Here is a 144,179-nt window from a genome sequence, read left to right as displayed (position 1 = left end):
TTATTTCCTTCAGTATTTTTTTGTGTCTCCTTCATGAAATGGTGATTCAATTTTCATAATTTTCCTGCATTACTCTCGTTTTTCTTTACAATTTTTCTTCTACCTCCCTTACTTGATTTCCAAAATCCTCTTTTTCAGGTCTTCCATAGCCTGAGTTCAATTCATATTTTTCTAGGTAACTTGGATGCAGAAGCTTTGACTCTGTTATCTTCTGAGTATGTAGTTTGATCTTCCATATGACCATAGTAACTGTTGGATTTGAACCCAGGTCCTCTTGACTCCAGGGCTGGTGCTCTTTTTCATCTGTGCCACCTAGCTGCCCCTGTCCCAAGCTTTTGAGGGTTTTTGCAGCTGTTGTCAGAGATACTTCTAGGGGCCAGCAAATTTTCACTTTTTCCAAAGTCTTATGAGAGGTTATGACTACTCTCCTTGTTTACACTCTGGTATATAGGTGACCACAAGCACTTTCCTCTACCCTGGAACTGTGAGGAGGGTCCCTGCTCTGATGCTGCATCAATCTCCTCTTCCTCTTCCTGGGACTGGGGCTCCAGACTGCAACCCAGATCTGAATATGGGCAAATCAACAGAATCCTGCCTCAGGGAGAGCAAAGATACCTCTGTAATTCTCTCCTGATCTGCTGGGGTCTGTGATGCTGAAGTCTGTGCTGGAATGTGTTCCAATCTCACCCTGATGCAGCAGAGTTTTTCTTTTGACCTTCCATGTTGTCCTTAGCAATCCTTACTGAGAGGTCTGGAAACCACCACCTCTGCCATTGACCCAATCACCTGGATTCCTGTTCCTGGATTTCTCTCGCTGTTCTAAGTTGCGTTGGACTGGAAAATTATTTCACTTAGTCTTTTTGTGGGTTCTGCTCCTCTAGAATTTGGTTAGAGGCATTATTTAAAGGTATTTAGAGTGGTTTTCAGGAGGGCTCAGGTGAGTCCCTGCCTTTATTCTACCATCTTGACTCTGCCTCCCCAAGGAGTTCTTTTAAAAAAGGAAAAGGACCTACATGTGCAAAAATATTTATAGCAGCCTTTTCCATGGTGGCAAAATATTAGAAATTGAGGACATTCCATCAATTGGGGAACTATTGAATGAGCTTTGGTATATGAATATAATGGCATGATAATGTGCAATAAGAAATGATGATCAGACCAGTATCAAATACTGATCTATACAAACTGATGCAAAGTGAAATGGGAAGTATTAGGAAAAATTTGTGTATAGAATCAGCAATGTAGTGTAATGATCAATTATGTTGACCCAGTTCTTTTCAGTAACTCAATAATTCAAGACAAGTACAAAGGACTCACAAAAAAAGTACATTACCTCCTTCCAGATAAAGAACTGATATACTGAATGTGAATTGAAGCAAATTGTTTTTTTCCACATACTTTATTCTTTTCCATGGTTTTCCCTTTGATCTGTTTTTTCTTTCACAAATGTGATTAAAATGTAGTTGTTTTACAGATAGCACATCTTTAACCTATATCAAATTGCCTATCATTTTAAGTATAGGGGAGGGAGAAAAATTTGGCACTCAAAATCTTATAAAAATGAATGTCTTTATAGGTAATTGAAAAAAATAAAACATTAATTAAAAAATTCCTTGTGGACAAGGTCTTTGTACTGCTCATTTGTGTATTCCCCTCTTCCATCCTACTTCATTATTGTACATATAAGATGTGACCAATTAATATTATCTGGTATCATCAAAAGTGCTTTTCTAATTGTTTGGAAAGCAGTTCAAGCAGGAGTTCAGTTCCAAAGAAGCTCATGAAGAGAAATTATAGTAAATTCTATCTTAGAATCTTGGAAGAGAGACAGGAATGACCAAGAAACAAGAGGAATCTGCAGTGTAGGAGACTTCTGCAGCTTCTCTAACAGAATTTTTTCCTGCCCACATCCCCTCCCCAAAGTATCTTTCTGATATTCTGATATTCCATGTCTTCTGTATTTACCTTGAAGGCTTTTAGTCATTCCTAGAAATAGGTGATCAGTGTCTACTTTCTCAGTTTTCTATATTTAAATGTATGATTAATGATCAATAATGTAGTCAAATGTTGGCTGCTCTAATGCTAGAAATATCTGAATACCCTCAGGGAACAAGCCTGGATCAATTGCTCAGAAAGAAAATGGGAGTCAAGGTGCTAATTATGACTCTGTCATTGATAGTGCCCCTGGGACACTTGAAGCCCTCACTGTTTCATCTTTAAATCTAGGGAGAGAAAGGGAACATTTGTTCAAAATATTAAGATGCTGCTGCATAGAATATGTAAATACATAAGCACTAATACCCAGAAGTTGTCTTTTCAGGTTTCTATTCTCAGTTCTTTGCTTCCTGTTACTATTTTCTCTCTTCCCCCCCCCCCTCCACTCCCCCTTCCTACATATTTGGTTCCACACATTTTTTACAGGTGTCTTTTCTTCAAAAAGGAAATCAGGTGCTGCATTTCATATTATCTTGTCACCTCCAAAGGAAAAGGAACAAAATTACTTTCTCTTGCTCAAATGAGTTTATCCAACCCTTTACTAATTCAACATTTTATGCAGAAAAACTCTGAACATCTCCCTTCACCACTCATCTGAAGAATGAGGCTCATTAGCCATGCATCGCCTAACTTACAGGGTAGCTATGAAAAAAAGTCTTTTATAAACTCTGGAGTGCTCTACAAATGTAAGATTCTCATGGAATTAGAGTTCTTGCTACAATATTGATGATTACAAACTTTGGAACCAATCCTAGGTAGACAGACCATCCTTATTCTCTTGCCTTCTAGCCAAGTTTTTGAAGGCCTAGGGCCATAACATTACCATTCTTTGTTTATATTTGCCACATACAGTCCTGGAAACTCTACTACTTCCTTTTCATAGACTTTTGAACATTTTCCCCTCCTCATAAGACAGTGATTTTGCCCCTTCAGTTGAGGGTTAAACTTAAATCTTGAAGGAGAAAATGAACCCTCTGATCACCTGCCTTCAACAATGGACCAGCTACTGAGATTCCCAATAGTACACACTCACCCTTTCTTATTTTCCTCATCTCATTGATACTAAAACTCAAACCACAGTAGGAGGACACCCCCTCATTTTCCAACCCTATCTTTTGACTCTCTCATTCCTACTCTTCCCATGATCCATTCCAAATTTTTGGGCAGCTAGGTAGTGTAGTGGATAAGAGCCTTGGAGTCAGGAGAATGGGAGTTTGAATCTGGTTTTAAACACTAGACACTTACTAGTTATGTGACCTTGGGCACACTTGGGCAGGTCACTTAACTCTGATTTTCAGAACCATCTTCCGTTGTTCTAATTCATATCTGACCACTAGAGTCAGATTACTCTGGAGGAGGAAGTGAGGCTGGTGACTTAGCACAGCCCCCTTCACTTAAATCCAATTCAGGAATTTGTCCTGGCATCATCTCCCTGATGTCATGGTTTTCTTTGAGAACAAAGGACAAACATCACCATCACCATTATCATCATCATCAATCATCATTATTATCATCTCTTTCACTGACCTCTGGAACTCCTGCTCCAAATTTGACAAAATTCCTTTCACTTTAGATGTCAAACTCTCCTTTCCTTTTTATATTCTGAAATCAAGATTCTGCAACCTCCACAGAGTGAATAAAAGATGTAACCAGAACTCAAAATCAGGTTTTTCTTGACTCCAAGTCCACTATTCTATGTTTTCTACTCAAAAGAACAACCCCCCTCTCCCCTTATTCTCCCCTTATTTAATGCTTCCTCTCTCTACTTTGGTTACTCTGGAATCTAAGAACTGAAGAAGGTGAAGTCCTTACTCCTAATACCTGTACCATTCTGGCTCATACCACTTAGAATGTACTGCCATAAATCACGTAGATGAGCAAAATGAATGGACATAAGTTCACATATATCCTCAGACACTTATTTGCTTTATGGACCCTGAGCAAGCCACTTAACTTTTTCTGTACTTGTTAGCTTGTTGTAAAATGGGGATAAAAAGTCTCTGTTCATATTCTGTCTCTGCAACTACCCTGTAAGTCCTTTTGGAACAAATACCATAACTTATACCCTTGATGTCTCCTATACTTAGTATAGTACAGTGCAGGTTCTCTACTGTGTTCACTAACAAAAGTATTCCATAACAAAAAGGGCATTGATCTGTATGCTTTGCCAATTAATGCACATCAAATTCCACTCTGTCTGCCAAGGGAAGTAATCTTAATCAGGAAACATTTTGCATTCATAAGGCATAAAGTTAAGTTCCAATATAAGCATTTTCCTCATAAAAGTTGCATAGCTACTTCACTTGCCACTCTTTCAGCTGTTGGAGGGAAACCTTCCCTGGGAACAATAGAACAGGCTCTTTTCCAGAGTTTAATGGAAGTCCTCTGGTGAAGAGTAGCTATTTACATATGTGTTTGTGTGTGTGTGTGTGTGTGTGTGTGTGTGTGTGTGTGTGTGTATCTGTAAATTGGATTATCATGTGAATGACAAACTTCTTAGAGTGTTGATAACTTTCTCAAATCTGATATCAGACTTTTAAAGGGAGAAAATAAACTCAAGTTAATTAGGCTTAATAACAACGTAATATCACCCATAACATTTATATTTTATTCTCTTTTCTGGTTTCTACATGTGTACTCAGCAGATCCTTCTGATGAGCAGCACATGATGTTAGAATTTATTTTTGTGTTACTATTAATTTCTTAGAACCAAGATCTACTATTTTCCTGGAATACTGATAAAGCCAAGGTCAAGTTTGAAGGCAATTTTCAAGGGAAAGTTGAGCAAAGGATCTAAATGGACATAGTAATCATTATCATTTGACTGAAGAAAAATAAAACCCAATATTTTGGCATAACCACCTTTTCAAATACTAACGTATCTTTATGCAACTAAATAAAGCTTACACAGTATTTTAGGGAGATTTTTAGGTTTTTTTTCGCTTATGGAAGTCACCTATGGCAAGGAATATGGTAAGTAATTTGGTATCTTGGAAATTTGTCCAACCTTTGTGAAAGTCATACTTTAATTCTCTATTAGCTTAGTTAAGACAGTTTTCATAATTCTCACATTTTATTGAGTACCTGTAAGGGTAAGTAAATAAGTCAGTTAATTATCTTTTTTTTTTAGTTTAGTCAGAAGATTTGGGTGTTAATTTTGTTTCCATGTGACTTTAAGCATATCATTTAATTTTCCTGGGTTATGGTTTCTTCATTTGACTCTCTGAACTTTGCCATCATGTTTCAGCTGCCTTTTTCCTTCTCCTCCTTTGGTCTTTTGGAAACTTTTTGTAAATTCCTACCAAAACCTCCAATTTGAGGAAGATCTCAAACCAGTCGTGCTTCCCTCTTCAGACTAAAAAGAAGTCATTCTCCTTTGTAAATATCTCACCTCCTGTGACAATTCATTTTCATGTGCTATCTTCCTCCATTAGAAGGTAAGCTCCTCTAGGGCAGGAACTGTCTTTTGGTTGATACTTGTATCTCTAGAATAAAAGCTGGAACATAGTACATGTTTGATAAATGCATGTTACCTTGAATTAATATTCCTATTTTACCTTTCATTTCAAATATTTTCTCCTGACACAAAACTCCGCAGTCTACTTTGAAGACATTTTTTTTCTTTAGTTTGTTGCCTCCAAAATGGTGAAATCTCAGATATTATTTAACCAAATTCCAAGGGAGACCATCAGCTTTTCTTCATAATATTCATCTTACAAGTTCTCAAAATATTGGGATTTTTTAGCATAGTAAAGAACATTTTTTTTAAAAAATGACTCTAAATCAGAGCCCAGAGATAGTTTTTTAAAATGCAATCTTTGCCACTCTTAGTAAGAGAATAGTAGTAGTGTTTTGAGGATGATTTTTTTACACTATGATCCCAGTCTTCAGGGAGAGGTTCTGAATCCCCTCTGGACCATGAGGAAGAAACTTCTGTTTTCTGTTCCAAGTCAAGTTATTATTGTCCCTTCCATTTGCCTCCTTTGCTTTGCATTTGGTGGTGGACTTCCCATTCCCCAAGGCACTTTTCACACTATCTTTCAGAATGTCATGATTATTAGTTTTGTATTTATTTTGCTATTTACTTTTTATCCTCCAAGGCAGCTGGGCTACATATGCAAATTAATCTAGTCTGTTTCTCAAAAGAGTTTCCTCCTGTGAAGAATTAAAAAAAAAACAAATCTAGTTGGCAATCTTGTTATGAAGGTAAAGATTTATGTCCTTGCTACCAGAAAAAAAGAAAAGTGTCGGTCTCTAATATTTAAATATTATGATCCTATCCTAAGACCACTACCATAAAGGACAACAGGCATCTATTTTGTGGCATATTGAATAATCTCTACATTTCATACCTTTCAAATGAGAAAAGGAGTAGCAGTGACACAGGCTCTAGTAATTTGGTATCTTGGGAATTTGCTCATCCTTTGTGAAAGTCATCTTTCAGTTCTCTATTAGCTTAGTTAAAAGTTTCCATACTTCTCACATTTTATTGGATACCTACAAAGGAAAGCAAATAAGGTAATTACCTTTCTGAATTTTCATTTGGAAAAAAAAACCTTTTTTTAATGTGGAAATGATCATTTGTTTCATGTAAGAAAAATACAACATAAATTGTATTTTGTTCTATAAAGATGAATTACTATTTGAAAGGTTATATAAAAATATGCTGATATTATTCTTCAGTGGAAATGATATTGAATCAGTAAGTTCAGGTTTGAATTCCATCTGTGTCATTGCTACATGATCTTAAGCAGAATAATTATTCTCTAATGGTTTCAATTTCTTCATCCATAAAATAAACTTGTATTAAATTTTGTTGAAGTGCCCTACATATTTTATTATTCAATATTTTTGTGATTGTGATGCTTATCAAACTTTAACCTATACTTCTGTGCATATTTGAAAAACCTCCCCGAAAGGTTCCAAATGGAGTCTTCCATGACTCTACCATATTGCTTTGTCTTTAGTAATGGGGCACAAACAATGGTCTTGCTTTTCCATTTACTTGGTGATAGAATTTCTGGTGGAAAAGACTGGTCTTTGCAAAGACTTGATTTGGGAACCATTGACTGAGAGTCTCTCGTAACTTTAGTATCTGTTCTCCACTCAACTGTCAAAGTGATTTTCTAAAAGTACAGGTTTGCCCATATTGCTCAATAAAATCCAAAGCTTTCCTATTACCTCCAGGATAAAATAGAAAAGTATTTGTTTGGTTTTCAAAGCTTTAATCACTTGGTCCCTTCCTACCTTTCCAATTTTCTTCCTCTTTTATTCCCCTCCACATATGGTCCAGGAAAATTAACTTTCTTGCTATTTCTCCCACAGGATATTTTGTGTCTTTTAACTAGCTGTGCCTCACTTCCCCTGGAATATTCTCTTTTTCTTCCCTATCTTCCTTTATAAGTCAAATATTACCTTATGCAGAAAGCTTTTCTTGTTTCCTGTCCTTCCTCATTATCACCCATTCCTAGCAGTTGTTTCATGTTGTCCTCCCATTAGAACATTAGCTTCTTAAGGACAGGGATTGTGTTTTTACCCTTCCTTGTTTCTCTAGTGGTTATAATCCTTTTTTTGTGGGGGGGGGGGTGCAAGGCAATGAGATTAAGTGACTTGTCCCAGGTCACACAGCTAGGAAATTATTAAGTGTCTGAGGCTGGATTTGAACTCAAGTCCTCCTGACTCCAGGGCTGGTGTTCTATCCACTGTGCCTCCTAGCTGCCCCTCTGATTGTTTAAACAAGGAACTAATTCAAATGATCTAAGATGGCTAAAAGTAGAGGGAAGGTTATTGACATCCAGTGGTTGTCTTTTATGCTTTCATTCCTGGGTTCCATTTCTGTCAGACAAAGAAGGAGTAATTCCTTGTTATGTAGCCATTTGCTTTTGATTATCCGATTATCCCCCAGTGATGAATCATAATTGAGATCAAGAAATGCAGGTGTGAAAAGAAAATAGAGATTTATTAAAAGAAGTTAAAATACAAAAGAAAGTGATAGGAAAGTTAAGAAAAGTTTAATGAAAAAGACCAAGAGAATTGCTAATTGAACTAGGTAGACAGGATTCAACAGGAGTCTGGAGAGATCTAGAGAGCTGGAGCCCCTTCCTCAGATCTCCTTAGATTCTCCCTCGGGGTCCATAGGAGGAATGGTGACCTGGGAGTGACCCAAGTCCTGCATTGGAGGTTTTTGTCTTTTGGGGAGGGGTCTCTTATGGGTGGTGTTGGACAAGTTTCCAGCCTGTGCTCCCTGGCTGCCCCACCAAAAGAGAATGCAAGTCAGATAAGATTGAAGGTCCGCCCTTAGGCCTTGGCCTAAATTAGATGATAAAGAAAAAAGGATGATTCCCTTAACAATGCAAACAAAAGATTTACAAAATGTGCCTCCAAGTGATCTCAAGACTCCCTATGCCCATGGTTCTCTATATCAATTGCACTGGTATATTCTTCTCTTTGCCTTTCTTCTCCCCTTCTCTGTTTGTGCATAGGGTCCCAGAGGAGTATTTATGATTAATCTTGCTTCAATTTTCACAAATGTTGGTACATCTGTGTCTTTGTACTTACTGTTAAGAGTTATATACATGATTCACTGAAGCCTAAGATTAATTAATTTATATCTTCTAACTTGATAGATTTGCATGTTGGATTAAACTACATATTTTCTCTGAAAGTCCACGTTTGAAAAAGCTTTCTTTTATCTTTTCTCTCTTTTTATGAGTAGGGCAGCTAAGTGCTGCAGTGGATGGAGCACCAGTCCTGGAGTCAGGAAGACCTGAGTTCAAAACCAGCCTCAGGCACTTGATACTTTCTAGCTATGTGACCTAGAGCAAGTCACTTAACCCTGATTGTCACACATCCATCCAGGGTCATCTCCAGGACTCCAGATTCATATCTAGCCACTGGACCCAGTTGGTTCTGGAGGAAAAAGTGAGGCTGGTAATTTAATACAGCAGCCCCTCACTCAAGTCCAATTCACATGTATGTCATGACATCACCTCCCTAATGTTATGGTCTTCTTCAAGAATGAAGAACAAACATTAACAACATCAATCATCTTTTTTTGCACAAACCTATCTCTTCAGTGGGGAAGTCTAATATCCTATCATCTATTTACATAAGTGTTTATGACTGACAAAGGGAAGCCAATACCTTAATCCTTTCTTTAAGCAAAAGTTTAGAATCTGATGAGTTACATGAGCTCGAAATATTAAAAAAATTAGAAATGTTTGAAAAATCCAGTTCAACTTCTCATTCAAAGTAGGAACTCCTTTTAATATTCCTAACATAACCACATAGTCTCTATTAGGTTCAATTGTTCAATAAGCTAAAAAATCAATCTAAATATTTAAATTAGATTGATCCATTAATTCAACAAATATATATTAAGTGTTAATGCATGCAGATAACTTATATGGGGGGGGTAGAAATAGGTTAAATCAGACACAATCCTTACATTCATGAAGCACAATTGAGTAAGAAGATAATTTGATTTTGCCAAAGGTTTTTTTGAAATAAAGATACACTGGAGGTAGTATACTGCAATGGAAAGAAAAAATGTAAGTTTAAGGAATTGGATTTCTATCCCAGTTTTGATACTCTGATACTGAAAAGTTGCTTAGTTTTCCTCTGGACCTGTCTTATTTATAACATGAGTAGGTTGAACAAAAGAATATCTAAAAGTCACTTTCAGTGCCAATGTTCTCATTCTGTTACTCTCTTTCTACAGAATTTCCTCTCTATTAATTGGTAATCTTATCAAAAAAAGAAAAAGAGGAACTTTTATTATAACGATCTTAATGAACCTATGTTGGCTTCTCATGATCACGGCTTTCTTTTTTTAAGTGCTCGTAGATCAACTTTCATAAAATTAATATAATTCATTATATAATTCAATAGATTCAGGTCAAGATGATCAGATTCTAACTTTTCTTTTATTTTGAAAATTTTAACAACATTTTTCCTTTTACATTCTTGTGGCCTATTTCATAATTTACATTTTACAGACATCCAAAAATCTTTTTATGATCATATATACAAGGTTTTGTTTGCTTTGTTATGTGGTGCAGTGAATATAACTATGGTCTTGAAGGAGGATGAGTGTTTGAATACAGCCTCAGACTCTTGACACTTAACTAGCTGAATGACTTTGGGCAAGTCATTTAACCTTGATTGCCTAACATCCACAGCCATCTCCAATAGTTCTGATTCATATCTGGTCATTGGACTCAGATGGTTCTAGAGTAGAAAGTGAAGTTGGGGACTTAGTACAGCTCCTGCTTACTCAAATCCAATTCATGTGCTTGTCATGACAAATCCTACTAGACTTCAGGGTTTTTTTGAGAACAAAGCACAAACATCATCATCCCATAATTCATCTGTGAGGCATTTTTTTTGCAAGGCAATGGGATTAAGTGACTTGTCCAAGATCATATGGCTAGATAATTATTAATTGTCTGATGTCACATTTGAACTCAGGTCCTCCTGACTTCAGGACTGTTGTTCCCTCCACTGCACCACCTAGCTGATCCTGTCAGGTATTTTTTAACTCACTAAGCTGCTTAAGGACAAAGACTTATTTTGCTTTTCTTTGTATTTAAGTGTTTAGTACAATACCTGGCCTGGAATATAGTGGGAACTTCCTAAATGCTTGTTTACTTGTTTTGACTTAGAACAGGAAAGCTCTTCTTTATTATCTTGAACTTTAATTCTGTATCTATTCTGTTTTTCTTCTTCTACATACTGTGGTTTAAAGATCATACTACTTGGAGAAGATGCTTTTATAAAAATCACTTTCCACAGTGCTCTCTTTTCATGAGCATCAAGTTTAAAATATTCATTAATTGTTTTTACTAATTTTTTTTTAAAAAAAACAGTACTCGGTGCTTCCTGGTATTGCTTTTGAGAATGGATTTAAGATTTTGCAATGCTCAAAGGAAAGCTATCCCTGGAAAACCTGAATACTCCAAAAAAAACAGATGGCTGATTTTAGAAGAAAAAGAATAAGATTTTAAAATGATTTAAAGTGGCTCAAATTTTTCAGGAAATCAACTGAATGCTTTTTTATGATAAAAGAAAAAAGAGGCTGAGTAATGAATATCCATTTATCTGACATTCATCCTTTTCTCTTTTTTAACCTTTTTTCATTAATCCCTCAAATTTAACACCTCAAAGTGATTATAGAAGTTACTCCAGGGAACCTATAACATCAGAATACTAGCTTAATAGTGGAGCTTGACACACTATCACTAGTTGGGAGTGCTTCATAGTAAATCTAAACCACATCTTCTTCTTGGAACCTTAAAAGGATTATTTTATCATAACTGGTGATGGTATGATAATGCTTCAATGGTTTTCTGCTCATTATGGAACAGATATTACAAGGGCTAAAAGGGGTCATACATTATCTGGATGAGATCCAATTATAGGAAAAACCACGGTGGTCTACTTGGACAACCTGAAAGCTCTGCTAAAGTAATCACATGCCTGCATATTAAAAATGCAAAATGCTAGTTAGCCCTCCACCCTCACAAGATTGTTTAATTTATGCATGCCACTAAAATTATGATTAAGGAATTCATGCAGTTAGATTATTTTTAAAAATAGTGAATTTACCAGATACCAGCCATACTAATATCTTGCCATGCCAAGTTAGCATCATTTTATTTCTGCCAAAGAAAATTCTCTTCATAGTCTTTTACTTGCTAATATGATCCCTAATGAAATTGTTATGGAAATATAAATTTTGAGAATTGACAAGTGAGTCATTAATTCAAAAACCTAATCCAAGATTAATGCTATTTGAATGCCCAACTTCTAATTCTCTTGTTGAATTGGAAGACCATAGTCTTACCCAAATTATCTGATTAACATATTCTAACAAAATATAGATATTATGTTCTTAAAATGTATTATGAGAGTGTCTGAATGATAACATATGCACAGTTCATTCAAAGATAGAGCAAATCAGACAGAGATCAGCTATAATTGACTATCAATTCTACTTTATGATCTCAGTATCTGAGTTTCCTCACTCCTAAAAATGAGGGACCTAACCGCAGCTTCAAGGCCTTGAATATTATGCTTCTCCTTAAGAAAAAAAAGTATTAGTATTCAATGACACCTTTTAATTCTAATATTCTAAATTCTTAAGAAATGATCATGGAAACAACACTAGGATAAAATAAAGACAATGTTAAAAAATATATCTATCTTTAGTTACTTCTCATTCCCTAGTTGATCAAATGATTTGAAATTTGTGCAAAATGCTATACAAATATTAAAGTACTAGATAAATGCTAGCTATTGTTATTGTAATTTTACTAATATTATAAAAATATCAAAGTCTTAACTATGAATTCAGGATTGCCAATAGCAAATGCAATTTAGCAAAGTTTAGGGAGGGGGATTGCTGAGTAGACAGTCTACAACATAAAACATTCAGTTGACTTCTGTTTAATTACATATCAAAAAGGAATCTCTCAAGAAAGTAGATAAATTCATTCATTTTCTGGGAGAAGGAGGGAGATAGAAGGTTGTGTCAAAACAACTAATTTTTGCATAATTTATTAGCCTTGCTGTGCAGAGGAGAATAATAATAATAGCTTATTACATTCCTATAGAACTTTTTAAGTTTACAATGTACTTTTTAAAATAAAATTTCAGTTAAGAAGTTCAAGTATTACTTCACATTAGGGATAGGGACTCTATCTACCAATACAGGCCAGACCTTTTTCCTCTTAGGATGCTACTTGAGTAAAGAGAGGCTGTTACTTGCCCAGGGTCACACAGGAAGCATGTATCCAATGAGTAAATTGAGACTCAGAAGAAAATGAGCCACTGATCAAATTCACATTTCTGGCAAGTGGCAAATTTAGATGTGAATTTAGGTTTTCTGTTTTCAAATCTAGCAGTTCTTCCATGTGCCAATATATCTTAGAGAGTTACTTGGGACAAAAAAGGTTATTTTCCATAAATAGTATGCATCAAAGGCAGAATATGAACTCAAGTCTTGCTGGTCTCCAGCCCACTATATCAGGACTAAAGCTTTTTGGTCTCTTTTGCAGGTTCATTATTCAAATCTCACCCCCTATGCATGAATGTACCTCAGTGTCCTATTCTGAGCTCTCTTGGCAAATCACTCTAAACTCTATCTTAATAAAGTCACCAATTCTTATGGATTTAATTTTCATCTCTAAGTATATGAGTTCCATATGTTCATATCCAGATTCATCTTTCTCCTGTGTTCCAGTCTCAAGTATCCAGCAATCTGTTTGGCATTTTCACTGAGATGTTTTGGGACAACAATATTCATTTAAGTTGATAATCTATTTCATCTTCATTGCTTCACTTTTCCTTGTCTTTTCCTCCTATTTCAAACCATTCTTGTAAATTCTATATCCTTAACATCTCTTGCATTTATCTTTTTTTTCTTTTGTTTGTTTTTTCTGAAAGTAATGGGGTTAAGAACTCAAACAAAGAACATTTTAGACCAATCTCCCTAATGAACACTGATGCATAAATCTTAAATAAAATTTTAGCAATGAGACTACTAGAATAATATACCATGATTTATGCCAGGTAGACAGGGATGGTTCAACATTAGGAAAATACTCAACATAATTAAACATCAATAGCAAAACCAACAGAATTCATATGATTATCTCAATAGATGCTGAAAAAGTCTTTTATAAAATAAAACATACATTCTTTTTAAAAACACTAGAAAGTTTAGGAATGAAAGTTTTCCTTAAAAATAATAAATCAAGAAATATTCTATGTCATGGGAATAAACTCAAAGCATTTCCAATAAAATCAGGGGTGAAGCAAGGATGCGCATTATCACCATTACTATTCAATATAGTATTAGAAATGCTAGTTGTAGCAATAAGAGAAGCAAAAGAAATTGAAGGAATAGAATTGGCAATGAGAAAGCAAAGCTTTCATTCTTTGCAGATGATATAATGATATATATTTTAGATAATCTGAGGAAATCATCTAAAAAAACTGCTTGAAAGAATTAACAAATTCAGAAAAATAGCAGGATATAAAATCATCCCAAATAAATCACCAGCATTCCTATACATGGAGCAAGAGCAAGAGAAATTCCATTCCAATTTTGTAACTTAAAAATATACATGTGCATATGGATGAAATTGTAGACAACATTAAATACTTGGCAATCTACTTCCCAAGACAAACCCCAAAACTGTATGAATACAATTATAAAGCACTTCTCACCCAATTAAAGTCACAATTGGAAAATTTTTAATTGCTCATGGTTAGGTCAAGCTAATATAAGAAAAATGACAATTCTACCCATATTAAATTACTTATTCAGTGCCATTCCAATCAAACTACCAAACAACTACTTTACTGAGCTAGAAAAAAAATAGTAACAAAATTCATCTGGAGCAACAAAAGGGCAAGAATAGGAACTGATGACAAAAATGTAAAGGAAGGTGGCCCAGCTCTTCCAGATCTAAAACTATATTATAAAGTGATAGTCATCAAAACTTCCTGTACTGGTTAAGAAATAAGAGTAACAGATCAGTAGATTGGGTTAGGTTCAAAAGAAACCACAGTAAATGACTTCTGTAATCTACTATTTGACAAACACAAAGATATCAGCTTCTGGGAGAAGAAGTCACTATTTGACAAAAATTGTTGGGAAAACTGGAAAATAGTATGGCAAAAACTAGGCATAAATCTGCATCTCACACCTTATACCAAAACAAAGTCAAAAAATGAATACAGGATTGAGACATAAAGACTGACACCACAGATAAATTTACCAAGAAATACTTTTATCAGATCTATAGAAAGGGAATAAATTTATGACCAAACAAGAATTAGAGCACATCATAAACTGCAAAATGAACAATTCTGATTATATTAAATTAAAAAGTTTTGCACTAATAAAATCAATGCTGTCAAAATAAGAAGGAAAGCAGAAAGCTGGAAAACAATCTTCACAACTAGGAGTTCTGATAAAGGTCTCATTTCTAAAATATATAGAGAATTGCATCAAATTTATAAGATTACAAGTCATTCCCCAATTGATAAATGGTTAAAAGATATGAATACAGTTTTCAAATAAAGAAAATAAAGCTATATATACTCATATGAAAAAATACTTCAAATCATTATTGATTAGGGAAATACGAACTAAGACAATCATGAGGTATCACCTCATACCTATCAGATTGGACAGGATGAGAAAAAGGGAAAACTATTAATGTTGGAGAGCTTGTGGGAGGACTAGGACATTGATGCATTGCTGGTGGAGTTGTGAATGGATCCAACCTTTCTGGAGAGCAATATAGAACTATGTCCAAAGAGCAATAAAACTGTTCATATACTTTGACCCAGCAATTCCAATTCTAGGTCTATATCCAGAAGAAATTATATATGTATATATATATATATATATATATATATATATATATATATATAAGGGAAAAGCCTTACATGCTCCAAAATATTCATAGCAGCTCTTTTGTAGTGGCAAAAAATTGGAAATAGAGGGGATAACCATCAGTTGGGGAATGGCTAAACAAGTTATGATACATGAATACTATGGAATACTATTGTTCTATAATAATCTACAAATGGTTGGACTCTAGAGAAGCATGGAATGACTTATGGAATTTGATACTGAGTGAAGGGAGCAGAACCAAGAGAACAAGGTACACATCAACAACAACTCTGTGAGATGAACAACCTTGATGGAAGCAGCTTCTTTCGGCAGTTCAGAGAACTAGAACAACTGTGTTAGACTGGCTACAGACAACGTTATCCCCATCCAGAGGAAGAAAAACAAAACAAAACAAAGAGTGCACATGCACGCACACACACACACACACACACACACACACACACACACACACACACAAACACAAATACCAGCCCTTCAGAATCTGATGAATGCTTTATAAAAATTATTTCTTGTGTAACTCTTTCCCTTATTTCTAATTCCTCATACCAAAAACAGCAAATCTGTAAACATGTTTATCAAAAATATGTATGTACAATGCTAACCTACCTGTTTGCTGCTGAGGGGAGAGGGGTGGGAAGGGAAGGTGGAAGGAAATTTTGTAACTTAAAAATATACATGTGCATATGGATGAAAAAATAAATGAATAAATAAATTAACAAAAAATAAATTAGTTTTAAAAAAATAATACAGTTATTTGCCCAAGGTCACACAGCTAGGTAATTATTAAATCTGAGGTCAAATTTGAAATCAGGTCCTCCTGACTCCAGGACTCAGTGTACTACCTAGCTACCCCGCATTTATCCTTTTTTCTCTTTCAATAATATATTAAAGGCTAGGCTTTTATTTATGTTGTTGTATAACATTAATCACCATATATCCAGTCTTTCCCTTTTCTAATCTATCCTAAACACAGATTGATATTCTTTAAATATCAATGATTCCTATTACCTTCAGGTTAAAATATAAAAATCCTTTATCTTGAAGATAAACACTTTCAAAATTTAGATTCATTCTGTCTTCTATACAGATTACACTTTCTTTTTGGCAGGTACTAGATATTTCATTCAAACTGGCCATATTGTTCTTCTCATTTTCACACCTTTGTATAATCATTATTCCATTATTGGAATGATTTTTTTCTTTTCACCTTCATTTCTTGAAAACTGTGGCTTCCTTAAGGTCCCAGATAAAATATAACCTCTTTGAAGAAACCTTTCCTGATTCCTCCAGTTGTTAATACTTTCTTACTATACATTATAAAAAAAAAATAAATATTTAAGAACCTGTAGGAAAATGTAACTTTGTTGAGGACAATCATTATCCTACTTTTTATATTTATTTTCCTTCAAACTAGCATATACATGGTCCATTTCTTTAGATCATTCTTGTTTCATTATATCGAGTATCCTGATCAGTAAATTCCTTGTGCTTAATGCAGGTTCACATCTGCTTTTCAGTTTAGAATCTCAGAGACAATCCAGGAGACAATGAGAGTTTGAATGATTAAAGGAAGCAGGTTTGTGTCAAAAGCTATTTAAAAACCAGGTTTCTTGACCCTATATCCCTATATACAGTATTTATCTTGCTTTGTGTGTGTATATGTGTGTGTGTGTGTGTGTGTGTGTGCGTGTGTGTGTGTGTATGTTTACATGTTGTCTCCCTCATTAGATAGTAAGCTCTGAAAGCAGGCACTGTCTTTTGCCTTTTTTTTTTTTGTATTTTGAGTGCTTGATTACATAGTGGTTGCTTAAAGAATGGTCATTGATTGATTTATTGTAGCACATTATCCATTTGCTGGCCTCTCCTGTTGCCTAATAAGTTGCTAATATTTGATACTTATTTTGCTGTTAATATCATTTCACTTGTATTTCACAGTATTAGAATGCTTTATAGCATTATAGTGTAATAATTACATAATTATTGTAATAAAGCATAGGTGATCTTTTTTTAATTTACATTTTTATTTATTTACACATTACTAAAATAGCTTTGTTGTAAGAGTAAACATAATCCTCCCTCCCCCCACAAAAATTAAAAAACCTCATGAGAAATAGAGTGAAAGAAAGAAAAAAATGTGCTTCAGTCTGTGTTCAGATACTATCAGCTCTGTCTCTGGAGTGGATTGTATTCTTTATCTTAAATTCATCACAGAAGTTACTTCCATATTTTGTTCCCATAGTAAACAAAAAGATGATCTTAACAAAGTCAAGTAAAACTGAATGTGCCAGATGTTTTGTGATGGCCTAGTGAAGCTTTTCTAGAATTGCATAACTAAATAGGATCCTCATTTAAATAAAAGGCAAAAGATACCTTTGTTATTACTCTAACAGATAATTTGACATTGAGTTTAAGAAATGCCTTTTAAAATAATAGCTTATTCTTTATTTTATACCTTCAGTATTTAGTGCAGTTTGCATTAAAAGTTAAGTCATCATTTACTAGATGAGTATTATCAGTAACATTATTTTATAAATAGATGCATTTTTACATGCTGTTTTATAAGAAATTCAATGATAATCAATTTTGTGCTTTGTAGGCCTAAAAGCTCTATTTCAATGTTGCATATCATCATTATAGCTATTGTAACTATTCTTCAATTATCCTATGAATTTTTGATTTTTATCAGTTATAGATATTCCTTTTAATGATGGAGATCCCAACAATCCATGGCTGTTTATGATTAATTATAATTTTAGTAACAAATCAAATTATCTAATGCAGTTGTTCATACTCTAATTGAAATCATAAATCCTAAATTAAAACTTATTTATTGAGTACTTATCATCTGTTCAACATTTTTAAAGATAAACCATAACTCATAGAGATTTAGAGCTTCATGGAGTCCTTAGGTTTCATAAGAGGTAGAAGCTAAATGGAACTTGTAGTAAGGGAAGCCTGAATTTGAATTCTGTCTCAGGTTCTTACCAGTTATGTGGCCTTGGGCAAGTCGCTTAAGCAACTCCATGCCTCAGTTTCCACATCTCTAAAATGGGAGTAATAATAACCTTATATTATTATTTGAAATAATAATATTTCCTGCCTTACATGATTACATGATTCAGAAAAATCAAATGAGTGAACATACATAAAGTACTTTGCAAATATAAAATTCTACAGAAATGCTAGTTTTTTATCATCATCATTATTAATGTCTATATATTATATATTTATTATAATTTATTATTGATATTGTATTAAATATATTTATTAATATATCAAATGATTTATTAAATAAATTTATTGTTACTATGTTGTCAAATATATATTTATTATTAAAGAATATATGCATATATATTAGTCATTACCAATAAGGTCTTTATACATAGTCTAGTTCGAGGACCAATGCTAACATTCACGAAACAAAAATAAATCTAAGACAGAGCCAATTCAATGCTAAATTGGGTGGTTATAGAAAACTGGTAGATGATATTTTGTAGATCACTAATTGCTGGGGAGTGAGTCCTCTAGAAGGAGGAATGGATAAGATGGGTCTTGTGATGTTCACTGAAGAATGTAGAATTTAAGTAGGAAATGAGAAAAAGACATTCCATAAGTGCCTAACAAAAAAAAAAAAACAGGCAAAGACAAGAGTGTGATGTGTTTGTGGGTTAAGACATAGAGAAGGGAGATGATGGGGAATAAGTTTGTATGGGGAGATTATAAATGGCATCTAAAAGTAAGCAGAGTGACTGACTTGATGTAGTAGGACATTGCGAGAAAATTACAGGACAATGACATGATGAAGGAGAATAATCATTTATGTAGTGAATGAGTTCTATCACTTGAAAAATGCTAATTAAATGAAATTGGGATGGAGGGGAGATTTTTCCAAAAATAGACAAACGGGGGGGGGGGCATGTAGAAGTAAATAACATAACAAGAAAAAGGCTTTACAGAATATTGATTTAATGCATCACTTAAGCAGCAGAATGTTTCCAACCTGCATTATCCATGCTCTGCTTCCTCGAACTTTGGACAGCTTATCTGTTCACCTCTCTCAAAGGAACAGACACATTTTTCTACATGAATTGTTTGCCTATGATGTATAGTTTTTAACAGCATGATAAACTGCAACTCAAAGAGAATTCAGCACTTTTAGAAGTTATGTATTTTTTAATATGTCAGGGTTAGAATGTCATGAATAAAAATGACTAAAATTAAATTTAGACCAGCAGAAGATAACTGCCATCATCATCATCTGTTGCAAACATATCACAGCAAGAGAAATGCCTTTCAATACTCACAAAAGTTTGCAAATTGCAATTTGACCTCATTGTATAATTTTCAATAGTCATCTGAAACATTGAAATAAACCCATTTAAAATAATTACGTTGATTCTAAATTGTGCATTGCTATGGGATGCTTAGTTCACAAACTGGAGATATGACAAGAACTCATACAAGAAAACCAAGGCAGAAAGCTGAAGCTAGCTATTAAGACTATTGTTTATTTTGAAACACAGGTAAAAGATTTTCTAGTGTTTCTTTTTATAAATTAAAAAAAAAAGCAACAGGCCTAGAAATAAATTGTATTAATACTCTACTAACATTTGCCTTCACATAGACAAAACTGGTCAATGGGACTTTTAAAGTTCTATGAACATCTTTTAAAAAATATTAAATGATAAATATTCCATTCCTTCTTGAGGAAAATATGTTTTATTTGATTGCTATGAAATACAGAAATACACAATAATTACCCCCTTTCTCTAATATATTTGTAAACTTGAGAACAGGGTCTGCTTTATATCATCTGTCTGTCTGTCTATCTATCTATCTATCTCTTTATTTTTAGTTTTTGATTTGGTCAAATTTGAACTCAGGTCCTCCTGACTCCAGGGCCAGTGCTCTATCCTTTGCACCACCTAGCTGCCTCTGCTCATATTTATTTTTAAGTGACAGGGACGTAGTATCTGTTGAAGTAGACATTCAATAAATGTTGTGAGTTGGATTGAAGTGAATTAATATATTCAGGAAAGGTACATGGTATATGGTATAGTAAATAAAGCATGTTAGCTTTTCTCAGCAGTGTAATCTAGCAGTAAAAAAACAAAACAAAACAAAAAACACTGATGCAGTTTTGGACTGCTGGAAGAAGAATATAACTTCCAAAAATCGGAAGGAGATCATCCCACTTTATTCTGCCTTCATCAGAAATCAGCAGGAATATTGTGTTCAGTTCTCAGGACCATGGTTTTAGAAAAATGCTAACTTGCTGGGAGGGTATCCAGATTATAGTCAGAATTGAAAAGGGCATGAGAGGTATGACATATGAAAATTAACTTAAGAAGCAGGACACATTTAACTTTCACAAAAAGAGGGTAAGGGAGGACATGATAGTGCGTTCAAGTATCTGAGAAGTTTATCTGGAAGGGGAACTTTTGGCCTCAGAGGGTAAAAACAGAAGCAATGAGATGAAAGTTGCAAAGAGGTCAATTTAGGCTTGATAGTAAGAAAAGTTTCCTGGCAATCTGAACTGTGCAAATGTGGAATGAAGGAGTACTTCTTAGAAGTCTTTAAGCAGAGATTGGACAACTTCTTGCTGGATATGGTAGCATATAGATCGGCGTATATCATGGCTGAAGTACCATTCAACTCTCAAATTCTGTGATTCAGCATACAAACTTCTCACCCTTCAGCTACCAAAGACCCCCTGTGCGAAGCTAACCTGCTCCTGGAACATTTCTCTACCAAAGATAAATGAAGCCTCTTCTCTGACATTCACACTACAGATCCCACCAAGAAAAAGAGAAAATTCAAAGAAGTTTTCAATTGCAGACATCATGGAGGATCTTCAGTGAAGGTCTGTCTCTGGTGGAAAAGGGGAAGAAAAGTCCAGGAGAGAGGGAAGTCAGGGAGAACGGGAAAGCCAGCAGGAGGCTCTTAGTCACAGTGCAATCCAGGCCCCAGTTTAACAACAGCAGAGGTCTGAGCAGCCAGATAGCAAGCCAGCAGGGAGTACTCCAACCCCAAATAAAGTCTGAACCCCAAGAGCACCGGGGTAAAAGACAGGACTGGGTCAGAAACAATCCATTGTTGATCCACCTAGACATAAAGGTGGGGAAAAACTCAGCCAGGCCAAGGCCTGGACTGCATATGCAACATCTTGGCCAATGAGAAGACAGGGATCAGTAGTAAAGATGCAAGAATAGGAGCAGAAATTGGAATGGAAATTGGGTGGTAAAGAGTTTGTTGTTGCCTTTTCTGACCAGTATTTCAAAATATTGGAAGAAATAGAACGAGTCCCAAAGGATGTGGCTTTTTTACTTTGTGACTCAAGTCCTTGCAGTTCAAATTTCACTTTGGGTTGAAAGGTTTAATTTCATTTTTACTTTTATGAATACATAAAATAAGAAAACTGATACATGCTATTTGTGGAACTAAAATTTAGATAAACTTGGACCACCCTAAAGTTGGGGTGAACATCAGGTGAAATATAATTTTCAGAAGATTTTCCCCCATTCCTCTGTGTTTTGATTTGGCCTGAATCTCAAAGGGAAGATCAGGAGATAGGAAGCCACATAAATGAAGTGTGTGAATTCATAAAATTTCCTCACAAACCAATTTCATTGAGCCCCAAATCATGACTAATCACCAGGGAACTTTGGAATCAAAGCTAATAAACTAAAAGAGATTTGTGTTTCAAATTCTGGATACCTATTCCTTTAGTGTTAATATATATATTAAAACTCAGGGGAAACTGATTTAACTTGATCTCAAATTTTTCTTTCCTTTGATTCTGTGATACACCCTTTTTAAAAAAAAATCATTTTACATATAGAGATTTACATTGTAATACTTATACAAAGTGACAATATTGTTCAATGGAAAGAGTGTTGTCCTTGAAGTCAGGAGAACTCGTTCTAATTCTGTTTCTATACAAGCTATGAGTGACCATGAGCAAGTCGATTAACTTCTCAAATCTTCACTTTCTCCACCTGGAAAATAGGAATAACAATCTGACTTGTGTACACCTTACTTCATAGTGTTGTGAGGAAAGCACTCCATAAACCTTTCCTCATAAATAGATTAATTAATAATAACATGGGCACTGGGTTAGGCCCTGGAAGTATACTCACACATAAAAGAAATAGTACCTGCCTTCAAGGAACTTATCAGCAACATGAGCATTTATAATTATATATCAAATAGAGATAAGGTCACTTTTTAGGGGAGAACATTAGAAGTGGGACATAGGGGAGATTTTGAAAGGTTTCATGCATAAAATATTAGAATTCTAAGAGGCAGACAAGACAAATAAGACAGAAGACTGAAGTCCCTGCTATCCTGAAAAACTGGTAAGGCCAACTCATTAGGTTTCAATTCTCATAGAAAGAAATGGGAATATCATGAACTCACAAATGCAGGAAAGTAGGAATGGAAATCCAAGACCATTGTGAGTACAGTTACTTCCTAATCAAGTTGAGCTCCTAATTCCTTGAATTACTTTTTATCTTTCTTCCCCAGCCCTTCAACCTCAGCAGCCTTTTCATGCCAGTGATACCTCCACCTCTAAGGTGTCTTGACAATCCTTCCTTGAAACTCCATTTGTAGAAGTACAAATGTCAATTCTACTCAATCCTAATCCATCTGGATTCCTGAATCTCTAGTCTGCTTTTTCACGGGTCACCTTTCCCTTTCCTATCTCCAGATCATTTAAACTACTTTTTAAGTGCCCCCCCCCACTTTAGAATATAAATTTCCTGACTGAAAGGGACTGAAGAAGTCCTTTTCTCCTTGCAGTTTTATTTCCAACATTTAAATCTAGTACAGGTATTAATAGTTATCTAGCTTCCTTGCTTGTGTGACACTACATTTTTCTGCTATATAAATAAACCACTTCGGGGTGCTTCTCTGCTATGCTTTCACCAAAAACAAGGTGACTTTTTGCAAGATCTTCAGCCTCAAATGTCTAGATGCTGTCTTCTCTATCATTTTATATACATCTAATTTCAACCAGTTGTCCTGGAAAGGGATTGAGGAAGCTATTTGTCCTAGCCACCAGCTAAATTGCTATGAGCCCAATACTATTTATAGGGAGATAACCACACTTGCCATATCAGGTATGATATATGGGCTTCCTCACTGAACTCTGAAGTTTGCTCCTCCTGCTCAGCATCAGACACGGTTTTTGACAACTCCTCTACAGTTGTTTTCTTTCTGAAAGGCACTCTTGAGCTACTGTCTCTCATGAATGAATGAATATATGAATGAATGAATTTATTAAGCACCACTTTGGCTCTGGAGGTAGAGACAAAAACACAGGAGTGAGACAGTCTCTGTTCTCAATTTCTGCCAAATATTCTTATGGCAGGAATAAATACATAGTCGGGGTTACATGCCAAAGAAGGGAATTTTAGTCTGTATATACTAGGGAACTAATTATCTTACTCTTTCAAGAAGAAATGATAGTATTAAGTTTTTAACTTTTTTTTGTTTTATTCTATACTTGACAAATCTCAATCATCATAATTTTCACATGCACAGTACACCCCGCAAAAGAATTGGTCAGGATACTATGAATCTCAAAAAAAAAAAAGGATACTATGAATCTCTATTGTATATGTGTTACATTTTTTAAAAATATAATAAATTTTAAAAAATTAATTTCAAAGCTATTTTACTTATCTGTGTCTACTTTTGAATCTTCTGTTTTCTTTTGTGCATTTTCTTTAAAAAAAATGACCCTGAGTTCTTTTCTTTTTTAAAAAAAGCTGGTATTCCTATTAATAGTTCCCTTCGCCCCTCGTAAATCCCTTCCCCAAAAGAGGGAAAGAAAAAAAATTTCTTTATAAAAAAAAGCAAGCAAAACAAATTCACCTATCATGGTATAGCTTTCTCAGAGCAAAAAAAGGTTGTAGAGTGAAGAAGATGATTTCTTACATGTGGTGGCAAGACAGATAGTAGGGATACCTAGGGTAGACAAGGAGATGGGATGTTGCACTTTTCTCTCTCCTAAAATTACCCTACATCTGGAAAGTACTTTTCCCAAACTCCAGAAACAATGGCCCTTTTCCAGTGGCCTCAACCTTCCATGAGTTCATCCAGAGGTCAGCAAACTACAGCCTGTGGAGCCAAATTTGGCAATGAAATTTGGGGGTTAAATTTTGTACTTCTCATGAGCTAAGAATATGTATTTAAATAAAGTTTTATTATACTTAAAATGTAAAAAAACTATTCTTAACTCTCTCCAAGAAAACAATCTGGATTTGGTCCTTGTGTTAGAATATGTAGATCACTAGTTCATATTATCATAGCTTTAGAGCTGCAAAGACTGGAAATCATAAAGACCAATCAGAGCATTTCAGCAGTTGAAGGAATCATACATGTGAATATGTATGTATGCATGTATTTATAAATTCACTTTCAGAGAAAATAGTTGAATGCTATTGATATTCTCCTTTAGAAAGGAAGTAGTTAAAACATGCATTAATTGTATTGGGTAAAAATCTAAATCTTTGAGTAGAAATAATTTTTTCTTCAGAAATATTGACTATTAGAAGTAGCAGGAATCTTATGTAGTACCTAATCCAATAAATCATTTGACAAAAGCAACATTGATATTTCCAAAGGTGAAATCACTTGCCTGAGGTCATGCTGTTAGTTAATCTCAGAGGCTGGATTAAATTCTAGTTTCTCTCATTGCTAGACTAATGAACTCTAATCTATGCCATACTGTTTTCTAGATTTCATTACAGTTTCCTACTGCCACACATTATTTTCACTCTCTAATAATGAAGAAGGAATCTTTTCCTGGCACTCTATAATTTTTAGAGCAAATAAGTTTATGGGGATTTTTTCCCCCAGGTTGGAAAACTACAATTTTTAGTTAGCATTTGCATGCATTATTGTAAAAAACAAAAACAAAAAACTTTTGTCTTTCAAGCTTCATTGAAAGAACTGTCTTCCTAAATGATTAATCTAATTTAATTTAAATTTTCATAAGTTACTAAGGGAAATTGAATTTAGTAGGTATGTATCAAGCTTGGCATCTTCTAATACAAGGCATGGTGCTGATATGGACTCTTTGGTGTATTAACTTCCCTTAAGTAAAGCATAAAACAATTTCTTTCATCAAAGAAAACAAATGTGGATGGCAGATGCTTTTCAAAGGGTTTAATGAATTATCTCAATTTTAGACCACCCAAGAGTTGAGAGAGGGATTGGAATTGATTATGTTGCTACAGATCACATACATTGAGGTATCTGGTGGGCCTAGCAACTCTCGTAATTGAAGATCTTAATAGGCAATGAGAAATGCCTATTAAAAATAACCAAATAGAAATATATAATAAATTCCATTTCTCAGAACAACTTTCTGTGATCATAGGATTCAGAGGGCCACCCAGAGTGGGCTTGATTTACTAGTCAGTTGTGGATTCCTCCTATTCATTATGTTAAGAGTTTGAGATTAAAATAGTTACTTGAAAAGAGCAAGGGATAGTAACAGAAAGAATAGCTACCAACAAACAAAAAGATCCAAAGGTAAAGCAGAACACAGAATGAAAGCTATTTACTCTTAGCATGGGTAGGGAACCATTTTCTCTGCCAAGGGCCATTGTAATATTTATAATATAATTTATGGGCTATATTCGGTAAAACATTTAATTAATTCACCCCTAAAAAAACACCAGGATTTATTGAATTTCTAGTCCCACCTGTGGTGGCCTTTGATAAAGCCAAATCAGTATGGTCTGCAGGCCAGTTTCCTAGTACTTGCACCTTAAAGTCTCAAAATATACTATCTATTTAAATATGTAGACCATAGTAGGCCAACAGAAAACTGCATTTCCTTGAGTGAGTATATTTTTTATACCTAAGGAAACAAAGACCTAATATTTGGCCTTCTCAGTCAAATAATTTTCTTCTTTTACTGTGGTATCTGATATTGTTCCTATGAGCTTCATTATCTATGAGTAGTGAATCTTAATTTACTTACTTAGCTAAATACATTTATCTGTTTGAGATTCCAAATTGATTAACAAAATTAATTTTACAGAAAAGAAACTTGGTATTAAGAAGGTAAAAATTGTATTAGAAATTATGACTCAAATGGTAGAAATTAAGTAAAAATTAAATGTGGTTCCTAGATTACTCAGATATTTCATATCTCCTGTTCATAATGGAAACTCTCTTCTTTAGAGATATAAAAAGATAACATATATGGCAAATACAGAAGAACATTCTCTTTCTTTGATGATTTTGGGATGTAAGCCTAGCAGTAGCATGGCTAGGTCAAAGAGACCCACCATTTACTAAGTTTTTGTATAGAATTCTAAATTATTTTCCAGAATGTTTATAACCAATAATCCATCATCACCAATGTACCTATTTTCCCATAGCTCCAATACTTATCTTTTTCATCTTCTTAGATACTATATGTGAGAAAAAAACTCAGAATTGTTTTAATTTTTTATTTTTCTAATTAATAGGGCTTTGGAACACTTTTCTTTACTCAGTCATAAATTACTTAGGCCATTGACCAATTGGGGAATGCCTCTTTTTTAAAAATATAAATTTGAATTGTTTACTTATATATTTTTGGAAATTAGACTTCATCAGAATAACTTGCCATAAAGATTTATTCTCCCAGTTGTTTCATTTTAATATTTATTAGATTTACATAAAAACCTTTTAATTTTATTTAATCAAAATTATTAATTTTATCTTCTATGAACCTCTCTAATTTTTTGATCATGAACTCCCATTTTTCCTCATTTTTTATGATGTGACCTTTTGGAACTTATTCTTATAGAAAATGTAAGCTATTGATATAAATCTATTTTCCAATGTTGCAATCTAATTTTTCCAATAGTTTTTGTTAAATAGTAAATCTTTTTCATAATATTAAGGTTTTTATGTTGATTGAATTATAAGGTATAAAATACATTTGCTTCTTCTGAGTGTAGAATACCTAATTTATTACATTGATCAATTTAACCAATACTATTTTTAATATCTGCTTTGAAGTGTAGTTTGGGACCTAAAACTGCTAATAAAATTAACATTCCATTTCTTTTCATTATTTCAATTGAGATTCTTGATCTTTTCACTCCATATGATATCAATAAAAACCAACAAGAAGAGCTAGATACGTTCTATTTAAAATAACTTCAGAATGTATAAAATTCTTAGGACTTTGCCTTACAAGATATATGTAAGAACTATGCAAATACAATTCCAAGGAAATCTAGGGTGTGCAGTGTATTGAACATCAGCACTGGAATCAGGAGGACCTTAGTTCAACTCTGACCTCAGACACTTACCAGCTGTATGACCCTGAATAAGTCATTTAACCCTAATTGCTTCCCCAAAATAAATAAATAAATACAACTAAAACAATTGTTTATAGAAATAAAGACATCCAAATAATTGGGGAAAATATCAATTGTTCATGGGTAAAGCAAAATAATACGAATTTCAATACAACATATATCAACTCGTTTTTTGTTATCAAAGAAGACCATGACATTGGGAGGTGATGTTATGACATGTAAATGAATTAGATTTGAGTGAGAAGGATGCTATGCTAAGTCACCACCCCCACTTTATCCTCCAGAACCATTTGGGTCTAGTAGACAGATATAAATTAGCAAAATTGGAGATAGCTCTGGATGTGAAGCAATTAGGGTTAAATGACCCAAGATCACAGAACTAACAAGTGTCTGAGGCTGAATTTGGACTCAGGTCCTCCTGACTTCAGGGCCAGTGCTCTATCTGCTGTGCTAACTGCATATGTGTGTGTGTGTGTGTGTGTGTGTGTATGCTTATTCAGTGTCATATCCATCACGTTGCTTTTAAAAAGCAACAAAAAAAACCCCCAAACAGACACCAGAATAGTACCAGTTCCTTTAGTCTAAAGATGAAGAAATTGAAACAGAGATGAAATGATTCATCATCAGATGTAACAGAGAATAGAACTTGGATTTAAACAGGCCAAATCCAAGGTTTGCCTTTGTATCTTTTTTCTTACATCGATGTTCTCTAAATGATGCTATAGGGCTAGGAATAAGGAAATGTAGACATTTAAAAAATAAAAGACAAATAACAATGACATTAAAAATATGTATGGTTGGGCATGAATAAGTTATAGTATATTAACAATGCAGATATGGTATAAGAGGGATTATTAAGAAGGCACAATTTTGGTTACTAGTGAGATTGAGAGACACAAACGAAAGGACAATACAGGTAGGAAATTATCACCTTCTTTTGACTCCAGAACATTTAAAGAATTAAAGGAAGGGGGCGGCTAGGTGGCACAGCGGATAAAGCACTGGCCCTGGAGTCAGGAGTACCTGGGTTCAAATCCTGCCTCAGACACTTAATAATTACCTAGCTGTGTGGCCTTGGGCAAGCCACTTAACCCCATTGCCTAACAAAAAAAAAAAACTTAAAAAAAAAAAGAGAGAGAATTAAAGGAAGGGCACCAAAGCACTGTGAAAGGTTTGTCAAAAATGTGAACAAGTATTTGTAAAGAATGGAGAATGGAGGAGTTACATTCTGTACCCATACTGGCAATAATAAGGATCTAAGAAATAAATATGTAAATCAATACTTTACTGCTACTAAGGCGGGGTCAAATGTCATCTCTTCTAAAATGCTACTGTTTCCTAATTATGTAATCTCTTCTTTTTTAAATTCTTTTTCACTTTCTTACCTGTTTTTATCTTTTAATATTGAGTAGAATATGAGGTTCTTAACGGTTTGAATCACTTTTTGGATTTTCTTTGTACCAAAGACTTTGGCCATAATATAGATCTAATAAGTATTTGTTGAAAGGGACTGTTTTAGTGCCTCTTTCATGAATTTGTCATAAAGGTAGTCATGGTTAATTTGGTATTTATTTTTACAAGTTTTGTTTCCTTTAACTAACAATACCACCTCTGTGAAAACAGAAGATTCTGTCTTATTTGTCAGTGTTATTACTCAGTTATTATAGCACTATTATAGTACTTTACGTAGTATAATATTTAATAAACACTTGTTGAATGAATTATTTTTGACCTTCAAAGTTAAAAATATATATATTCATTTTTTCCTCTTGTTTTTAATGGAGATTATTTGATTTTAACTTTATTTTCCTGGTCAGAAATAGGCAATCTATCACAAACATACAATAATAAATGAGTCAAATATTCATACAGGCAGGCTTAACATCTACATTTTTTATCATATTTGAACTTGTACTGGTTTTTCTTTGACTGAAATTCACATTAGTTTTTCTCTAGACCTAGTAATAATGACTTATATATAGTAACTGGATTCTACAAATGCATTTTCTGTGTTTTTGTCTTCATTTACAAGAAGGCAACAAAATTGGGGAAGTCTTTCATCAAGTAGAACTCTGTAGTTTTACAATTGACTGGAACACTAGGAGACCAGTGAAAATAATAACCCATGTATCTTCCATCTTCTGAAATATTATACTAACTTATTCCTAGTCATTTTCTCCAAACAGTATCCAAAATGGCAGTTGAAAATTGAATGTCTTAGTTAATAACCAAAAACCTTGTCTAAAGCAAGTACAGAATCTGGATATCCAGGAAAATCAGTATGGCTGATTTTATTCATTCTTCTTTTGACTGTTTGACATTGTGGAACTGCAGGCAGAAAGGAAGTATTCTGACTGGGGGGAGGGGAGGGCGAGTGTTGGGTGGCAATAACTCAGAAAGTTTTCTTATATCCATACGAAAGCAGGAGTCTAAAGCTAGACATGTAAAAATTCAGTTGTCACAGAATTCAATAAACTATATAAGAGTTATCCAAGGAGGTTATTTCCTGTAGTTTTGTCTGTTCAAGTCCTTATGCTCTGACTATAAATTCCAATATTGCTTCACTCTACATTCAGTATGGTCCAGACCTTCCACCTCTGATGACCTTATATTCATCTGATTCTTGTTTTCCTATCCTAAAATCAGACTACCCGTTACAGAAATCTCTAGCAGAAGTTAGTTATTTAAATTAGAATTTAAAATTGGGTATTAAAGAAATAAAATTCATATATTTTAGGTAAGTTTTAATGCAAATTTGTACAGAATGGAGGTATTACATTCTGTACCAAATGCAGGCAATAATCAGGAGCAATTAAGATGTCTTAATAACATCTAATAGCTTATTGAGTGGAGCAGAGCTATGGCTCTGACTCAAAGAATAAATCACTTTAAGTCAGTTTTGACCCTTGAAAAATTAGGATATGATACTTGCACTAGTAATTTTCTAGGAATTTGTAAACTTTAGTATGAATGTAAGTGCTTTTCAAACTACAAAGCATTATATAAATGAGTATTTTGCCTTTTAAGTATTTAAAATACTTCTATATTATTGATTATTTTGCCATCATATATAATATATATGTACATATATATAAAATTGGCATCCCTATATTATATTTTAAACTTCTGCACCTTATCTAAATTTTCATATTTCTCCAAACTCCTAATTCAGTGTTTTACCTACTGTAAGTAAACTGTCCCCTTACATAAAATCTTTTTAACAGCAATATTTACCTAGTAATTCTATGCCATTGAGAATCACAGAATACCACAGTAGGAAAAAGAATCAAAACTGAGGGTTATCAAGAGAGCAACTGTGAAATGCATATTGGGTAGAAGTCCTCAGGATATGATTAAAGATGACTTGTTCAAGTGTAATTAAGATATATAGTTCAGGAAGTATATGATTGCAACAGAAGCTATTTTCTATAGAGATCACTTCCAGATTTATCTCATGATCTTCATTCCCCTGTCAACAACTGAACTAAGGACATTTTGAACTGGATGTCTCCCTTATCTATCATATATACTCAAAGTCCAACTCTTGCTGATTCTATATGCAATACAATCTCCTTTGAAGGTTCATTTCTCTATCCTTAAATGACTGCCCTCCTCCCCACCTCCCCAGTTCAGGTCTTCATCAGCACTTGCCTGACAAGAGCTTGCTAACGTTTCTCTATGGCTCAGGTGCCTCCTTTCCCCTACCTATTATTCACTCAGCTCCCAAAGTGATATTCCTAAAGTATGTTTCAGACATATTTTCACCTTAGGGCACTCCTGCTCACTTAACTCAATTGGTTTCAAATTACCTGAAGAAAAAAACAAAACTTCTTTGTTTGGCCTAATCTACCTATTTCCAACCTACTTTTCCAGGTCTATTACATATTTACACAGTCTCTAATCCAACCAAATTGTCCTATTACTCATACAGGGCATGACTTTTTTTTCCTCTGTAACATTGCATAAGTAGTGTATTATACCCTCTAACCCCACTCCATGGGTTGGAATGCATCCTCATTTCCTCCCCTTCTTACAATACCCAGTTTGCATGAAAATTTAGTTCAAGTACCACCTTCTGCATGAAGTTAATAATGATTCTCAGCAATTTGTGCATCATCCCCAACCTACCACTTATATATTATATAATTATATATATGGATATATGTATATGTATGTATATGTCGGTATGTCTATAAGTCTGTGTATATGTTTGTATGTATGTGTGTGTGTGTGTATATATATATATATATATATATATATATGTGCATATATTCATTTCTCCTGAAAAATAAAACTCCTTGAGTTCAGGGGTTATTTCCTTTTTTATCATTGAATAACCAGCACCTAATGCTATGCCTGTCACATCATTAATGTTTAATAAAGGTCTTTTGATTGATTGGTTGATTATGCCAATTATTTAGTCATACCAAAGGTTAACAGATGGACAGCTGTAGTGCTATATTGATAGCAATGTAAGTTAAAAATCCTAGACAAAAGGACTCTAGTGTGTTTGTTAGGCCTTCTAGGGAAGATATATAATAAAGCATGCACAAGATTGATACAGGATGAAAAGAAATGGAGCATCAGATCACTGGTCTCAGAGTCAAGAAGACTAGGTTTATCTCAGCCTTAGACAGAACAATCAGTCTCTCTTGACTTTGGTCACTTCATCTATTAGACTTAATGATGAATAAGATCTATTCCAGTTATAAATCTATTATCCTATTATCCTGTTACCCTGTGCTTGCTTTAGATTGATCTGGAGCTGTGAGGACAGTACACACATTGATGAGAGTATGGATACCTGGAAGTAATATGTTTGATAAGTTATTGTGGGCTTGTTTACTTAGTTATATGTTTTAGGAGTGGTGGTTGATTGTTGACTTTATGAAATCATAAATTGTCAAAGATGGCATCATTCTGCACTTATAGTTCTTTTAAATCTTAATATTAACTTCTTTGAGATAACCAAGCTCAGGAACAACTGAACCAAACATTAATAAAGGTTATTGTTGCACATTAAAAAACATTACAAGACAAAGCAAAAAACCAGGCTATAGCAGTAGCACCAAAGGAAGAGTATTTCAAAAACCATAGTAATTAATTATTCTAAAGTATGCTAGCAAGAACATTTTGTTGTTGATGTTCAGTCATTCAGTCACTTATGACACAAGGATACCACTCTTAATTAAGTCTTTGACTTGTTTTAGCAGGTTCTTTTTTTTTTCTTGGTGCCTTTGCAGTAAGGTAGCTTCTTACCCACTACATATACCTGATTAAATCTCAGAATAGAGTATAAAATATTGGGCTAAGATTATAAAGATCAGGTTAACTTTCTGATTTTGTTATCTTTTTCTATTGTACTACGAATAAATCATCTCACTACTTAGGACTTCAGTTTCCTTATCTGTAAATGAAGAGAGTTATAGTCACATCAGGAGGTGTGATTTAGAAGGTTGTTGTGAAAGTGCTATTGAAAGTACTATTAAATTATAAGAGATGAGGAGTAGTTATAAATTAACCCTTGCCATACTTCTCAGAGCTATGGAAGAATAGTAAGAACTTCTTGAAAAACTGAACTCTCAAATGAAAAAAAAAAAACTTCTTGCTACTATAACATTAAGCCCTGGGACAGTTTTTGGGACTTTTAGACTAGAAAAAAGAAATCTTTCTAGCCCTTTGGGAAAGGGTAAATGTAGCCTCCAAATCTCTTGATACTTACTGCTTCTCTTCTCCAGGGCATCATGTCAGGGACCTTCTTTGAAACATGGAAATTGTATTTAGCCCTCAATAGTGTTTAGAGAGATAGTTGCCTGGCATCTATGTGGGGCACTATATGCCAAATTCCAGATAAAATCTTTGTAAAATTTTATTTAAAGCAATGGGATTACATGACTTGCCCAAGGTCACACATATAGGCAATTATGACATGTCTAAGGTCAGATTTGAACTCAGGTTCTCCTGACTCCAGGGCCCATGCTCTATCCACTGCACCACCTAACTAGCACATTGTGCCACCTAGGTGTCCCAAAATCAGCATATGTGACCCAACTTGTAACCTGAAAAATGTCTTAGTTATAACTTGGTGGCAAGGTCAGTATGAAGTTGACATTTTCTGATAAAATGACTAATGACAAAAGACATCAAAGATTAGAGATGGAAGTGCCCTAAGAGGATATCTAATCTAGCTTTCTCCTTTTGCAAATGAGATTGCAGAATATAAATTAATATAAGGGTCACATAGATAGTAAGGATCAGACATAGGATTTAAATCCCAATCCTCCTAAGTCAATAACTGCATTCACTACACCACACTGCCTCATTAGAACTGAAAGTAAGCAATTCTGAATAGGATAGGTCAGGAACAATAAAATTCTCTTACTTGTTCATGGTTCCAGGGTCCTCTATTTGGATTCTCTGAAGGAGAAGCAGAGTCAGTGTCATTCACTTCACAAAACTCAATGATATCTTCCTACTTATGATCTGACTTATGAGCCCCACTTCTACAGCAACATTAAAAAAGGGGGGCATAGTGTTGAAAGTCAAGGCAAAGCACCAGTCCTGGAGTCAGGAGTACCTGGGTTCAAATCTGCTCTCAGACACTTAATAATTACCTAGCTGTGTGGCCTTGGGCAAGCCACTTAACCCCATTTGCCTTGCAAACACCTAAAAAAAAAGTCAAGGCAGATCCATTATCTAAGCTAGTCCAATGGCATTGTAAGCCATGAAATGAGACTCATACCAAGATTTCATTAAATCATAGGAATTTTTGATTGGAATCATGTGGGATCTTTGTTCTATAGATGAGGAACTGAAGTAACATAATTTGACTACATCACAAAAGTAGAAGGAAGTAGGGTTTGAATTCAAAGTATGTCTTGTAACTTTCAATTGAATGCTTTTGCCATTATATCATGGTTACCTCATGTAAAAGGTGTGCTTAGATCTGGGTTCAGGGGGAAAAAAGACAGACAGTGACAAAGACAGTAGAAGAGAAAAAGAAAGAAAGTATTCATGGAAGTTAAACTTATTATTTTCAGCCAGGGCTTTATATTTTAAAAACCTGCTTTCACAGTGACTACAAAAAAATACTTTGAGCATATCAGAAACTAAAAAACAAAATTATCTAACATTTCAGCTAAATTGTCTCTGACAAATTGAGTTCAATCCAAACTACTTATGATTTCCTAATATATAAAAGAAAAACCTTAAAACCAATCCAAGCATTTCTATCTCCATTTTTGTGCTAGGTTTTTGACCAATGGGAGTAATTATTTTGACCTTTCTGTTAGGAACCATTAATTCTCATGATTACATAATTCATCTGAAATGAAATTGCAACTACAGCCTATATTTTTAAAGATAGAAGTCTAAACCCCACATTTATTTACTTAAAAATAAAAACTGTATTTAGCCTTTGTTTCAGAACCAAGATAATATATTAATTCAAATGTCTATTTTTCTCCTATAAAATGAGTAAACAAGTCAAATAATTGAAAACAGTCTCAAAGTGTTTAGGCTACAAATAATAGATCACAAAATAGTATAATAATAGAATATTCATAATCACAAGTTTGTAATAAAATATTTCATTGGTATTGGAACTGGAATCTATGAATACCATGCAATTTTATTAAAATAATTGAGTAATAGTTCTCCATAACTAATTCTTTTTTTTAATTTTTATTTTTGCAAGGCAAACGGGGTTAAGTGGCTTGCCCAAGGCCACACAGCTAGGTAATTATTAAGTGTCTGAGAGCAGATTTGAACCCAGGTACTCCTGACTCCAGGGCTGGTGCTTTCTCCACTATGCCACCTAGCCACCCCCTCCATAACTGATTCTTAACTTTAAATACACAGTACAATAATGACTACAATAATAACTACTACTACTACTGACTCTTTTCATGATTTCCTATTACCATGTTATTATCAGAATGGGCATATCTGTACCTATAGCTAATTTCTGTAAGCCTGAGATATTTAGGTCAAGTCAACATTTAACCATCAGCCTAGTATACTACAGAATCCACAGAAACATATCCTGTCATACCTTTGGACACACATGTAGAGGTACCAAAAAGGAGCCTCCCTTTTATTTGTGACTTCAATTGTGCATTTAACTATAACAAAGGTCTGTCTTGTCCTAAATACTAAAGCACTTAGATTTAGATTTTACCAGTGGCTATACTTAGATTATCAGGGCATACTGTAATATCTTCATGACTTCTCATCCTTTATTATTTTTGTACTGGTCCTTTAAAATTCTCCAGTGAAAATTTATTTGTGAGTTTTCTTCCTATTCTTTGCTATTCTTCCTATTCTTTGGAGAATAACATGGTAGAATTTGAGTCATCTCTCTCTTGTCTTTTAATATTACATTGTTACTCCACCCATTTTTTCATCATGCCATCATGCATGTCCTTGGTGGTTTTATATCATTTCTCATGGAATAATTATTCCTGATAAAGTGATCCAGCTAACTTATACCTAACATTGCTTGGTGCGTCACTAACAATGCTGATTCTTCTGAGATGATGGTTTCCTATAGTATTTAGCCATAGAGGATTCCATGGTGAATATTGACTTTAAAGGATAGGATTTATGGAATAACAAGCTACATGGGATACAAAGCAATTAAATTCATTTTGAACATTTATTACATGACTACTATTTGTGAGAACTGCCACAAAATTCTTCTGTCTTACTTTCTTGTGAAATACCGAAAGTTCTGGGTTTTCACAAGGCTATTTGAATGAAACTCAAGGTCCTACCCTGCCAGAAAGATTTCATTTTTGGTCCTAGCATTAGAAAATTCATTTAATAAATAACTATTAAGCACCTATTATATGTCAATTATTGTATTAAATTCTTGGAAGGCAAAGGAGGAAGAAAATGTTTATAAAATGTGACAGACACTGGGCTAAATACTTTTACAAATGTGATCTCAATTGATCTCTCAACTCTGAGATAAATGCTATTATCAATTCTTTTTTTTTCTGTTTCAAGGAAATTGAGGAAAAGAGAGATTAAATGACTTGTCCAGGATCATAAAGCTAGCAATCGTTGACAAAATTTGAACACAGGACTTTTTGACTCCAGTTTTAACATTCTTCTGATGGAAACAAAATAGTCTCTTCCCTCAAGGAATCTTTTCTTTTTCTATTGGAGAAAAACAACAAGCACATAGAAAAGTCCTCATGAAATACAATGTAAGTAAAAAGTCATTTGGTGGTAGGGACTGGGAGTGAGATTGTGGCAGGAGGGTAGGAAGTGGCTCTCATAACTGTGGCCATTGGAATAGACCTCATGAAGCAGGTTTCATTGATTTGGCCTTGAGGAAGAGACAAAAGTGAGGAGGAAAAGAATTCTAATCTACACTGGCCAAAAGTCTAGAAACAAATACCCTCCTCAGCAACCTGACTTCAAACTCAAGATAAAACAATAGTCTGAATCCTGAGGTATAACTGTCCTATATGAGGTTGAAATACCTCAAATACACCCCCCATGCAAGAGCAAGAAACAGTTTGGACATTCCATGTTCCTTCTACTTCACATTTCAATATTTTAGGGTTTGAAAGCACAATATTTGGAACATTGTCTTTGCTTCCGAGAAGAACATCACAATCTATAGCTATTTTATGGGGCTATTCTAAATCCCTGTGGTCTGAGTTGTGGACAGGTAATGTAAAAACTTTTTTCCCTGACCATTACTCCATACTCCTCTGGTCTCTATCATCTATCCCTCCCTTCTGTTGTTGCTATCCTATTCTGTCATAACTTTGTACAAATTTGGTCTTTAATAATATATATGCTTGTATTTATGTATGTGGATAAAGTATAGAACTGAAGTCAAGAAGAAGTGAGTTCAGTCAGGTCTCAGACACTTACTAGCTATATGACCCTGGGAAAGTCACAAAACTCTATTTTCCTGTTTTCTCATCTGTAAAATGAGATGGAGAAAGAAACTGCAAACCATTCCATCTTTAACAAGTAAATACTAAATGGGTCACAAAGAGTTGGACAAGAATGAATGACAAAAATGACACAACTATAACAACTACACACACATATAATATATACCTACACACACACACATACACACACACACACATATATATAGGGGGGTATGTTTGTATATTTATGTATATACCAAATATGCTAGCTTTTTCTTCCTTCTAAAAATGCTATCCCCAAATTCTTCTCCTACCTATCTTCCTCTCTTTCTCCATCTCTTTTCATGGCATATTCATTGTCACCATGATCTTGCCCCAGAGCTCTCCCCCTGGGCCCACTTTTCCTTCTATGTTATTGCACTTGGAGATATACCTCAGTTCCAGTATTTACAAGATCTTCTCTATGCTGCTGAATCTCAGATCTACTTGTCCATTTCTAACTTCTCTCCTTATCTGCAGCACTCAACTCCAACGGACTATTAGACACCTTTGAACTCAACTTGTATAAAACCAAACTCACTATCTTCACACCCCTTCTAACCCAACCATTTCCCTAACCTGTAATACTGTAGGGAGCACCCCCATCCTTCCAGTTACACAGGATCACAATCTAGGTTTCATCTTCAATTGCTCATTCCATCTCCCACCCCACCTCCACAATTGAATCTGTTGCCATCTTATCATTACTTCCCTCATAATCTTTTTCATATATGTCCTCTTCTCTTCTTTGCCAATACAATACTTGGTGTAGACTCTTGCTACTTCAAGCCTAGACTATCACAATGATTGGTTCCACTATTTTACGTCTCTCCTCACTCCAGTCTATCCTTCACTCAACTATCAGACTGATCATCTTACAGTATAGCTCTGACCATATGCTGTCCTTCTACATCTCTTCCCCTTATCTGCCCCCCCATTCAAGAAACTCCAATGACTCCCCATTCTTTCCAGGAACAAATCTAAAAATCCTCCCTTTGGCTTTTAAAGACTTTAATAACCTGCTCCTTTTCTACCATTCTATTCCTTTTAATATCTACCTCCTCTCCACATGCTTTCCAATCCAGTGACACTGGCCCCTGGTGTTCCCCCTCACACTGTGCTTCATCTCTGCTGTCCCCAAACCTGAAATGCTCTCTCTCCTTACCTCTTGCTGTTTTATAACTTCCCAGTCTTCCATTAGGTCTCAGCTAAAGACCAAGCTTCTGCAGAAAACCTCTCCTAATCTTTAATCTTAGTGCCTTTCCTCTGAGATTACTCCCAAATTATCCCATGTATTTTGTGTTTGTACACAATTATTTACATGCTGTCTCTCCCATGTTACCAAAAGCTACATGTTATCAAGAACTGTTTGGGTTTTTTGCCTCTCTTTCTATTCCCAGCTCTAAAACAGTGCCTAAACACACCAATTACCTAATAAATGTAAATTAAGGTCCCAGAAAGAACTTTTGGGTTGGGGTTTTACATAATCCCAAAAGGATATAATTCTTTTTTCCCCCTCTAACTTCTTCCCCAGTCCTACCCATCTGCCCCAGGTCCCCATATAGGCACTCATCACCTCATATCTGTGCTATTGCAATACTCTGATCGTTCTGCCTCAAATGTCTCCCCAAATCAATCAGTCTGTCATTCAGCAATTAAATTTCTCTTTCTAAAACAGAAATGACCATGCCACTCTCTAATTCACAAATATCAGCAGCTCCGTATTGCCTGCAGAATCAAATATAAAAATCTTTGCTTGATTCTCAAAGTCCTTCCTAAATTGGACCTTCCAATCTTTCCATTCTTTTTCACCTTATATCCCTCTACCTCATAACGTATGATTCATTGACACAGGTCTCTTTGCCTCTCCTTCTATAAGACACTCCATCTCTTGACTCTGGACATTTTCACTGGCAAGTCCCATATATGGAATTCTTTCATCTTTTCCTTCTGCCATCCCTGGCTTTTTAAATTCTCAGCTAAAAATCTCATTTTCTGTAAGAAGCCTTTCCTGGTCCTATGAAAAACTAGTTCCTTCCATCTAAAAATTATCTAACTTCATCCTTTTTATATATCATTAATACATAGTTGCTAGCATGTTGTCTTTCACATTAGACTGTGATCTCTTTGAGGGAAGAGACTATTTTACCCCTTTCCATTGTTGTTTCAGACTTAACTTGGCATATAATAGGTACTTGATAAATAGTTGTCCATTTGACTTTATCCTGCAAACAATAGGGAACTACTGGAACTTCTTGAGTAGAAGACTAATATGGTGGTTTTGTGCTTTAAAAAATATCAATTTGACTATTTTATGTTAGTTGATTCTACATACACTCATTTTGTTTTGGTTTTGTTTTTGCATGGCAATGGGATTGGTGACTTGCCCAAGGTCACATAGCTAGGTAATTCTTAAGGGTCTGAGACCGCATTTGAACTCAGGTCCTTCTGACTCCAGGACCAGTGCTCTATTCACTGCACCACCTAGTTGTCTGTCTACTACACGTTAAATGTATCTTTGACTGAAACATTAGAAGGCAACAGGCAGGCTTTTAAAAATGATATGATACAGTGAACCACATCTTTATAATCACTGAATTGACTAAAAGGTATAGCAAATTTAAGACCTGTCGTGTATATTTTTAAAAGGGGGGAAAAAGTATGATTTGATAGAACAAAATATTTCCTTAAAAACTTTCCAAATGCAAAAGTATCATTTTCATATGTCAAAATCATTCAAGAGCTGTTCAAGATGTAACGAAAGAAAAAACTTTATTCAAAACTTTATTCAGGGGCAGCTAGGTGGTGCAGTGGATAAAGCATGGGCCCTGGAGTCAGGAGTACCTGGGTTCAAATCCGGTCTCAGACACTTAAGAATTACCTAGCTGTGTGGCCTTTGGCAAGCCACTTAACCCCATTTGCCTAGCAAAATCCTAAAAAAAAAAAACAAAAAACTCTATTCACCCTTTGACCTAAATATGAAATGAGACATGAACCGTGAAATAATAAATTCATCAAAGTCCTTTGATTATTATAGAAAAGAGGCTACTGAAAACAGAATCTAAATTGAAGAAATATTCCTTTTCTATAAATGAGGAAACTGAGGCTTTGAAATGAAGTGATTTATCCAAGGTCATATGATTAAAAAGTATCAAAGATAGATTTGAACCCATTATTCTTTCTATTATACCACCAGAGACCATCCTTTCTCAGAAGTATGACATGGAGAAATAGAAATCTATTTTAGCCCTAAGACTGTGGTAAGCTGTATAGGCAATTGGAGATTTATTTTATATGATTTATAAAAGACTATATAAGGGAGGTTCTCCTTTCCCCAAATGCCTCACTTATTTGTCTTCTTTTGCTTCTGAAATTCTATAATAATTTTGGCTTAAGTTATTGCTTTCTGAAAGTACTTTCTTTCTTTAAAGTGCAAATATTCCTGAGAATTATTTTTGTCATATATATATATATATATATATATATATATATATATATTTCTGATGCATAGTGGGCTCAATATTACATGATAGGGAATGAAGTTTGAGGTTGGGAGCTGATGGCAAACTGTCCATGAAAAGGTACTTTGCTGGGTGGGGGATGGGACATGTCTGATGGAGACAAACATTCACTGCTTCTTGTCATTCCTTACCTTCATAAATTTTTGCTGATTTTGTATTGCTGCTCAGCCTCTGTTTACAACTCCTGCCTGTTGCCATTAATCTTTTTTGTCCCAGTGAACTCTTTGGCTAAACCTTGCCTTGAGATTCTGTTTACCCTTTTGAACCATGGCTTGGACCACACCTTTTTCGCCCCTCAAAGAAGGATCATCACCCTCTAAGCCTATTAATTGCTTCTCATCACCAGCAGAGCTGGGACACGACATTATTGTCAGTTAGTTTCCAGATTGCTTTCCTCACTAAGCACCGATCACTAATGGAATCCATTCATTCATTCAACAAGCATTTATTGACTGCTTATCATATGTAAAGTGCTGTCTTTACCCCTCAAAAGGATACAGTGATGTATAACCCACAGTCCCCCAGATCCCCTACAATATAGTTGAGAAACTGGCAGGGTGGGGTGGAGTGAAGAGGAAGCAATAATTCTAGTGTGTGTCTCCTGGGAAAGATAGATTCGATATCTAGAGACGCTGCATGGAAGAGCTCCAGGGACTTAGTTGTTAGCATGAGGATCCTGGGTAACTAAGGTGAGGTAACATCATGATGTGAGGATATGATAAAGAATGGAGATGAAAAAGACTCTGAAGGTAAATTGGCTCCTTTTTTCCTCCCTTATGGCCAGCCCAGACTTAATTTAAGTACTAACCACACCCAGGAAACAATCTGGTATGTCATAGAAATAATGCTACCTCTGAATCTGCTAGTAAAATAAAGCATAACACCAAACACCAATTTTCCACATCACAGACAATATACACTTCCTTGTGATAAGTCAGCTGCCATTGTAATCCATAGCCATGGGTATTCTCTTCATTTTCTGGGTAAATACAAATAATCTCGGGGAGATTCAGTTAGGCTGCTCGCTTTCATAATCTCAGATCCGGGAGCAGTTTCTAAAATCCCCTATTCACAATCAGTACAATGTACTTTATTCTAAATTACATTATTATAGTTATGCTAAAATAGGAAAATGCACGAAGTTATGGAGAAAATGCTGACCTGGTTCTATAGGATAGTGCTGCTGGTATGGTCTCCAATACACAGATATGTGCATTTATTTTATGTATAACTTTGAAAATGTTTGTACATGAGACAAGTATGACTTCTGTGTCATAATCTGTAAGACTACAACAAGAATACCACCACAAAAAACCCTTGAAAGTAATTAGATATTATACAATTTTCAGTCTTGTGCAGAGATTGTAAAATAATATGTACTATGCTTATAAATAGTCTAAAAAAAAATTGAAGATAGGGAATTGGAAGGAAGGGGTGAAGAGAAGTCCTTTAACTCATCGGTGTGATCATTTTGTTTCATTCTTCATTCTTCAAATGCCAAATGAAGAACATTGCTCCATAGTGAAAGTATGAATGGTTTTTCCCTTCCTGACTGGTTAGAATTATTCCATTGCCATTAATTTCATTCTAAATATCTAAAATGGTATAGAGATGCTTAAAAGTTCCTGCTTTCCAACACACTAACAATTATTCACAAAGAAAGTAGAATTTAGAGTAGTCACACTAATGAATATTGGTCAGGCAGCCTGGAACTTCAGGAGATCTAACGCAGTCATCAACATACAACTGATTTGAAATGACTTCCTTTGAAAATATTGAGAACTTCGCTTTAGGACTGAATTCTTTGAAAGCAACATAATGCTGATTTCCTCACTTGCTGCTGCTGCCAAAGTTAACTCTAAAAGAAAGCTTTACAGATAGGTAGAGAACAGACAAGACTGCAGAAGAAGAGAAGGGTGTGTGTGTGTGTGTGTGTGTGTGTGTGTGTGTGTGTGTGTGTGTGTGTGTGTGTATGTGTGTGTGTTGTGTGTTAGAGGGGAGGAGGAAATCTTGGGGGAAAAAATTCTAACCTTCCAATCCCCACCCACCAGTCTCTGTGAAAGATGACTTCAGTCTCTTTCTTAACTAATTCTGTCACTGTAAAATCCTACAGTCATTCTTCCACACATAAAGGAAAATAAGCTCACTAGGTGGACCTAGATGCTTTCAGTTTTAACTATTAACCAATGGTGAAAAAGGCAGAATGCCTAAGTTATGTCTTTGTGGCCAATAGGGTAGCTGTGTGTGTCCCACATGACTCCCTTCCCCTGTCTTTCACATGGGCTGTAATTTAGTTCAATTCAGAACTGCAGATAGTACAGCTTTCACAGAAGCAATGGGATGTCTGAGCACAAGTGGCTGACTTGGGAGTGACTTTATGAAGCACTTTTCTGCCTTCCTTAGGCATAAAAAGCCTGGAATTCTGCACCTGCATCAGAAAAGGACCAGACTAATTCTGCCACCCATTAACAAGAAACTCACACAGCTAACCAGTTTGAAATTGTAAGTATGATTTTTTTCATAGAGTATCTGATTTTAAATAGTTTATATACCATATGCATAAGGTAAAGGAGACTTTTAACAAACATCTACCTGTGATTGTGGGTATTAATGAAGATGCAAATTACTAGAAAAATCATTTCTAAACAGATGTTGTCTGTTTCGGTCTAATAAAGATAAAAGAACCAAAAATAAAAGTCAGTCATCCCTTAGGGTAGCTACATGAGAGCTGCACAGCACAACATAGCTATCTGCCGCTTTGTTCATAAGGAAAAGCGAAGGCAGACACATATGTATTTTGTTCTTTTCTATTTGGTCTCTGTGTCTAATCAGATTTGATCTGTCCCCAAGAAAAATAAAAGACAAACTTTGCTGACTCCTCTGACAAGGGCACTGTAGACTTTCCAGACATCTGACAGTTATTATAATTAGCAATGAAAGACAGCTAAGGCACTTGGGGGCAAATAGCTCTTAAATTTTGAACAATGGATCCAAGCCAGGGCTGGCTTTCTATTTATTTTTTTACCGCCCTCTCCATGTTTATAGTATTTATAGTTGTGGAAGGGTTTCAGAGCTTATTTTTAAAATAAGAAATAAAATCCAAAGAGTTCGACAAGAGTCTGAAATTGGTCAGTGAAATGGCAGCCTGGAGAGACAGTTTCAATGTCTCAGATTCCAGCCTTCCATGTATAATTTTTTTTCTCCTGAAATTCCTAATAGGGTGGAGTGAGGAGGGGGAGCTTCTTCACAGCAGATTGCCAGACGGAAAAAATAATTTTAGGTTTCTCTTTCATCCTTACTGGCTAGCAAAAAAAAAAAAAAAGATATGATTAGCATCTAAGTTGCTTTCCATGTAAGATTTATGGACTTCAAATAGAAGCAAAAAAAAATGGGGACTTGGTTTTATCCTTAGAAAAGAAAATCCAACCAAATGGGTAAAAGATGCTATTCACTTATCACTTCTTCCCTTCTACACTCAGATAATGTAACCTAGCAGGGCATTCTGCCTTTACTTCTAGAATTATTGAAATCTTTTAAAAGTTGCATGCTAAAAGTCTCCTGGGGGTGGTAGTTGGGGGGGGGGGGAGTGAAATCAAATCTGTTTTTCATGGTAGCACTAGGGCTTGCTCAGTAACAAAGCATGGGAAGAAAAGAAGAGTTTGTAAGGGAAATGTTATTTTGGTGTTTTTTTTTAAAGCATCTTAACTAATAAAGGAAATTTTTGAAGGGCTCCAGACATTCCTAATTATGGCTTAAATAAATCTGCTCCAGTAGAGGTTTGTGTGCTCTAATTGGGGAGAGGAAGGAGGCGCTGAGACTTTAGGATTAATTTTCAAGAAGGACTTTGACGTGAATTTTCACATAATCTTTTAAAAATACACCATTTAATTTTCTTTGTCTGCCCTCATGTTATCTACACCTCCCCCCACCACCGCCCACTGTGAGCTGAGACACCTGAAGGCTAGACATAATGATCAACAGAGCTCTAGCCTGTCTGGAGTCCAGCCAGGTTTTTTTTTTTTTTTCCTTCCCTCTCTACAATCAAGGAGGCAATGCATGCCAAGCCTATTCCACTGCTATGTGCTGATCAGGGATGGGAGTCTTAGACACACTGCGGAAAGATTAAAGACAACAATATCCCCTTTCTCTTACCCTGGGCAGCTTCGATTTTAACCCGTTCACCGCCCTTCCAACCATATGCCTTTTCCCCTCGTACCCCAGGTCTCCAGAGATCCAACAACTCATACAGCATATCGTGTGCCACCCCCCCCCCCCCGCCTGATTCATTCGGTTTAGAAACCAATTCCCTGATGCCATTTCACGTCTGGATTATTTAGAATTATCAATACATTGCTCCATAAGGAATCATTTGCCTATAAAAGCACAGTAAGGGTTGTTGGAATGAACTCTGCAGAAGGAAAAGCTGCAAAAAGTCCAAGGTTAATAGGGAGGTTTCCAAATCTTGCAGAAGATTACAGCATAGTTGATGATGCCATTCATGAAGGAATGAGGCTCGTATTCTCTCTCTCTGTCTCCTTTTTCTTTCTGTCTTTCCTCTCTCCTCCCAACTTCTATTCCCCCCTTTCCTCTCCTCACACTCCATTTCTCTACCATCCCTCTCTTCCTCTTCTTCTTTTCTCACCCCCTCCAAGTACTCATGCAGTTGCATCAGAGAGATGTCCAGATTTGCAGATGATGTCATCACCCCCCCCAAAAAAAAATTTGCCTCCATAGGAAGCGATTCCAATCACCGATGTCCATCCACTGGGTGTGTGCCCAAAGGAAGTTCAGTATGTGTGGGGTTAAACTACACCCACAGGAAAAGAAAATTAGAATCTTTGCCATCTCTTGAAGATGTATCCATATGGCATTATGGTCATGTTTATCACAATAAGATAGGCAGTTTCCCTGGTTCTAGAGTGCTTTGTTAATGTAATGGTTGAGTATTCATTTCTACTCCAGAGGTGAATGAATTTCAGTGACATAAGTAGGAAAAAAAAGGTTTGAAAAAGAATTTTCAGATTTTCTGAAAAATATCAAATTGCAGTAACATTTTTTTATTTGATTTTGCTTTTTTCTTGCTATGTAGAATTGTGAGATGTTCCAAAATGTGCCTTGCTAAAAGCCATTTCTACTGAGAGAGAAGAATGTTATATAAAATGAGTTGTAAAGAATAATGATTTCCTATGTTTTACTCTTTGAATATATACTGATTAGATAGTGGGTAGGTTAAATTTTTCATGGGCTGGTAAATTTTCTGTATTTATTTTTTAGCATTTTAAAGAATCTTTTAACTTATATTTACTATTTAAATTCTTTAATCTTTTGGAAATTTTTTAAAGTACTATGATTTTCCTAAAAAAAGTTATTTTCCTAAAAAAAGTCCACTGAATTTTATTCATATATTACAATGCACATCCAAACAGGCATATAGAAATGCTATATATCAATACCAGAAAAAATTATCAAATATTTAATATAAATGCATATATACATTAGTATATACATGCATATATATGTGATTTGATTTTTAAATGTTCAAATGCTATCTCAGAATTTTATGTTGTATATTATAGGCAGGCACATATTTTAAATAGGACTTTCAAAGTATTTATAATATATTAAAGAGATCAACTTTATCAAATTAATAGTGATCTTTAAAAATTAAAACAAACATGATTTTCCCTGCTAACATTGCTCCTCTTGAAAAAAGACTTTACTTTAAGACATAACTTTATCAGTGGACACATTTTGAACTTAGACACAGAACAGGTCACACAAGTTGGGTGACATTCTATGTGAGAAGACTGAACTAATTTGGAAGTTATTGGACAAGCACTTAGGCCTCGGTTTGTAATCTCTCTATGGACAACTAGTTATAAGAAAATCTCAAAGTTCTGCCTGTGAGAGCTGCAGAACTCATTTGGATTATTAAAGAAAGAAAAATGGATAAACAGTGGGGTTGAACTTTCAGCTACTTTGTGACAATAGCTCACACAACCACCCAGTGCGGGTACAGGCATCTTTCAAAGAAATGAAGATAATGGCCTTGATTGAAATAGTCAGGCTATGTAACTCCAATGCAAGAACAAATAGTTTTTCAGTGCATTACTGAGAAAGAACAATTTATGAGAGTACAGTTTGCTCTTACACAATGCTAATGTTTCATATGAAAGGGCAGACTACACATTACTTGAATGGATAAATGCACCAATGCATGTGTGACAATATAAATGTATATGTTTCATGTTTCATTAGAATGTGTTTTTCCTGGTTCAATATTTCCCTACATCTTTCTTAAAGTAAAACTGCTATACTGAACAAATACACATAAAGAATGCTGGTGATAGTTTTAAAAAATGAACAAAGAAGTTTATTTTTTTTGTATGTGATAGAATAACTGGACTTTTAGATAGGTTGTACAGTTTGAATTTCCATGTGTCCACTGAACAAAATTTGGGTTGAGAATTCAACTTATACTTAGCAAAGGAGCACACATAAATAGATACTTAAAGAAATATTTTAATCATTGTATATTTACTGTGCATTAAGCCTCATCTTAAAATATTATTTTTGAATCATATAGAGAGATCTCTGGTTGTAATTATTGAACTTATTTAAAAATTGAATATATGCTGAATCCAAGTTTTCTTCTCTCCCTCTTATCCCAAGCATTCTCATCATATAGTTCTTAAAAAGTAACTTCACATTTATGGATTCTTCTAAAAGTATAGAGTTTGATTTTTTTCCCCCACAGTCTACTCCTTTCAGTGATAAACAATGTTGCATTGTGTCTAGAATACATGGGAACATCATGAGAGTGAAGAAACTTTTTCCCCCCCTAACATTTTCTTCTTTAGGTCTAAATGCAGATTTTCTTGGAGTGGAAACAGTTCAAGATTCTTTGCACAACTTTCAGCAGATCAGTTGCTCTGTTGATACAGCCATGAAGCAAAAGTGCTCTGAGAATGATTGAAAGCTTTAGGGCCAGAACCTCAGAGAAGCTCAGGGAGGCACTGGGGTCAAATGGGCTCATGCATCACAGATAGGAAATGGACTGTGCCATGCATTTTTCTAGATGTTTTTTAAAAGTGCACACATTTGGGTTATTTACTACAAACAGATTTGGGGTTCATTTTTCAGGATCATCTTTCCAAACATCAAGACTACAAGTGAATATAAATGAATTTCTGCATGGTATAGCTAGACCAGATGGCCACGTGCTCCTTTCTTATTTAGATGAGACTTTTCCTTTCAATAACATCTTTCTTCCTGACCTGCTTAAAAATTCCAGCGAATGAAATCAGCACAGGATTTTCAATTCTAATTGACCATGTGCAGAGGAAGGGCCAGTAGAGAAATCAGTAGGGCCATTGTGAGGTTGCCTGCATCAATCTTGCCTTTGTGTTTTGCCTTTACTGGCCAGAGCCAAAATAATTAAGAATATTTAATTTATATTAGTTTTGCTATGACTACAAAACTAGCTAATTCCCAATGTAAATCACTTGAGTCACTACTTCTGCCCTTTCATCACCAGTAATCAGGAGATGGTTCTCATACATGTATACACAGTCCTTCTCTCTTTCCCTCTCTCTCTCAGCCATCTGGGCAAACTGGTTCTGAGTTAATTCTTTGAAATAAAAAGAAGAATAAGAAGAAGAATAAGAAGAAAAAGAAGAAGAAATTTTGGTATACTGGTTGAGGTAGGCTATGAATATATTAAAATGTGATGAATTTCCTGAAGTTGTTGCCTAAAATGACTACAGGAGAATATAGAAAGGGATCATTTTGAATTTTTTTTTTAATTTGAAGGGAGAAAGAAATCTGCTCAGCCAAATGCTTACTCCAGAAGCTTATTCCTTCCAGGGAGAAGCTTGGACCATAGCTTCTTCATGATGTTATTACACAAGCATTTGGAATTTGCTTTAGCAAGTAATAGCATGGTATGCAAGAATGGTGCTCTCATTTAATAAGGCTTAACAGAGTTCACTTATGTAGTTGAAGGATTGTTAGCCAGAATAGCTAGCAGGATACAGAAAAGACAGAAAATGTCAAGATTAGGAGTTACTGATATATGTCTATGGTTTAAGTGAATTAAAATACCATATATCAAAAAGTAATTATTCGTTTTATACTTCTGGATAATAATTTACTCAAATAGCTATGCTGATCTTGGTGACTGCTAAAAAAAGAGGCCATGGTATGATTTTCTAACTTTTTAAAAACTGAGAAAGGTTTTAAACAGAAATCTAGGCTGTTCTTCAGGTAAAGGCATTAATTGGACTTGGGCCAGCTAAGATATACACTGAGTTGGGAAAAGCTTAAGGGGGAAACATGCTAACAGGAGGCCAGCCTTGGGAACAATGGGACAAGAAGTGGTCTCAAAAATCAGAATTTATATCTCAACTTTAAGACATTTTATTTGTATATATGCATCTTTTTATGACAAATATATTTTAAGGTTTCCATATGTTAATTTCCTACATATGTAAAATAAATTTAAAGTAAAGGAGGTAGTGGAGAAAATAAATTATATTTTTAACGTGATAGCTGCTATCAAACAAATCTTAATACAGATATCCAACACAGCTCTCTCAAATTCGGGGACTTTTATTCTTTACTTAAAAATAAACAACTCTTGTTAAACAATTTCATAGCCTTATCAAATCTATACCTTTGTGTAGAAGAATGTGTTAATTTTTCATTTCATAAGTTCTTACAATAATGATGAAAATCACAATGAAAAGTTCATCATAAAAAATGAATCATAAGAGAAACAGGAAAATAGTCTCGGGCAATGTGACCTAAAGGAAAGGACCCTACAACCGGAATCAGAAAATTAGATTTTAATGTTGGCTATGTCTTTTACTCCCAATGGGACCACAGTCAGACTATTTACTGATTCTGGATTTCTGTCTTCCTATTGGCCTAAAATTGCTTTCTAAGTTTTTTCTACTTCTAAATCTTAAAATCCCATAATCCTAAAGTAGCCTATATGATTCCAAAAAGAGATGGATTTTTTTAAGTCACAATCTTTTGCTCTTTAGGTCAGAAATCAATCAAAGGATTAAAAAAGGAAGGAAGTAGAATGTATATTCTCTAGTATTTATGGAGCCTTACTCTATCTCATTTTTACTGCCCATCGATCAGATTGTATAAATTCATTCAATATCTAATAGCATTGGATAAAATTATTAAAATGTGTTTTGTGTCATAATGTTACATGGTTGAAACTTTCATGTGTCAGAAGAAGAGTTTTATAGTGAAACCATAAGCTATGTTCTTTACTTTTCTTTCTTTATTATTATTTAATATAGTTAATTCTTAATCTTCCATAATCAGTGTCATGGATAATCCCAGCGGAGAATGACATATTTGTGTCTGGGAGTTATTTTTGCATTTTCTTTTGACAATGGTTGTTGGAATTCATGGATAGTTATATGCATATTTAACATCTAAAATATTTGTCATAGAATCATAAATTTAGAGGTAAAGGGGATCTCAGAAACCATCTAGTCCAAAGTCCTCATTTTACAAATAAAGAAACAGAGAATAACTAGTGTCAAAGGCAAACATGTTTTGAACCAGTTAATGCTTTTCCTTTCTCCCTGGTCTCAGGGAAAACTCAAATCACTTATTCAGTCATTATAATTACACAGTATCTGCCTGAAATAACATCTTCTCTTCTATATTTGGGGATTAGACTGTACATTTTGGGGGCAGATATACTAAGGAGCTAAGGAGTAGGACTAGGATATTCATTTTTATCTACTTTGAAATGTTGTTCCTAGCTCATTACACAGTTCCTGATGGTCCTACATATAAAAGGCTTTCCACCATTGTCTCAATTCTGTCGTCTTCCTCTTAGAATTTTAACCTATCTTAAATGGTCCCTGGGGTACAGCCTCAAAACCTCACTATTATTTTGAGGGGGCTAAGGATAAATTGAAAAATGCTATAGTTATTCTTAATGTCTTGAAATTCACAATCCTTCAAATTAAGGACCAAAAATCACATTGCAATCAAATGACTGGCCAGTTTCCTCAGCTGCTCCTTACTACTTTCTTCTCTTTTTTAAGGTACCTGATCAATATTCTCTTTTTCTAGTCCTGAGAGAGATAGTTCACAACTTTCCTGAAGGGAGGTAACTGGTTTGGCTTAAGAGACTTTCTGTTATTGCTCCTGCTGGACTGAAGTAAACAAAATCTTGCTTACATCAACAAAGAATTTAAGTAAACCAGTAGGTGACAATGTCAATAAGAAATTGAAAGCAAGTTTTGTTTTGGATTATCTGAAATTCTAATAATTTAAGATAATTGAGTTTAAAAATATGTTCTTCCACATGAGACTTAAGCCATGGATTACTTTAAAAATCCCTCTTCTTTAAAACTATCTTTAAGAAGGCTACAAATACACATATAATATGCATAATATATATATATATACCCTATATATGCCGCACTATTTGCATACATATAAATTTAAGCATGTATACACACATACACACACACACACATATATATATATATATACACACACACACACAAATTTGTATACGTATAATTGTATGAATCAGTGAAGTAATTTTATAATCATTGCTGGGGATTTTTTTTGCTGATTTTCAATCTCCAAATATATATACATATGTATATAGATAGAGAGAGAGAGAGAGAGAGAGAGAGAGAGAGAGAGAGAGCACATTGAGGTTTCATTGAAATAAATTGGTCATGGTTAGCCAAGAAAATATACAGATTATAAAAAGGGGAGGAGCTTAAAGAATGAGTGAAGGTAGTGATAAGGGAAAAAACCCTACCCTTTTGGTTGGTCAAGAGATATCGAGGGGTTAATTTTTTAAATCTCTATGTTAAGTGGAAAGAATGGAAGGGATTTTTTTTTTTTAAGGAAGACTAAGCTGCTGGTGATTTGGTTGTATTTATGGATTACTACATTTTGAAAAGAAGAAAACCAGAGTTGTAAGATGACACTGCAGGGGATGTCTGGACTTTTCAACTGAGTCTAAAGTTTAGTCAATGCCTTAATACTTAGTTTTGACCTTTGCCCTCTCTGTACTCCTCCGTGTTCCAGGTGCAACATTTTTGCAAATACTTTACCATTATTGGAAACTTTGTACAGTTTTCACATACTGCTTAAATAAAATTCCCAGTGTAGAAAAAACCTTCCATAAAGATTTGCTCTCCAAGCTTGAAGATCTTAAGAACTTGTATGAACTTGTTCATATCCTCTCATAATTGATAAACTGCTTATATATCTCTGCTTTAAAATAATTATGAAAGATAACTACCCAGATATGAAAGATTAATTTAAACTGGCAGTACATTCCCAGTTTGGGTGAATTTTAGCAAGACGTTTTGTACAATACTAACGAGTGCTACATTGAAAATTTCTTTAAATTAATTTTCTTTGCAATGAAATAGTAAACAGAAACAACACTGCATAATGCTGCAAATATATTAAACTCAAACTCTGGGTGGATTTTTTTTTCCTCCTTCAGTAAATTGATTTCTCCCACTGTTTCTAATTGTACAACTTGGAGTCAAAAACAAATACCTAGAGTCACAATATGCATTTTTAAAGGGACTTCAGAGAGCACATTGTATAATGCCAGATGAAGAAATCTTGGTCCAAAGAGACCAGATGACTTCTCCAAGGTCATACAGTTAAAGATATGTGGATCTGGATTAGAACTTGGATTTTTAAGACTCCTCAGCCAGTATCTTCTCTATTATATTTGAAATATTCATAATCCTATTCTGCAATCCAGTAAAAATCCTGACTAAGTTTGATTAAATAGCATTCATCTCTGCATGTGCACCAAAGTATGTAAATGTACAAGAACAAGGTACCTAGCTACACATATACACATTCTATCAGAAATCATTTTAATTTGAACAAATGAATACCCAGATGGTCTCTTAAAGGAATAAAAAGAAAAACTGAAGAGATGTTCATCAAGGCTATATTAATATACTTCCAGTGTGTCCCAATGAAAAGTGAAAACTTTAGTCATTCCAGATGTTTTGTCTACATGATATAAAACATGCAACTATTTGCACATTTTCGCATAGAACTTTTTTCACTCTTTATTGAATACTTTTATGCAAACTTAGCTCAATTTTCTTCAATTACATAAATATTGAAGACATATTTGAGTTACAGATGAAATGACAGAAAACATTCCTAACTTTTGAAGACATTATGATTTTAATTACACGCACAAGTTATACCTAATCCATTTTTTAAATGAGAAATAATTAAATTTTAAAAATAAGTTGTTTTCTGAAATACCAAGCTTAAAGTCAATGATTTGACTTTTGTTATATTTTCCTTAAAACATTAATGGGAATTGGATTACTGAAAACATTTATATGACCAAGATTCAGCATTTTTGAACCTAAAAAAATTGTAGTTGATGTAGTCATTTTTGGCTTGATTTTCATTCATCAAGGAGAATTAATTACATGCTGATCAGATATGAAGACTTTGGAATGAAAGTCTTTCCTTCAGGGTTTGCATAAAAATAAGGAATGCACACATTCATTTTATGGAATTCAGAAATAAAATTGGAACTAACTTCATGCAAACCATTCAAATGAATTCTTTTTGAGGGATGTGAAGCATCAGCATTTTACATTTTAATTTCTCTTCTCTTTCCCTCTTCCAAAACTCCCTTTCCCCCATGCTATGCAAAAGCCTGTTGGGGGAACAGGATAAAAATTGTATCATTGACATTTGCTCTCAAGTAGGGCAGAGATATCATTTTGTAATTGAAGACTACACACATTCATGTATAAATTCATGTATTGCATTATAGGTTAAAGGTACTTTGCTTGCTCTAACCACTCTAAACAGGAACTAAAATTGCCTGCAGTTGAAACTACAAAGTAATATAGGCAATAGCTGAGGTTAGGCCATTGACTTATATGCTGAAGTTTGCACTGAGCGTGAGACTGGTTTCCCTAAGTATTAGGAATATATGCATTCCAGAAATATTGTTTAAGAAGCAGTTTCCTATGTTGAACAGAATTTATCCATTGTCCGGCTCTAAGCTGTTGGGGGCAGGATAGAGGCCCATCTGGACCTCCTAACTCTTGCTGTTGCTATGTTGGCATTTTAGGAGTCAGCCAGGGTAAGCTTCAGAAAATAAAATGTCCTAAAGAATACATCGGTTATGTGATATTTTAGGATTTCTCAGAAGAGAACTTCAGAATTACATGAAGGTGAGTTTAAATAAAATGTATTTCCTCTCCCTGTTCCAATTTCTCCTCTACTCTCTTTTCTCTATTCCATTCTGTTAATCTAGTTGTCATATGTCAGAGGATACTTCCCCTCACTTTTTAAATCAAAATCCAGATCTGATTGTATGGAGGTAGAAAAAGGCAAATAGATTACCTGTGGTTAGATACTTGAGATCATTATCTACCAAAAACAATTTCAACTGACTTTTCTGAACTATGTGTTCATTTAAGATTGGAAAATTAGTATTTACTACCAGTCCTTTACTCCAGGCAAACCATTTTGACCAACATAGACTAAACAGAAGACAAAAATATGAAAACAATCTAAGTGCCTCCATCTTCCTTCCAAGTACAAAGTATATAGTCTATTGTGAAACCTGAGGAATCTGACTCATTATCCTTTTCACCGTGTCTGCAGTCTATACATAAAAAACTAACATGACTGTTTTGACTAAGACCTCTTTTCATATTTTTTTTAAAAAAAGTTTTGGCATTAAACAGTTTCAAAAAACATCTCCAGAAAATGGTTTGGAACTTTTTTTTTTCTCTTAAGGGGGATAAAGTAATCAAGATTTGTGAGTGTAAACACAACATTGACTTTTCTTTTTCTTTTTAAATTCAAATAAGCACCCCATAGGCAACTGAACTGAAAACACTGTGAGGATATTATTAAAGAGTTTCCTTTTCTGGCCTTAGTGGTCACTAAGGTACCTTCTGGGGCACATTAGCTGCTGTTAAAGTTCTAAACTCAGCAGTTATCTATATAAAGTTCTTTTTATTGATTGATGTCAAAAGGCACTTACTGAGTTTTGGTTGTCTCAGAGGGCAAATCTTTGTTTGGTGCCAGGATTTATAGTATAATGGAGAGAAATTCTTTGCCATTATCCATTTTTCAAGATCCCAGTACCAAGGTTTTGAATACATTCAGTGTTGTTTTTGTTCCATTTCTTGATACCTGCCAGAACACTGAGATTGTCGATGCTGAGTGCTTGGAACAACATTTTTTTCTATTATTCTTAAAGATCCCAGAATTTTTTCCCATCTAAGTAATGTTGCTGCCTTGACTTTCATTTATCAATTTCTCCTTACTCTAGACTCTTAACCCATTCACTATCCATCCTCAGGTTTCTAGTTCATTTTTGATTACAGCAGCATGACATCATGGACAGAACTTTGAAATTAGAATTTAAAAAACCAAGTACTATTCCCAGTACTTCTATAAATTGGTGTGATTTTAGATATCTAAACTCTGAAAACCTTAAATTCTTATCTGAAAAATAAGGGATGAGAATTACCAAAGCATCAAAAATGACCTGGATTTAAGGCTAGCCCTTGATACTAGATTGGGTACTTAATCAACTCCTTATATAGTCACTCCCTAAGGCTAACCTGAAGACATGGTTCTGAAGCTCATTAATAGAGGGAATTCATTGCCTGTACCAATAGAATCAAGAGTTTTAGAACAAGTCTTCCCCAACCCTTCCAAAACCAAGAGGTTTGGATAAAATGATCTCTTCCAGAGATCTCTTCCAGATTTCTGAATCAGGGGATATATAAAAACTATTACAAAGTTATCAAATTCTAAACTCTTTAAATGACAGAAACTTCATAAATCAGAGATATTATTTCATTGTTACAGCTCTGTCCCTTTTTGTCTTTCAAAGTTAAATTCTTTAGCACTTTCCCTCTGCTTCTTTGAATTCTTTTGATTTATGTACCTTGTTTATATTTTCTCCAAAATTGAATTATTTTTTATGGTTTTTTAGTCTAAACAAGGTTTATGATTTAGACATTGATAGAGTATAAAGAATCCTGGAGATCATCTAGTCCATGTCCCTTATTTCATTAAGGGAATAACTAGTCAGTGATTATCCTTGGAATCTGTGCTTTAGAGTTTACAAAGCAGCAACTACTTGATAACATTTGATCCTTAAAACACCCCTGCAAGGTGAGTATTACAAGGATTTTTTTCCCTTTGTTTTATAAATGGGTAAACTGAGGCTCCAAGAGGTTAAGTCACTTGTTCATGATTATACAACTAATTAATTTCAAAAGGAGAATTCTATCCTAGATTTTTACTTCTAAATCCATTGTCCTTTCCACGATAGCAGATTACCTCTAATCCAAAGAAATATCATGGGAATGAATTCTGTACAATGTCTTTGGGGTCAGCCTTGCTCATCAAAAAATTGGGTCATGGAGCACTCCTTCCATTGTCCTAAGCCACTCATTATAAATAAATAAGTAGGAAAATAATGAACAAGTCATGGTCATTGAAATGTAATGTGACCATTGGGGAATTCCCAAGAGTTGATGTGGACAGTGAAATTTTGAGTAGCCAAATGGAAGTCATTCAAAATAAACCTAAAGTTTGTTATTTTTATGCTAAAAATAATTGTTCAGAGGTATGTGAAGCTGCTTAGTTTCATCTCAGGAATAGAATACTTACTTAAAATGATGACATATCACAGGCTTAGGAAGAGAATGAAATGAGCAATAAAATTGTCATTGTGGGAATAGCCCTAGCCACCAGAAATGAAGAATATATACATACACAATCATGTCCACCTCCCATATATACTTCCTGTTTGGAAAAGGTCAAAATATATGATATAAAGTTATTTATCACCAAAGTATTCTTTACCTAATTAATTGCATGTAGTTTCATAGGTTAGAATAAAGTTTAATAAAAGTAAAGACAAGATTGATAACTTCATAGTATTATAGATTATAGCCAAAAGGGACTTTTGTGATTATTTGAAAAGAATTATGTAGGAAGAATAATAAAGGACAAGAGTAGTAGAACTTGATTCTTTTTTTAAAAGTTGAGAATTGGTTTAAAATTGGCATTTTATAAGTTTACAATATAAACTCAAAAATTATTTGATTATGACATGATTGGATATGTTTTGTATGAGGTAGTGATTCATATCAGCAGTCATACCTCTATTATATACTCAATGGTAAGTTTGAAGCACATTAATTGGAATTTATCCTGATTGCCATTTGTACAAAAGTCAATGTTTTTAAATTGTGTTGAATCTTTTTTTTTTTAACTAAAGGATTGCATATAAAAAAGTTGAGAAAGAATAGGAGAGTATATAGAAGTCAGAGGGTTAAAAAAGAGAGAAAGAAAAGCTAGAGTATAAGTTAAAATCTGTTTTTTTTCCACTTGAAATTTAGGGGATTGCCAGTTTCGTACAGTTAGCTCCCTGTTTTGGAAATGATAATCATCTAATTTGTGAAGAAATCATTGCACTGAAAGAGACATGGGGTGTTAGCTAATTCATACCTCTCATTTAATATATGAGAAAACTAAAGCCTGGAAGGGTTAAGTGGCCTAGTTGGGATTAAGATCTAGATTTCCTTGAATGTTAGTATAGCACTTATTGATTTTTTTCAGAAATCCCTATAAATAACTTTCCTTCATTGCACATACTTTGCTCATCTCACTGTTTAGTTTAGAACTGAATAAATATGATTATAACAACATATTTTTGTTAAATTTGAGTTAGACAAGTGATTTTCTGATGAAGAAAGGTTGTTTCCCAAATCAACTTTTATATATTTTCAGCCAACAAAACTCATCTTGAATTTTTTCCTAGCAGGATTAATGTTCAAATCACTTTATTTTTTTCACCCTATTTTTCATACGTAAAAAAGGTTGACATTTTTTAGAGAGGATAGTTGTGAACAATAATGATGAATGCAAAAATTGGTTGAGGATGAAAAATTGGTTTGAAAAATGTCAATCATCGTATAAATGCAAGGCAGTGATCATTTGATGGAGTTACTCCTGAATTCCCACCCCAATTTACAAAGGCAATCAAAAGGTGAATTTGCAAGCCAAACCTCTTTAACTAATAACAATTACACTGAACATGTCTATTCAATTTGGTATTTATTGCTTCTGGCATGTTTGTTTGAACATGTGAAGACTTCTTTAAAATCTACTCTAATAGGATTTGACAACATTTGTGCAGTAGATAGATCACTGGACCTGCAGACAGAAATTAGAAGTTGATTTTATATACTTCCAAGTTGTGTGATCCTAGTCAAGTCACTTAGTCTATGTCTGTCTTGGTTTCATCATCTAAAAATGAATGCTACTGTAATATTCAAGATATCTTTTTAGCTTGACGATGACACTAGTATTCATGAAATAACAGGACACTCTGTCAAAAACTTCTAGTACATCAGATATGGACTTATGGAAGTGCATGGGAACAAATTAAATAAGAAGAAAAGGCATGAATCTTTATAGCCACATCTCTGATGTCATGAATCTGTTTCATGTATTTAGTTATTTATTCATTTGTCCTTTGGACACAATTATAGAAAAATGATCTGTGGGAAAGGTTTTGGTTTGGTTGTTGTCTGGACTTGTGCTTTCTTATATTGGAATACAACTACTATAAATAAGAACTGCCAGGGGTACTTAGAGATTTAGTGACTTTTCCATGGTCATATAACTAGTATATGTCAAAGGTAGAATTTGAACCTAGATCATACATTCTCTAAGTCTAATCTCTTCATTTTAGTGTACTGCCTCAATTATAATTTAAAGAATTTCAATCCAAATATTAATTATAAAATTATATTTATACTTGTTATACAAGAGATATTCCTAATTTTATTTATCTAATTTAAGTAATTTAGTGATTCTTAAAAATTGTAGAGTATTTGACACATGATATTTTAGGAAATGTATCATGACCTTGCTATTTTACATTCTTTACAACAGAGTAAAATTCTTAAGAATGTTATCTTGAACTCCATCTAAAGGGATTTGATCACTGTAATATGAAAAGACCTTGTTTTAAATATACTTCATTAGGTTGTAGCTTAGCATAGATTTTATAAACAATGTTACAGAGAAACCCTATAATGAATAATTTATCCTCAGTCCATTCATGTGGACATTGTAATAGAAACAAACCTTGATTCAAAATGGGGAAATTAGGAGTAATGATGAATACTGTAATTTTTAAAACATTAATCACTTGGTTTCTCTAAATGTGAAATTGTGACTCATACCAACTTTTCTCTAACAGGAAAAAAATAAGTTTGTGTGAAAATATTTTGGTTCGTAGATCTCAAGGAAACTTTGAGGTTTCTAGTCCAACCCCATCTAATCTAAACCTCCACTCATTTTACAGATGAGGAAACTGAGACCCAGAAAGTTCAAGGGACTTGTTAACAGTCACATATGTAGTAATCTAGAAGAAAGATTTGAACTCAGGATCCAAGTTAACTAAATGGAAGAAAAATTCTACCATTGATTTTCTTGCAGGCAATAAGATTCACTGCAAATATCAGGCAAAATAGAGGGGTAATGGAGCATATTTCATTCTGTACAGCAGCTTAAGCTATTTCTGAAAGGAATCCTACTGTATTTTATCCATCCTCTTGAGAAGGCCTGTAAAGGGAACCAGCTGTTTCAGTGTTTAAATATATTTGACCCTATGTACATTCACCAGGATGAAATTTTGCCCATGAACTAAAACAGCTACATAAGAATCAAATCATGACCTTAAAATAAAGGTTCACTATCATGCCAAATGCTAAGAAGTTCGGCAATTTAAAATGACTGTTTTAAATGTATGTTATTCAGACTTTGAATAAGCCTCACTTTTTATTTACCTGTGAGACAAAATATTTTAGCATTCTTGTGGTTCCCATTAAATTTCTATTGCTTAAATAAGTAAAGATCTTCCTGTTGTAATAGATTGCTTGAAATTCTTCCCCAATTTTCCTATGGGTGGTCAAGGCAATGAGAATAAATGGAAGAAAATTGACATAAGAGATATTGCAAAGACAGAATTGATAAGCTAGAATACCATCCTGATTCCAAACCTCTGCAGCCACTTACTTTTTAGGCTTTTTCTCCATGCAAGTTTATCATCTATCTAGTCCATTCTATCTCCTTTTTTCAGGTTCAGGATTCAGCATCTGACTAAAAATCTTCTCCATCCTACCCTCTGCTCTTGGCCTTGGGGATTTCAACATACATGTGCTGTTGTTCTTTATCACCACGGCTACCAATTCATGCATATGATCTACACTGTCATTCCATCTTAGGGATAGTCAGTACCTTTTATTTCCATTTCACCCAGTAGCAAACCATTTAATAGCTAAGAACTCTGAAATTCTTATCTGACTATAATCTTCTATTCTTTTCTCTCTTCCTTTGCTTTACTCCTATTAAAACTATTCTTTGTCCTCAACATGATTTCCAATCTCTTCATTCATATCCTGTCTGCTTCGGCTCCACTTTCTTCTCTTCCCAATCGTGACCAATGGAGATAACCAGTTCAGTTAGAGCATCCTATGCTTTAAAATCCCTTACTCCCTCTTCCAATCAATGCTCAAATCTTGCCAAACCCCAAATCTGGGTTACCTCCCATATGCATGCTCTGTTCCCACACTTTGCTACTGATTGGTGATGGAGAAATAAACCAACTAACTTGATCCATGACACATTTTTGTTTTAGAATCCCAAATGAGCATTTGCTGACACAAGGCAACCCTTTTGTTCTTTCTTAATTGACTATCATAGTTCCCATAAAGACTGTTCCAAACCATTTTTCCCCTGGCTCTCTCCCTCAGCAAATTACTAATTGGCATATTTTCCTAAGAAAATAAGACCTTTCACCACGAACTACTTTCCCCTTTCTGATATGGATATAATATGTGTATATATATATATATATATATATATATATATATATATATATATAATAATGATATCTATTTAATACACACATATAATATGATATATAGTTATAGATGTATAATAATAGCTAATATTTATATAGTACCTACACACTTTACAATAAGCTCATTTAATACTCACAATAATCTTGGGAGGTAGGTGTAATTCTGATCTCCATTGTACAGGTAAAGAAACTGAGATAGATTGATTAAATCACTTGCCCAAGGTTACATGGTTAGTAAGTTTCTAGATCAGGATTTGAACTCAGACTTCCCTCAGTCCAGGCCCAGCACTCTAGCCATTGCCCTGACTGTCCCTCAGAACTCCTTGATGCCATTTGGCATTCTCTCTCTTTGCTATAGTCTCAGATAAAGAGGTAGCTAAACTAGCCCCCTCAATTATTCCCTTCCCTCTAATCTTCTACCTCTCCCTATCTACTGACTCCTTCCTTGCTGCCTTTACATCTAAGACTCTCTCATTCTTTAAAAACAAATAAAAATCACAAATTTATGGACCCTTGCCAGCTTTTCAAATTATCAGCCCATATCTCTCCGGCTTCCATTTATTGTCTTCTCACTGCCTTCTCAACCCCTTGCAATCTGTCTCCCACCCTGATTACTCAACTGAAACTTGACTGTACAAGGTTACCAGTGATTTCTTAATTGTGAAAGCTGATGACCTTTTTTTTTTTATTTGGTCCTCATCTCCTTTCTTGTAGCAAGTGGTACCACCCCCTCTTCCTGCATCCTCCCTGGGGTTTCATGACAATGCTTTTTCTTGGTTCTCCTCCTACTTGTCTGACTGTTCCTTATCAGTATCACTTGCTGTATCATCATCCATGTTCTGACCCTAACCATTAGTTTTCCTCAAGACTGTTCTGCTCCCTCAGCTTTTCTTTCTGTACCCTCTCTTGATGATCTTATCAACTCCCAGGGCTTCAATTATCATTTTTCTGCAGATGACTCACAAATCTATGGGTTTAGCTTGTAGTCTTCCAAGTGAGCCCTAGCCCCGAATCACCAGCTGTCTATTGGCATATGCTGTAGCCTCTTAAAATCAGCATGTCCAATAGTTAACTCACATTTTCCCAAATGCTCTCTGACTTTTCTAATTCCAACATCATTCTTTCACTTACCCAAGATTGCAACCTTGGAGCCGTCCTTCACTCTTCACTTTCACTCATTCTTTATATCAAATAAATTACAGTGTCTTATTTATTATACCTCCACATCGCTCACAAATATCTTCTCACAACTCTTAAGGCTACCACAGCATTTCAGATCTACCTTTTACCTTAATTACTGCAAAAGCTTTCTGATCGGTGTCTTTCCCCTTTCTCCCTTCCCCATACAATTCCTTATTCAATCTATAGTCAGCATGGCTTCAAAATATTGATTTTCTTAAAGTATGTTTGACCCTGTTCAAGAAACTCCAGTGACTTTCTATTGCCTCTAAAATAAATTGCAAACTCCTGTTTAGCATTTAAAATCTTTTGCAACAAGATTTTAGTTAACCTTTCTGGGAATATTGGAATATTGCTCTTTACATATATAATGTACATTTCAACACTCCCCCTCCACACACACACCAACTTTCTTGCCAGGGATATGAGGTAACTCAGTGTAACAAAGTGGTAGACTTAGAATGAGAAGGACCTGAGTTCAAATCTATGCTCAGACATATACTAGCTATCTGACTTTGAGGAAGTCACTTAATTTGTTTACCTCAGTTTCCTTAGTTGCAAAATGGCAATGATAATTATAGCACATATATCCTGGGGTTATTTTTTAAGGGTTTTTTTTTTTTTTTGCAAGGCAATGGGGTTAAGTGGCTTGCCCAAGGCCACACAGCTAGGGAATTAAGTGTCTGAGGCTGGATTTGAACGATCAGATCATAGTGCTTTTAGCTATTATCATTATTATTCTTTTCCATATTGATAATATTTTACATTCCTTTCTCTGCTCCTTTTGAGAGGCTACCTCCATGCCTTGAGTATTGTCCCTGCTTTCTTCTAATGATCTCAACTTTTCTCAAGGTTCAGTTTGTATCACTTTCCTTCTAAGATCTTATGATCATACCTGTTCCAGTAGTTTTTATTCTTTTGCCACAAAATAATTTTGTTTTTATTTTTATTTTAGATAAATATCTACTTATATCTACTCATCTAGATCTATCTATCTATCTATCTATCTATCTATCTATCTATCTATCTCTATCTAACTGTCAGGCCAACCATCAATTTAGCTATCTAGCTATCCACTTATCTAACTATAATATTTAGTTAAATTGTGTACTTGTTTTTCTTAATAGAAGGCAAGCTCCCCGAAAGGAAGGATTGTTTCATTTTTGTCTTTGTCTGCTCAGTGTTTATCATAGTGCTTGTGGCAAAATAGGTTGTAATAAACTCTTACTGAATTTAAAAGGAAGAATAGCTAGATGGCACAACTAGAAAATAGTTTAATTATCTGTGTTTACAGTGATGATTGACTTTTATAATAGTGACAATTAAAATTTCCTGTTTTAAAATCACAAAAGAAAATGAAAATATTTTCAACATAGTTTTAATGTTAACTCTAGATTATTGTTTTCTAAATTCTTTGAAATGGAGTAATCATGTCATTAGTCATTCAATAAACATTTGTTAAGTGCCTAATATGTGTCAGACACTGTGCTAAGGTCTGGGGATATAAAAAAAAAGGAACCAAAAGGCAGTCCTTGCCTTCAAGGAGTTTGTAGTCTAAAGAGGGAACTAATAAGCAACAGGGAGGAGAAACAGGAAATTGTTGTTTGTTGTTATTGTTGGTTTTAATTCTCAAAGAAGACCAATGGCTTCAGGAGGGTGGGACTTGAAGAAGAAGCCAGAGAGGTCAGTCAGTAGAGATGAGAAGAGGGAACATTCTAGGCTTGGCCGACAGTCAGAGAAAATGCCCAGAGCTGAAAGATGGAGAGTCTTATGTGTGATTTGTGTGTGACCAGAAGGTCAATGTCACAGAATCAAAGAGTATGTGTTGAGGAATAAGGTGACAGAAGACTGGAAAGTTGGAAGGCAGGGATTGCGTGGTAAAGAAGGGCTTGGGAGCTATCAAGTCTAGTGCATATCTAAACAAGTTTCCCTTCTACTAAAACCTGACAAATATATATTTAGTTTTTTAAAGACCTCCAGTAATAGAGAACTCACTGCCTCTGAAATATCTCGCTTGTCTTTTGAATAACTAATTATCAGGAAATTTCTGTTATAGCAGGCCAAAGATTATTTCTTTGCAACATCCAACCATTATCCTAGGTTTTCCCCGCTTTGGTATCAAGCAGACTGGTTCTAGGTTTTCCTCCTTCCTCACATCAAATTATTTCATATACTTAAAGACAGCTATTCTCTTTTCTAAGATAAATACCTCCAGGGGTTTTTTTAAAGCTGACCTTAGTGTGGCACAATCTTGAAGTGCTTTAATATGCCAGTTCTGATCTCTAGACCTTTTTTTTTCAGCTTAACCAATTACCTTTCTAAAATATGTTAACCAGAAGTACATGCAACATACCAGCAATGATATGATGATGACAAAGTTCATACATTACCTCTGTTGTCCTAGATAATCGAACTCTGTTTAATTCAGGCTAAGGTCATATTAACCTTTTTTCTTTCATATCCCACTATAATCTCATACTGAGTTCACACTACACAAATATTTCCAGATCTTTTTCACATAAGTCACATTAACTGCTATCTAGCATGCTTTCTAGCATCTTGTACCTGTGAGGTTGATTTTTTAAACATTTAAATGTCCCAATTCCCAATTCAAATGTCCCAAGTGTCCCAATTCATTTTCATTTTACTTAGCCTGTTAGGCTCTTTGTGGATCCTTATTTTATTATAATAAATTTCATCAATGTTAAAGTTTGCAAAGTGTTATTTGAGCCTCTCAAAAGCCCTGCAAAATAATGATACTAATACCTTGACTTTAAAGAGTGTTCTAAGGTTTGTAAAGCATTTTACAAATATTCTTTCACTTTTGCTGATGAGGAAACTGAGACAGATTGAGTGATTTGCTGGAAAGTGTCTGAGCTTGAATTTGGGGTCCATGTTACTCTGACATTTCATAAATGGAAAAAATTGACTAAAGGATGATAGGTGATTTGCCCATGGTGCCCCAGTCAAGAGTCATAGTCACTGTACCATGATGCATCTCTACCAAAGGTTGATTATCCTTCTGGATTTTGCATCAATTCAAAATGTTATAAGCATATTACACCTTCATCTAAACAATTGATAAAAATTATAAAAACTGATAAACCATATGTTCCAATGTATAATTTCCAGCAAATCAGAATATTAAATTAATCATTAGATCTCATAGTGCATTCATTCTAACTATATTCATTTTTTATTGTATATTCTATGGTTTTGGAAGGAAGAAAACTTGAAAATCATGAAATAATCCCTTGCGGACTGTGACTGTCTATGTGAAATAGATACTTCTATACCTCTTTCAATTATCAAGTTATCTTTTCCCTTCTTTAGTTTGTTTATATGATAAATATGGAGAAAAACTATTTTTGAACTTCATCACATAATAAAAATCCCTTGGAGTTGTATATGATTTGGTCAGAAATGGAACTTTTAAGTTAGAAGGAACTATTTAATCCATGACTACCAATAGCAAGGGGAATATTTTACCCCAGGAACTTGCCCCATCATTGGAATCATCAGGATGTCTACTGTTTCCATGCTTTAAAATTTACATTATTCTCAGTCTGTAGTAAAACACAGTAATGACCTCTACATGTCAGGGACAAGAGGTATAATCACAGACACTGAATATCCATACTAAGTGAAAAAAGAGAACATACAGACTTAGTTTAGGAGTCTCTGAGATCAGAGTTTGGGCTCCCATGCACCTCTGACATTTCTTCTAGTCTTCTTCAACCATGGAGCTAGGGAAAGTATTACAAAATCTTGTTTGAGAAAGGACCATGTTCTTTTTTTTTTAAGTTTTTGCAAGGCAGTGGGGTTAATTGCTAGGTAATTGTTAAGTGTCTGAGGTGGGGTTTGAACTCAGGTCCTCCTGACTCCAGGGCCAGTGCTCTATCCACTGTGCCACCCAGGTGCCCCAAGGACCATGTTCTTTTGCATTAACTCAAAGTATTTTTCAGTTGTTATGTAACATGTAACCATGTTACATATGGTTCCAAGATGAAATACCAGGCTTTTGGTCTACTTGGACATAATTGGTTTAAGGTATTAAGGGAATTAAAACCTGGGCTCTGTTCTCCTATATAATAGGTGGAATCTCAGATCTATTCTAGCCTGACTCCAACAGCCTTGGTTTAATTCCAGATAACCACTAAAATCCCATCTTTCCATGCTGGCTGCAAGTAACCTTTTTGTCAAATCTTTTCTCAAGTTTCCCTGGAGACTAGCTAAGGACGGGTTATCACCTCCCTATCAGTCAATTAAGCAACTTGAGTAGAATAAATATAAAGAGTCTTGATTTGACCTATTCTCCACATATGTTAGTTCAGGTGAAACTGTGAGACCTAAATGAGAAGGAACACATTTCAAGAATGTGTCATCAGTTTTCCCTTCTAGTTGCCAGTTATTCTCACTCAGTCTTGGATAACCTTTGGGGAAAAGGTAAAACAAATGAGTCAGTCTAGAAGTTTAAGGAAAGTTGGTTTTCAAGACAAACAAGAAAATAAAATAATCACCAAGGAGGTAGATGAATTAGAATATCACCAAGTCACAGAATTAGGAGAGATCTTCGTGATCATTTAGTCTAGCTCAAAATAAAAACCCACAATCTCCTAGAAATCAAACATAGTGAAGGTCAGGTAAAAGGGTGTGGGCACTGGGATCCTGGAAATCTGGCTAAGCCAGGCATTCATAAAGAGCTATACTAACCTTTTTTAGATTCAGTCTATTTTGGTCATAAAGACAGATGCTGTTCAAATTCCAGAGAGATTTGAAGTTTCAGGAAATGGAGCATATTGTATTCCCCATTCTTTAGTCATTTGTGCACACTCCATAAGAATTCCTAAGGGCTCTGGTAATGACTGTCACGGACCTATTCTTATGGTTCCATCTTTCTATTCCTCTTATTTATGTATGTTGTGTTTATGTTTCATAGCCAATGCTGAGGTACTGACTGTGATGTGAGAATTTTCAAGAATGTTTTCAATTTCAACTCATACCATCTATTTACTCTCAGAGCATTCACTTTCATGAAACTTTTTGTCCAATGTCAAAACTTTAGCTTTTACATGGTAACAAATCAAATTCCTCCTGAATGGTAGGGGGAAAAGATCCGCAAGGGTAAGTACAAACTCTTAAAACATATCATCGGGCAAGTTGACCAGAAATAAAAGAAACTTTCAAAAACAATAATAACAACAGTCTAGTAAAATAATGATAGCTAGCGCACAGACATAAACATATATGTGTGTATATATATATATGTATATATATATATATATATATAAAATGATTTAAGATTTGCAAGATGCTTTATAAATATGATCTAATTATCTAAAACCAGGAAGACTGACTGGAAATTGAAGAAAAGACAAATCTAGACTTTATTGTGGGGGGAAAAGCCCTAAATTTCCTAACAATGAAAGCTGTCCAAAAGTAGACTAAGCTTATTTATTTAAGACTTTCTAAGCAGAGACTAGATGACCACTTGTTTGACATAGGATTATTTTTGTGTGAGGATTGGATTCAATAGTTTCTGAAATCCTTTCCAATTCTCCAATTTAATGATTCTGTAAGTCCACTAAGGTCTAATTCTAATAGATAAGGTGATCTATTCCAGCAGATTATCAACTCTGGAAGATACCAGAATGGGAAGACTTTTTTAATGCAAATGATCAGATGATTTTGTTATTGTTCTTGTGCCAGTTTATGAAGATTATATTGAGATGCAAAGAGTTGCAGTCTGTACTAGCGAATTGTGTCTTCATTCAAATGAAATCAAGGATCATTGAAGTTACATTACATTATAAAATGCAAGTTACATTACATTATCAAATGTAAACTCAATCTTTGCCACAATAGCAGCTTAAGATGTTGCTGTTGTATATAGGGATGGAAGCTCTTTTACTCAGTGTTATTGATGGGTCTCAGTTTTCCAAGAGAATGAATAAACAGTCAGATATTTGACTTTACTCCTGGAATATCTCTTTTCTATGAAATGCTGTCTATAGAACTGTGGAAAGTCTCACATTCTGAATGAAAACAATAAATGACTATCAGAATATTAGATACTTGGCAGTGGCTCCATTTCACTTACTTTTATATTAAAAATAATCAAAAGTTAAAGGCTTTTGTTCTGATATGTGCTAGAGGTTTTACATAATCTGGTTATGCCTGTGGCATAACCTACAGATAGAACTCAATTTTTTTTTCTTTTTCTTTTTTGTCAAGTCCTAATTGAGCAAAGAAAGTCATATTTCAGGTTCTTGATGTTAGGAGTCTTATTTTATATGCATTTGCTTTTAACTCACTAAGGTATAGATTTTCATTTTTATACCTAGAAGGATAGCATTCCAACAGAACTCATTGCTGATAATTGATCTTTATTGGTTTAAAAACAAACAAACAAATATATAAATTATATAAATATACCTACTTGTCATGTTTTAGGGTTACTAGTCCAAAAGAATATTGAATGGCCTGGCAAAAATATGGGTTCATTTCGCTCATTACCTGTCATTTGATGTCTCAATCCAGCATTTACTTGGGATTTGGAAGTTTAGTTTATTTGTTTATAACAAAATATAGTTTGAAATAATGTGACATTACAAGTATCTGGGGAAATGTTTTGGAAGGAGAATTTTGCTTTGTGAGCATTTTATGTGGACTTAATGGTTTTCTGCTAATAGCTTAAAAATATCCCACCAGTAATGAGATTTCAAGAGAGAAAAGATCCTAGAAACAAAGTTTCACTATTTATTACTTGTTTTGGGAAGAAATTAGTCACCATTTTATGAGAGGTCAGAGTTTTTCATAGTGTCTTATTTTGGACGCTCTCTCCACAGAAACAGAACCATGTTTTCCTGTTTCTCTTTCATCATATTCTAGACATTACCATCTCCTTATGTATTTGGAAATTTTTTTTCACATGACTTAGGAAAGTGGCTGTTCTTTAACCTAGAAATTCTAGACATGTGATAGCAATACTAAGGAAAAGTTGAAATTCCAGAATTTCCATATCCATATATCCATAGGTATATAATTGAGACTTCAATGTCAGAATCATCTGGCTAAATTTCAGATGGCTGGCCAACCAAATTTCATTTTAATTTTTTTATTGGTTTCATAATGTTATAAATGTTAATTACTTTGTAGTTCTTAACTTCTTTATCATATAACAAAACTAAAGGTCATGTCAACCAATAAATATTTTTTCTAATTAACCCTCCATTTAAAAAAAATAAAACCCCCTATTAACAAATATATATCATCAAATAAAACTAATCCCTGCATTGTTGATGTAAAATAAATATGTTGTTCTCTATTTTGACTTTTGTCATAAGTGGGTGATATATTTCTCCTGGAATTGTACCTGGTCATTGTATTGATCCAAGTTTTTACATTTTTTCAGAATTGTCTATACAATGCTGTTTTTATTGTATAAGTTGTTTTCCTGGTTCTGCTCACTTTGCTCTGTATCAGCACATACAAATCTTCCCAGGTTTCACCAAAACTATCCATTACATCATTTCTTATAACCAAATAGCATTTCATTAATTTTCATTATATTAATATGACAGAATTTGTTCAGTCATTTCCCAATTAATGATGCCCCCTCTTAGTTTTGAGTTCTTTGCTATTTACTAAAAGTAATATTACAAATATGAGCTGCATATGAGTTCTTTGATCTCTTTGGGGTACAACCAATAGATGCCATCCATCTAGCTTTTAAGTTTTTAGCATAATGCTAAAATGACTTTTGACAAATATTCTTTTACCAAAGAAGAATAAGGAAGTTTAGCCAAAACAGAATCTATCATCATTTACTTCTCACTTCCTGGGGAATAATTGTCATGCAAGGTCTGAGGACATAAAATAGAATAGCTTGCTTAGGTTTACAGATAAATACAACATTGCTTTGGCAAAGTGAATGAAAGAATATTAAAAATATATTTGGAGTATACATCTGCTTTTTGGTTTATTTAAAAAATCATCTAAGAATCAATTGCTACTGTGTGATGTTAAAATACACCATCTTCATTTTTCTTGTCAAGGGAAAATTAATAAATTTAAAATGGAGATATGGTCCAGGTTTTGTCATTCTTATGGACTAAGCAGAAATTTTAATTATTTTAAAACAAGAGGTAATTTTCTTTCTTCTTCACCAATTTACTTTCTACATGTAAAGCTCCCTTTCAATTATTTTTGCATCAAAAATACAGAGTTGAAAAGACCTTTAGAAATGCATCTAGTCCAAGATGTCATTCTCAAATGGAAATGGATCCTTGTGGGCTGTTATTGATTTATAAAATTACAAGTAATTTTATATGATGTTGTACTTTATTTTGCTAAACATTTCTCAAATACATTTTAATATGGTTTAGATATAATCATGAATTTTTCAACTTAAATGGCAACTGACTGAGAATTTGACACCTCTGAATTAGTCCAAATTTCTCATTTTACCGACAAGGAAATTGAATTGTAGGGAGGTGAAAGTGATTTGTTCAAGGTCACACAACTATGAAATAGCTGAGAGAATTTGAACTCATGTTTCTAACTGTAAATTGATTTCTCCCTGATAATAGTTGTTTCTCTAAAATTAAAAATTAAAACAAGGAACCATCTGAGGTCCAGTGTTATTAAATCTAGGATGTAGAATCATAATAGAACTTTGAAAGGGTCAATTCTCTGGTCACTGAAATCCTAACATTTTCTTGTGTCAATCAACCTTAATGTTACAAGTAATTCTGTGCTAATTAAAAAAACTACTTTGGTTGGAATTGTGCCATTTTCTTCATATGGAGAAACAATAATGTAAAGTGAAAGGTGCTTGTTTTTGGAAGTTAAAAAAACCCAGCAGAATGTTTGATTCCTAACCAACGTGGCATTTTATCCTTTAGCTATGTGTTTATGAGTAATTCAAAGTGTCATGTAGGTTATAGTGAAGTCATGCATTACACATTGAAGATAAAGTGTTGATCCAAAGTAGAAATGGAAAATCAAAACAAAATTTTTTTGACTTTGAGATTTTTCTGGTAATTTATAAATTCTATAATGGTGTTTAAATTGAATACCATTCTTATTTTAAACTAGTGAATATTATTAGATGAAAGCTATGTATTGACCATAAATTGTATACCCAATTAGTATAAATGGAAAGTTAGTTTGTTTAAATAGTCTTGTTTTTGTAAACAAAGATTTTGTAATATTATTTTACTTATATGTTTTGTTAATTTCAGAGTCAAACTCCTAAATTCTCTGAATATAAAGTATTGCCTAATAATGAACTAATCCATGACATTTCTTCTTTTTTTCCCACCTAGGAATGAAAATATGATATAGAATTATAGTGTCATTAAGCACAGTACCCAAGATAGTAGATGTTTGCCAATAAAAATGTTTTTATTTACCATTTTTGTCAACTTTATTTTGAGATGGTTAAATTTCAAGTTGTACATAGAACTAGATTAATGCACTAATGAGACAGAATGTTGTTTCTAATGGACTCTCTAATTAGTACAAATCCTTCTATCCATTCATTCTAATAGAATGCAAACTCTTTGAGGGCAGGAACTATCTTTCTTTTATATATGTATTCACAGAACCTAGTTTATTTCTTTAAGGTAGTGAAATGAAATTCCAAGGGGAAAGAAAAATAACCTTAGCAAACTAAATATTGGGTATATCACCACGAATGGGAGATAGCTTCCCCAAGGAACTAGGAGACTGTAATTATCAATGAGGATAATTTGAATCTCTACAAAAAAAAGGAAAATTTTCTCTATTCTATAACATAGGATACATAGCAATCTTTAAGAAGAGCACAGCCAATTAACTTCTTTGGAGATTTAATTTTTTTGTCCATAGAGGTAAAGGGTCCATGAATGCTCAAATTCCATATTCACTTTTTTCCTCTTTGGTTCAAAAATGGGATCTCTATATTCAGTATAAAAGGAATGGGAGTTTTTGCAGTTAGTACATGTCAGTGGAGTATCTCCCTGCCTAGTAATCATTAAAAATTATAGGAAATACTGGAGGGGTTATGGAAAAGTCTTGATGACTGTATTCCTGACATCCTAATCATGGAGTCATGTTGCTATTACTTTGGAGACAATTTTACCAATACAGAAGTAAATCATTTGTATTGCAAGCATCATTTCCACCTAAACTTCTTTCTTCAACTTTTATTCTTCAACTTTCAATGATAAAAGCATTCTTAGATTTTTAGATGCTGAAAGACTATTACCATCATCATCATTACAACATTTATTAAATTGCTGTGTACTACCAACAACTGTCAACTCTGTTTGAAAGTTAGGTTGTATGGAATGATGTTCACTGTCATTCAACTGGGTCCTATTTAAGAGGTAATAGAATCAAGGGGTCCTCCATAGCTATGACTCCTCCCGCAATTCAAGATGGGGGAACAATAGTATTTTTTTTTGCTAATTAAAAACCAAAGAGTATTTTCCAGTAACTATGAATGATAAAAAAAAATGTAGGTCATATCACAAGCTTAGATCTTTCCTTTTACTTTCCCAGTACCTGGCTTTGTTGACCCCTCACTTTAATCTTGAAAACTTTTGATTTTACAATGGCCTTATATCAATCTACATTTAATTGTCTTTGAGGAAAAGGTGAAACATAGACTGAGTTGTTTCTATGCTCTTAACTTTCAAAGTTTAGTGAAATGGCCTCTTGCTATAGAAAAGCCCATGTTCCCATTTTGACAGGCATAGAAACAATCATATTGTCATCCAGGTTACAGTATTTTTAGCAGACAATAAGTAGAGAATGTATGCATTCTAAGTGATCTTTTCTAATGCTTGGACTACCTACCTTTTCTTGTTGCTTGTTGTCAGAAACACTTCTCGATTTTGCTATGATTATGCCCTTCCATTAAGAAATCATTTAACAAGCTATTAGTAGCTATAAAAATGGCTTTTGCATTTGTCAGCCAATTGAATTTTTTATTTCTTTTTGGATCATTAAGATACCATCCAGCAATCTTCTACCTTATATTCATTATTAAATATCTGAGTGCTCTTATTGAATTGAGAGCTGTTATTATGCTAAAAAAAGTTTGTAGATGTTGTAAAAATTCATATTCTAATTTGAAACTTTGGGCACTGCTATTTTTTAAAAAATCATTTCTCTCAACACTCACAGAAATTATTTCTCTTCCTCCCCCTTTCTAATTTTCTACCTGTTTTACTCTGGAGATCAGTAATCACAATCCTATAGTGCTCTAATATTTTTTAACATCCTCATGCAAAAAGTATTATCCATTCATATTTCACAGATGAGGAATTTAAAGTTCAAATAAGTAAATGAACTTTCAACTCTTTGAGGGCAGGGACTGTTCATATTTGTCTGCCCCAAACTAAGTTAATATGACTCTCCTTATTTATACAGACAGTGTTTGAGTTGGGATAGGGAGTCCATTTTTCTAATTGACTAGTGTGTTGGACCTGGAGTCAGGAAGACCTGAGTTTAAATGTGGCATCAGATACTCACTAGTTGGATGATCCTGGGCAAATCACTTAAACTGTGTTGGCCCTAATCCACCAGAGAAGGAAATGGTGAACCACTCTAATATTTTTGCAAAAAACAAACAGAACAAAACAAAAAACAAACAAACAACAAACCATATGGTATCATGAAGAGTTGAAAACAACTGGGATACCAAACATAAAATACTACTTGAAAATCCTGAGGAATTTGTACTAATCTATGCTACTTCTCAATATGAAAGAAGATTCCTTAACCTCTAGAGATAAACATTATTTATTTTCTTTTTTTCTCTCTCAGAGTTTTAGTAGTGTTTTCTCAATCTGGGTTCCCTTCAGTTCTTGGAACATTTATTAGATGCCCACAAGATGTCTGACTGCTAGTGAGTGGGAAAGACCAAGAACACTTTCATAATTCCTAATCTCATGGAACATGGCCACCGAATATTCAATTATCCCCAAATGATTTCTGAAAGCCTCCCAGGGTTGGAGGCGGGGGGTGGGGGAGTAGGGGGGTGGGAAGGTGGGGGAAAGACAGAGAGAAAAAGAGATGGGAGAGACAGAGAGGAGATGGAAGAGAATCAAAGAAAGAGAGAATATGAGAATAAATCTTAAAAAAACTTCTGGAAATGCTTTTGTAGACTTTTATGAAAGAGAAAATATGTATGATTTATAGCTTTCTATGACACTGCTGTTTCCCTTTTCTCTGCCCCAACCAAAAAAGTGCCTCATGTCATAATTTTTGAAGTCTTGGGTTAGACTCTCCTCTGTATCTTTATTCAATGCCTGGTTCTACACAAAAATCTGAAAATGGAGGGAATATGGCATTAGCTATAGTGGACAGGTACAATGCAGTACAAAAAAAAGACAAATACTGAAGAATGCAAATAGCTGTCCATTATCCTCTTTCCTTGTACTAAATTTAGAATCTGAGCAAATTAAAATGTGAAGAAGAATATTTCTGTCTTTGTTCCAGAGAGCATTATTTAAGTACCTCTTATGTATAAACAATAAGATTATCAATACAAGTAAGATAGTCCCTGCCCTCAAGGAGCTTAATGAAAGAAGACAACAAATAGAGATAATGGAAGGTTAAAGTGAATTTTCAAAAGTGGATAAACATCAATTTAAAATTTAAGAAGCTAAAGACAAATTACCAACTCTTATTTTTCAGATAAGGAGATTACAGGAATAAAGCTTTTTGGCTTATTTGTTTGGTTTTTTTGCCTTGATTTTCATTTTTCCAAAGAGGCATGGGTTAGAAAACCTTTTTTTTTTACCCTCAGTAGCTGGAATAGCAGGGGTATATTGGATCACTGTAGGGAAGGATAAAACAGCTTGTCTTGGCATGGCAGTAGACTCTTATCACTGTCATCTTGGAAATTTGATTGATTGAAAGCTCCAAAGGATAAACAATATATTTGAGAAAGTGCAAAAAAAAAGAGATGGGTGTAGTTAAGAGTTTCAAGAGAATATTAAACATTGTGCCCTTTTTCTCTTATTGGTTAGGGCTCCTATTTTCAGGACCCATCACAAAATTTACCTAGAGATTTAAGCAATTCATACTCTGTTACTTTCAATGTAATTTTATTTGTGCTATAAGTTTCCATATGCTATATATATATATATATATATATATATATATATATAGAGAGAGAGAGAGAGAGAGAGAGAGCATATATATGTAACAATATATGCACATAACAATATATATATGTTTTTTTGCTACGTCAAGGGACCTTCTCCTAACCCTCCCCCCACATATGAAAAGCATATACCATGTGAAACCTTATAAAACAAAAACATTTCAAAATTATTACATTGAAATTTAATTGTAGAAAGTTCTTTAGGCCATAACAAAATAACTCTTCTTTGAGAACTATTAAATCATAATGGAAAATCTGAATGGTAATTCTTTCAGAGGGGATTGTCAATAACATAAAGTGTTAATTTTGTCATATTTGATTATTGAAACAAAGACTTTGCTCTGTGAAACCCAGGAAAAGTTTGCTTTCTGCTGTGAGTGCCCTCCATTTGATATTTTCTCTAATTTACTCTCTCTATAAATCCTGTAAATACCTATTTGTTTTTTATGTGCTTTCCCCACCTCCTCCTCCGAATTCCTTGAGGGCAGGGACCTTGGTTTTTACTTTTTACTCCCATCACTCAGTGAAGTGCCTTTCATATAGTAAGTGCTTTAATAAATGCTTACTGCAATTATTGATGGGAATATTGGTGATTATGATGATATGGTGAACTCTGAAGAAATTTCTTCTGTTCATGTAAAGTAGCAATTTTCTTGGAGCTTCTAATAATAGAGGTTTGCTCTGGGGGTACTGAGAGAAGAGTAACTTGCTTAGGGTCACAAAGCTATTAGACTTCAAAGTTGGGAAGTGAAACAAGACTCCTGAATGAAGCAGAGACTGTCCCTTTTATTCCTACCCCACATAACTTGTTATAAAGAAAAAAAAATCATCATTATTAAGTGATTTATCTTAGACCTCACTGAAGGAGGGATTACATTTAAAATTATAGGATCTTTATACTCCTGTGGCAAGTATGGCCAGATCATACTTTTATTCCCACAGATTTTGCTCAGAGAGAGCATAAAACATGCCCCAAAGAGCAAAATCTGCGGTTTTCCTATTCAAATCTTTCTTCCCAGATTCATAAGTAACTGTTGCCTCGACTGCACCCTGGGAAGTAAGTGTTCAAGGCAGTGAAGGGCCAGGGTCTGCCAAATAAAAGGGCAAACACCCTGTTCATAAGAGCAGTGAATACTTATTCAGAGAAAGAACAACAGAAACAGGCAGGCTTGATTTGTGTCCTATCCCCTTAGATACAATTTGCCATGGCTATTGATTGTACCCTTCAATAAAAGTGAACACTTGAAGAATACTGAATCCCAAGCCACAGAATCAAATTGTGTCTGTCAACAGGGCAGTAGCAGCAGCTTACTGACTCTGGAAGCAAACTGTCCTTGTTTTCTTCAATGAAGATTTATGTTCCATGCGGTTAAGATTTGAATTATTTCTGTAACCTTAAGTCAAGAATAATAAAAATCTCAAAAGCTCAAATGCATGCAGACTTTCAGAAAGTTTAAAAAAGTTGTGTTGTCACTTCAGCTGAATTTTTTTCTTTTTTATTTAAGTCTTTGATTGAAATAATTTAAATTACTGTAAGAGTTAAAAATATTTACACTTAAAAATACCTGAAAAATTAGCTTTCAGAAGAGTTAGTATGAGACAACAAAGGAAATATTTATCTTTCTAACTTTTAAAAACTCAATTGGACATGCTCATTTATCTCTATAAATAAAATATGACATAGAAGAAGTAAGTATGAGTTGGTAAAAGAAATGTACAAAAAAGAAAAAGAATGCTAATTGGAATGAAGTCAGCCCTGCAATACCACCATTTTGTTCAGATTGTAAGGAGGTAACAAAATGGTTGCTTTTACAGGAAGCAGTAGCATCTTAAAAAAAAAACTGGCATGATACAAGTCCAGGTTTTGAACTGTTACCCTGAAATTGAATTTTTTCATTAATATGCTTACTTAAGTCTCATGATCAACAATTTTCTCTATGCATTTTGAATCAATGATTTTTTATTGTACTTGGATCCTAATAATGTCTCTTTCTAACTAAGAATCATGTGAGAATTAATAAGAGAATAGTAATTGTTCCATCTGAGGGCTTCCACTGTACTTTAGGTTTTAATGTTCAGGAAAGGATGATGTCAGGAAACTTATTGTACTTGGCTAACTCCATCATTCAAATATACAATGACAAACAAACCTGGTTGAAGGTTGAATGAATTTCCTTGTTTGGGGAAAGAGAATGGTATAGTCATAATTTCAGGATGTTATTGTGATGATAATGCTTTAAAAGGGGGGGAAAGGACCTTTGAAAGTAGCCTTCATGGATTCCAGCCATTTTCCAGTCTTAACTTCGTAGCAAATAATATTTACTGCCTAACTTTTGCTAGTCTTGCACACAGATCCATCTAACCTTCCCCAGTTTGTGTTGGAGAGCCCATAAGTGCTAAATGGATGGGGGGAGTTGGGCTGGGGCAATCCAGAGAAATTCTGGAATGGAGAACTTGTAGAAGCACAGGCAAAAGCCAGGCTTCACTTGTACTTACAACATGTCTCCTTGGGATATGGTTAGAGAAACTTTTACACATGGCAAAAAAATGTAAGAGGGGGAAGGGAGAAATCAGGAAACAGATTTTTTAGTTTTCCCTGAGGCAGGTTACTAAATAGCAAATAGAATCCAGAAGGCAGTATGACAGAGGGTCTGTCATCCACAGTTATATGGACAAAGCAGAAATTCATATGCTGTACATAAATCACTAAATCATGATTGAGATATGTACCACATGGTACTCCATAACACTCTACTGTACAAGTTCTATGAATAAATATGTATATATTTAAATAAATATATACATATTCATACATATCTTTGTATGTATATATTTTTATAAAAAATATACATGTATATCTATGTAAACACAAATATATATGTGAGTATACACACATTTCCATGTATTATCTATCTAAATATATACATAAATGTTTGCATGTGTAAGTGTTAATAGTTTGGTGCAAACCAAGTAAACTTTGTATTGCTGAGATTCACTTCTGAGGTTTTTCTTCTAGATTTCATAATCAGGAAACAGAGTCTTGTATTTCAATTAGTTATTTTTCTTCTGTTCTGAAGAATAGCTTAGTCTGTGCCAATTCAGTGTAAGACATGCATCTCTCATTGTTGATCTCAGAACATTCACCAAAGGACCATTCCTTTCATCGAAAGATATATTGGCACCCTGTTCTCAAGAGTGGAGAAAGAAATGAGGGGAAGCATTTCCTTCTTTCAGTGCATGAGTGATATTGTTCGTCCAAAACCTGTCCAGGAAATAAACAATCACATTTTACTTAGCACTGGGGTCATTTGATTTATCATTTTTAAGTGATCTTTCATAATGTTTCTGGCTAAATCCAAATCTCAGGTCTGGCATAAAATATCCTGGCATAGGCAGTTAGATAATAATACTGGTAGTGTGTGAAAATGTTTACTTTAAAATTTATTTATCTTCCTTTCTGCCAACTCTATTTGTTGCTAAACTCTTCCAAAAAGAGCCTTATATAATGATGTCTAGGAGAACTTTAATATTTTCCCAATGCACTAATTTGTAAATGCTATATAATTCTAACAAAATACCTAGTGGGTTTGACTTGCCTTTCAGCAAGGATCTCTAATAGGAGCTGTAGTGAAATTTCTTGCAATTTAAAATTCATTAATTTTTTATAAAATATACTCCTGTATAATTTTACTGGAACATTAAATAGAACAAATACATAAAAAAATAATGAAGCCCAAATATGATTACCAAAAAATTGGGATTGGTACACTTGAAAAGAAGTTATTTTTAATATTTACACCTTTACACTTTCTCTCTCTTCTTCTGATTCCATTTGCATGATTTCAGTAGAATTTCACAGTCTAATAATTCTTTTAAACAGTACTAATAATGAGCAAGGATCCTGCTCTGAGAAACAGTTCCTACTTGGACATCTCCTTTTCAGATCACTGACAAAAATGCAATGAAACATTAGGGCTAGATTCTGATTTGGTAAAAAGAAATTTTGAATTATCCTCACTTTCCCTATAGACAGGAAGTCCATAAGCAATGTGAATTCAAGCATCTCTTCAAAATATTTTATTTCAGAAATAGAAGCAGAAAAATGCCAACTTTATAATGCAGAAATGTACAAGTACCATACACCCAGGCAATATAATAGAGGTATATGGTGATGTATACACTACAAACACTGGCAAGATTTGTGAAAAATTAAAATTCACTGCATTTATTGATCATTTCTTCTAAGATAAGAATCAAATGATTACTTTTTTCTCTGAGACATTACTATTTACTCTCTGTTCTGACTGATCAAACCTGGGTCTTCAAATTTTTTATGAAGCTGTTGAGTTTAATCACTATTTTATTTCATGATTCCTGCTCCTCTCCCCCATTTAATGCTCAACAGGTGATTTATGATGGGACAGAAAAAGAGAGGTAACAAAAGAAAGTAGCCAACAGTAGTTGTATAATGTTATTTCCATATTTCCATTCATTTTCTCACATGTATATAAATCAAGTTTCCAAACAAAACCCATGCTTTTTATTTGGAAATGTATTTATTACCCTGAAACAAAAAATATACCCTTTGGAAGTAATTGTAAAATTGTAATATTATCACTTTTTGCTTCATAAATATATTTTTGTCTTTTATATATGGAAATATGGGTAATCCCTCCATGTTCTTTATGGATATAACTGGAATACCCCTACTTTTTTTTTTCATTTTCAACTTCATATATGTACTGTGCAGTCTGCTAGTTTATCCTGAAAGCTCCTCCAAGTAATTTAATGTAGTAATTCTATATGTAAACTTTAAAATATGTATCTTGCTTTCAATAGTTTGAAATTAAACTATTTAAACAACTTTTTTGGGTAAAAATGTTATAAAAACAGCAAGCCATCTACTCTTAATAATTAACTGTAAATTAGTTGATATTGGGAAAATGTATGAATTTATAACTTTGTCTGGTATGTCTAAGAAGCAAGGCAACCACATATCACTGCTGTTTTCAAGGTTAGTTTTAAAATCAGGTCTTACAAACTGTTGGATACAATTGAAAGATATAGACATATTTCATTATGAATAAGCTGTACTCTGACCTCAAAGAACAATTGAGTCAACTCTTTCAGCAGACATCCATGATTAATGTTACATTTAGGTCCTGTAAGATTGAAAATCAAAAATGTCCATATGTAATAGTAGTTTCTAGAAGCACATGATTAGATGACCTTTAAAAACCTAAAAACTTCTTTTCTCTTATTTTTAAGAAGGGGAAAAGGAAACTTTTTCCTCCTTCCTTCTTGCCTTGTCTTTCTCTGGGAAATGGATATAAATACACATAGGCACATCCTGTTTCCAGGAAATATCTGAAATTCTTTTTAGTCATGTCAAACATGAAAATCTCTTTGCATCCAAATAGTTTCCAATGTTGGCAAATAAAACATCTTTTTGAACAGTAACAAGCATGTTTTTAAAAGTCCAGAAATCCCTGTGAAAAATTAAAGTGCATTCTCTTTAGTCCTGGACTTTGATGTTGCAATCACATAATTGCTTCAGACTAGCACCATCTTTCCTCGTACCACCATGCTGGGCTGTCTTGTTGAAGATCTACAGTCTTCTGCATTCATGTTACTGTAACAGTTTCATTTGTCACCAAAAGCTTGTTTACTTGCTTCCTGTTATTAATTATAGGAAACAGGATCTCTTCAAACTATAGGAGAGGGTCTTTTAACTCCTGTCTAGACACTTCAAGGCAAAATACTGATGATTCCTTTAATGTTCTGGCAAAGCCGGAAACTGAGTTAAAATACATTGTGCCTCCAGCTTAAAACGCCTTATCTCACACACACAAAAAACTTAAATCACGGGAGGCTTCTTCCATCCCTATTATTAGACACTGAGGTAACATTTTCTTTTAGAGGAGGGATATTTCTTCTGTCTCTGATTAATTAACAACTCACAGTGTGAGCCTAAGCTTCAATAACCCAAAGAAAGCAAGTTAGAAAGATCAACTATCATATTTAACAATAATAAAACAAGAAAGAGGGTCATATCTCAACAGGAACTGTTCTTACAAGTAAAGGGGGGAAACACTAACCTAATTTTTGGTAAGTTAAAATATCTTTTTATTGGTTGGAATCTGAGCAGACATAGCTTTCCCTCTCTTTTGAAATACACACACACACACACACACACACACACACACACACACACAAACATCATAAAGAAGCTAAAAACACCTGGGAATTTTGGAGGAAAATGAAAAAAAAAATAGTTATGAGGAAAAGGCAAATTAAAAGAAAAAAAACAGATGTTTAATTAGGCTGTCATTTTAGTCAGAAGGAAATGAGGGCTGAAATAACCAGAAGCCACTAGTGGAAAAATTAAAATAGAATTTGATGAACCATTGCCAACCTCAAAAGCATTGAAACCGGTAACACATGGGGGGGGGCGATTATGGAAGAGTTTCTAAGACCAGATCTAAAGATTTTACTGCGGGCCATTTTAATGAATGTATTATTTCCAAAGTCCTAACCCTTCTAATTCAAACATCCTTTAAAAGTTTCTCCGACTTCCCTTTCTCTCTCCCTCTTTCCACTTCCCCCCTCCCGACCGTTAATGTCTGGCAGTTATTTTGAGTTTGACTTTCATCAGCTACATGCTCTCTACCACACACACAAACACACACACACACACACACACACACACACAGACATACAAGCACAGTCGCCTCCCTCCCTCCTGCGCCCCAGCCCCTTTCCTAAGCCCCTCTAATACTGCTGAGTGGACAGAAATTACAGATGCGAGAAAAGCTGACAAATGACTGCGAGGCCCCTCCCCCCAGTGCCTCGACAGTCAAAGCTCCTGCCAAAACAGGCCTGAAAGCAGCCAGCTAGGAGACAAAGGCACAAAGATTCCATTTTCTCGGGGAAAATAGATTTCATGTGCAATACACCAGTGAGGATGACTGAAAGCTGACACATGTGCCATTTTGGAGAAGCCGGAATGAATATTTCAAGGAGACTGAAATTATACTTGATTGCATCAAGCTCAGCAAATGTTTAACCTAAAAAAGTCTTTACAGTCTGAAGGGGGGGGGGGGAGACGTTCGGTGGTAGGATATCTTATTTTTAAAAGTCTAAAGCACATGTTCACCAGAAAGGAGGAGGAAAAAACCCTCAAACTCGAGAGAAACCTCAACTGATTATATAGTACTGTGCCACTAAGAATTAACTCTGGATCACCCCAGAGTGTATATGTAATATACGTGTATAAATTTGTCTGTGTGTGTGTGTGTGTGTATGTGTGTGTGTGTTGCTGGGGAATTGGAGGTGGGGGAGGCAGTATGACAAGAAGTAAAAACTACTCCACAGAAGGGTTTAACTAGATAGCATCGAATCCTTGTGAATGTGTTTTCTATTAAAAAAAAAAAGAGTCTCCACCCCTGACCCCCAGGGTATCATCACTGGAGATGCAGTGAGAGGTTTATTAGAGATTTCAACCTTGGCATCCAAACCTTGCCAAGTTTGCAAGTTTTAGCTGGTGAACTTGGGGTTCCTGGCTTGTTCCTTTGCTGCTACTGGCATCCAGAAGTGGTGTTCTCTGATTTGCCTTCACACCACCCTGGTCAGATGTCAGTGAGTACAGGAGGAAAAAAAAAGATGAAACACAAAGGAAGAACAGGATTTTGTTTGAAGAATTATTAAGATGTGAACAGGGAAAAAAGGTGAAGAGACCAGGGAGAAAAGAGCAAGAGGGAGACAAGAGAAAGAGACAAGAGAGACAGAGTCAGGAATAGAGAGAGGAGAGAGAGAGAGAGACAGAGAGACAGAGAGACAGAGAGAGACAGAGATAGAGACAGAGACAGAGACAGAGACAGAGAAATGAAGACAGAGAGAAACAGAGACAGAGACAGAGAAATGGAGACAGAGAGAAACAGAGAAAGACAGGAATAGAGAGGGGGAGGGAGAGAGAGAGAGAGAGAGAGAGAGAGAGAGAGAGAGAGAGAGAGAGAGAGAGAGAGAGAGAGAGAGAGAGAATATTTGTAAAGTTTTTGTTTTTTGCAAAGCCAGTTGAGACTTCTGGCTGACATGTTTTTGATAACTTAAAATTCATGGTGGGGAGGGGTATTGTTGAAATCAGCAACCATAAGAGGTTAAAAAGAGAACCTTAAATTAAAGGATAGTTTTTAAGTTAACTTCAGCATTTAATAAGCCTACTCTGATTTCAGTCACATCTTACTTGTGCACAGATCTTAAGAACTTGAAAAGTGAGTTCCCCCTCCCCCATTCATTCAAATATTAGAAGAATTTACAAGGACTAGAAGAATGACCTTTTGATCAGATTTCCCCTCCTCAGATATCCACAATTCTGACAATTAGTGTTCATCGATACCTAATATTATCATAAAGCCTCCAGCAAAGCCCTCATTATTTTACATGGACGTTGCCCACATGCTTGCTTCTATTCAATAAAATATACCCTCTTGCTAAACTGGCACACTTTCAGAGAAAACCTTAGAGTAAGATTAACAGGCCTTGGAAAATGTTATATCATTAACAGGTTAAAAATATAATTAACAGTGGATGTCAGAGGTAATAGACCAAGAAATTGCACTGGGGATATTTTAATTGAAAAAAATGTTTTAACACATTTTTCAAAAATTCACTGCAAGGGTCAGTGGAGAACATATTTTTGAATTCTTATTTTCCCCTCATGTTTCCTTATGACATTGAATTTTTGCATCCACTTGAAACATCACAAAAAATTAAGCATCTAATTACTTCAAAGTTCTAACAAAAGAGCACTGTTGTAAAACATTGATTTTATTAAGAACAATAGACAGTTGCTGTGACCATACTAAGGTTTTGTACTAATACCATGAACTAAAATGTATTTCTACCCTAGAAATACTATTTGTTTCTGAGATCAACTTTTCTTCTTTAGTTTTTTGACTTAATGAACTTTATCTGTATACAATATAGAAGGGGATTTGTATTCATTTTTAATAATGTACATATCCAAATGAGCATAAACATGAAAGAATGGTTCATTAGATATTCCCCTTAGCCTATAATACCATGTGAAAGAGATGGTATTCATTAGCACAGTGAAAATTTTTCCCTGGCTTTCCCACTGAAACCTTAGACTTTTGATGGGAATAGTGAAATGTGTGCACATAATGTAAAAAAAAACCAAAAACAAAATGCCAGTGTTTAAGAACTCTTTGCTGCTGCTGCTTTTCCTTCTTCTTTTCTTCATCTTCTTCCTTCTTCTCTTTCTCCTTTCTTCTCCTTCTCCTTTCTTCTCCTCCTTCTTTCTCCTTTTCCTCCTCCTGCTTCTTCTTCTCTTCTCTTCTCTTTCTTCTCTTCTTTCTTCTCTTCTCTTCTCTTTCTTCTCTTCTCTTCTCTTCTCTTCTCTTCTCTTCTCTTCTCTTCTCTTCTCTTCTCTTCTCTTCTCCCTTTTCCTTCTTCTTTTCCTTCCTCTTCACTTCCTCCTCCTCCTCCTTCTCCTTTTCCTTCATCTTCTCTCAAATGTATAAAACAAATAATACCAAATTTCTACACAGTACTAAGTAGCAGAATCATTTTATTTTGTATTTGGAAAGGACCGCTGTGGCTGTGAAATCAAGTTCTCTGACAAAAAAAAAATAAACAAAACAACAAACTAATGCTTATTGATTGATAAAATAATCATTGCTAAAACAGACCTTTAAAGTGACTCTCCAACATTTGTTTGAAAACTTTCCATGAGATGGGGATCCATTACTTCCTAGAGCAAATCATTCCAATTTTGGCTAAATAATGAAAATTTTCCCTCTATTGAACATACTTTTTAACAAGGTAGATTGTAATTGATGGAATTTTTTTAAATGTCATTATTAGCAACATTATGTGATAATCAACTATGATGGACTTGCTCTTCTCAAGAGTACAGTAATCAAAGATAATTCTACAGGATGTCTGATGGAAAATGCCATCCATATCTAAAGAAGGAACTATGAAGTCTGAATGCAGACCAAAGCTTACTATTTTCAATTTTTCAATTTTTAATGCTTTATGGTTTTGCCCCTCTTGTGCTTTTTTTCCTTTTTATTCTGATTATTCTTTCACAACATGATTAATGTGCAAAAGTGATTAACACACATGTTATATTGTATACCTGTGTTTATGTATAACCTATATTGTATTACTCTCTATCAAGAGGAGGGAAAAGAGAAGAGAGGAAGGTAGAAAATGTGAAATTTAAAACCTCACCAAAAAGTGATTGTTAAAAACTATCTTTACATGTAATTGAGAAAAAAATAAATAAATTTATTTTTTAAAATTTTAGAATGCTACTACTTTTTTATATAACCTCTGATGAAATAATATTAAATTAGGGTCTTGCAATATAATTATAAAAAATTGAAAATTCTATTTATTGCATCTATCCATAATGGTCCTCACCTTTTCCTGTATTTTAATATTTTATTGCTAAATGAGTGTAAGGGAGGGAGGTGAGGTTGCAAGTAATGGGATCTGTGAGTTATATGGGAGTAAAGCTAAGGAGGTTTTGGTAAGAACATTTAGGGGATATATGAATAATTGTTAAAGACAAAAACCTTTCAGAAAGCAGGAACATTCATATTCACTCAAATATATTATTAAGAGACATAAAAGCATGAATCAAAATTTGAGAATCCAGTGCTATATTTAAAATCATAAAGATTCAGGTTTTAATTTGACCTCTGACACAAACTGTGCATCAAATCATTTAAAACTCTAAGCCTCAGCAGTACCTACCTGTAAATTATGGATGATGCCTGTGGTACCCACCTCCTAGAGTCATTGAGATATAATTTTAAAAAATGTTTACAGTCTATAATCATTTTAATTAATGGTAATATACAGTAATGGATTTTTGAATGATTAGCAATTAGTTCTCTGAGGGAAAAAAATATACAGAAAAAACTTTTTTTTACCAAAGTGTCCACCTTTTTTTACTACCTTGAAGATTTTCTTTGGTTCTTTGTTGTAAATTTTTTACTTTATTTTTCTTTTCCCTCCCCAAGAGGGCTACAGTTAAGTATGGATATATATGATTATGGATATATTCATATATGCATACATACTCATATATCCACAAACACAAACAGATATTACAATCATTTGTATACATACACATTTTTACATGTCATATATAAGATATATGTCATATATGAGATACATGTCATATATAAGATTGTACTATACTTATTTCCTTTTGTTTCTCTGAAGATGGACAGCATCTTTCTTCATAAATCCAAATATTTCCACATTTTTCCAAATTCATCAGTTTATCATTTCCAACACCACAGCAATATTCCAAGCTTATACTGACTAGTTATTTTAAATAGCTAAAAAGGAAAAAGTTTTAAACTAAATCTGCATTCTGAACATTTTATTGTTTCTTAAGCATTAACAACCAACAAAATAATAAATTAAATGTTGATTTTTAGTTAGTCAATTCTTCAAGTGACAGTGCTCACTCTTAACATTAACAACTGGCTCTTGAGAATTATTTTGCTCTACCTCCACCATAAATTTGCTTAAAAGCAAGTCAGAATCACAGAATATTAAAGTGGCCACCTAGTTAAACTTCCTAATTTTGGCAGTAAGCAATATTCTAAAACAGAGAAGGAAAATGACTAACTTGCTTAAGGTTATCAAGTGACAAAACTTCGTCTCAAATCCAGTTCGTCTGACTCAAAGTTACTTAGCATCTTTTCTGATTTATTTTCTTCTACTACAGTTTGATATTAACAAACATCAGAGAAGATGAGAAGAAAAGCAATATGTAGAGTTTGTGAAATATATCAAGTAAATGTAGTATATTCTTAAAATGGCAAATAACGAAACAAAATAAGTCACAGGAAAAGGTATATATTACTGATGATTTTTGTGAAGACCACATAAATAAATTTATATTTCCAAATATTGAATATAGTCATTGCATTATTTTCCAAGATGTCAGAACTTTAATTCCTGGGCCTAGTATTATGAGGAGAAACATCTTTTATTAAGTTTTTAACTTAATAAATTAAGTTGACTGAAAAGTAATTTTAAAGATCTATAACATGGTAGGCTCAAATATTTTTCTACATGAAAGCTCTGCATTAATATGTGATATAAAATTGCTGTAGCATGGATAAAATGGACTATTCAGAAGTAAACTGGAAACACATATTTTTTCCTCTCAAGAAACTCCAAAGTCAGATTTTTTTTTTAGGTTTTTGCAAAGCAATGGGGTTAAGTAGCTTTCCCAAGGCCACAAAGCTAGGTAATTATTAAGTGTCTGGGGTCATATTTGAACTCAGGTCCTCCTAACTCCAGGGCCAATGGTCTACCCACTGCGCCACCTAGCTGCCCCCAAAAATCAGATTTTTAAATCACACTAAACAAACAAAAAAGTTCTCCAAGATATATCTATAATCAACAACATATTTCTTGAATTCTTTAATACATTTATTTTTAAAATGTTAAAGTCAAATTTGGGATATTTCTAAAGCTAGTATGGCATCTTATATATATTCATCTATCTATTTATCAATCTATCTATACACACACACACACACACACACACATATATAAATACTGAATGTATAACTTGGAGATATGGATACAGATCACTCTTTAGAAACTTCTTAGTCATGTTTGGTCTCTTGAGTTCCTCAGTGTCTTCATTTGTAGAGTGGATGTATAATTAGTAGAGCATTTATACTACCTACCTAGGTCTATTAAATGGAAAGTACTTGGGAATTTTAAAGTACAATGTGAATGTGAATTTTAAACTTTTTAAGTCTGTTATAAAGAGGAAAGAAAGAAAACCTTAAAATTGCTTGGAAATATATGGCCAAAATCATCTAATTTATCATTTAAGGATCTCTCAAAAAGATTCTATTGTTGATAGAAAGGGATTTTTTATAGGTAGTTTTTGAAAATGGGGAATCTATGAAGAGTTAGAACTCTTCAGTGACATTGGCCTTATACTAGTAAGCATTTGAGTTTATTTCTTTATCCATTTCTGAGCTTTGGTTTAATCTTCATCTCTTATCTACTCCTGCCCTCTCCTTTTTTTTTTTGCTTTGTCTAGGAATCATGATAGATGTGTCAACCAGAAGACAAAGGTAGCTGAGGGTACTTTGATCCATTCCTGTTGTACAGAAGCTTCTGAAATGTGAGATCTCCTAGGTTCAGCAGAGAGATGAGTCTGCTATGATGAAAATTAGGCAATGACTCAGGTGAGCCATTTCCTTAAATTACTACCCCAAGATACTTCATTCTGTCTCCTTTCCAAAGAAAAGCTGTATTGCAACACACAAACATGAAAAATCTGTCGCTTCCCTTCCTCTCATTAACAGATATCTTTCATAATTAATGTTGTTTACTGCCTTTCATCAAATACTTGCCACATCCATTGGGTGATAGAGCAGCCAGGTTCCTAAACACCCATTAAAAGAGACTGGCACTTGTAAAAAGCTCCACCTGTCTCATCAGGGCAGTTATTATAAGTATCTCGTTGCCACCAAGTGTAGCCCTGGATGTGAATGACAGCTTTCATCTTCACTTTTTTTCCACTTACAAAGAAAAGCCTTTCGGAAGCCCTAACAAAACAATACAGATGCTAAAATAAATCAGTGAGACTTTGAAAAACCCCTTATGTAAAATGTGTGAAATATCTTAGCATATTTCAAGCCAGACCCCCAGGTAAATGATGGCTTCTAATAAGGCACATGACAATCTCAATTATGAGAATCATTATTCCATGCTCTGCTTGCCATTTTATATTCCCAGCAGGATATTTTTCTTCTCATCAAGAGTTTCCAAGGCTGTCTACTCTTCTGTATATGTAGAGCATATTTAAGAATCATCTCCCCCACCCCCCACCCCACAAAAAAAGCCACACTAATTAAAAAAAGCCTTGTCAAGTGGTCAGACAGACTGGAACTAGAGGATTATAGGTAAGAGGGATAAAATGAAGGATTGAAAGATATAATTTCTCTTTCTGTGGTGGCAGCAGAAGCAGCTGTTATAGACAGGCAATTTAAAGATATGGCTGCTTAAGCACCCTGTCTGGGAAACAGGACACAACAAAACCTCATGGCAAATAACGTCCCCAGGTTTTAAGATGTAATCATTGCTGGTTGACTCCATCGATATCATCCTCCACATCCCCCCCCCCCCCCAAGCCAGTTGCTTTTCCTTGTCACCATAGGGTTTTCTCTTTATTTCTGCTTTTGCTCATCCACTTCATACTTTGGGCTTTTCCATTCCTCACTTGGCTTGCTCTACTGAATTAACAGTAATTCCTAGATTTTTGACTGCTGTTTCATACTAGTAAGTGCTAACCCACAAGGAACATGCTCCAAAAGGAGGGTGGGTATTCCTAGCACTGTTCATTGTGCAATATGGATTTGTTTTCGAATTTGAGTAAGTTTCTTGCCTGGAATGATTCAGACAATGCTCATATAACAAAGGGGTAATTTTGTGTGCTTTAAAGGGCAAATGGATCATTCGTGTAAGGGTGATTGGATCAAGATGTAAGAAACAGAGGGTCTTGGTTCATATAGAATTGATTTTGCATTTTGAAAGTGGTTCAATTGAGAGTAAATTTTAATTTGGATTGGATATTTTTATGATATATGAGGAAAATTTCACATTCTTCACAATAATGCGGTACTTTATAATTTATAATACGGTTTCCTCATAATAGGCTTATGCACTAGTTATAAGTATTATGACCATTTGAAAGTTGAGAAAACGGAATCTTGGAGAAGTAAAATAACTTTCCCAAGGTCAGATTCAAATCTAGATTTTTTTGCCTCCAGGTCCACTGTAATTTAAATTGATTAGATTTCTATTTGAATTTATACATTCATAGAAATTAGGAGCCAGAAAGAACCTTAAAGGAAGCATATAATCCAACCTCTGATTTTATACATACTTTTATTGGAACAAAGCAATTGAGTGATTGAAACAAGGTCACATGACTGGTCAATAGTAGGCTTTTCTTCTCCATTAAAATCTATAATTCCTTTAAGAGAAGCCCCTTCGTTCTCAGGAAGCTATTGGAAGAAAATGTGGGCATCAAAATACATACACACTAAAATTTCCCCAATATTACCATGAACAATCTATCTATTAATCAAAAGTCATTTATTTAGTACCTACTATGCCAATTACTGGGTTAGACCAAGAAGATAAAAAAGCAAAGAATGAAACAATCCCTTCTCTCAAGAAATTTACAATCTAATAATAGTACTTATGGATATACAATGGAATAAAATATACAAGATGATATGTATGCATTGTTTTAAAATTTAATTAATTAAGCTTCATCCATTATAAACTTTTAAATGATATGAAGGGCTTTTCTCAATGGAGGCGGTGCTCAGGAGTGTCACAAAATGGAGCAAAGATGACCCAGGTATTATATTCCTGAAACAAGGGTTTTTGCAATCCAGAGATTATGAGGTTTTGAAAACTGATTGTCAACATGCATATGCATTATAAATGGGCACAATCCTAGTTTAGCTCTTCTATAGTTATTTTGAAAACAAACTTTTGCTCTTGTAGCCAACAAAACACTAAGATGGGTTTAAAGAATGCTTAAGAAAGGAGATAAAATATACCCTTTTACACTTCACTAGAAAGGCCGGCAACTCTTTTCCCCATATCAATGCAAATAGGAAAAATGACAGAAGCAAAAATGATAAATGAGAGCATACTACCTGTCAGTTTACCATAATAACAATTATATGTATATATTTATATTTATATATATATGTATATATAATAGTATGCACACACACACATATATAAATACATGGAGAGAGAGAAATAGAGAGAATGAGAGAGAGGCACACACACAGACAGACAGATGGGGAGAGAGAGAGACAGACAGACAGACAGACAGTAACAGAAAGTTAACTTTTATATAGCACTTCAAAGTTTGCAGAAGTGCATTATTTTCTCAAAAAACCTTCTTATTGTCTGTATTTTACAGAGGGGGAAACTGAAGAAGACAGGTTAAGTTAAAACAGGTTATAATGCTTGTAGTTATCTGATTCTAAATTTTAACTCAAGGCTTCCTGATTCCAGTTATGGTACTCCATCCAATGTACTATCTTCATAGGAAGATTATTATGAAGACCTAGAAAAAATATTTTTGTAGGCATATTTTAATGATAGCATATTGACTAATTTTGATGAAATTTAAAGGGAATACTCAAGGAGACAAAAGTAGAAATAGATTGTGTAGTATTTTTTATAAAATAAATTTTTTTTTAAAAAAATTACAGTTATTTCCAGACCTGTGTATCTGAGTTTGAATTAGGGAGTACTAGACAGAGACAGAGATGGATAGAAGTAGATACAGAGAAAAAGTATATGCCTCCTGTGATTTTTAGGGCAAGAAAGAAATCCTATAAAAAGAATATAGTAACTTTCATCCACTGTAAACTTTTAAATGATGTGAAGGAAGCAGCACTAGGGAATGTTAGAAAATGGAGCAAAGATGAAACAGTTGTCATATTACTGAATCAAGGGACTTTACTGTATCTCATGTTATATCTCATAAATAGTTGTAAAAATCATCACCATTGTAAGTTTTAATACAGACATTTAAAATAAGGAAGTTGATAAATCTTTTTGGTTTGAAACATATTGATAAAACCTTCAAAAGCAAATGTAGAGACTGAAAATAGACATTTACTGCCTTATTCCGCAGTTGGTTGCATTTTAAAACATATGTTTGCTTCCCAGAATACTATAGGCACACCTAAGTGATGGTAAAAATTACAGCTTAAGCAATAAGCCAGAGGAAGTCCAGTAGATTTCATTTTAGTTTGCGTTTTTGAAGATACCACTTAAGTTAAGAACCATCATTAACTGAATTACATCTTCAGTTGCCATATTTTAAGGAGCCACCTTAAAAAGAGTGCATTTCACAGTGCAATGTTGTAGACTTTGCATTATATTATCTAGTTTTTAAAAAATCTATCTCTCAGCATCTTCACTTGGAGTTTTCATGGAACAATCAGTAACAATTCATTGTGATTTTTTTGTTCCATATTACGATGTGAAGGCAGTCAAAACTCTAAATATCAGATTTGCATGGCTTCCCCCTACCATGAAGATATCCATGATTAAACATTACAAAGATAATTAGGTAAAATGTCAGTCTGCCTCATAGGATTTGTAGGGACTGGAAGTGCAGCTGTGTATCATCTGCCTATATCTGATCTAATGGACACAGCTGAATGATATGTGACTCAGTGAAACTCTAAACCAGAACTTCCAAGAATGAGGGATTCTTCACTGTATTCACAGTCTTATATATATATACACGTATACACACACACACACACACACACACACACACACACACACACATCTTAGTGCCTATTATTTCCTTTTATGTCTTTTCACATTTTTGCCCCCTTTTTAAACAGTATCCGGAAACTTAGCATGTCTAGCCATAGTGACGAATACTGTATGACTCTGGACAGCTCATTTTCTGAGACATTGTAGGAATTTGTGTAGACTGCAGTTTGCTTCAAACATATTGTAAAGATCAAATACATATTTTGATGAAGAGTTCTGAGCCTCTAGTAGATTATCATTCACTTTCAAATTATAAAGGAAAGTTAGAAAAGAGGGGGAAAATAAGCTAAGTATCTCTTTGGAATCTATTCTCTGTATGGAAAGGATAATGTGACTTTCTTTATTAGGTGAAGACTCACTTCAAGAGAATGACTTCAAGCCCTTATTTCTCAGTAAAGAAGATATTGGTTGATTAGGATTTTATCTGTTAATATATCCTATCACTTAAAGGGAAGTATGAAGGGGAGAAGGGTTTAATTATATTACATACTGAAGGATTATAGTTTCTTACCTAGAGGAAAAAAGCATTGCACTGCTGTTTTAGGCTAAAAAGGAAGGAAAGCTGAGCCAAAAAAGAGGGAGAGAGAGGATTTAATTAAGACTTTCAAGTTTTTCCTTTTGAGAATGGTTTTTAGCCATCTTCTAAGAGTTTTTTTCCAAGACAGCTAGGTGGCAGAGTAGGTAGAGTGCCAGGTTTAGAATTAGGAAGATGAATCTTCCAGAGTTCAAATTTGACCTCAGATACTTACTGTGTGAGCCTAGGCAAGTCTCTTAATGCTATTTGTCTCAGTTTCCTCATCTGTAAAATGATCTGGAGAAGGAAATGGCAAATCACTCTAATATCTTTGCCAAGAAAATCCCAAATGGGATTTTGAAGTCAGCTACAACTGAAAAATAACTAAACAACAACTTTTCAACACTATTCAGCTATCAGGTGCTCTCTAAGTGATCTGATTTTTTAAATTTATTTAAGGCAATGGGGTTAAGTGACTTGCCCAAGGTCACACATCTAGGTAATTATTAAATGTCTGAGAACACATTTGACCTCAGGTCCTCCTGACTTTAGGGCTAGTGCTCTATCCACTGCGCCACCTAGCAGCCCCACTAAAGAATATTCAATACAAACTTTAGGAAAAAAATTGTGGAGAAAGAAAAGGAGGTTTGATTTTTCCCCCCCAAATAAAATTCACTTTTTAAAAATTTCTCAGCCCCAAATTAGAGATGACACAAGAAAATTAAATAAAGGTAAAATTAATATATTTGAATAATGCCAGTCTAGCATTTTTTTCTTTTCTTCTCTAGTAAAATCACAGAATCTTAGCACTGGGAATGACCCCAGAGATTATCTAGTCCAATTTGTATCTTTAAAAGCAATCTCCCTATAAAAATTTCATAAATAAATAGTTATTCACTCCTTAGAGGTCTCAAATGATGGAAAACTCAATAACTTATAAGGTAGCCCATTTCATTTTGGACTATTCATTGTAAACTTGCTATTAACAAATATAAAGTAAATTTATAAATTATTTGGAAAAAGGTGTATATCTGAATAACTGAAGTGGTTAATAGATAATAAAATATATGCTTGATTATGGGAAAGTTCAAAGCAGGAGATCATTACAAGTTTTTATGAATTAAGAAAAATGTTAACTAGTCTTCCAAAAAGAGTCTTTAAAGAACTAATTTTTTAAAGAAGTAAAGAAGAAAAGCAAGCATTCAGAAACATTGACAGAGTATATAATGAAAGAGAAATTTGTTTTTTGTGTCTTCCAGAAGACAATCAGGAATTGAGCACTACTGAAAAGGGATGAGGAATGTTTAGATAGTTAAGGTCATACTACCAGGAGAAGAGTTTATTGATTTAGAAATTTTCAGCAAGGACAACTGAGAAACACTCTTAAGGAATGGAGACTGTATGCTAGATGCATAGGATTCTCTTGGTACTTTGGACTATGTAAGGAGAGGTTTGGTACAAAGGGAGTCAAGTGGAGGAAATTCCCTCTATCAATACAGGTTCATATCTATTCTGCAACTTGTAGACTTTGAGAATTACCTGGGAAAATTTAAAGGGTAAGTGTCTTACCCAGTACATCATGTATATTCCCACTGATTATCTCAGAATCAGACTTATTAAATTTGTCCCTGAAGGGTTGGATTCTTTTTTCTCTATTACTATTGGTTCAAGCCTCTTCCAGCTATTTTCTCCCTATTGTTAGACAATATGACCTCAGAGAGAAAAGACTTGAATTATATCAGGAGTTGCACATCACCAGAGTGCAGCTGAAAACAATAAGACAAAGACCAAGGAGTCAAAAAGGCGTAACCCAAGTATGACAGCCTTTTTGAATACCCCCAAAGCCAATGAATGAGCATTCCTCTTCATCATCATGCAGCTAACTGACCACAATCAGTAAGAAAGTGTCCATGGATGCTCTACAATCTCTCTAAGCAACTTACATTCATCATGACTCTGCTGGAAGTAGGTTCCTGCAGAGTCTACTTCATTTTTGAACTACTCATTGTCAATTTGGTACCCATAATTATAAAATAAATTTAGGAATTATTTGTAAAAAAAGATTTATGCTTGAATAACTGATGTAATCAATAGACCATAAAATATGACACTAATCTTACAGAACCTACTTCTATGGAGAGATGCTATACCAGGTCCTCTGTGTTTATTCAAGACCCCCATTATAACAAGATAATATTGCTAGTAGATGTCAGAGACAGCACTTGAAGCTAGTTTTTTTTTAACTCAAAGACCAATTCTCCAAGCTTGCATTTCAAGTCTCCTCTATTATTTAATTAAAGATTCTTTTCCTTTTTTGATAAATATATTCAAGATTATCCTACTTTTGGTCACAGTAGCTTTTCTTTTTACTTTCCTCAATGTTAACAGCATTTAGTCCCAATATTCTCTAATGAACCAAGTAGAAAAATATGCTATTAGTGCACATATTTTTGCAGCAAACTTTCATTGTATGTTCTGAAACAGAAATATTGGCTATCATGTCAGATTTAGAGGCACTGAATTTAGATTTATACTTTTGTGCCACTTTTGAAATGTTTAAAGTAGATCATATCAATCAATTCAAAGAATTGTTTTGACTTTGATTGGAGTTTGGAAATTTTCTGTCAGATTTTAATAAAATATTTTTATCTCAAAGAGTTTATTTGGAGGTGTAGGAGTAAGAAGGGAGGGTTAAATTCCTAACAAATCAAAAGAACATTCCTGACAAGAAGCTATTAAAATGATCACACCTTGAAACTCTATTAGAAAGAATAGCCACAGAGAAAGCACTCTATGTCTCATTAAACTCTTCTATAAATGTTAGCTCCATTGACATTGTCTTGGAAAAATTCCATCCTGCTAACAAACAGCATCATATCCTGAAAGTGGCCATAGATTATTAATAAACAAAGAAAACAATAGAACAGAACTTTGAAAAACAACATTAAAGATGACCTAAGTACCCTGTAGCTGACATGCTAGGAATCAACAGAATTTATTTTTAAGTCATTTAAATTATAGAATGGCAGAGAGATCGTTAATTTTTAAATATGAAACTTATTTTCTTTATTTGGGATATCTCGATAATGAAACAAATAGCCAGATAGGAGCCTCATAAAGATTTTAAAAAATCTATCATAGTCACCTAAAAAAATAAAACTTCAGTGGGAAATGAAGAGCATTAATGACTAGATAAAGATGAAAAATATGACTGTTTCAGCAATCAAATGTTCTTACAAATGCTGGGGATATCTAGTTTTGAACTAGCATTTATTCTCTTGTTGACTTTCATCTAAAAGATCATCTGAAGGCATTCAGATGTCATTTTTGAAGCCAGAAATTTCTTATTTTCCAGTTGAATACAAATTCCTACAGAATCAAGCATATTAAAAATTGCCCTCGGAACCATGAAAAGAGCAAGATGCATGGGGTTGGGTTTTTTTTTGGCGGGGGGGCATAGTAACTTGTAATTTTAAAACAGATGTACATTCAATTCCTCTCAAGAACTATTAAGAAATTTAACCAAAGAACATGGGTATGGGTGAAGATTAGATGTTAAGAGTTTCCAGCAAGCATAGATAACTAACTTGGGGCAGTTGCATTTTGCAGATTTATGAATGTAGACTGGTGAGGAATTGTTTTTTTTTCTTTTTAGGAGGAGTAGAAAGGTGGAGTAAAGTGATTTTATTCCTATAACTTAGGGTTGTTTAAATAACTGTAGTCTTGTATCTGGTAGCAAATACTATAATATGTAATTGAGTTGAAAGAAGGAAATATGTACATGGGAACATAACACTGTTAATTAATTTGAAGAGTAATAAAAAATATCTTAATGAAAATTTTCTTAAATGGAAAATGAAATTTTCCCTTAGAGATATTAAACTGATATACTATGTTACTTTTTAAAAAAACGTAGCTACTGAAGTAGACATTTTTGGTCCCCACAGCTTTATCTAGAGAGTTGCTAAAGTTGAGTTCATGTGAGGTCAGCTTTTTCCATTAGAAAAAAATGACATGTAGAAAGGGTTAATCAACAAGAAATGATATTTTCAGGAATGCTCAAGGATGAAAACCTGTTTTTGGTGCTCTCAGCAAGTTATTCAACTCACTGTGATTCATCACATCAAATATTCATTATGCCCAGTTAAGTACAGACTAATATTCTAGAAGCTAAAGAAAGTGAAATTAATAGCACATATATGTGTATGCATATATTTATGCATACATAAATATGTATATATGTAATAGTTAATATTTAAAGAGCACCTTGGTGTTTACACATACACACATATATTCTCTATATTCATCATAACTCTTTTATGACTACAAAGCACATTAGTTAGATTATTCCATTGGTTACTCATGGCAATCCTATAATATAGGTAACAAAAAAAGTAATATTATCCTAATTTTCAGTGATATCAGTGAGACTCAAAGAGTACTGTTTTCACTATATCAAGCAGTAATTCTAAACCATAAATTCCTTTCCTTGCACTATCAGAAACCCTTCTATTTCTATTTATCCCTGTCATTCCATGGTATTTTTTTCCTACCTCTTAAAATATGGCAGCCTCTCTTTTCATCTGTTTTTTTTTAGGGGTTTTTTTTGCAAGGCAAATGGGGTTAAGTGGCTTGCCCAAGGCCACATGGCTAGGTAATTATTAAGTGTCTGAGACCAGATTTGAACCCAGGTACTCCTGACTCCAGGGCTGGTGCTTTATCCACTATGCCACCTAGCCACCCCTCTTTTCATCTTTTTCAATGAGATATTGAACCTCTGAGTCTAAAGGAGAAGTAGAGAATGAACTAATTACTTCCAATTTGTATCTTAATGTATCTTGATAGACCACTTGTTTGATGAGGTATCCATCATTTATCAAATATCTTGGCTCAGTTTACCATAACAAAGCTTTAATATTAATATGGGTTTGGGGATAGTAGAATAGGTGGTAGATTGAAGTTTCACACCAATTACAGATTTAAATGGACAATCATAATTTTGTTCTGGCGTATTTGTTGAGGAAGAGAGGGTAAAACAATGGGTACTAGAAAACTGAATCCTTTGAAATTTTACATATGTGATTTCATAAATAGCAGCATGGTACTTTAATTCATGTATCTAAATGGAAACTTATAACTTCCATATTAAATGAAAGTCTTTTGAAATTTTAAAGTGTCCATAAGAGATGTACTTGGGCTATTAAAAGAAGAAATCACACTTTGGAGAATACAGTAGAATCATTTTTCATGGTCTCCTGTACTCCATTCACCATTTGCTAGCAGCTGCCTTGTACATAGCTGATTCCTGACATCATCAGTATTAAACCATGACCTACTTTCTTTTTGCTCACAGTTAATGTTATATAGTGCTGGCTCTAACTGAAGAAGAAGTTGCTGATGATTCAGATACAGGGTGTGATTTTATAAATGAAACCTAAACAAGTGAGACAGCTTTAAAATTATCTACTCCCTTTAGTGCTACCCATACTGACATCTTTAGAGAGACCTGTTCTGGAAGCACTCACACTGACAAAATATCCCTATTTACATAACAAAGAATAATTGAACCCCATTGCTCAGAAGGCGATTCTACCCCATTAGTTTTTTTAAACTTTTAAAAAAACAATTTATTTTTTCCAATAATATGCATCTATTAACTTTTAAGTCTCTACCAGTAGTATCAACAGAGATGAAAATCTATAATAGCAAAATTTTAACCCCCTCTTCCTGCTATTTGATATCCATTAAGTGTTGACATTATAAACCCACTGCTTCTATAACAATTGGGTTTCTTGTCCTAAATCAGGGAATGAACTCTACTTAATGAAGAGTCCTAATCATTGCAAAAGGTTTCCATCCACTGGAGAAGAAATACTAGTAGTTATCTTGATCTGTCAAGAAATAATAGAGAAGAGTGTCAGAGGAATCGTTTTTTGGAATTACAAAAAAAAAACTGGATAATATTCATAAAACTATGCTTTGTGATGTATGAGCTTTAAGATGATTAATATGGAAGAGATGGTCCTTTCCTATAGAGAGTGAGTTATGTGTTCTGGGAGGTTCTCAGATGTGCCATGCATCCCACCAAGGCTCTGGGTATACCTATGGTTGTAAGTGTAATAGACTAATGCAATGATGATTAATTAAAACTCATTCTTGTCATTGCCTTCTAGCTAGGTTAATTTGATGAACTCTTTTCTTATGGTAAATTTTTAAGTTATCAACTCTTAAAATTCAAAGAATCATAAAGTCTAAATTATATCTTAGAATATGATCTTGTCATTTAAAATAGAATTGAAAGTATTCTGGGAAACATTGATTTCTATGTTTGCCCACAATTGTCTCTTAGCTAACAGAAATGTTCATATATTTATCAGTTTGTTTGAAATCAAAAGAGACCTTTGGTATAAGTAATAAGCATAATGATGAAGAGATGGACAAACCCAGCTGTGTTTTGGGTCGATTGAAAGACTGAAGTGATTTTGCAAATGCTTTTGATTTGATGAAACCCACAAAACCTTTTTAGTCAGGCTCCTGTGGAATTCTTTTAAATCAAGATTAAATAAATGATAGATTAACATATTTTATTGGTATTTGAACTAGCTAAATTTAATTTTTTATCTTATTTTCTAACACAGTATTATTCTTTTGCAAATGAGTTATTTTAGAAAAGTCAAATGGATTTTAGTAGGAAACCTATCTTTTTAAAAATCTATCTTGTAAAATAAAAAAAAATTATGTGTACAGCAAAACATAAGAGAGGATTCATAATGTAAAACAATATATATCAATTTCAGGAAAAATATCTTTTCAAAAAATATTTATATTTTTTCTTGTAAACTTAATTTATATCTCAAACTACTTATTCATTAGTTTTTCAGAGACAAAATGTGGACTATACAAAGCAAATTCTTTGTGATTTATTTTTTCTACTTTTTTAAAAAATGGAAAATGAATGTGCCATTTTTTGGTAACAACTAGATCTCATTCCTGATTTTTTTCTGTTTCTTACTTTACTTCCTCAAAACTATGACATTTCTCAGCAATGTTTTTCAAACTTTCTGCTAAGTATAATAGATTTTTTTTCCATTTTCCTATTTCCCTTCATTCCTTCTTGCCTTCTATAAATCCTTAATTCACGAAGAGCTCCCTTAACCTCTTTTGCTCCTAGATCTTTTATCTCTGAATGCTGAATTTTTCCCCTTTGACCTATAGCATGCTCAAGCTGTTTCTATCACTACAAAAACCCTTCTATCAGTCTTCACTTCTAAATGGTGCAAGACCTCTATCATTCCTATTTTCACTTTTCTGTCATCTATTCACTTTTCAACCCCTTGCCATTTGGCTTCTATTTCTTGAATTCTGTTGAAATTGCTTTCCTCAGGTACACCAGTCAATGTCCTATTAATAACACCCAATGGCCCTTTCTAGTTTTCATTGTTCTGAATCATCCACTTATTTAACTCTGCTGTATATCTCTTTTGTTACTCCTTCATTCTGAGACAATTCACTCTTTTATTTTTCCTTTTATTGCTGTTCATTCTGTCTATACTCATTCTTTGTCTCCCTGTTGACATTGCCAAGGTTTTGGTCTGTGACAAGACTATCTTTTATGCTCCTCTCTCTACTTTATTTTTTTCCTGGTGATCTCACCTTTCATTGCTTCCACTTTCAGGTGTATGGGTATTACTCCTGTGTTCAAATGTGTAACTATTAGTTTTATACCGTCACCTAAATGTCACACTAGCTTATCTTCAAACTCAACATGCCTTATGTTATGTTCCTGATTTAAAAAAAAATATTTCTTCTTATGACTTCTCTCTCTATATATATATTAATGGAAATTTATCTTTATACAGACTTAAAACCTTAATATAATCTTTGATTTGTTCCCAAACTTTAAATCTCATCACCAATCATAATCCAAATGTTTGAAATGATTCCTCTATAGTATCACTTATATCTGTTTCCACCATTCCCTTCCCATTCTCATGAACTTTAGGCACTCATTACATTTTGCCTAGACTATTAAAATATTCTTCAGTCTCCTCTATCCTATACACAGCCATTAGATTAATCTCCCTAAATCATAACTTCCCTTATGTTGCCATCCTGCTCAAAAATCAATGGTTCTTTATTACTTATTTAACTTCTCTGGATTATATTTTTACTCAGTTATTTATTCAGTTATTACTCAGTCTTATTTTCAAACTACATTTTTCCACTATAACTACCAACACTTCCCTTCAGATACTCTACATACCTGCCAACTTGAACTTTTCACCTTTGAACTCTCTGCATCCATAAAGAGTATTACTCAAATTAGTATTTTTCCTTGAAGGTTACTTTTAAATATCCTCTATCAATCTTTACCTTTTGCAAACTCCATAATACCTAGCAAAACTACTCAATAATACAGAATATATACATATATATAATTATTAAATTATTTTATCAATATCATGACTTGGTAAAGCTACATAAATTATTTTCAATTTTTGCTCATTGATTCTCTTTCTATTATTATTTATTCTTTCCAGCTTGGTAGATATAATCTGCACTATAATCCCCATATATAGATACTTGAATTTTTGACACCCTCAGAAAACTTTTGGGGCTTTGCTTTAGTGGGTTTTAACATTCTGACTTTTAGCATGATTTTGTTCACTATCCTCAAAAGATATTATAGTTTTAAAATTTTTTTTACATCATCAAGTTTTCTAAGAAGTTTGTAATCACAAAAGATAATTATTTACTTGGGCTGTGACATATTTTTTTTGTTGTATTTGTTTCCCTTATTGCTACATGGTTGCTAATTTGAATATGTCTTCTTCCTAAAGTTGATACCTGCAAACCATTAGTATATATATAGAATAGAAAGATGTTAAGATATTTAGAGAATATCACTTCAGGATTCAGTACAAAGTATTTAATCTATTCCTTGATTCTTTCCTGTTATTGAAACTAACGTACTCATCATCATAAAAACATATGATAAGACACATGGCATCAAACTTTAAGATTTTTTTGCAATTCTGGTTATCTTACTATATCCTGAGGAACAGAAAAATTTTACATAATAGTATTTTTCACAATGCTTTGGCATTCATTTGAGGGTCAGATAAACTGACACTGATGTATTTTACATTTCCAGAGAACTGCTACAGAATTTGCCTTTGCATATCATTTCATGCCTCTTGAATATTCTATAAATAATTTTTGACTGCTTATTATGGGTAAAGCACTGTAACAGGTGCTATAGAAGATAGAAAGTTAAATAAATCTCAGCCCCTGCCTTCAAAGGGCATATAACTAGTACGTGTTCTTTACCAAACAAATCTCTCTATGAATATTAAAGAGCTGTCCATTTCATTTGATAAAAATATAAGATCCTTGAGAATAGAGATAGTTGCATTGTTTTCTCAGTATACTTACTATATGTTTCAATTCTTACCATGTAGGAGATACTTAATAAATATTTGTTAATTGATTGATTTCTGCCCAATGTTGACAGAAAAAAATCGTTTATAGTTGATTTCAAAGAATTTGCTAGAGATAACAGATGAACAGCTCTTTTTTTTATTTAATTTTTTTTTTGTTTTTGCAAGTTAGTTAAGTGACTTGCCCGAAGTCACATGGCTAAATAAGTATTAAGTGTCTGAGATCATATGTGAACTCAGGTTGTCCTGACTCCAGGGCCCGTGCTCTATCCATTACACCACTCGGTTGCCCCATGACATATAGCTCTTGAAAGGGCAAAAAAAAAGGTATTTGGAATATATAGTAAGTACTTGAAATATATTTATCGAGTTTGAATGGAATTACTTCTCCACCCCTTAGAAAATAAATGACAATATAAGTATATCAAAGATTGAGGTAAGTTTTTTTTTCCATTCCGATTTAGTATCATTAAAACTATGCATGGAACAGTGGATAGAACAATTAATCAATCAGCATTTATTAAGCACCTATAAGTACTGGAAATAAGAACCTGTGTCTAAGTTTTTAATTCCAGTCAACATGTCTGATTTTGGTATTTCATGCTTCAATTTCTTCATCTGAAATATGGAAGTATTATATAAGATATGCTTTAAAATTACTTCTAGATAAAACATTTTTTTCACCCTACTCCTTAGAAATTTTTTTAAGAATCATAGTCTTATGGGGGGGGAGTGGTGTTGGGTGACTGACTTCAGTGAAATAAGGAACTCCCAATGAAGATGCATATTTAACTTCTATATAATTGACAGTCTTGGGGGTGTTCATTACATGGGGTATTAAGAATTAGGTGATTTTCCTATGATCATACAACCACTATATAGCAAAAGAGAGATGTCCTTTTTAAAAATCACAATATTTAGCATCATGCCTTGCAAATACATGAATGATCTAAGAGTTTATCAATATAAGGAAATTACTTTTATTTGGGTTTCATCAAAGAAGATGGTGACAATCTGAGATTTAATAGAGTTTAATGGAGTACCTAAGTTCCAGGATGAAGATTTGAATTCAGACCTTATCTGATTGATACTAAAGCCAGAACTCTATTCATTACCACAAATCTAACTTAACATTTCCCGAAAATATATGTTGATAAACTGAATTAGCAGGCATAAACTAGTGCAGATTAAAACTCAATAAAACATAATTCTATGGCAAAATTTTCCTTGATTTCTTCTATATGGTAAGAACTGAACACATTACCAAAAAAGTGTTATCTAAAAGAGGAAGCACAGAAAGGAATTTTCCTTCTGGAGAGTAGAGCTGGCACCACAAGATCTAAGGGACAGTTTTATCTGCATTGTGCCTTCAGACCAAAAGATTTTTACAGTATTTCTCTCTCCCTGTTCTTGCTTTTGTGTCCTATTAATGGTATTTAAATTATAGCCCTGCTGTAGCCATATAGTCAAAACATCCCATCATCTTATGAGACACCATATTATAATCTGTCAGGATGTCTCATTTTACAGTTCTTTCTTATAATGTACTTGTGTTCTGATTTCTCTTCTTTGCCGGGGAAAAAAAATAAACCAAAATCATCCTCTAAACTAGGTCTGTGTGTTGGCTTAATTGAGCTAGACAAGAAAAATAAGCCACAGTGGGGTTTGGATTTGTTTAATTCAACTAGAATTTTAGTTAAAGATTGTTAGTTTATCCCCCTATTTGTCTCTTTCCTGTTATTTTTCCATAATTTCTTTTCTGAGATTCATACTTCTCTTCTTGTATGAGTTCATAGAAAATTCCAAGTAGAATTTCATTTTCATGAATTCCTTTAATGATTTATGATTTAAAAATGCTTCCTTTCAATGCATACTATTTTCAGATCAATTCATGAAATGAATTGAATTTTATGAATAAATATCTTCCCACTTTTGTCTCTCATGTCTGAAACACTTTCTCTACTTACTCTTTGCTATCTCTTGACTTTCTCAGTTTCTTTCAAGTGTTAGTCAAAGACTCTATGAAAAGGTCCTTTCCTGGACTAACTATGAGGAACTTAATGATGTTGAACTGTGCGTTCCTTCATGGGAAGAAGATTAACTCCTATGAATTTTCTCATTTATTAGAGCAGTTAGAAGGAGTATATATAGACAAGGCACAAAAAGGAGCTGAATATAATGATATAATATGGTAAAAGGATGGAGTCAATGAGAGAAAAAGGAAAGTACTGGGAGGAAGAGAAAAGAAAAGAAGAAGGGGATAAGATATTTTACAAAGGGTCAAGAAAAAGCCTTTACAATGGAGTGGACCAGGGGAAGGTGAGGGGAAAGAAGTGAGCTTTCATTCTCATCAGAAATGTCTCAGAGATAGGGCAGCTAGGTGGTGCAGTGGATAGAGCACCAGCTCTGGTGCCAGGAGGACCTGAGTTCAAATATGATCTCAGACCCTTAATAATTACCTAGCTGTGTGACCTTGGACAAGTCACTTAACCCCATTGCCTTGCAAACAAACAAACAAATAAATAAATAAGTATAGATGGCTCAGAGAGCAAATAACATGCACACTTAATAGGGTATAGAAATCTACCTTACCCTAGAGAAAAATGAGAAGAAAGGGATGGAATAAGGGAGAATGGGAGGAGTGAAGGGGGAGTAGGTGGTAGAAGAGAGGGAAGATTGTGGGAGAATGTACTCAGATACAGCACACTTTTGAATAGGGACATGGTGAAAAGAGAGAGAGAATAGAATAAATAAGAGTGGGAAGGAATAGAGTGGAGGGAAATACAGCTACTAATAGCAACTGTGGGAAGAATATTGAAGCAAATTCTCTGGTTGGACTTACGATAAAGAAGGCAACTCATCCTAGAGACAGAGCCATTGGAATCTGATAGACTGAAGTAAATGTTTTTTCCTCTCTCACTATTCTTGAGTTTTCTCATCTTCTTGGGGGGTGGAGGAGGGGGATTTATATTTACTCTCATAACAAGATAATTATTATGTTATAAAATAAATAAATCAAAAAAGGGGAGAGGTTCTTTCCCAGTCCTTATTAATGTTAGGGCTTTCACAATGAGAATATTCATTCATCTTGTATTCTGGTACTTAGTTGTTCATATTGTTTTCCCATTAGATTCTGACATCTTTGAGGGCAGGGTCTGGGTTTTTTTTACTTTCTTTATATTCTCAGTGCTTAGTACAATGTGTTTAACATATACTAATTGACTTTAATTTTCACTATGGGATTTTTGTAGAACTTTGCTTGTATGATTCTTACACTCATTTGGGTAGGATCATAGCTGACATATTTTTGTCCTTTATTCTTTTTTTTTTGCAAGTCAAGTGGGATTAAGTGGCTTGCCCAAGGCCACACAGCTAGGCAATTATTAAATGTCTGAGACCAGATTTGAACCCAGGCACTCCTGACTCCAAGGCCAGTGTTTTATCCACTATGCCACCTAGCCGCCCCCTTTGTCCTTTATTCTTGAAGAAAACCATGACATCAGGAAGATGATGTCATGACAACAAGTGTTGCGCTAAGTCATCAGCTTCACTTTCTCCTCTGGAGTCATCTGGGTCCAGTGATCAGATATGAATGAGGACCACTAGAGATGGTCCTGGATGCAAGGCAATCAGAGCTAAGTGACTTGCCCAAGGTCACACAGCTAGTAAACGTCAAGTGTCAGAGACCAGATTTGAAGTCAGATCTTCATAATTGTTGGACTGGTGTTCTATGAACTGCACCATCTACTACAGAGATAATTTATTACATTATCTACATTATATTAGTTTAGTAAACTGAGGTTCAAGACAGGGATTGTATCAATTATTCTATGCTTCACATATATAGAAGGTGCCCAATAATATATTATTGAACGAATCCTAGAAACAAACCTTCTTTGCCTTTAAGAATTTTCATTCTCATGCTGTCTAGGAACAGCAAGATTGGAACAGAGACTACTCTAGCATAATCCTCTTATAGAGCCTAAATCATCTTTTCCCACAACCATAGTCTGTTATTTGGCAGATAGAGAACTGTCAGTATACTAGATCTATCTATGGCACTGTGAAACCCAATATTTTGGTCAAAATTAGAATTTGGCATCCATTAATGTGATGAAGAAAAAAGTTTTAGAGATAAATGAACAGTGTAAGGGAAAGAATTTTCTTTATGCATAAAAGAGTGATTCAGAAACCTTACCTCCATGGAGAATACTTAAACTGAGATCTCAAGCTCATGGGTTGAATATCAATCAAGAGTACTGGCCCCAGTTGCATTTGAACAGTCATCAAAGTCAATCTACAGAGAACTATTGCAGGCTATTTTGTCTCTACACTATACAACCTATAAAGACATATAATCTTGAGTATTATAATTATCATTATACGTCTTAGTACATTGGCTCAATTATCAATCATTTTCAGTCATGAACTAAGCAAGAATTAAATCCAAGACTTTAGGAAACAAGGAGGAATGAAATAAAACTTATTTGGCTTATTTTAATTTGTTTAAATAAATGTTCAATTTATAGTGGACATGTGCAGGAAACACTGAAGTCAGTAGATCAAATCCAAGTAGAAATTGGATGTGAAGGCATTGCTTGCCAACCACATCACCAATTTCATGAATTCTTACTACTTTTAAACATTTATTTGCCTTGTTCAGCATTTATTTTAAAAAAAGAGTACCTTTAGATTGCCAAACCATTGAGAAAACCAAATCTGTTTCATGGTCATGTGATCATAAAGTAATTCAGGTCAAACAGAAGCTGCATATTCTAAGAATTTAGAATCGTGTTGACACATGACCCTCCAGAAATGTCAAACCTTAAGGCCAGATTGTCATAGGGATAGCACTCCATTTTATAGAGTGAAATTAGGTCTTTTCATTATAAAATGATCAAAGTACAGACATAGCAGTTAATCTGTAGATTAACTGCAACATACATAGAGGCCCCAACAAGCTGACAATCTGTACATATACTTGTCTACCTCCCCTTTCCTATAGAATGATGTTGAAAAAGAAAAATCTGCAACTTCTAATTCCCTTGGACTATCTTCTGAAGAAGAAATATAACACACACTGAAATTTAAATGTATTCCAGGTCCAGATATATTTCTCTGTTCTCTCAGCCAATGATGCTCTCATAATCCTTTCCCCCTCCTTTTTTCTTTTTTTTTTTTTGCTAGGTAACCTAAGCTGTAACAAGTTTTTAATAAAGTGAGAAATTTTGACTAGAATTTAGTTTGAGATTCAGTCTGGATAATTTGAGCAGGATCATCACTAGATACCTGGCTACTTAGTATTTAACTGAATCAACTTAAGAAAATCTTCTACTAATTAATCAAGCATTCAATCAGTAAGAATCGATTAAGCCCCCAATTCACATATGTCAGATATTATATGAGGTGATGGGGACACAAAAAAAAAAAGCAGCAGTTCCTGTCCTCAGGAGCTTATATTCTTTTTGGGCAAGCATATCTACATCTGTAGTTTTATACACACATTATGTGTGTGTATATGTGTGTGTGTGTGTATGTATGTGTGTGTGTGTGCAAATATATAGTTTTTGGTGGTGGAGAGGAGGTATTAGAAGTTAGGGAGATAAGGAATTAAAATCATTTTTTATGATAGTAAAAAAATTCAACAATTATTTCAGGAATTAAAGCTAGATTTTTTGTGTGGTATGAAATTATTAGAACTTTGTCACTAAACCTGCTTAGAAGAGTGGTTTAATTGTGAGATTTCAAAAAAAGGAAGACTAGGTTCAAGTCTTGCCTCTATTGTTTAGCAGCTGTGTGTCCTTGGGAAATTTATTTAACCATCGTAAAACACTTGTAGGACATACCTCAGAGGATATTTGGTTTCACTTATGTGTGTGTGTGTATGTGTGTGTGTGTGTGCATATAATACTTTGCTAACTTTAAAACACTATTTAAAACACTACAATAAGTGCCAGTTTAGTTATTTCAGAGACATGACAACATAGTAATTTCTTAATTGTCATGTTGCCACTTCCTTTCCATCTATTAAAAACCATAGGTTCTTATAACACTACAAATTTTTCCCATTTCCTATAAAATTAAGGCTAATATCATTATTAAAGGATCAGAGAAGTTACAGTTCAGAGAAACTCTAGAGTTCATCCACCCCAACCCTTTTGTTTATAGATGAGACTAGAGAGTAGGGAGAGGAATTGATTTGCCCAAGGTCATACAGCAATAATTAGCCAAACCAGGATTTGAACATAGGACTTCAGATTCTGTCTTGTACTCAGACATTTATACTTTGCTTTACAGAAAACACAAAAGCACTATGTGTATATATACATGCATCTATTTAAATATATATATATACATACATATATATCTATATATAAATATTTATATATATATACCCACAAAGTAGAGTGGGAGAGGGAGAGAGACAGAGACAGAGAGAGAGAGAGAGAGAGAGAGAGAGAGAGAGAGAGAGAGATCTTGACTTTATAAATAGCTCTTGATAGGACAAGCATCGCTCAAGTTTTCAATCCCTGAGTTTATTCTCATGGTGGGTAAAGGACAATTCACTAAGTACAAATATAATTTAATGGTAAAATGCAGGTAATCATAATGCTAATAAAAGGATTAAATGCAAGCTAAAGAATTCAGTTTCTTGTAGCAGAATTTCAAATTAGAATCCTTTGGAATCTGTTACCCCAGCACAACTTTTAAGTGACTGTAAAAAATAGTATAGTCAATATCCTCAAAGTATTGGTTTTCCATCCCTGAAGAAATTAAGTAATGATTACTATATTATTTGTTATTTAGATACTTTTTTGAATCTTAGTGAATAGAAATGTCATTTGTACATTAAAATGCAAATAAAAAACTGTAAAGATCTTTCTCATTATGCCTTGGATAAGTCCAGCTTTGTGTCAAAGAACTGGACTATTTTTTTTTGCATATTTGTATATAAATGAGTGATTAGGAGTGCCTTGGATTTCTCATTCTTTTTATATGACTTAAAAAGTCTTTGCATTAAACAATGGTTTTTTTACCTTTTTGTTATCCCCTTCCTGAAAAGAACATGCAAAATAAAACAAAATATTATATAGATCTTAGAGACTGATATGTGTTGATTGTTCCTTTGTCATCTTAATATAACATCTTCACTTCTCCAGTAAAAAACACTGATATATAATGCCTTCTTATTTTAAGTATGTTTGTTAATATTAGTTATTCAAATCCCCATTGGGCCTGATTCCAGACTATAGAAATCTCTACCCTAATTCTACCAGTAATACCTATGTTATAACAAGCTCTCATTAGTGCCTGAACATTCCAAGTCTCTCAGGGTATTAATAATTATGCTCTGTCTTTATCCTGCTCATTTTAATACTTTCACATTTCTTTTTTATTAATCAGAAAACATAGAAGATTTTAATGATCAGTTAAAACTTTAAAATAAAGGAAACAATCTTTTATTTTCAAAATACTGTTGACAACTATACAAAATATTTGAAAATGTAAGCAGCACATAAACCAGTAGGGAAAACAGATAGTTTTATGTGTTCATTGTATGCCATAATGTAATCTGAATATGCCTAGTTTATGCAGCTATATTATTACATTGTATTACTATATGTTTTGCTGATATAAGTATGTATATATATATATATTACATATATAAATATATAAAACTGCTCTATGCTCTATAATTAGTACATGTTAGTTGAACAAAAATGATTCTTTAAATACCTTGTTATATGAATACAGACAATATATATAGAGGCAGACTAGATAAAGAGATGGCCCCAGATGTGGGGCCTGCCCCTAATATATGCTGGTTGTGTAACCCTGGATAGTGTTCCCATCTGCTTGGGGAGAGAAAGTTCCCTCCTCTGGGGGTTTCCTATCCCAATGAAATCATAGGTACCCCTCCCTACCCTATAACTCCATAATAATTTCCTTACAGAGTTCAAGCAGTGGTATAATTAAAATTAATGAATTTAGCTGAATATTTGTTTAAACTTTACCAGGATATTTGGTATTTGCTGCTGGTTGTGAATATTTTTTCTTCTTACATGACCAATTTTTGTTTTTTTTGTTCTAACAGAGCAACTGAGCATAGAGAATTCTTTCAAGTGAATGGGCAAGTGGTTATTATCTGCTTTCTTATCAACCCAGGATCTGCATTGTCAAAGAATGTTCAGAACATTCCTCCATCATTAAATGTCGTCATGTTCATGATGGTTGCCATATAATTACCATAAGATTCTTCTAAAAACCAATGGATTTATATGAATGTGAATCAGTCCTTATCCTTAAAACTAAGTCATCGCTATATCTCATTCTGCCAAACAATAGGCAGCAAACATCCAAATTTGCAGTCTCCATTAAAAATGATAATATTCACAAGCATATGTTCTATTAAGTTCTTTAAACAGTTGAGTTGTAATTTTAAGGTTTCTGATGGAAGCCTAGGGGGGATTGAATGGCAAAGAGCAATACCAGTTCTAGTAGCAAGCTGATCATTGCTTAGTATTAATCACAACCTGAAGGAAAGAAGAGAAGGAAACTTTTAAAAGGTCTCTTAGTAAAAATGGTGTTGTGGTTTAGTTGTCTATATTGTTTTACAAGATGAATAAGGGTAGTGGTGCATTAACCACTAGTGATCGTCATTTCCCTGATGCTTTAAAAAGAAAAAAAAAAACTTTCATTCATAATGAAGTCAATTTCCTGAATATATTGTCTCCAAATGTTTGTATACTGAAGTAGAGATCAATTGAAGAGCTTCTCATTTCCAGTTTTGGCCCAGTTTTTATTGTGGTTACTTGGGGAAAGCCTATACCAGATATGCTAAGCAGATACCTTTTGATATTCAGATTACATTGACTTTGGGATGTGGCTGGAGTTTTCTGATTCACACTTCCAAAGAACTCTATAGAAGCCCTGACCTTTAGAGTTTGTTTTTTTTTTCCCCCTCCTTTTTCATAGTCCTTGATCTGGTTGATCCATGTAGAAGAAGCTTCCCAGTTAATTCCTTACCAAATTTCACACACCATCCTTGTAAACCAGATTAACATTCTGTGAATAAATAAACAGTCTGTGGTTCAGATTGAAGGGTGCACATGGGTTACACAACATGTGAATCACCAAGAAATGCAATACTGTACAATGAAACCTGTTCATTACAGTCTGTAAAGGGACTTTTTGTGAGCTATTCACACAGATGGCCGCTGCAGGGTATAGCAAAAAGAAAAAAAAAAAGGAAAGAAAAAAGGGGCGGGGGGGGGAACCCTGTCTCCACAGGCAGCTTCTTTGTTCCTCAATTTCTTGAATACTGGTAAAAACTACATAAAAGTATCCTGCAATTTATTTTTTAATGTCTTGTCTCTTATTCTCATGAAGTAACTTTATTGATTTCTAGTTTATTCCAGATAATTAAAAAATTTGCCCTGTCTCCATATAATAGGCATATTCCTGAGTCTTCCCTTCTTAGGGAAATTTAGTGCTAGAAAATTAACGTGTTTGAGCTTTAATCTAGTAAGGATAGAAAGATTTTATTTTAGTCTGAACCTGTGACCTCATCTAAATATGGCAATTCTTGTGTAAAAGCTTCCACCACTGATGTAGACAGTAACTCCTCCACAACAGTTTTAGAGAGTTTATGAGAAATTGAGTGACTTGTCCTTGGTCACCTAGCTATAGCACGTTAAAGAAAGGACCTTCTGATTCTGAGATTGGTGTCTTTCTACTAAGTCTCTTTTTTTTGTTACAAAGCCTGAAAAACAGTTCTAGGGGATAAAGTTCTATTTAGCACAGTTCCCTGGTAATAGTTAACATTTAAGAAATGCTTATTCATTCATTATTTCATTCATTGATAAATGTTGGAAAAGTCACTAGTGAATTGTTTTAGAAAAGTTGGGCCTTAAAAAAATCCCTATTCTCTAATTGATAACAGTAGTTAGTATTTATACTTCAAAAGTGAAAGTCAAAACATTGGAACTCTAAGACTTGCAAAACACATTTAATCTTTATCAGAACTTGGAAGGTAGGTGTTATTACTATTAACATTTTGTAGATGAGGAAACTGATGCTGAAATAATATAAATGACTTACCCAGAATTACATACCCAGTTGGTATCTGAGTTGGGATTTAAAAGCAGAGCTTCCCAGCACCAAAGTCCATCATCCTATAAATGTCATTATTCAACTGTCTTTCAGTTTGCAAAATAATACCATTTCTGAAAAAGTACTGTTTACCTCTCTGAACCTTTTAAATACTCCAGGAAAGGGCATTTGGAATATATATGAGTCTGCATTTATAAGATAGAAAAACTAGTTGTAGCCTTTTGTAGAAAGAATTGCTTGAATCTTTCTCACAAGTATTACCTATCTAATAAGTTGTTCCATATTTTTAAAATCACAGTTTCTTTAGAAAGTTCCTCTTAGTAATTTTCATTCTATTATATGAAAGGATCACAGGTTCAGAGCTGGGAGGGATCTTATAGATATTATCCCTCAACTCCTCATTTGGAAGATGGGACAATTGAGGACCACAGAAAGTTAGAAAACTTGCCAAAGTTCACATAGGTCATAAGCAAAAGAGTTGGGAAAGATTTTTTCTTTTTCATTTAGAATTAATTACATAAAAAAGTTTTTTTGATAGATTTTTTTGAAATCTTTTATAGCATTTAAATAATTACAAGAAATTTACTAGGCAGACCATATTCTTTCCTTAAAAAAAATATGACAACTAAAATAATAACCTTAACATCAATCTGGTATAAAATTTGTGCTCATCTGAGAGAGTGATTATACTCAAGACTACATTTATTAATCAAAGTTTGGGTTATTTATAATTTTCTAAATTCAACATCTTTTCTAGGTTATACAATGATTCTCAATAAAGTCTCTGGATATGAAATTTTGCATTTAGAATTATAATCCCACAAATAAAACATACAGAAAAAATAGTATAATAGAAAATCATTTACTGGATGTGCAAAAAGAATTGGGTATTGTTCCTTTTCTCAATAATTTAGTTCAAACTGATGACATTTTCAAAACACTAATGCATTTTCCTACTATTATATCATCATCAGAGAAATGGCCTTGAGTGAACTCTAAAGAAACATTTCTCTCTCTCTCTCTCTCTCTCTCTCTCTCTCTATATATATATATATATATATATATATATATATATGTATATATTGCTGAAAACCATGGGTCCAAGGTACACTCCCATAAAATACTACCTCTTGAAATGTATAAGAAAATTTGCATAAAGTATTCTTTGTGTAGGGACCAAGTGGAAGAGAAATTTCCTATGAATTGTGAAATCCTCTATAAGCTGTCTTTTGCTGATGATACTGTGCTGATCACATCAAGGCCCAGAATAAAAATAATAAGCAAAAAATCACATAATCTTAGAATTGGAAGGATCTTTCAGGGTTCACTAATCCCACCCATACCTGAAAAAGATTCTTGATAACAATATTACCAATAGGTACAAATCAAGGAAAAGTTCATAGGGATAGCTAAGTGGTAGATAGAGCACAGGGATACAGCACCAACCCTGGAGTCAGGAGGACCTGAGTTCAAATCCAGCCTTAGAAACTTAATAATGACCTAGCTATGTGACCTTGGGCAAGTCATTTAACCCCTTATTGCCTTGCAAAAAAAAAAAGATATCACCTAAACCAAGGATAAGTTCATTAGTTTTAAGTATTGGACATTAATGAAATCCTTTAAAGGTTTCAAAGTACTTTTCAATTTATTTGAGGCAATATGGTGGTTCAGCAGTAAGAACTAAATTTAGAATCTATCTTCCCCCCCCCCCCCACAGGGGGACCTTGCTAAACAAATCATTTAATCCTATCTTGTACAACTCTGTTTCTGACACTTAGGAAAATCATTGAATATTTGTAGGTCTTAGTTTTCCCATGCTCAAATAAAGGAATTGGATTAAAAGACATTTAATGTCCATTTCATCTCTATGATCCTATGAGCTTGTTTTCTGTGCTATACTATAGAGTATCTAACTGAGTGCTTTACACATTGTTAATGCTTAATAAACATCTTTTATATTCAGTTTTCATATAAAAATAGGGTGTTGTATATATTTCTACATAAAGGAAATCTGAAACTCAGTTGAAAAAATGTACAGAGTATGAATGATAGTTTCTAAATTTTTTTTTCAAGAGACACCATTTTAACTGACTTAAAATGTCTACCATTCATCAGAAATTAATTCCATTTGCTTTTAAACCATTACTCATTACTGAAACACTTGAATGTTGGGTGTCCTAATTAATAGCTATTTTATACTTCAGGCACTTGAACCCTTTGCCAGGGCTCATTTTCACACTCCATAATGACTCACCTACCTAAAGACTCAAGGTTGCAGATAATGGGTCCTTCAAGCTATCAGCTTCAGCTAAAACTCATAGTACTGCAGACTTTCTGGCTCTCATTTACTTGCTGAACCCTTCCCTGGAGGACTGCCCATTTGGAGACAATGCACCTCCCTTCCCCAGGGCAGATTACTTGCTTCAGTTGTTGGCCATATCACCTGAAAGCTGTCACTTGAGCAAAGGGAGAGACCAAAGAGGCCCTTTGGAGACAAACAATAACAACCCCCCCCCAAAAAAAAAATCACAATCAACCTCTAAGGGTTACATCTGTTGTCTTTCATTCTAGACAATGTTGAGAGTCTATTTACACAAGAGCCTTGATTCTGCACTCCTCAGTCAAAGCCCCTAGAATAAATGGAGCATTGCTTATTTCAATGAAAGATTGCCAACTCCGGGCCAACATGATAATTTAAGGAAGGGATAAAGGCTACCCTCCTGAAGTTTAGCTTACTGAATCAGAAATGGGTGACTACTTCTTAGAGATGTTGTAAAGATTTCTATTAAGGTATGGATTAGGTTAGATAGGAAAGAATCTGCTCTTGTTTAAATAGATGAAAATTTATTTGTAATGTGTGTTATTTGTTATCTATAACTTCTAAGTCAAATACTAATATAATAATTAGAATTAAAGGCAGACTGCAGTTTATCTGCCATTTTCAAAACATCTTTCTAAGGTTTTATAAAACTAACTTTGTCATGGCAAATGTAAATTCTCTACAATGAACTTCTATGGTAAATGTAGAGACCATTATTAAACCCTCCAGCCATTTCTGGTAGTCAAAAATATGTAGCCTCTCCGTTTACATATTTGAGTCTACTATTAATGAGAGATGGTGTGGCAAGATGAGGACATTGTCACAGAATTAGAAATATTAGAAAGGAATCTGGTAGCTAGGCTTAACTTTTGAGAATTGCCTTATCAAAAAGTTATCCTCTTGTTTTTTGAGTTCTGACAAAACAACTAGAATTTTCCAAATGATCCCAGAAAGATGATACTGATGAAGTGTCAGTTGAGAGTAGAGCATTGGATAATCCTCTTGAAATTTTATATAAACCCTAATTTTGGTGTATGAATTCCCATTCTATTTTTACTAAGTGAGGACTTTAAGATGCAGTTCTTTTAACCTCCCTTTGTTCCTTCCATCAGAGAAGATGCAGTTTTCTTAAAGATTTAAAAGGTAGAAGAAAGATTGTATTTATTTTACTTGAATTCTAGTGGGAAGCCTGGGAATAGATAGTGTCAATAGAGCACTTAGAACTGGAGTCAGGAAGACCTGAGTTCAAATCTTGCCTCACATGCTTTCTAGTTATATGATTTTAGGAAAATCATTTAACTTGATTACCCAGTTTCCCAAACTGTTAAATAGGGATAGCAATAGTACCTGCCTAGAAGGGTTATGAGGATCAAATAAACTTATAACACTGCTTTACATAGTAGGTGATATAGAAACAGTTATTCCCTTTGATGGATGGCACAGATATAGAATTAGTTTCAACAGAAACTAATTTGGTTCGAATGGAAATATCCAACTATTAGAGCTGTCCAAAGAGGAATGACTTGTCTCAAAAGGTAGAGTTTTCCATTTCTAGACATCTTAAGTGGGGGCAAGACTACAACTTGTCAGGTGTAGCATAATTTGGTTTCTTATTTAGAGAATTTGATGACTTCTAGCTCTCTTACAACTTGGAAATTTTCTGATACTGTAATAGTTCTTAAAAAATCATACCTCCTGATCCCACCCTTACAAACTATCTTCTAAATTAAAAATGATTTTAAGGGATTTTCTAGCATTGGCATAGAAACTAATAAGATCTCTATTTTTTCTAGTACCATCAGGCCAAGGAAGGGAAAAAAAAAGAAAGAAGAGAAAAGAAAGAAGAGGAAGAAAATTAGATGAAGGGATAGAAATTACCTTGGAGACCTAGTTGCTCTTAAGAGAATGGGGAGGGCAGGGAAGAGAAGAGGAGGAGTATAAAAAAAGGCATTATTTCATGAGTCATGACCAAGGAAGTGCTAGTCTCTTTCTATATATGACATGGCTGTGATCACACCTATCAGAAGGAAGTGTGAAGTTTTAGACTTTTCTTTGCCTTAAATGAATTTGTAAAAAATGAAAAGAACTTCAGATTAGCAAAATAAGCATAATTTATTGTTTAACATTTTGAAATCCAAAATATCATTTCATGATGATCATAATTATTAATTTTCAACATATATGTGAAAATTCACAAACCATTTTAAGATTTACAAAGTACATATTTCACAACTCTAGGAATTGCTGAAATTAGTCTAGGGTTTAGCTATTTAAAGGACCCAGGTTGTTTATTCAACCCATGGCATCATTCTCTGCTTAACTCAATCAAAGAAGTATTCACACTTCATAGAGTATAAGGGCATAGACTCATGTTTAGAGTTAGCTTAATACTTCATTAGCATCTTGTGATTATCTGGGAATAAGGGAAGACTCCCTACTTCACATAATAATATCCTCATTTAAAAAAAATTGTCAAAACTTGTTATTTCTAGGAGAAATGGAAAGAAATCTAGAATTATGATTTTTTTTAAAAGTAGCAAAATATTTTAGGATGATTTATGATGGAAGAATAGATAAAAGAGGAAAAAGTTTTAAAAAAAGATCAAACATTGGATTCTAGTTTCATCCTAGCTGGCCTCTCTAAGCCTCAATTTCATTTTTTATAAATTGAGGATCAAATTAAATGGTCTCTTAAACCCTTCAAATTATAACATCTATCATTTATGATTAAATGAACCATAATCCCTCCAATTATTTTAGCATATCCCAAAATAAGTTCAGATGAGTTTTTGTTGTCACTTGTTAGACTAATATTCTTAAAAATTAGGAGATATGTGTCATTATGTGACTTGATGATTTAATGTGACAAATCTTATATGATTTAAGACCTGTTGAGTTCTTGTCCTTTTTTGAGCAAATTCTTACACATCCAAATTAAAATTAATTTTATTTCTCCTAAAACTTATCTTTCTCGAAATTTCCCTATTTATGTTGATGATAATATGCACATTTCCTTTTTTTTTTTTTTACTTTTTATGAATATCTATCCTTGTTCAGGACCTAATTTTCTTTTTCTTAGTCTTATACAAGTCTACTAATTGATTACCTTGCCTTTAGCCTCCCTTCTCTTATCTAAGCTTTACAGAGCCACCAATGCACTCTTCCAAAAACACCATATTATCTCTATTCAGAAATCTTTAATTGCTCCCTATTATCACTAGGATAAAATTTAAAAACCATCTGCATGATCTTTACAAACTTTTTCAGTGTTTCCCAACATCTCATATTATTGCATGTAGTCAATCTAGTCATACAGGTCTCCTAACAATTTCCCCTGTACTACATTATATTTTTACATATATTCCTTTGCACAAGTACTCCCTACTCACCTTGACCTGGAATGCACTGTCATTTTTAATAGGTGGCACTAATAGTTGGGTGAATCACAAGGTTTTCATATAGGAGGTAAATGCAGATTTTATCTTCTCAGAAGATTGCAAGTTCCTAAGGGCAGGAATTATTGTTTGTTTTACCTTTGGAGTCGGTGAAAAACTGCATACAGTGGATGCCTAATAAATGTTTCTTGAATTGAATTTGTTGAGTAAATTCTAAAGTCAAAAGTTTGTGGATCTGCTCAGCATAGCTGAATGGTAATTATCTTAAATTCTGCCATTTTGACTCCTGGTGATTCAATTTCATTTACTTAAAATTGTTCTGTTTTTTAAAGTCTTTTTAATGTCCCTTTCCCCCCTCTCCATTTCTGATTTAACATACATTTGTTTGTTCCTTTGTGTACAATTCACCTTGATGCTTACTTCCTTAATCCACTGATTATTTCATTTTCTTTCTCCCTCTTCCTTTCCAAAGGACTTCCCCCACTCTTTAAGATTCAAGCAAGGCTGAAGAAGTAGAATTTTACATTTTAATACATTTTGTTAGGGATTTAGGAATATACTCATTATAAAAAATAATTGTATCACTGCACATAATCACAGGTAGTATCTGTTTTCATAAACAAAAAGATAGGAGCAAAATTAAATAAGTTGTCAGCAGGCTTAGTTAGGTGGTACAGTGGATAGAGCACCAGCCCTGGAGTCAGGAGAACCTGAGTTCAAATTTGACCTCAGACGCTTAAAAATTGCCTAGCTATGTGACACTGGGCAAGTCACTTAACCCTATTACCTTAAATAAAACTTTTTTTTAAAAAGTTGTCAGCAATATACCAGGTGAGATAGATTTTAAGTTTAGAGTTGTCTTTTCCTAAGGGTACTTTTCTGGCAGAAGAGTCAACAAAGTATCATCAAAACAGCTAATTGATAGACTAAAATCCATAAATGATCAACAATCAGGTTCAACTAATAATGCATATCTCTAGTATTGATTAATAAACCTTCAGCAAATTGCAGTGTTCTGTTAACTTTCCATGTCCTTGTCCTCATATTTTCTTTATTTGAAAACAAGTCAAACTATAAAAAAGGACATTTAGAAATACAAAAAAAGGTTTTTATTATTTATGAAGATGTTATTGATAAGTATGCATTGACTGCAAAATTGATGTACTAGCTAATAAAACACTTAGTGTTCTTCTGCTGTTCTATCATGTAATTACAAAATCAGTTGAGGCCTGAATCTTAGGGCTGCCCATTGTAGAGATTAAAGGACCCAATTTTAACTTTACTGCAGTAACTGCATTTTTTCTACCACTCACTATATTAGTAATAATGCTCTCTTCATTATAATCATTCTAGGTGTCCAATCTCAGGAAAAAACAGATGTTTCAATAGTCCCAGATCAATCCTGCCTTCACCACATATTCACTTTCGATATATATATACATCATCTCCTGGCTGTCTATAATCATGCCCATCTGTTAGGATGGCACTCTTCCCATTTAGAAATCATTTTGCTTCATTTCCCTAAGGCATAAATTTTCAATAAGAGTGGGTTTAGATGGACACTGGATTTTGTGAGATGGGGGAGGGCAGAGGAAACACAACCATACTGCTACCAGGAATATGTAACTTTTGAGATTATAGGCAATGATATTATTTTCCAGACATGTAGCTTCAGGGAAGGGTAGCAATTTGTTGATTAAATTTGTCTTTTTAGAAACTCAGGGGGAAAAATGCTTATTGTTAGGAGATTTATGTTTCTAAACCTCATGAAGACTTCTAAAGTTCTTTTAAGGTTTCATTCAGGGTTACAGGGAACATTGTATTGTGAATCCCAAAGCAGCTACAAGTTTAGAAAGTATAAAAATGAATACAATCCTCTAAACATCTCCATGATATCTTGCTATGCTCTAGTCTTCCTCACATTGACACTTGTCAGTAGTTCAGGAATTCTACCAATACAAGGATCCCAAGATGCTTACACATATATAAAAAATAGGAAAAACTAAGTAAACACTTATTGAGTGCCTTCTATATGCTAGGCATTGTGTTTAGAATCAAACCATGAAACTCTTTTCCATTCCTATAGTGACAAAAATGGAAATTCTCTAACGTGGAAAGAAAAATTTTCTTCAAGCAACTTTCTCAATTGCAAAATTGAAATCTATTTATGTCTTACATCTACTTAATATTTTTTCTTTTCCACAAAATGTCTTAAAGAAAAAATAAACATGTTTTGGAAGGATATACTATTTACAAGCACATAAAAATAATGCATATTAGAAAACATCTGTTTTGGATTTTGCTGCATGCTATGCATATTTTTATCTTAGTATTCCCTAAAATAGACCTGGTTACTAAGATGAAGCCACCTCTTATTTTTATATTTCCTATTCCCCATGCCAGGAAGACATCTTTTGTAGACAAGAATACTCTCAAAATGTTCTCCCATTCATGGAGTCTCATTTTAACTAAAATCAAAATTGTATTTAAAGCAGCAGGAAAACTGACCTCTATCCCACCTCCTGCCCCATATGCCTCAGGTCATTTCCCACAGTGTAAATGAAAGCTTATATAATAATGTTTGTGTCCTAAACAGCAGTTGTTAGCTGTTTGTGGCTAATTAGTTACTTAAGGGAAACCATAATAATTTTCAACAGTGCCCCAAAATGTTTAAATTGTTTTGTGCTTATAGTATTTTACTGGAAAAGAGATAGTAAATCAGCAGGGTTATGGAAAGATCTTTAATGATGTTAATCCACTTCAGGGTCTCCATTAAAGATGTGGCTAGGTAATATTCATGTGCAAATTTGGTTTGGACTTTTAAAAGAAAATATTTTAGCATTCACCTAGATGATGCTCACCTAATGAAAGTTAGGGTGGAGTAGAAAAGATAAATCAATTCTGAGTTCAAAGTCTTTATTTCCCAGAATGATAACTACCCCCACTTCTCCCACCAACACTTTTTAATTTACCAGGAAATAGAAGATAGAAAAAGACTCAAATTTATTGCTACAGCTGTCCCCTAAATGACAGCATTTTCCTCCCCATATCATTATATAAATTATGTTTTCATGGTGGTAATTTTGGAAATCAATTGAGGAAAAATACACTAGAGTGTTCAAAATCATGAAGAAATCTTTGTTGTTGCTGTTTTTATTTAAAATAGTGGCTTAATCCTTCTGGTGGCTGAATGATGCAGAGGGAGTAGAAGGAAAGAGAGTTGGTTTTGGGGTCAGTTTCCACATCAATAAAATGAGAGAATGTGACTAGAGGACCTCTAAGGTGTTTGCCAGCTCTAAGTCTTGGATTCTATAGGATTCTAAATCAGGAAACTCTATATTCAAGTTTGGTCTTTGCCCCAGGCAACCTCTAACACTACTAATTTCAGATGAGTTGCAAAGGGAATTTATACACTGGGATTTCCTTACATTAGTGAAAAGTAGAAGTTCCCTACACTAATGAAAGCATGGGTCTAGTTTCTGCCCCCAAGTACATTTTAGATGTACTATCTTATGAATACATGTATGAAGAGTACCTTCATGCTTTTATCCAGGTTTATTGCAGAACCTTTTGGTTAAGATCTTTGTCTCTTTGAGAAGTATAAATGCAAAGTAACATCCAGAAATTAATGGCAGCAACAGACAGTGTAAAAACCTGTGATCACACAGTGCCTATATATGATACCCCAATCCTTTAGACTTCTTCCCATTACCTTCTAAAATATCTTAAAAAGAAGAGAAAAAGTAATTAGTGAAAAAATGCTCCACATAAAAGGCAATGTCAAACAGATTGTCTGCCAATGGAAAGAATATCAATTTTCCAGACACTGATATAACTTAATTATACAAAAGCAGCAGGAAAGCTGGAAAAGAAATATAGCAACATGAGCACTCTTGAGGTAATTTTGTTCCTTTTGTTACCTTTTATTTAAAATTTAAAACAAATTCTTTCTTCTTTAAAATGATTCTAGAAAAGAGAGAGGCCAGAGTGAAATTTTCCTAAGGATCATTATTATAATACATGAACATTTTTACTATTTGGTATGATTATTATTATTGCCCCCAAAGGCTTACAATTCAGATGCAACTAGGGCAAGTTTTGGGGGTGGAAAGATACAAGGTGTACCTAAAAAGTGATGTGATTAATTTGGGGAAAAACAACTGGAATAGGGGCAGCTAGGTGGCGCAGTGGATAGAGCACTGGCCTTGGAGTCAGGAATACCTGAGTTCAAATCCGGTGGGCAAGGAGGGCCTATATCTGTGTTTTTGTTGGCACAAGGAATTTTTTGGTGAGTAAATTCCCTCTTATAGTTTTAGTCAATTGTCTGGAACACTGAAAAATTATACTTCTTGCTCACTTTGACTCGTCATTATATATCAGAAGTATAACTTGGACTTAGGTCAGTTTAAGGTCAGTCTTCTATCTCCTTACTCAAAATTAACCTTCTACTATTTGCAGTAATAATAATATATTTTAATGGGGGCAACTAGGTGGTGCAGTGGATAGAGCACCAGCCTTGGACTCAGGAGAACCTGAGTTCAAGTGTGACCTCAGACACTTAATAATTACCTAACTGTGTGACCTTGGGCAAATCATTTAACCCCATTGCCTTGCAAAAAACAAAGGAAATAATATATTTTGAAGGGAAATCTAGAAATTCAGGAGATTTGATTTATATGAGTATGTGGGAGTCTTTGTTATGAAGTCTAGTAGCAACATTTTATGCTTGTTCTCTTTTCTAGGTAATAAGTATCTTATCCAATTCAATTCAATGCTTATTTATTAAGCATGACACTGGTTATTTTGGTAGGTAATAAAGTTTCAAAGACCAAAAACTGCAACAGTCCTGAACTTCAGTGTTTTACACTTTACTAGGTGGGAAAACAATATATACAGAGTTAAATAATATATACTAAATCCAAAGTCAACTGTGGGAGAGTGAAGTGATGGAGGTGATGGTAAGAGTGATTAACAAATAAGTTAGGAAAGGCTGCTGAAATTTGAGATACCTGTCCACATAGATATTTGGGATATTATAACAGTGAGTGGTTGTTTCCTCAGCTCATAAGTACTGAGGTAGTTGACTTAAAAAACCCAGAGGAAACGTGATTTATTTTGTTTCTAACAAAATCAAATTGAATGGATAATTGTTGGTATCTAGGCATTATAGTATATAGGTAGAACTGAGTAGAGGACTGGTTGCCTTGCAAAGGAACTTTATAACTTTGAAAACCATGTTTTTCTCTCTCCCTTTTTAGTGTACAATATTCATAGCATCTTTGATGGTTCTGGAAGGGATATAAGTTGCTATGTAATGAAACTGAGGCTAAGAAATGTTTTTTTTTGATTTGCATAGAATGACACAGTCTTCTGGCTTGCTCAGACCACATCCATGCCATTTTATTCACTGCTGGGCATCTCATTTTAGAAATGGCATTGATAAATTGGAGAGTAGTCAGAGCAGGGCAACCCAGATGGTGAAAGGTAGTAGCATATGAGAAGTGGCTAAAGGAACAGGGTATTTCTTAAAGTATAATGTGTTCTCTTTTCAAAATAAACATCAAAGGATCACTATTTTGAGGAGAAAGTTGAAAAGTTCAATGAAAGCAACTAATTCTTCTATCCCTCAATGAATTTGTTAAAACTGGAACAGCTGAACAAGGCACTGTCCTAAAATATGTCTTAATGGTAATTTATCTGCTCTCCTGAATATTCTTCATATATGAACATAGGCTATTAATATTGGAATACAGATTTATTTCTTCCTGGGTGTCTATGGATTTGGTCTTATGGTCTGAGGGTTAAGACTCTAGGAATTCACATTAAACATATATCATAAATTCATTATTGTTTCCAGTTCTTCAAGTCAATGTGAATAATAAGATATAATGGTTTTTCTTATTGTTGTAGCTTTTAAGCTAAGTAATGGGTAATAGAATTTAGAGGGATAGAGAGTTTTTTAAGAAGATTGAACCAACCAAATAATTTTACAGAAAAAGAAACTGAGTTTCAGAGAGAACATGACTTATACTAATAAGTAGCAAGCAGAATAGGAAGATAAATTTAGAGTTGAAAGGAACATTGGAGATGCTTTAAGAATGGAGAATCACAGATTGGGGGCCAGAATATAGCTCAGATGTTATATAAACAAACTTTCTTCATTTTACAAAAGAGGAAATAGACCTAGAGAGGTGTATTGCCTTAGAATAGGTCCCGCAGGTAGTAACTAACAGAACTGGAACTCAATTCTAGGTCCTCTGACTCCCAAACCAATTCTATCTACATATCCCATGCAATATTTGTTCCCCATTTGTCTGTTCTAAATAAATAGATATATATGCGTATATAGATATAGATATGTATTCATGTGAATAAAGAGTTTAGAGCCAGGAATGTAAGGCTTTCAGTTCCATAAATGTTATTAGGTTCTTCTTCTGGCAGAAGCTTAATAATTTTCTCTGAGGTGATGTACTTTATTCATCACTGAAAAGCAGTCACTGCTAGTGGGAATGTTGCAGCTGTTTAACAGCTGCCTTGTAATACTAAATATCACTTTTAAGACCAGAAACTAGGCAGAATACTACATCCAATTAGAAATTCATGGTGGAGGGGGAGGAATATAAATAGACACCTTGGTTGGAAATTGTTCAGAACGCTGAAGCCCTACTTTAGAATGCAAAATAAATAAAACACTATATTCAGTGATAAAGTGATTAGAATAATCATGTTCCAAATTTTAAGTATAGTGGTTGGTACTCCCCAAAAAGTCTAATAGAATATAGATGGATGGTGGTATCCATCAACCAAATTAAAATTTTATGAAAATCTAAGATAAAGAACAACTAGATCATTATGTATTTGTATCCTAAAAGCAACGTATGCTTGTCTTACTTTATACATTAAAGATTTACTGAAAAAAATGTTTCTTTAGTAGATTTAATTTTTATGAATCAAATTGTGGGGAGACAGGCAACATGAATTAGAGGAATAAATGCTGGACCCTGAATCTCTTGGTTCTAAACTATGATTTATGGAGAAGACACAATCTTTCTGAACCTCAATTTCCTCATCTACAAAATGGACAAAATAATACTTTCATTGTCTACCTCTCAGAGTTTCATGAGGAAAATACTTTTTAAACTCTAAAGTATATAACTGAGTGGTCATCATCCTCATTATTTTCCCATGATAATTTCAGGGACAATGCTAAATCTTGGATAAACATGTTTCCCTTTTACGCATTGCCTGATTTTAATAATATGATGCTTTGTATTCATTTTCCTGCCCTCAATTTATGCTTTCCTGATTCCTTTCTTTCTGATAAATACAACATGTTATTTAAAAAGTGCTTTAGAGCTTCATCCTTCTCCTGGTCAACATTTTTATAGAATAAAATAACATTCAAATGAACTCAAATAAATAAACATACAAATAAACTCTAATTTTTATGAATTTAAAAAATTCATTTGTTTTTTTTTCCTAAATGGGGACACACCTCTGTAGGGTAGCTATTGTTTTGAGAGAAGGGGGAAAGGGGAGTATTGCCTATGAGAAGCAATTAAAAGAAACAATTAAAAAATGTCTGTATTTTTCCTATAGATTTGGCAAGGTACATTCTTGAGCTTATGTCACCCTAAAACTATTCTATGAATGAAGCCTTTGTTGTTTTATTTTCCTGTCCTTGGTTACAATGTAAATGTTTTAAACAGTGCTGGGGCTTTATTATGTCAAAGTAAAATTAGATTTTTCTGTTTACAAAAATAGAAGCAAAATTGTTGTGTTAAAGTCTGTTTACCATGTGTTGAATAATATCTTATTAGTTCTTTTGATCAATAGAAAATTAAAAACCACAGGTATTCACAAATTATCATTAATCATGGAATATAATGATAATTCTTTTGTGCTATGTTCACCCCTCAATGCTTTTGCTAGCATGTTTTTGCTCTCTTTGTTTTCTATACCCTTTAAGGGACAATTAAAATAGCATGTCTATAATATATTTCTTAATATGTACTTCCTACTTTTAATAGCTCTTCTCCCTGGAGTTCATATTTTTTTAAAGGTCTAGACTTAAGATTTCATTGGTGTAGGGAAAAAATTACACCATTATTAATGATTCAGAAAACCTTGAGAGATTAAATTTGCCTGAAGTCGGATTGCCAGTAGGTGGGACATGAATGTAGAGCTTTCTAGCTCCAAGCCTAGAATATCTGTCTCCTCCACCATGTTTCCCTTCTGAGATCTACATATCAATCTCTTAAGATTATTATTATTATTTATTGCTAATTATACATGTAACCCCAAATAGAGTGTAAAAAAAGTATTTCTTATTTAATATTTGTGTCTTCTCCAGCACTTAGTACAGTGTTCTACAAAGAAGGAAATACTTAGACTGTCCAATTGCATTACAGAAATAATAAAAGCCCCAGTAAATTTAGAGGCTTTAAAACATGAAAGTGTCATTTAAAAGTGCATATAATATTTAAATCTAGTACCACAAATAACCAGAAGGCCACTGGAAATTATATTTCTAATTCAGCATGACTGCCATTTTGTAGAGCTGTGGAGGAAGATGGGGTAATCATAGGTGGGAGAGTGTAAATGAAGATATTGTTGAACTTAGCTACTTCTTGGGATATTGAAATTCCTGTTTCCTTTATGTTATCACTTAAATTATCTAATTTCCATTCAAGTGGAAAGGTCAGTCAATTAATTCTTTCATAGGAAAACTTGAAATCTAGAAGAATATCGAACTACTACTCAGGAACTTTCATATTGTAATGTTTAGTTACCATTTCCACGGTTTTAATGCCTTCGGGGGCCCATAGTTCTTATATTAATTTTTCCTTTCACCAAAAGTCTTCTTTCTTTACACTGAATTCATTTTCAGAAATCATGTCTATGAAGTTATAACTATCTAGAAGCCTAAAGTTAAAGCCTGTAGGCATTGTTTCACACACTAATGTGAAAAAAAAATCACATTTGCTGTTCTGTTGATTGAAGGAACAGATGCTCATATAAGTCTGAAAACTGAGATACATTCATACTTTCTCTTATAAATAGTGAAGCATTCTAATAATGCAACACAAGGAATTTAGTCTGAGAGATTGGGGGGAAAGTATAAGTAGCATATTGAACTATCTGTGTCCTTTGTATTGAAAATGGAATATAAACAATAAAAGTATTGTCTATATATTTAAAAAAGACTGAAAAATTATTGTGTGCTACTATATAATTATATAATTCTTATCATATTTGACAGTTCACACTGTTTTATACACACATACATAAATTACTGTGCATTTTGAACATGAATTTTAAGATATCCTTCACTGACATTTTTTTTTAAATTTCAAGGGAAAAAATCCAGGCCTGTTGTTTTCTAGGACAAATTTATATAACTACTGTTAAGGAAATACATATTCTTCTTCTATTTACATGGCACTCTTAAGCTCTGTAACTAATCTACATATCTAAAAAAACTTTATTGTAGGTGAGATCATATTTATACATTGAAAACTCAAGTTAATAGGAGTCAATTGATCCTAAACGCTCTAACCACCATTGCAATGATCTATGGTACTCATACAGACAGCACATAGAAATGTAGCTCTACAGAGAGAGAGAAATGAAGCATTAAGATTATTGTGTGTAATGTTGATCAGTGGTATGAAGTAGACTTTTTTAAAAAAGAAAACTTTGAATTAACTTGCAGGACTTATTGGAGTCAGGAATCTTTTCATTTTACAACCGTAACTCTTCTTTTAAGCGCTTTCTTTTAAAAACAAAACAAAACAAAAACATTGTCGAACACTGGTATTTTCCCCCTTTTTTCATTTCAATCCTGAGCTCTGTAAAAATAATATTGAACAACTTTCTATTGACATTAAAACATTGACTTACATTTTGTTTTGTTTATTCTTGTTTATAATGCTGTATAAAAAAAGAAAGACCTGATGTGGGTAGTTGCTTTTTAATTTGCCTATAAAATAGTTTTCCCATATAATATTTTATTTACAGACAATAAACTAAAATGTCTTTGGGCAATATCAATTCATTTATGGTTCCTGGCAGACATGTAATAATATATATTTTTTTCTCTTTATTACAGGAAGAATTCCCATGACACATGATACAGTTCTAAAATGAGTTTTAAATCTATCAACAAGAACTTAAGTGTCTAAAATGAACAGAAATCTATAATAACTGAGAAATTGATAGAGGTAATTTTGAAAATACATTTTTTTAATTTATGTATTTAAACACTACTTTTCCTAGAACCAATGATTATAGTGTTTTTTGTTTTTTGTTTTTTAAACTCAGAACTGTTTCTTGGCACCTGTTCAACAATTCAAGGGTAAGAAAATATATTTATGATGGAAATGTTCTCAAATAGACAATAATGTACACAGTAGCCTTGCCTCCCAAGGTCCTGAGCAAGTTATGGAGCTTAAGAAACTGAGTTTAAGGCTTAGTGCTTATGGTTATAAATTTAATTACACCTTTTATGTACACATCAGTGTCTGTGAATTTGCTATTTTGAAGATATTATTTTGATAATTGTATCTCAGTATATTTCTTTTCCTTATCTATTTTGTTTTAAAAGCATTATTCTGAAAAGGGATACATAAATTTCACCAGGCACAAAAAAGGATTAAGATCCCCTGCTCTATACGAAAAAATACTCTGGTAGGGTCAAACATCAAGTCAAAACCTAAAGAAATTAAATTATATAATGGGAGATGAAGGATAATTCAATTGATTTAAATAACTAATCTTCAAAATTAGTATTATTATCATTGTTATTGCTATTGTTGTTGTTCATTGCAATTCACCAAAAGAATTTTAAGCATCTCCTGCACATATAGGTCAGTTTTGTTTATGAACTATGTACAAAGCAGTCTTGTCTTATATCCCCCAAAACAATCTATAAACTCTCACCAGAAAACAATATCTTTGCTACGTAGCAAAATCAGTATGTCAAAATGTCCTGGGAACAAAGAACAACTGAATGATCAGCAATTATTAAAAAAGTCATTCCAAAACACTATAGTAATTATACCGGTATTATTAACTAACATTAAAAATGAAATCCTGACTCAGTTCTATACTTATGGATTATTCATGTGTTACAAATATAAATTTTCCTTTAGTGAGAGTGTTAGAGTTTTTCTTGTCACATGGAAAAATGTTTTCTATATAAAATGGTACCAACATGTCAATTATAATTATTATAAAATGTAGTAGTTTAAATACCTTCTGTTTTTATTTGATTTTAAATCCATTACCACATCTTTTTAATAGAATCAAAAATGACTTTTAAGTGAAAAGGAAATATTACCACACATCTTATTGATTACTTCATGTCTATAGAATGCATCAAACTATGGGGAGAAACATTAATCAGTTCTTTAATTTTGCAAAATGTTATTTGGAATGTATTCTAACAAAAAGTAATGGATTAATTTATTACTATTGCCTTTAATTATGTACCTATATGTGCTTACCATATTATAATGTAACATAAATAGCATTTTGTATTATTAATTCATTAGTAGAACACAAGTCCATTACCCTAAGGCAATTATGAACATTAACATTTTCTCTCCAAAAAGAGGAAAGGATTTAATAAATGTTCTTTGAACACATTACAAGGAAATTCAGAAGTTTTTGGAACAAGCAAATGATACTTTGCCATGCACTAATAAACTTGATGACAGGTATGAATTTTTTCCAACCATAACTAGAAGCCATCTACCTCCAGTTGAAAAGGCAATGTAAGATGGCTTAGATCCATGAATAGAATCAAAAGAAACTTGAGGGACAATAACCATATGAACTTAGTCAACTGTATTTTGATAAAGAATTATTAAAGAAATGGCTGAAAATAGAGGAATCTGTAGTGACAATTCAAGTCCAATATTTTGCCAACAAAAATTACTGAAACTCAGATTTGGTGATTAACATAGACTACACAAGGAGTCATGAAAGTTGTCTACCACTTTATGTCATGCTGACAAATCTGTCCACTGCCAAACACCTAACAAGGCATGATCTGATGACTAGTATTATATAGCAGAAATTTGTTATCTTTGCATAGACTAAGAAATAACTAATCCCTATTCTACAAATATAGATCTTCAAAACTCTTAGAGAAGTAAACCAATAGACTCTTGGAACTAGACCATTATTGCCTATTGAACTGAGGGATACAAATTCCTGAACATTACATTAATGATTAATAAAAGCAATGTTTGTAATAGATATCATCATATCTAATTTTCATGTGTACAGTACATATTATGAAAAGTTTTTTAAACTATGAAATATGGCAGAGTAGATAAAAATTGTATGAGGACAAAATGAAGTTAAAAATAATCCCTGCTGCCCTACTATAGGAATTGCATCAAAGATGTTTTCTGAGTATCCAATAATACAAAATATATAATTAATACAACTATAAAATAAGCAGCTATTTTATTCATCTGTGCAAGAGTTCCTAGATTATTTGGTATAAAGAAATGATAGCAAGATAATGACTTATCTTAGGACCTCATCCATCTGAACCTTACCAAGAAAATTTAGAATGAGATGGTGATGGTAATAAAAATAATGGTAGAAATAGCACCTTGAATTTCATAAAACACTTTCCATATATTATTTTGTCATATTAGTATCAGGGATAGAATTTTAACATTTTGACTGCCTACATATTAGAGTTTCCACTAAATGGATAACCACTATCCAAGAGCTTCCAAAAAGTATCCTCATTTCAATAACTGGGAATGTTATTGAAAGGATGCTTGTTTGGGTTTTGTATTTAATTAGAAAAAAATTTAAATTGATGCCTTACAATTAGGGGATACAATGAGTTCTTGATGGCTAAGTTCTATCAGACTGAATGAATACCATCATGCAGGCTTTGCGTCTTGCTCTTTTTACTGGAGGAAGTTCAAAGATTCCCTCTAGATGGTTGCCATTATGAAATTAAGTTGATAAAAAAATTCCCAAAATTATACCATAAAAATCTATAAAAATTCCATTAAATATTCTTGAATTTCTTGTCATTTTGAGAGCAAATAGACAGTGTTCATTTCCTTTCATGTAGTTTTAAGAGCATAGTGTATAAAAATATGGTATCTATGAATTTTAATTTATGGTTAATGAAAAATATACTAAAAGTCTATTAGAATTCCAAGGTTTATTCTAAATCTTATACTGTCTTGGCTTGATTTTTATTTTGGAGGGGAGAGGTTGTTTCTCTTCATTTCAGGTCATTAATGATGATGATAATACTACTGATAATAACTAGCATTTTTAAAGAACTTTAAGTGGTACAAAATGCTTTGCAAATATCTCATTTTATCTTCACAGAAAAGACAGGAGGTAAGTATTATTATTTTCCCTTTTTGGCAGATGAGGAAACTGAGGTAGACTATATTAATTGAATTCCGATGGTGTGACTTCAGAATCAATGATCATTTTTTACTATATCACACTACCCGCCAAATTGAGTTAATTTTCAGCCAGCATTTATAAAACACCTTCTGTGTAGCAGACACTGTGCTAGGTAGCTTCTGGGAATTCAAAATCAATCTCTGGATTTAGGATTATCCTTTTGCCTGTGGGCAGGGGGATCAAGGGAAAGAAGTAATATGTACACAAATTAATAAAATTTTTGGAGACAGAAGTCTGGGAGAATCAGTAAAGTTTTCTTATAGGTATTGACATTTACCTGCTTACTTTTTGTGGTCAAGCAAAAAAAAAAAAAGAAAAAATGATATAGGAAGAAAGCTGACATAGCAAAGACATTTAAAAATAATGAATGAAATTTGTTTTACTTTTTTAGTTTAAATTCTTTTATTTCAGTAAAATGACAAATTGAAATTCATTCATAACTGTATTACAACCAATGACCACTTAAATAAGCCAATTAAAAGTAAAGGATTGAATTGGTGACAAGGAATTTGTTTGCTTGCATATCTGTTCAAATCAACAGCCAGATCTTCAATTTAGGTCAGGCTATCACGAAGAGGAAAGGACTGGAGCCTGACATTGAGATGCTCTATTTCACACACTTGCCCTCTGGAAGGACTGGCAAAGGCAGTCACTTAAATTAAGTACAGGTCATCAGACAAGATAACTAATCTATTCTTGAGACAGACAACTTTCACAGCCCAAATCCCCATGGCTTTTACAGATATAAAATGAACTACTTCCTCCTCTACCTCTGTCACTTCATGTTAGACTCATGCTTTTTATTTCCTTAAGTGATATTTCATGTATTTTGTAACTCTCTTGCTCAAAGCAAGGAGAATGTTTTGGTTTATTTATGACCTGCTAACATTAAGCAAAATAAAATGAGTTCCCATAAACCTGGAGATGAAAAATAAAACTTAAAATAATTCTGGCATTTTAGCAAACAAAGCCAAAATATTGTTCAGTTTAGAAGAAAATGGGAATTTTTTTTAAAAAGAGAAAATACATGGATGTATGAATGACCCTTTGAAAATGGTTACCCTGATTCCAGGGTACTGATACTACATCAAATATGCCACTATACTAATTTTAATTGAAAGGATGTTGAATATTTTGTTTTTCTTTAATCTTTTAATGGTTCTATCATGTCCTAAATGTGGATATTCCCTCCATTGGTACTTATCCATAATTTCTTAATCTGTGTGATTCTTAGCTTTATTCTTCAATTAAAATTCTCCACATCCATCCAGTGTATTGGACTATAGCCAGTCTTGTGAGATCTTCCTCTGGGTTGTTTAATATTACATAAGTATCAGTAAAATAACTGCCTTGATTCTTTATTATTTCTTGCTCTAGCTCCTTATTTTGGAGACACCCTTTTCTGTAAATTTAATTCAATCAACAAACATTGTTAGTGATACAAATAGAGAAATGAGACACCCTGTATTTCTAGGATAATGTCTTTTATATGAATAATTTATTTGAGAAAAATGGAAAGACATTTTTGAATAGAGAAAAAAGATTTTCAGTACAACTGAATTTCAGTATTTTTAAAGATGGGAGGTTTTATCAATTAAATCATCTACTGAATTTCCCCATCATCAAGGCTCCAATGTGAAAAATAAGGTCTTGTAAAAGGACATTCATAAGTCAATCAATAAGCATTTCCTAAATATGATCTACAAGCTAGGAATATTGCTATATACTGGAGATACAAAAAAAAAAAGACAAAAGACAGCCTGTCCTCAGGCAGCTTACAGTCTAATGGGGGAGACAATAAGCAAAACAAATACAGGATAATTAAAAAATAATTCACAGAGATACTTGAATTATGGACTGGGAAAAACTTCCAGTTAGAAGAAGGAATTTTACGTGGAACCTAAAGGAAACCAAACAAGTCAGGAGGTAGAGAAGAGAAACAGGATGCCAAACTTGGGGAAGCCCAGATGGAGAGTTTTTGTGGAACAGCAAGGAGGTCATTGTCACTAGAAGGAAGAGTATGGGGGGAGTAGGGGAGGAGTAAGGTAAAAGAAGACTGGCAATATGGGAAGGGACACGTTATGAAGATCTTTGAATGCCAGAGGCTATTTGATCCTATAGGTGAAAGAGAACCACTTCAGTTAATTATTAGGACTTTTGACATGGTCAGAAAAGGACAGCACTGAAGAGGAGAGAAGGATGTATGTAGAGGTATTTAGAAATACATGTAGAGAAAGGTTATAGTAATTTCTCAATGCTTAGAAAGAAGTGTCAATCTGCCTTGTCAGGCATTTCATCACCTTTCAGTTCCCTATACCCATGAAATAATAGGTTCAATCCCAACTTTTCTCCCTGTCCCTAAGTATGAGTAATTCAGAATTCTACAATTTAACCTCTGAGCTATGGAAATAGAAGAATACAGGCATTCCACACATTATAAATCTTATGGAAGCACAAGTCTATAGCTGGATGGGATCATTAAGGTCATCTAATACAATCCTTTTTGGAAACTAAGATCCATAGAGATTAAATGATTTGCCCAAGGACACATTGGAGAATGTGACAAAGTCAGGATTTGGAGTCAATTTTTCCTATGCCAGATTTAGCACTCTTTCCATTGTAACAAATGGAGATTAAAAACTGTTGCTCCATCCAAGTTATGACTATTCAAAGAATCCTTTTTGTTTTATAACTTTAACAATAGCAAAAAATTAAAATACCTTATCTTTAATATAACATAAAACTCTCTTGACTTTAGATGCCAGAGACATAAAGTTTCAAATCCTAAGAGAAACACTAGCTATATGATTCAAGGAAAGTCATTTAACCTCTCAGCCTCAGTTTCCTCCTCTAAAAAATGGGGATAATTAACCTGTCATCATGAAGCACTAACTTCCAGAGCTCTGGAAGCATTAAGTCATTATTTGAGTATTAGATATTGCCATATATATTATCAGAATTGTTCACAGAAATAAGAAATGCTTCCTACTTTAACATTTTCATTTTGTTTGCATGTCAATCATAATTTCCTGCTGCTCTGAGTGACAGATTCCCTTACGTATCTGTGACAGACCACTTATACTATGAAACTCCTGAAGTCTGTGAGATTAGTGACACATTTGAGTCAAGTATTTAAATGTAGTATTTAATATATTTTGGAGAAAATTAACAAAATATTCACTGCATACAATTACAACTGACTTGTCATGTAGCTTATTAATTCAACAAAAGCATATCTTGTGTGACAAGTCACTAATCTGAAAGTTCTTATTATGTCAATATTAGCAAGTATGAGCGATACAGAGACGTATTAACAGGGGTGGATTGTTTACCTAATATCACAGTAGACAACTCTGAAAGGAGAGCTAGACCTTCAACTCTATTTGATCTTGTATATATAAGAATCAGTAACACCAGATAGAGAAGAATCTTTTTAACAGCCAGTACAAAAAAATTTGCTGATCAAAGAATTATCAGTTGTGATTTTTAGGAGAATCCTAGTCTATGAAAAATATTTGTTTGTTTTATAAAGATGAAGAAAGATATTTTAAATCCTTAAATGAATATTTTAAAAAATTCTCTGTTATTTATTTCCTAGGTGATCATGAAAAGGGGAAAGAAAATCACTCACTGCCCTAGTTAAAATTTATGTTCCTGCAACATTCTTTGAATGTATCCAAAATTGGGGTATAGGTATTCTAAGTGCCCTAAAATATTCATTATTGACAATCATCTGTCAGGCTAAACATTTTGGTAACATTGCAATAACTAGACCCTTGAGATGAACAGAACATGGTCACCTTAAAAATAATATTTCCAAAAGATTGTGGGTCATTCTGACCCAGGAACAAATGTAACTCTTCTAGAAGCTAACAACTTATAATTTAAAGTATGGGTCCATGACATTTCGTTGATTTTGCTGTGCCCCACTGCACCGCTAATATTTCAGTAGATGTGGAAAAAATTTAAAAAATTAAACAAGAACTCTGTAAAATAAATGTACTTTTACTTCACATTTGAAAAGGAACTTTTAGAAGGATAGGTTTTGTAAGGAGCCATGCCCCAAAAGATTACCAATAACTTGTAGATGAAGGGATTAGGAACTTGTTTGGCTAGTTTTTTCCTTTCACTCTTATCATGTAATTTTTATTTGTGAGTACAGAACAGACCTTCATTTAGTCATTTAATTTGTTAATCTTATAGATGTTAGTGTAATAGCATGGATTGGTAGCTAGAGGACTGGACTCACAGTCAAGAACAACTCCATTTACATCCCATTTCTGATATTCACAATATATGTGATCATAGGTGAATCATTTAATCACCTCAAGCTTTAAGTAGTTTTCTAAGGCTATAAATTATAGGGCCAGAGATCTTTGGTGAATTAACATAAAGGAGTTAGCATTGCATATGGCAACATTATAAGAAAAATATTTATTTGGAAATCTCTCATACTATGGGAATAGATGACATACAAAGATTGTGCCTTCTCCATACCTCCAAATTTCATCTATGTGGAGAATTTATTAAAACCCCCCCCCAACCAAAACTTCTTATAGGATCCTACAATCCCAGATATGGAGCTCGAAAGTATTTCAGAAACTACAGTTGAGCCCTTTCATATTCTAAATGAGGAAACTGAGGAAAACAAAACTGATATAATTTGTCTCATCATACTGCTAGTAGGTATCTAAGACAAGATTTGAACTTAGGTCTTATTGATTCCAGATACAGCTCTCTATCTGCCATGCCCCCTTTTCATATTCTCTTATTTTATATCAGAGGAAATTCAGGGGCAGAGATGTGATTTGCCCATATCTGAGAACTACTAAGTAGCAGAGTCAGGGATGAATCTTTTGACTACAATTCCAGTGTACCTTAACACACTGCCTGGTAAAGAGTATGTGCATAATAAATTATTGATTGCTGACTATGCCATAATTTATTCTACATATAAATATAGCTGCCTATAAATTAGGAAATATTTGTTTTGATCAGATCATCTTGGAAGACAAATGCTCTGCATCACTGAGAATGAGATCATTGACTTTGCAGAACTAAGCCAAGACTTGCAATGTTTTTTTATTTGTTTCATTTTCATTTTTGTTTTCCTCCCCACCAAAAGAAACAGGTGTTTCTCTTTTATGTGAAATGGAAAGCTGACAATTCCTACTTGTACCATTCCTTCTCACCCATTAATGTTTCTCTGTTGTCACAAGTTAAAAATACATGAACTAAATAGTGAAAACTTCCATGTTGATTATGTTTTTGCCCACTTTCAGCTATCTAAGGATGATAAGTCAAGAGAATTCTGGGTTGGTCTTTTTTTTTTTTTTTTGAGGCTGCTTTAGTGAACATTCAACGCTGTCGGTGAGTTTGGAATTAAAATAAAAACCATCGACCGTTGATTGTACCCTACAGCTAGCCACTATCATCCTCCTTCCAGGACTTTGACTGCAAAAAGAAATAAAAAATCTAGAACACCCAAGGACTCTTCCATCCTCTTGTCCTGCCCAGATTTATTTTTATAAAGGTCACAATCAACATTCATTGCTGTCGGTGGGTTTAACTGTGTGGACAAGCTCACTGAACAATGAATGCAACTGTGGCCCCATTTTATTGCAGTCTCAGGCAAGAGGAATATCATCTATGAAAGCCTTCTTGGGACACAGAAGTCTATTTTTTCATCAACAGATATTTTCTTATCCGAAGACTAACAGACACCATCAAGATTTTCAAGTTTAGTTTGTATCAAATGTTGCTATGAAAACCCAGGTTGTAATAGGGACCTAATCTCCCTGCTCTTCACTGTAATATATAAAAAGGGCAATTCCTACCCATTTAAGGGGGAGAAGTTAACTGGAACTTTACAGAACAGGAAATCACTTAGTCAAATTATTATGAAATTGGTGAGGAGAAGAGTAGAGGTGAATAAAACAGGTCAAATGCAATGATGAAAAAGAAAACTGTTACTTGGAGTAATTCATGATTCTTCTATCATATTATGATGGCATTTTATATTAAAAAATAATACAAAAACTAACCAGGAACTCAAGTGAACGTAGCTAGGGAGAGTATTAAAACTTCCTTATACAATCTCTCCTCTTTATATCCTACCTACAATTTGCCATTCTGTTAAGTAATTTAGCATTCTTTCTATGTTGTGTTCATTTTGACTTGTGTATGTAGCAAATGAGTTACAATAAGGAGAGAAAACATAAATATGTTCGTTTAGCTATTATAATCCACCTGACATGTACCATGGGATTTTCCCCCTAATTAAAGCTATCTTGAATATTTATTTCTTCAATTGTCCTTTTGTTTAGCTCTCTAGGTTCCTTTTCTATTGAATTATAATAATGCTCTACTAATTCTGTCAAAAGGTTCACCTACTTCTGTCAAAAGGCTTACCTGTTTAAATAAAAATAAAGTAAGATGTTGTTTTCAGTCATGCAACTAATTCATTCATTCATTTACAGGCATTTATTAAGTGTTTTACAATGCACAAAAGCTTGAGTTAAATGCTGGAGGGAAGACTCAGTGTAGTATAATCTTTGCAGTGCTGAATTTGTAGTGAGGAAGATGGGTTCAAATTCTACCTCTGATAATTACTAGCTATTTGAATATTGACAAGGGGCTTCTGAGGTCATTTGCACTTTTAAATCTATGTTCCTAGGAATTAGAAATGGTTCCTCCCTGAAGTACCTCAACATCTAGTCTTATGTGTAAGTACTTTTGCCAGGTGGTTAGAGAGATACAGAGATAAATAAAACATGGTCTCTGCCCAAGGGATTTATAATATGGAAATGAATAAAATACTTGAGTGAAAACAAATATATATGGCATTTATTGTGAATTGGCACACATATACTCAGAAACAAAATCTTGATTGCCATGTTTCTGTTGAGTATCACAAACCAAAATCATAATGGTTAAGTTATCAAACTTTATCTCTTCAGAGAATTCAGGTAGAATTGTGCTAGATTGTCCTCATTAAAAGCATTTATTAAGCATCTAATTGTGAGCTTAATAGGGACTCACAGCTAAAAATCCTTCCATCCATCCATCCATCCATCCATCCATTAGATCAACACCTGTTAAGTGCTACAGTGTACAAATTTGGGAGATGCAATGGAGAAGTATAAGATACAAGCACATAACTAAAATTTTCAATTATATGATTAATTTATTAGGGAATTTCAAAACAAAATGCTAAGTGAAGTCTAGGAAGAAGTGAGAGAAATCAAGAAAGTTTTCTTAAAAGACCTATTAAATTTTACTAGAATCCAAAAGTTTCAGATAGCAACTTGTAGTCCACACTAATAAATTGCCTCTTAGACAAGTGTCTTACCAAAAAAAGAAAGAAAACTAAATGCAGTTGTTACTATTGGATTCAGAAAATCTTTGGGCACTTTTATTGGCATTATATGTTAGAGGCATGTTTGCTGGCTTAGAAAGAGCATGAGCTCAAGGAATACAGCAATACTGTTAGGTTCATTTTTTGAGCTGGTTCATTACTACTCCTGGCAGTAGAGTCGGGGAGGTAGGACTAAGATTTTCAATATAGATGCTAAATAGTGTGGATTCTTGATTAACTTTAGCCCTATTGCAGGTCAGAACTCTTATGCTTAAGCAATCCAGCAAACTCAACTCCCTCAATATCAAGCATTACTGGTATGGGCCATCAAATCTAGCCTGAGGAAAAAAGTTGGTAGACCAATTGCATGCAGCATAAGAGAGAAAAATGAAAAAGACCTAAAAGAATGGTGGCTGTGGAAATGAAGAAAAGAGATGTGTAAAAAATATTGTGGAGGTAAAATGATGAGCTTTGGCAACTGACTGGATTTGTGGTGTGAATAAGTGTGATCAATAATTGTTGACAATGAGGTTGTAAAAATGGATGATTGACAGGGTGGTGGTGTTGGGATTAAATAAAACTTTAAATATGAGCTAAGCCTAAGTATTTGGACAGAGAAATGTAGCCATGAGAGAATCCCTCCCTTGTCCATCAACCTTGCTTAGCTGCACACAGGCATGAGAGGATACTTCCCTATCTCCAGAGCCACCCTTTCTCCTGGGAATAGTTTCCTTCCTCTAGTCTGGAGACTCCCATAGGTCACACTTGCATAGTTAGACCATGTTCTCATCTCTTTCTCCTGAGAACTTAGTAGATCAAAGACCCCAACACCTAGACATCTGGGCTTGGGGGAGGGGGAGAGGGTTCTGAATCTCCTATTTAAATTTATCCTTCTCTCCCTGAGGAAGTGAATGTGATCTGTACTAATTGTCTTCCATTACTCCTAAATAAAATCATAAAAGATCTTGATTTAAAGGGAATCTTTTGTTTTTGTGTGTTTTCTCTTACAAATCTGACAATGGACTGGGGTACCAAAGATCCCTGACTAGAGGGCCTTTAGACCCTTGTGGAGGGGTCCCTCTGGTAAATAGCTACAGTGGCACCCTTGATTGAAACGGGGTACATTTGATGGAAATGTAATGAATTTTTGTTTTTGGCATATTGGGTTTGAGATATCTATTGGATAATCCATTTTAAATGTCCAAAAGTCAGTTGTTTATGTGAAGTTGGAGTTCAGGAAATAGAATAAAGTTGGATGCACACACGTACACACACACACACACACATACACACACACAAACAACCAAGCATGCTTATGCACACACATGCACAAACACACATACCTCCAGTATTTACCTGCATAGGGTTGAAAAAGAGCTAACAAATAGGAAGACTAGAATAATGAGAAGAATGTACAAGGGAAAACCCTAGGGTGAGCTGATAGTATAGTATTATTCAATCAGATATTAAGTATCACTATGTGGCGAGAATACAAAGAAAAGTAAAAAGATAGAAAAAAGTTCTTCCTCTCAAGAATTTCCCAATCTGATTGGGAATATAATGCTTAAATAACTATGTACAAACAAACCATATAATGGTTAAACTATAATTATCAACAGAAGTAAAGCACTAGAATTAAGAGAGAATAAGTAGAAGGTGGAATTGTAACTGGGATTTGGAAACCAGGGAAGCCCAAAGTTTCCAAATTTATAATTTATAAGATCACAAGTCATTCCCCAATTGATAAATGGTCAAAGGATATGAACAGTTTTCAAATGAAGAAATTAAAGATATATATATTTGTATGAAAAAATGCTCCAAATCATTTTTGATTAGAGAAATGCAAATTAAAACAACAATGAGGTATCATCTCACACCTATTAGATTAGCCAAGATGAGGAAAAGGGAAGATGATCAATGTTGGAGAGGTTGTAAGAGGTCTGAGACACTGATGCATTGCTGGTGGAGTTGTGAATAGATCCAACCTTTCTGGAGAGCAATATGGAACTATGCCCAAAGAGCAATAAAACTGTTCATATCCTTTGACCTAGCAATTCCAATTCTAGCCCTATATCCAGAAGAAATTATAAAAAATGGGAAAAGTCCCACATATTCCAAAATATTCATAGCAGTTCTTTTTTGTAGTGGCAAAGAATTGGAAGTTGAGGGGATGCCCATCAATTGGGGAATGACTAAACAAGTTATGGTATTAACATACCATGGAATACAATTGTTCTATAAGAAACCATAAATGGTCAGATTCTAGAGAAGTATGGATTGATTTATGGGATCTGATGCTGAGCAAAGGGAGTAGAACCAAGAGATCAACGTACACAGCACATTGTGAGATGATCAACCTTGATGGAAGCAGCTCTTCTCAGCAGTCCAGAGAGCTAGGACAACTGTATTAGACTGCTATGGACTATATTATCCCCATCCAGAGGAAGAAAAACAAAACAAAACAAAACATACACAAATAAAAAAAAAAACCTTTCTGAGTCTGATGAACAATATAAAAATTATGTTTTATGTATCTCTTTCCCTTAATCCTAATTCCTCATGACAAAAATTACTACTAATTTTTAAACATGTTTAACAAAATATATATGTAAAATGCTAACCTGACTGTTCCCTGCTGTGGAGAAGAGGGTAGGAAGGGAGGGTAGAGGGAAATTTTGTAACTTGAAAATATGCATGTGCATATGAATGAAAATAAATAAATTTTTTAAAAAGACTCAATGAATGAGGGAGCTGCTAGTGAAAGCTTCAGGGTTTTTTTCAGTAAAATATGAGGTAAGGTTTTAATCTGAGAGGGTATGGATAGAACAAGACATTGGAGATTCAAGAAGAGTTGAAAAGATTTGTAAAAGCTGCTTAGTGACTGGAATAATGTGTTAATTAATAGGACTGTTTTGCAAAAATGAGGGCTCAGGTTAGATTTTGTAATATAAATTTGTAGTGGACTTAGTAAGTACAGTTTTGTGACTTTTTTCCCTTTCATTCAGTAGTGCATGAGTAGGAGCAAAAAAATCCAACACTGAGGTTAAATAAAATGCAATCAGCTAATAGATCAGTGTCCAGGTACTTCAGAGAAGAGAATAATGTAGATTTGAACAGGTTGACCTAGGGGTCAGTATGGAAAAGGGAGGAGAATATAGCTACTGTGGGGTGATTTTATAGAAAACAACTGAGGGTCCAATGATTGGAAGTCTCAATATAAACAAAGGAGAGGATTTGGATTCTTAAACCAGAGGAAGACGTAGAATAACAATAAATTATTGTGATTAGACTAAGGAATGTCAGTTAATGAATATGAGTAGAGCATTTGTGGATTATGGATAAATCAAGTTTTAGACTAAATATCTAAGGTGGAGTAAAAGATTAGGTTTTCTTGAGTACCTTGATGAATTGCAAATTTGAAGAACTACCAATATTTTTTTTTTTAGTTTTTTAGTTTTTGCAAAGCAACAGAGTTAAGTGGTTTGCCCAAGGCCACACAGCTAGGTAATTATTAAGTGTCTAAGGCTGTATTGAACTCAGGTACTCCTGACTCCAGGGCTGGTGCTCTATCTACTGCGCCATCTAGCCATCCCTGAAGTACCAATATTTTTAAATTGAATTCCTTGAAGATAGGATTTGAGAAGGAAAAACTTATTGTGGGACAAACTTTGAACTCATTAAGGAAAAAAGAAAAGTGTCCTAGAGGGCAGTAGAGAACAACTTCAATAATTTTAAATGGAGTGTACCTCAAAGGAGCAGAGATTAATGAATGACTGTGGTAGAGGAAAAACCTGTAAGTGGTCATGAAAAGTTAAGAACATTTTAGCTTCCTCATCCTTTTTAGTAAATTAAAGAATGAGTACAAGCCAGAAAATGGAAGGTTTGGGAAAAGAAATGATTTAAGATAAAAAAACAAGAGTTTTCCTTCTTTCTTCCTCTCTCTTCCCTCTTTCCTTCCTTCCTTCCTTCCTTCCTTCCTTCCTTCCTTCCTTCTTTTCTTTCTTGCCATTTGTCCCAGACACCAAAATCCCTAATTATGTCTATGGTTACAGTCTGAATCTACTGTATAATGAATTGTTCAGAGATTTAGAAGAGAGTGAATTGCATGGATTTCAATGCTTCGTGGGTGAACTACTTTTTTTTTTCAGAATACAGATAATAAGAAAAGATGTAGCCATCCCTAGAACTAGAAATTTAAAAATCCTTCAAACTGAGAGTTTCACCATCTTTCAACCAGGTTTTCATTGGATAGTGAAACACACTCTACCTCGTCTGTATTCATTTATTCCTACAGCATTTTTGTTCCTCTGAAAACATGAAAAGCTACCAGTTGTCCTATACCTGGAGCTCACTGACTCACTAACCCAAACACAAATTCCTTCTGAAAATCCCCCCCAATTTTTTTTTTCCATAGAAATGATTATAATGAATACTGAATTTGTAGACAAAAATTGACTCTCAAACCCTGGTTGTGCCAAAGGGTAATATCATTTAACTTCACTGAGCCTGAATCCTCATTTAAAAATGAAAAGGTTGGTGATTCCAAGGTATTTTTCATTTCCAGACCTATACAAGTTTTTTTAAGACACATTATTAATTTCTTTGAAGCCTCAGACATGTGATCATGAAGTAACTTGTTTTAGTT

General features: G+C 33.8%; 1 long non-coding RNA gene across 1 annotated transcript; it reads left to right on the top strand.

Annotated features, from left to right (window-relative positions):
* The first annotated feature begins 43,437 nt into the window (after positions 1-43,437).
* On the top strand, positions 43,438-138,478 carry LOC141512934 (uncharacterized). The gene is made up of 3 exons (XR_012475635.1): positions 43,438-48,918; positions 88,646-88,793; positions 128,831-138,478. It is a non-coding gene; the product is annotated as an uncharacterized LOC141512934 (long non-coding RNA).
* The last annotated feature ends 5,701 nt before the right edge of the window (positions 138,479-144,179 follow it).

Source organism: Macrotis lagotis, chromosome 2, assembly GCF_037893015.1.
Source record: "Macrotis lagotis isolate mMagLag1 chromosome 2, bilby.v1.9.chrom.fasta, whole genome shotgun sequence".
NCBI lineage: Eukaryota > Metazoa > Chordata > Mammalia > Peramelemorphia > Peramelidae > Macrotis > Macrotis lagotis.
The sequence above is the reverse complement of the archived record's forward strand: the minus strand, read 5'-3'. Positions and strand labels throughout refer to the sequence as shown.